Source organism: Euprymna scolopes, chromosome 2 (genome assembly GCF_053919585.1).
Source record: "Euprymna scolopes isolate OS-2025 chromosome 2, ASM5391958v1, whole genome shotgun sequence".
NCBI classification, from domain to species: Eukaryota; Metazoa; Mollusca; class Cephalopoda; order Sepiida; family Sepiolidae; genus Euprymna; species Euprymna scolopes.
The window spans coordinates 190,108,257-190,233,964 of NC_136483.1; the positions used below are offsets into that span (position 1 = coordinate 190,108,257).

At 33.0% G+C, this 125,708-nt stretch overlaps 2 protein-coding genes across 10 annotated transcripts in view; both read left to right on the plus strand.

Annotated features, from left to right (window-relative positions):
• LOC145299803 (cytochrome P450 3A24-like) overlaps nucleotides 1–48,608 on the plus strand; it is a 139,581-nt gene extending 90,973 nt beyond the window's left edge. For all 6 annotated transcript variants that reach the window (XM_080144435.1, XM_080144437.1, XM_080144438.1 and 3 more), the window contains 8 exons: nucleotides 1,996–2,144; nucleotides 6,782–6,909; nucleotides 9,733–9,853; nucleotides 15,324–15,481; nucleotides 16,912–17,000; nucleotides 22,540–22,677; nucleotides 47,037–47,199; nucleotides 48,368–48,608. In XM_080144435.1, coding sequence (XP_080000561.1) covers nucleotides 1,996–2,144; nucleotides 6,782–6,909; nucleotides 9,733–9,853; nucleotides 15,324–15,481; nucleotides 16,912–17,000; nucleotides 22,540–22,677; nucleotides 47,037–47,199; nucleotides 48,368–48,445 — 1,024 coding nt within the window. In that variant the 3' untranslated portion in view covers nucleotides 48,446–48,608. The remainder of the gene's footprint in view (nucleotides 1–1,995; nucleotides 2,145–6,781; nucleotides 6,910–9,732; nucleotides 9,854–15,323; nucleotides 15,482–16,911; nucleotides 17,001–22,539; nucleotides 22,678–47,036; nucleotides 47,200–48,367) is intronic.
• A 5,952-nt stretch (nucleotides 48,609–54,560) lies between these two features.
• LOC145299906 (cytochrome P450 3A13-like) lies at nucleotides 54,561–121,609 on the plus strand. Of its 4 annotated transcripts, XR_013872162.1 has the most exons (15): nucleotides 54,561–57,993; nucleotides 60,331–60,427; nucleotides 66,599–66,651; nucleotides 68,746–68,842; nucleotides 74,737–74,853; nucleotides 79,759–79,841; nucleotides 81,234–81,382; nucleotides 84,604–84,731; nucleotides 84,937–85,057; nucleotides 88,340–88,497; nucleotides 90,656–90,744; nucleotides 91,080–91,217; nucleotides 92,306–92,468; nucleotides 116,023–116,119; nucleotides 121,436–121,609. XR_013872162.1 is itself a non-coding variant. In XM_080144443.1 (14 exons), the coding sequence occupies exons 1-14, from the start codon at nucleotides 57,920–57,922 to the stop codon at nucleotides 95,573–95,575; spliced, it is 1,542 nt and encodes a 513-aa protein (XP_080000569.1). In that variant the 5' UTR covers nucleotides 54,567–57,919; the 3' UTR covers nucleotides 95,576–96,785. The 4 variants fall into 4 exon arrangements, 3 of the variants coding, with proteins under 3 accessions (XP_080000569.1, XP_080000571.1, XP_080000570.1); XM_080144443.1 differs by lacking the exons at nucleotides 116,023–116,119; nucleotides 121,436–121,609 and adding an exon at nucleotides 95,501–96,785 and having other exon boundaries at nucleotides 54,567–57,993; XM_080144445.1 differs by lacking the exons at nucleotides 66,599–66,651; nucleotides 116,023–116,119; nucleotides 121,436–121,609 and adding an exon at nucleotides 95,501–96,785 and having other exon boundaries at nucleotides 54,568–57,993.
• Nucleotides 121,610–125,708: the final 4,099 nt, after the last annotated feature.

The following is a 125,708-nucleotide window of genomic DNA, read 5'->3' on the forward strand; positions in this document are numbered from 1 at the left end:
GCAATGGGATCTGCGAATGCTTGTGGTGCTTTCGTGCCATGGTCACGCTTGCCACAGTATGAGCATAGACCCTGTTTGTTTTCAGATAATAACTACTTGGTTCTCTGATATCATAAACGTGCATCCTTTATTAAAGAGTTCTTTATTAGTTTCCAAAATGATCGTTTCCCAGTTTTTTTGGTTTTTTTTAGGTTCAATGAATTGAAACACTTCTTCCAATAACATATCCTTATTTTTCTCCCGGAGAATGTCTAACTGGATAATAGGATCGGCGATGCCTCAAGTCAATACATCGCCTAGGATAGCATCGGTATAGTTGACGCTGTATTCGTAATTTGGCCATGTAACGACGAATGTGCATATATCTGCCTGTCCACGCAGGTGAACACCAAAATGCCGTACTGGTTCATTTTGTTTCATGAGAGAAAAACTGAAGAACGTCAGCATTTTGCTTCAGAATTATCTTTGCTCCCGTGGCTTTATGTCACAGTTATGTCCCTTGGATTTATTTTGGGAAACGATTTATGTGAGAGTAAATGTGCATATATGTAAACCCAACTCTTTCTAGTTTATTCTCCTTTTTTCTTACTTGGTCGCTAAAAATATAAAAGTTGAATACAGGGTATAACTAGTGGAACCTGAGGAAGATACACGCTTATTTTGTTTAGCATTTTGTATAATTTTCAATAATATATGTAACTATCTGGCAGCCCGGCGTTACCCGGTCGTATAATAAGCTTAAACATGATATTTTACTTTACGCAGATTTCGTTTGTATTATTATAGAAACACTCCTCTATTGATTATTATATATTGCGAAGAATAATTTGCTCAGTGAACTAATTCACAAAAGAAATTAAAAAAATAATAATGATAATGTCGTTCATCAAATTCCGTCTGTGTACAATATCACGTCAATTGATATTTGGATTTGACGATTAATGTTCTAAAAATTTCACTTATGATTGATGTTTAGTTTTAAAATATGCTAATGAAGAAATTATGTGCAGCGATTTTAAATAGTCTCTATTCTTTTATAGTAAATTGAACTCATTAATTAGAAAACAATTAAAATAAAATAGTGAGGTACACCAAGGTTTGAACTGGGGATCATTCAGTCTGTAGTTCAATATTCTACCACTAAGCTATATCTCCATATCATAATAAATCTGTTTTTTTAGAAGAAATGATTTGCTGAAATTTTATTATCACCCTTGTCGGTATAACGTAAAATAGTTCCCTGTAAAAATCGTTTTTTATCTATAAGAAAGATAAGACTATTTTAAGATCGGATTTTTTTTCGATTTGCGATACTTATCGGATGAATTTCTGTACGAAATATATCTAAGAACATTTCCAGACATATAAATGAGCTTTGTGTAAAATTTGTAAAAGATAGGCTCAGCCGTTTCCGAAACTATGAGGAAGGAACTCACACACACACACACACACACACACACACACACACACACGCACGCACACACACATATATATATATTAATATATATATATATATATATATATATATATATATATATATATATATATACAAAGTGACTTTTATGAATGTTCTAAATGTTCGCTAAGGTTAATTATATAAAGAAAATATTGTCTCATTTTTCAAGTATGAGAAATAATTGCTATTTTCAGCTAAATAGCCCTTAAATAATACAAATATATTCCTATTTGTTAATTAATAATCCAAACAATTTAATAATTTTAATATCCTCACGATATAAAGTAATTTACCATCTAAATAGTCTTTAAATAAACCAAACTAATGTCACTTTTATAAATCGATCTGATATTGCAATCCTTAAAGCTGTATTAATATTTCATTGAAAGTAAAAGAACATAACTGGAAAGTTTTCTTGACTGTTAACTGGGCTTCCAAGATTATTATATTCGAGTTTGGAACAATTCATATTTAAGTATATGCATTTTTATATATAACGACTTATTTATCGCAGTTTATTCTTTTCTTTCCTTTCCAAGTATATTTGCGAGTCTGAGTATCGATACGATCGCCGCAACCGGGTTCGGCCTTGAGGTGAACACGCAGAAAGAACCGGACTGTGCCTTTACAAGAAATGCCCGTCAAATATTTGAGTCTTTTAGTTTTTTAGATTTTCAAGGATACCTCGGTAAGTTGTCATACTTGATTGTTGCAGTGTTCGCAATTTTTAGATAAAGATTGATAAGTTGTGCTATTTGAATTATTCAGACTAATATTCACATCTTCGGTGTTACTCTGACGATGTAACGCCTTTATTTATTGCGTCATGTGCTCATATGGGCACGTGATGCAACAAATGAAGTTGTCACGTAAAAATCACTTTCAATAATAGGCTTTTGAATGCTTAAGTTAGTCCTCACTACAGGCAATACTATTTAAGAATAACATAAAAATATTTTAGACATCTATCTCATAGTTGACGGAACGAGAACAATATACATCGGTAAATAGAATAAAGATTCCAGTTCGAAATTCCGTGTAGACTCCCGAGTTTGGCTTAAAGATTCCCGAGTTCGACATGATCGGAGGTCATGTAGACCGAAGCCTTGTGATGAAAATAATAGTCTTAAAATCGAAATAATACAAATTACGATGGTCATTCTCAAAATAAAGTCTCCTACTTTTTACCTCAAAGAATTGAAGAGTTACGCGAATTGAAAGATGTACCATTAAAACGAGCAACGTTTTTGTGTTTCCGAATTTTTTTTTCTACATAGTCACCAGCATTCACTATGCACTTTTGCCAGCGATGAACGATGGCTGTACATGGACGTCTGGGGTACGCTTGCCATGCAAGGGTCGTTCCAAAAGTTAAGCCTCCTATTTTTTAATGGTGTTGCACATACCATTTTATGCAGTATATGCATCGGGTGTAGCATGTTACATACTATTCAAAATCGTGCAGTGTTTGCAATTATATTGACCACTTGCTCCCATTGATCTCAAACAGTCATATGGGAGAAATATAAACCATACATGTCTAAAGATATTTTCCATTAAAAATGTCATAAAGGTGCAAATACCTGCCTAGATTTTACAGCAGAAATTTATAATGAAGCATTAATAATGATTGAAAATTTGTGCTTAGAAATCGCAAAGTTTTCAACGCATTGGAAATGACATTATCAAATCGATCGGCTGCTACTTTGATTGACGTCGTGAACAAAATAACAACACTTGTGATCTTTTGTTGTATGTGCAAAAAAATGCACAAGATAACACTTAAGCAAAGATAGATTTATAACCAAATAATCCAAACTCTCAATAACAGGATTAAAGGAATTTTTTTCTTAAGTACGTCAGGAGAATCTGGTTAAACTTTCCTAATTGTTGGTCCCCCGAAAAAAGGAGGGTGGACCTGTAAATTCACCCTTGTCCGTTCGTCTATCCGCACTTTTCTCAATAACTACGCCTTAGAATTTTTTTTTTAAATCTTGCACGAACATTAAACATGATATGAGTAAAAAAAGTAAGAGAGCGGATTTGCCGGGGAAACTCCGGTTGCCTCCATAGAGGTGCATTTCGGGTCAAAATGGCTGAAATTGACACTTTGTGCTTATAAAAAAATTGTGCTTCGGATTTTTATAAAACTTTCTGAAAAGTTGTAACTAACTGATTTCTATATAATTTTGTTTCTCTATACTTCACGATAACTCTTGAGTGTGATCCCAGGGGCTCTTTTAGGGCTAATAAACACACTCCATTTTTTAGATTATTTTACCATATTTGTCCAAAATTTTCTGTGTATGTTTATTTAGCAGTTTTGCATGATGCTGAACTCAAATTTAAATATGTTAAGGCCTTGGGGACTTTTGGGGCTAAATGGGGGTGTAGTAAATGATGGACAAAAAAGAAATGACTATTTATTTTTTTGCAAATTTATATATGTTAAGGCTACAAACTGCACCGTTTGTTCATTTTCACCAGGATTTGACGTCCCATGGGTACTTGGGGATAAATGGGTAGGGGCAATGCTGGACTTAGTCACTTTTTATGCCTCGTTCACTGTGTACATGTGGGGACCATGCGTGCTTCCCTTGTTTAAATTCCACTACAAAATAATGTAGTCGTAGTTCTTGCATTATCCAGAATAGCTCCGACATCCCTATCAGATTAAAGAACTGTTCGTTCTGTTTTGAAATTATCATTAAACATAGAATTTATTGAAATTCTCATGTAAAAAATTATCAAAATATTAAGCATGCAAACTTATTAATTGGGATTGAATACACAAAATCTTTCCAGTCCCTTGATCGATCATTACAAGATTTGCGTAGAAATATCAGACCATTTGGGAATGCAGATTTAAGGCGAAGATTACCTGAAATCCCTCAACCAATCTCTAGCAGATGAAATAAATGCTTGCCTCAAATATTCTACTTTTTGCGACATTTGAGGACATTATATTCAACTACTAATATGTTTAGTTAAAAAACAATCGATCAGCTTAGATATTTTCACATTAATTGTTCGAAATTGGGAACGGAAAAGAACTAGTTGATTTGACTTCAGGGCGAATTTCATTGCCTCATAACTCTTGCTATTTAATAACATCAAAAGAAAAATATAGTTACAAAAATGTACTACCATATATTCAAATTTATTATAAGAATCGTTGTTGGCTGAATGAACTAGTTATTTTGCAGCCAAGATCAAAGACTTCTATAGACGTTACATACACATCCGTTGAAACTCTTGTCGAAGTAAACGAAGCGATTAATTACACAACAGAAATCTTTATTCTACTAGATTTGCTATAGATGTTACTGCACGTACTGTAATTGAAAATTGGCGCCAATCTTTATATTGTAATATATATCACCAGCCCAAGCTTTTCAATGGCACTCGGCTTGCAGTAAAAAGATTAATGAATAACATAGAAGCAAAAATCATGATTATATATATATATATATATATATATATATATATATATATATATATATATAGTCTATCTATCGAATATTGTTTCAAAGATGCTCACAGAAGACCAGTAAAAATTAATGTCATGACCAAGATGGGCATTAAGACAGTTTGAAAACTTCAATGATCCTCGTCACAGCCTCTTTCATTTCCTCAATTTCCGCATAATGACAGCCTCTGACGTATTCCTTGAAACCATGGCATAACCAAAAGTCACAGGGAGCAAGGTCTTGACTATAGAAGGGTGAGGAACTGTCCTGATGCCAATTTTGGTCATTACAACGTTATTTTTTCTGTCTTCTCTGGGCACCTTTGGTACAAACTTCGCACAAATCTTCTGCTTTTCAGTTCCTCACGAATAATTGTGTGTATAGTTCCCCCACTGACATACAAAATGTGTGCTTATTGTTTCTATAGACTCACAATCTAGGGAATTCTTTATTTGGCCAATCAACTTTGGTGTTCTCACTTCCTTACTACTTCCACGCCTCTAATCATCCCTTACAGACTACTTGCCTTCCTTGGATCTCTTATGCCACTCATAAAATAATGCTCGCTTCATACAAGATGGTCCAAAAGCAGTCTAAAGTATTTCACACGTTTTTGTGGCATTTTTCCAGGTTTAAAATATTACTTTATTGCAAATCGTTCTTCTAAAGTGTCCTCACATCCAGATTGCATTTGTGACGATCGGACTTTAGTAGAGTGTATTTCAGTTCTTGTAGCTGTTCCTTTGAACTTGAAATCATAAATATTCGTCCGTTATTTAATAACAACATACTGAATTTTCAAGCGTCTGCGACAATTTTCAATGTCTGTACAAAAAAACCCGAAAACTTATTGAAGACACATTGTATATACATATACATATATATATGTGTGTGTGTGTGTGTATGTGTGCGTGTGTGTGTGTGCATAAATAAATGAAAAAGTCTATATTCCAAATTTCAAGATGTTGTTCATCTTAATGTATATTTCTTTCATCATATTAAATTGTTCAATTCTTGACATTACCCGTTTCGTGTCGCAGAAACAATCATATAATTATTGATAGAAATTCACTGTTTAGAAGCAAGATACAAATGAAATTCAAAACATGAATGTTAAAAGATTTTCGGCGTATACTTTATCATGAAGGTTTAGACAATACTTTTAATTTAATTGTCATAATGATGCAATTGTCGAAGGTAGTGGTTGTATGATCCAGTTCAGTGTGTTAGCGCTTGATCATGTGTACATGTGGTAAAATTGATAGGAATCTACTGCTTAGAAGCACAGTGAAAATGAAATTCAAAACATGACGGTTAGTCTTTTTGTTAATATTTTTATGTACATGTAAAGATAATATTTGTTTAAGTAAAATCGAATAATAGATGAACAGAGAGAGCAAAGGGTTGCTCACAATTAATTAAACACTACAAAGTTACTGTAATTAATAAAAAAATTTTAAAAATATTTTGATAGTTGGATATCTTTAGAGAAAATGAATTATTATTGGAAAATTGAAATTTTGGATCCCTAATAAAATAAAGAGAAAAATAATGCGCATGTCTGATCTTTTTCATTTCAATTGTGCTTCTATACAGTGGATTTATATTAATTTTAACGTATGTGTGTGTGTGTGTGTGTGCGCGCGCGTGTGTGTGTGTGTGTGTGTGTGTGTGTGTGTGTGTGTGTGTGTGTGTGTGTGTGTGTGTGTGTGTGTGTGTGTGTTAGATAATTAAGCCTATATTTTTCTTTGTCACTCTTATCTTTTCATTCTTATTTGTTGAGGAAAGTTTGGGTAAACAAAGACGAATGATTTTTCCGCTATCGTATAAGATGAAACTTTTTGCTTCTTTTCAGCGATGTTTCCTATACTGTCCAAAGTTATCAAATTGTTTAAACAAACAATGCTGGTAGGCAACATGGCGTATTTCCTGCCTTTCTGGAAGCAGTGCCTTGCACAACAAAAGAATCTCAAAGAGTCAAGCGTAAGTCACTTTATTCGTAAAACAAGATATTCAATGAAATATAATTCATATTATTATCTTTTAATTCTAGGTTGTATAGTGTTATCATTTGTTTCGAGTTTTATAGTACTAAATAAATAATATGCTATATAGAATCAAATCATCTCTTTGTTAGATATGATACAAATCTACATCTGGTTGATGGACTACAATTTTGGAGTGGCACAATGTTCCGTATAAGAATTAGATTATGCTAAATATAGGTTAACAACTATGAGATACGTGATTGAGAAACGAGCAGTAGTGTAATTACTGCGAGTACAGGTTAATAGTAAAACGTCACAAAAAAGACAGACTAAACGTTCTCTCTTTCTTTCTGCGACACGAGGCAGACATTTACTGAACTCCTGTCCACTTGTGTAAACGGATTGGGAAAGTATTCATTGTAAAATTGTTTTCTGGTATCAAATGTGTCCATATCCCCAGTGGTATATTCTTATGATAAATATTGACACCTAAATAACGTATTTCTAGTTTGAGCAATATGTTTTAAAAATCGTCAATTTTTTTTTCAATTTTCACCCCAAACAATGCACAGTGCAACTTTGAAGTAAGCGGTTACTCACGGGGACATAAGGTAAAAGGATATTATGAAGGGAGGTGAGCAGCAACATGTCTGTTCACATTACACTTGAACTTCTGCATGTCAGTATAGTTGGGAAAGCAGAATCCCGGAAGAGGGTTCCAAAGTCTAGCAGTTCTGAAGAAGAAACTAGAAGGCTTTCTTGCACCTAGGGATCTCTACTGCGTAGGAGTGGGATTTAGCGGCCTGTCGGGTTTGTCGGGGGTATTTACGTCGAGGGAGTAAAAGTGCTTGTAGTTTGTCAGAGCATTCACCATTAAAATACTTGTAGAACAGGCAGAGGGATGCAACATTTTGTCGATGGGACAGAGGCTGAAGCTTAGATGACAGTACAGGACCTATAAGGTTGGTGACTCTCTTTTTAACTCTGTCCAGGAGTGAGAGACTAGTAAAATCCTTGTTTTTGAAACAGTTTTGTATAAACGTAAATATCGTTGACATTACAAAAGCTGAGACTGACAAGTCGTGTTTTGATTGCGCTATTCAGCTCTAGTTTTGTGCCAAACATTTCTATCAAAATTTTCCCCAAAATGTTAAAGTTATATTGTAAACATTGCCATTGTTCTTTGAGAGTCTTACACTAAACGAACTATAAATCCCATTGCTCAGGTATTTCATATACTTGACCGCTGTAATTTTTGGACTGAAGTTCATATAATAGTATAATTGCTTAGCTATTTTATATTCGTGGAAATTCTAAACGGTAAAATTCATTATGTGCAGATCTGAATTTTGGAGGATTATTCGTTTAGTTCATTGAAATTGGCTGTTTTGGTTCTGAAAAAGGCAACAATGCCATTGCTTTACTGGGTTTTGCAACTTCTTGACCTTAAATTCACAACTAACATAAATTGAGACAAATGCATTTAGGGCATTAGTAAGGTTGCTGCAAAAAATGTGGGCTCCATCTACCGTGCTAAAAAATTACTCACAGCAGAGAGTATCCCATATCTCCACAAAGCCATCATTCGCCCATACATCTAGTTTTTGCCAGATCTGTACTAGTGTTATACAGAGTCCCCTAAAAAGTTTCAACTCTAATAGGTCCAGCCTTATCAGGTCCAACTTTTGTCACATCGCCACAATGTCTTTGTGTCAGTTTTACAAAGATTTTAATGATAATGTCTCCGATGAACCGCAATTACTTGTATCCCCTCGACGTACATACTCCCAACTAACCCGACAAGTAGCAAAATCCCTTTACTGTTTAGGTTACTTTAAGCAGGACATCCTTCTACTCTAATAGTTTCTTCCTTCAGCCTGCTAGACTGCTATAATGTGAACAGACATATTGTTGCTCGACTCCGCTCAATTCTCTGTTAGACACGATCCCAAATAGTTCTGTACTTCTGTAACTTGATCGTTACGCTCGATCCGTGTTCGTAACAGTCCAAACCTCTCGAACCCCCACGCCGTCTGGTACCGTCGAAAAGGAACATCTAAAAAATATAAGTAAATCCGACTCGGCTTTTTTTGTTTCAGCAAAAGGCATTTATTGACATACCTTTTCAAACAACACCTGCTTCCTTTTTTGCTTACTTTTTAACAAAACCCTGCCGTCTCGATACCTGCTTAAAATTCTCTTGTCGTCATCACGGAGCTACATGTCCATCTCACCCGCCGCGTTTTCCTTTCTGCTCATCGCCACACGATGCATTTTTTCTGACGCAAGCCCGCGCACACATGCTAATTAGCATATGCGCTCAAACGCTGCAGCTGCTGCTGCTTCTGTTAATACCTTCGCTAGCCATCTATCCGTCGTTTGCTGCTGATATTTTTTACACGCGCTCATACGTGCTCCGTTACAGTTTTAAGTGACTGTATGTTTTGTTTAGAGTAAAAATAAGTTTTAAAAAAAAATGGATCATTCGTTTGGTTCACTAAAATAAGCTGTACCGGCTCTGAATTAGGAAAAAAAACATTGGTTTACGGGGTTTTGCGCCATCTTGTTTCGTTTATTTTTTTGGTAAAGTAAGATACATGCACACAGTAAAATATTTGTGTGCGTATTCAAATAATTGCCTTTGGTCAAAATTAAAATTCCAGGTTTTTGGGATGGTGTGTGGCTGGGAACATCCTCTAAAATAATAATAAAAACCTTTGTGCATAAGAAATTGTTTTTTGTTTTTTTTTATTTTTTGTGTTTTTACTCTAGATGACATAGAAATAATATTCATCCAATCTTCTTTTCTTGGTTGCAGGACCGAACAAATGCATTCCAGATAATGGTAAATTCACAAATTAAAGGATACGAAAAAACGGACTGGAAACGTGACCGGACGATGAACTTAGAGACTGTTTCCGATTGGAAGACAAAACGAGGTACGAAACTTTTATTACAATTGCATTTTATCTACTACGAAGAAACATAGGTTTTGTTATGTCGTCCAAACGTCGTATTATAATAACTACGGTTATGACAACAGAAAATCCTTATCATTGTTTTGACTCTCGAGTATATATCCGACATAGTTAGACACAGTTAATCAACTGAGAACCACATCACTCTATATAAAAGCATATAAGATATCAACGGATACACGCTCGAGAGTCAAAACAATGGAAAGAATATGCTGTTTTTCTAGCCTTAATAATAACTCGAATGACCAATATAGTAATATAGGTTTTATTACCATAAATGAACAACGCAAGTTGTTGAACCATCTTGTAATGCATATGAATATACTTATCTTATTATTTTGGAGTCTTTCTTTATTCGACGTTGTTGCACTTTTGCAAAGTTACGTTATTTCGTATATCTCAAACGTTTTATTTTGGGGCGTGTTCAGTGTAAGATTATGTAACGAGAACGAGTACTGATCTATTGTGAGAAGCAGGGAAGATTAGGGCATCCCTGTCCCTTTTTGCCTCATGTCATTTTCTGTTCATACGCGTACTTTTCTTATTTTTATAAACAATATTCATGCACGCCTAACTCCTGATTTATTAGTCCTTTGAATTGATTAAGGTTATCGTCTTGTGGCGTATTAATCATATGTAGAATTTGAAATTTGCCTATTGTTACGAGGCAATATTCGTCTAACATACGGGAAATTCATTCTCGACTAGACGAGAGAAATGAGATTTTCACCTATTTAAATGTGTATTAAGGTCGGGTTCAGATCTTCGATTATTGCAGAATAGTCAAAACGCCGTAAAAAGAAAGAAACAATAGGTTTTAGGAGTATTAAGGTTTTCCGAAAACACATCAATTCTTAGCATAGCGCAATTGTATATATCACTTATTATATATATTGTTTTTTTTTTACATAGGCATCACCGCTTATCAAGGCCAAGAGACCACTCAAGGACAAGGGTTAAAGAGTGTACAGTAGAAATTGGACAATATAGTAATCGTTAATAATGGAAGTTCGGTAAATATGTTAACTTATATGAAACGGCTCATCGAAAACTTGTTTACGTTAGACTTGAAAACAACCGTATTGTAGTCAGCTGGAAAGCAGAAAAACAGAAGACAATTCCATAGGCGTGCAGTTCTAAGAAAGAAGCTTTGCTCATGGAATCTACGTTTAGGTTTAAGTACAGATAAAGAGTGGGGGAAATTAGTGATAGTGTTTTCTGCTAGACGGATCTTTCTTGTGAACGTTTGGCGAGGGAGACCATAGATTGGAGCTCAGACGAGCACTTTCTATGAAAATAACGATGAAGCAGAGACAAACTCGCAATATCTCCTCTGTGAGAAAGAGGTTGCAGGGAAGAGAAAAGGACATCCCCTACGAGGCTACGAAGTCTATTTTGAACTCTATCAAGGCAGGATAAGTCCTTTCTAGCAGCTCCTGCCCAGATGTGGCAACAATACTCCGTCCTTGGATGTACCTGGCTCTTATGTAGATAGAGAATTGCATCAGCAGTGATATATCTACTGGATCGATAGAAGGATCAAACCATTTTTCCAGCGGCCTTGGCAACGGATTTAATGCATGTGTTCCATTTAAAGAGTAAAGGTCAAGCCCAGAAGCTTGTTAAAACATGAGGCCTCGCCAAGACGAGAGCCATTCATTTCAATTGATGCCGGATAGGGATCAGAGCGTGATGATGTAAAGATAAAATCTTGGTTTTAGATGCATTAAAAGTAACAAGCCACCTCTTTCCCCATTGTACTACTTGCTCAAGATCAGAGGAGAGACAATCAGAAAGAACTTGGTCGTTTAGGATCTTTGATGTGCTACCATAGATGGTAGTGTCATCAGCATAAATGTCTGTGAATGATGTAAGGATGTGATTTGGAAGATCATTAATGTAGATCAGGAAAAGAGTTGGGCCCAAGATGGACCCCTGAGGGACTCCAGCATTAATACTGAGAGCTTCTGATTTCTGCCCATCAAACACTACTCTTATGAACTAGACTTCGTGGTTTAGTGGGGGATGCCCTTTTCTCTATCCTGCAACCCCTCTCCCACAGAAGAGACATTGCGAGCCTATCCTTGTTTTATCGTTATTTTCATGGCAGGTGCTCGCCTGAACTCCAATCCCTCGTCCCCCCTCGCCAATCTTTCACGAAAAACACCCGTCTAACTGAATCCACCGTGAAAAATTCCCCCCACTCTTTATCTGTGCCTAAATCAAAACGCGGATTCCGTGAACAAAGCTTCTTTCTTAGAACTGCACGCCTCTGGAACTCTGTTCCGTCTGCCTGCTTCCCACCTGACTACAACTTGGATGTCTTCAAGTTCAACGTTAACAAATTCCTAATGAACCGCCCCCTTCATCAAATCTCCACATTAACGTAATGTACTTGCAATAACCCTTATCCCTGAGTGGCTTCCGGGCCTTGATAAGTGGTGATCACTGTGTAAAAAAAAAAAAAAATTTCAAAAGTTAAAAAAAAAAAACAGTAATTTGGGTGAGATTAGCTAGAATCGAAAACAAAATATTTAGTTCGCCAGCCGTGTTTCCTACCGTTTAAGCTACTCTGACAGACAGATGACAAAGGATTTAAAAGTAAAAATTCTAGCTACCATTGAATCTGTGTATGCTTAAAACTGATAGAAATATGTCGGCAAGTTGAAATGAACATTTTGCATTTCAACTTGCCGACATATTTCTGTACGTGTTATTCATTCATCCAAGCAAAGATTTTATTTGTTATAAACCTTCCTTATTCTATGATTACTATTTTCTACTAATTTCAGTGTTATGTGATCAGTAGTTTAAGAGTTTATTGGTTAAACAGACACACATAAATCTACTGTTTATATGTATATATATACATATATATATATATATATATATATATATATATATATATATATATATATATATATATACATGCGTATATATACATATAATATAAAGCTGAATGTCTGTGTGTGTGTGTGTGTGTGTGTGTGTGTGTGTGTGTGTGTGTGTGTGTGGTCAAGAATAGGCTCATATATGGTTGACTATTTAAAAAAAACTAATTACATATAATGATAGAAGATGTATCGAGACACAGGAATCGGTATGTTTGATCTGGCAGAACGGTCGTTCATTAAAATTGTGGGGTCTGCATTCGCAGCTGGTCCACAAAGTATGGAAATAAAAAAAAAAAAATTTTAAACAAAAAAAAACGTTTACAAGTGTTTTTGATATAGGTGTACATTAGAATACTTTGATAAGTATGTTTTAACTTAAATAGGAATGGTATAATACAATTGTGGGGTCTGCGTTCGCGCCTTGCCTCCATAGAATGGAAATAGGCACAAACTTTAAAGACTTTTCATATCTATCAGCGTAAGTATACTTTGATAATTATGTTTCAGTTTAAAGAAATATGGTATAATAAAATTATGGAGTGTTCGTTCGCACCTGACCTCAATAGAATGGAAATATGTCACAAAGTTTAACAAGGTTTTTTTTTAATATTGATCCACAGAATATTGTGATAAGTGTTTCAGTGTGAACAGGTATGGTATAATAAATTATGGGTTTATCTATTTTATTTTTACTTTCATCATATTTTGCTTTGGTTTTGATACCCCCAAATTCAACCCAAATTTACAACCCTTCCTTTTCATAACCTATCATACTTTCATAAATCAGAGTCCATTTTATGTAGGCTATTTTTAAACCCAGTCAACGACGGGTACTTTTGCTAGTATATATATATATATATATATATATATATATATATATATATATATATATATATATATATATATATATGGGGGTATGTGTGTGTAGGGTGTGTGGGGGGTGTATAGAAGAGAAGTAACATGAAAATATTTCAAAAATTTGTGTGTACGTGTATTCGGCTCTTTCGATTATGCTAATATGACATGCTCTCTTCTCTCTTTCTTCCTAGTTATCATAATTTCTCTCTCTCTCTCTCTCTCTCTCTCTCTCTCTCTCTCTCTCTCTCTCTCTCTCTCTCTCTCTCTCTCTCACTCACTCATTTTAATTCTTATCTTTGCGTGACAATGCGTTTCCATATGACCATGTCGTTATCGGGAATCATGTCCATCCTCTCTACATTTTATGCAATTGCGTAGATACCACGTCAATTTAATCAAAGCAGTGGCTTATCACCTGTCATAATTAAAGAGGCTCTAGAAAGATGACAATACAACAATTCTATCTTTATACACAACAGAACAACGTTTTAGTTGAAATCTCAACGCCAAGGCTATTAACATTGAATATTCCCTTTATAAAATATTGCATGTTGATAGATATTCCTATTATATATTTTGCTAATAGGCCTCTCAGCGTTGCCCGGTCATAAGATATGCTTAAATATGATATTATAATTTATGCATTAAATTATTATAGGGCTAATACTCTATTGATTATTATATTGCACCTAATATATAGCAGTGATTTTGAAATTATCATCAGCTAGAATCGAAACTAAAACATTTAGTACCCCAGTCTTAGTCGTTAAATAGATATGAGAACATTAAAACTTAACGTATATGAATATATATTTTAGCTTGCATAACCTTACGCCTGCCAAGTTTATATCTTTTTAATTCTGACCCCTTAACTTCAATTTGTTTCATAGGTTCAAATTCCTTATATGTCAAGTTTCAAGGCTGAAGAGTAAAAATTAACAGATACGTTTGGTAGAAACCGTTTCTCAGACAGATAGACAAAGAAAGAAAAAATATGTACAAAATACTAGAGATGGATTTTGACTCCGAAATATATTTAAACTATAAATTTCAAACAAGTAAAATATTCGTTTATTTTCGTAGTATTGCGTTGTGATTCGGCTTTCAAACGCACCTGATAAGTATTTTATTTTCAAATTAAATCAACGCCTCTATAACGGAACTCACACCTTTAACGTTAATCTAGCGTAGCCAATGCACCGTTCCGACATTTCAACATACAACCGTTGAGAGACAACGCGCAGATCTTTACTAACTGAGTTTTCTTCATTCAACTTCACAACATGGCAAAAAAAAGAAGAAAAGAAAAAGAAAAAAGTCGTACAAAATATTAAGGATGGTATTTGACTCCGAAATATATTTAAATTATAAATTTCAAACAAGTAAAATATTTGTTTATTTCGTACTATTGCGTTGTGACTTGGCTTTTAAGCGAATCTGATGCGTATTTTATCTTATTCAAATTAAATCAACGCTTCTTTAACGGATCTTACACTCCTCACACACACACACATATACATATATATGTATGTATGTGTATGTGTGTGTGTGTCTGTGTCTGTGTGTGTATGTGTTTATTTCTTTTTACGTTTTTTGTTTTCTCGTTTTGCTTATAATCACAGACAAACAAGCTCCAATATAGTAAGTATCGCCATGATTTTTCCTCCGTTGAATTCCAGGTCTAACAGACGATGAAATCTTGGCGACGTGCATGGTTTTTGTTCTGGCTGGTCAACATACAACGAGTACAACTTTGGCACTTTTCGCTCACAGCATTGCACAAAGTCAAGAAATCCAGGAAAAATTGTTTGATGAAATAAACGCTGTGTTAGGACAGGTGAGTGCAGTGTCTTCGTTGGAATGCAAATTGAACGTATTTTTTTATATATATAAAATAGTCAACTAACTACAGTGTAACATAGCGTAAACGCACGTACATAAAAGCCGATTCATGTGCAAAATGACGTCACGGAAAAGTAAAAAGACTATAAAAAGAAACAGGATCACGTTAGAAACGTGCGTGGCGCCACGGTAGTAACAAGAAGTCACACGTGGCGAGAAAATAAGGAAATAAATGTTTTTGTTAAATAAAGTTGACTTATTACTCGTCTCATGTACATTTGCGACTGAGTTTACAACGGGTTGGGTCTACGTGCGTAAACGTGTACTACGTTACGACAGTGTTATTACTACATGGTGACCCATAAATAGAGACTTAGGAATCGTTAATAAATATTTACATACTTTTTCGTCAGACAACATTTCATTATAGCCCACGAAGTTTATATATATATATATATATATATATATATATATATATATATATATATATATATATATATATTATTATTATTATTATTATTATTAAATAAGTTTACAAGGTCGCGACAGTGGACATGCTAATATTTCGGACAGATGGTTGGTGAAAACCACAAGTCCTTGTCAAGCGACTTAAAAATGTTTGTCTTCCACAGAAGAAAGCCATGTGTGTGTATTTATATATATACGAATATATATATATGCATATATATATATATATATTATGCATTATATATACATATATATTATGTATTTATATATATACAAATATATATATATATATATATATATATATATATATATATATATATATATATATATATATATATATATATATATATATAAGAAAATCAATTAACCTCTGTAAATTAGAATTCACAGCAATTTATTATTCGACAATGAATACAAGTTTCAAAGAATGACTCTTTTCCTCAGAGGAAAAAAATATCAAGATAATATCTATAGGCAATCCATAATTTTACTTGTTAGCACATAAATTGAAAACTTCAAAATATGAGAAAAGTCATATTTATATAAAAGTTGATAATAATAAAAATAAAAAAAATAAATGTGAGGTTGATAGATTGTAATCTACGAAACAGTAATTCTTCCACTATTTGTCAGAAACATCAATCATGGAATGTGGGAAATAAAGGACCAAATATAGAGAAGCGAGAGGTATGAGGCTACCAAAAGTAAACCAACTGTCCACGTCCTACTCTCTTAAGTAACATTCACCAATCTGTGTATTTTAATGAATGTAGGAGTGAGTGGTAGACAATGAAAGAAGTGCTCGCGATCCCGGAGAGCTCTAAAATTGACTAAAATGTTACATTTTGTAACCTCTTTTATTTTGTTTGAAGTCGCTCCCGGGCAATGTCTCGTAACCCTGCTATTATTTAATTATTTGTAAGAATTTGAATTTCTCTATAAATGTATGTTCCTTAGGATCCGCCAGATTATGACAACATTCAGAAGTTGACTTACTTGGATATGTGTTTATCAGAGACGATGAGGAAATACCCGGTGGCCACGATGTAAGTCTTTTACTTTTTGCCTTTTTCTTCGGCTCGAGGGTCAGAGGTAAAGATGTTTTCATAATCGTTTTCGGGGGTAATTGTATTTTTCTCTTATTTACCCAAAACACAGCACAGTTCCACTTGGAGGTAAGGAGGCAACTATTTAGGACAATATCTATAGAGGCACTATGTAGGATGTTAAGCGCATTACATTTGAACTTCTGCATATCAGTACAGTGTGAGAAGCAGGAAACCGCAAGAGAACTCTAAAGTCTAGCAGTTCATGGAAAGAAACTATTAGAGTAGAAGGCTTTCCAACTTCTAGGAATCTGCACAATGAATAGGTGGGATTTTGCTACTTTTCACATTAGTCGAAGGCGTTCGTTAAATCACATTCCGTTAAATACTTGTCAAACCGGCATAGGGATGTAACATTGGAGTTTGTGTGATAGTGTAGTACCTGTTTAAGAGTTAGATACTAGTGATAGATTTATGAGCAGTTGTCTTCTGACAGGGAAGCTTTTACATAGATCGCACATACACACATACAAATATCTCACCTGCTCTTGTCGTGATTCCCGTTTTAGCCGACAGACGGCGTTCTACTTCCTGTTCCGTCTTTTTCTATATTTTCTATATTTCCATTCGAACCGTCCATGTAGTGAGACACTATATGCACACACCTTGACAAGGCAACACCTCCGTTTTAAGATATTAGAGAATACATGTGTATACTTAACGTAATATCGCATACGCAATGAACATTCAATGCATATTTTATGGGACTTTAGTGATCCCGCACACAGAAATAAATAAGCTGTATATTTTCTGTGTAGGTCTTCTTCCCAGCTCTGAGTGTACACTTGGCACATTTATTCAGACCAAACTTCATTCGTATCTCATTGGAGAAGGTATGTACTACCAGCAGAAGCTGGTGCAGATCCGTGTCAGAGCTGGCATACATTTTAAGATCATCCATGAAGAGTAGATGGTTTACTTTCTTGCTTGGATCTCGATGGCGTCCCTGACTGAAATTGTAAGGATCTAGAAAAGTACGAGCCTTATAAATACGTTGGCATTGAGGAAAATGACAACATACAACATGCCCAGATAAGGGAGAAGATAGGCAAAGAGTATATACGCCGTGTGAGGAAGATCTGCAAAACACAGCTTACAAATAAAAATAAAATTATTGCCGTCAGCCAGCTTTCCATGCCAGTAATAGCATATATTTTTGGTATCATTGACTGGCCACAAAAATACATCAACCGGCTAAATGTCAAAACACGGAAGTTACTAACGCTTCATAAAATCATATATAGAAATCAGTGTCTACCAAGACTATTTGCCCAGGGAAAAAGGAGGACTAGGGCTCTCAGAGATCAACCACCAACATAGGGCAACAATAGTAAGCACAGGCCACTATCTGAGAAGCTCTCAGAACCCCACCTCTCAATGGTATATGAACATCAAGACACAAGAGTCAGCAGAACAACATCAGTCACCCAGCTGGCCAAGCATTTTGGTCAGTGCTGTCTCACAGATGTGGCTGAAATACTAAACAAGCCTGCTACAGAAATAGCAAGAAAGAGTCGGCAGAAATATACAGAGACCTTCCAAAAGAGGAATGTTATAGAGTGGGACCAATGTCAGTGTGCAAAGTATTTTCTGAGATAACTGTCTCAGGAATACATATACAAAGAAGGTTCCTTGACTGGCTCAAAAGGGTTATAATGGCTGCTGAAGAGCAGAGATTGATGACCAATGCAACCAAGAAGATGGCAGGTCTCACTAATGACAACAAATGTAGATTCTGCCACACGGAATTGGAAAATGTGAGTCATCTAGTATCAAGTTGCAAGGTCCTTTTACGAGACATGATGGAGTATGTAAGTACATCCACTGGACCATCTGTAAAAAAACATCCAATGTAGCAGCAAATCTAGGGAACATCAACCTGAAAGACAGTTGGAAATGACTTATATAACATACATTACGACCATGTAATCCCTATTGCCACCTGCCTTGAAAATGCTGCTGTGAAACATGACATAGTTAAATGGAATAAGTCAGAGAGAGTTGCAACCTTAGTTGAAGTGAGTGTCCCTAATGATAGAGGTCTGAACAGAGCTTAAAGAGAGAAACAGACCGAATATCAAGGGCTCATATATGATATGAAAAAAAAAACTCGAATCTTAGACAGATATCAATCAAACCAGTTATTATAGGTGTCACAGGACTTATGAAGAAGAACCTGAAGTCCTACCAAACTAATATTCCTGGTGAACCAAGTGCAAAAGAGATCCAGGCAATTGCACTTAAGGGAACAACGAGGATACTAAAAATAGCTCTCGGTTGATTTTAATAAAAAGCAGGTCAATGTTGGCAGCTGGTTTGTGCTGCTCCATACCCAACGTTACAATCTTCTAAAGAAGAAAATAAAAAAGATAGAAAATGGAGCTATTAAGTCTGACATAGTGATATGGGACAAGAGAGAGAAAGTTGCAACCCTAGTTGAAGTAAGCGTCTCTAATGATGTTAGCCTTAGAAGAGTAGAGAGTGGAAAAATAACAAAATACCAATGACTTATCATGAAAAGAAACTGGAATCTTAAGATATCCATCATTCAAGTAATTATAGGAGCAACCGAGCTAATGAAAAAGAATTTTAAAAAATATTTGGCGAATATAACCGGTTAACCAAGTGCAAGAGAAATACAAACAATTAGACTTAAAGGGATGGTTAGAATCTTAAAAGGTCTCTCGGTTGGAATAACTAAACTAAGGGATGAGGATACTTTTCCCTAGAAGTAAACCCTAAATATTCAAAATCACATAGTATTCTCTGCCCAAATAAGATCTTTCTATGGCTAACTTGCATTAGCTTTTATAAGGAATGGTGCACCTCCTCCAAGTGATGTTTCCTCAATTAGCACCACGAAGCTGGATACTCCACCAGACTAGATGAATTCTTGTCCTGGAATCCAGTAAGAACAAGAGACCAAAACAAAAGTTATACTACAACATGAAAATAACTAATTGAGAGAAGGAAATTTATGTTGTCAATTTCTTTACCGACTCAGTGTTTAAGAGATATCTTTAATGAACATTCGAATATTTATGTATATCATGTAGAGCTCAATTGTTTGACCCAGGTAATGGGCACCTTGATTTCTGAGAACTGCGACTTAAGTGCAATAAAACAAATTTATGCACAAGAATATATACGCAGGATCATTTCCTACTCACATATACGCGTGTACACAAAACGCTCTCTTATATTTTCGCTTTCTATAGTTAAATGAAACACCTTATGTGTATTTATGTTACTCGATCCTTACGTTCTTCTTTTTAACGTTATCCTTTTAAATGTCTTTTTAAATGTACTTGGTAAACTTGCTCTTTAATCTTGATCTTCATTCATACTTACTCTGTCGTTATCGACGCCATCCGCTACATATTCAACAATACTTCATGCATGGGTAAATGCTGACTTTGCAAAGATATACGATACTATCAGGTGCGAGTAGTTTTCTAGCACGGTAGAAGGAGCCCACTTCCTTTGCAGCAACCTAGACAATGTCTTTAATGTTTAGACTGGGCGCCATTCTCTAAGGTTTCAGCCATTTCTTCAGATATGTGTACGTTCTTTTTCTTCTTGTGTCTGTTATAGAACGTGATGTCATCAGCAAATATACACATCGCAATAACTATTTTCTCAGGAGGTCGATTATAAATATAAGGAATAATAAACGTTCAAGAATCGACCCCTGTAGCACACCCGTATTTATATCATGTTGTTCAGACGTATGACCATTGAGGATAATCTAAATGTTTTTATTGTTTAACGAGGATTTGAGTATGTTAAGTATTCGTCCATTAATATCGTATTATTTCATCTCCATGAAAAGAACTACGTGCCAAGCCCTGTGAAAAGCTTTAAATATATCAAGAACTACTGTTCTGTCCTGTAATATACCTAATAAAACAGGCTTGTATAAATCCATAGTCTCGGTCGGAAAAATGTTTAGTAGTTATAAGGTGGAAGAATAGTGCTTGATTAATTAAGGGCTAAAAACTTTTGGCGAAAAGAGGAAAGATACTAGTGGGGCTTGAAAACTGGTATATCAGAAGCAATTTTTCAGCAGTTAGGAAAGCAAGATTTGGAAAGGCTTAGAGTTTGGAGGGAACAGAGTCAAGCTCAAGTATTTTTGTAACATTATCACCGTATCTAGGTATTTTATGATATCACCAATATGATATGTGGGTATTTTATGATATCACCAATATGATATGTGGTTATTTTATGATATCACGAATATGATATCTAGGTATTTTATGATATCACCAATATGATATCTAGGTATTTTATGATATCACCAATATGATATGTGGGTATTTTATGATATCACGAATATGATATCTAGGTATTTTATGATATCACGAATATGATATCTAGGTATTTTATGATATAAAGAATATGATATCTAGGTATTTTATGATATCACGAATATGATATCTAGGTATTTTATGATATCACGAATATGAAATCTAGGTATTTTATGATATCACCAATATGATATGTGGGTATTTTATGATATAACGAATATGATATCTAGGTATTTTATGATATCACGAATATGATATCTAGGTATTTTATGATATAAAGAATATGATATCTAGGTATTTTATGATATCACGAATATGATATCTAGGTATTTTATGATATCACGAATATGATATCTAGGTATTTTATGATATCACGAATATGATATCTAGGTATTTTATGATATCACGAATATGATATCTAGGTATTTTATGATATCACGAATATGATATCTAGGTATTTTATGATATAAAGAATATGATATCTAGGTATTTTATGATATAACGAATATAAGAAAGGGTAATTTTCAGATTATCGAGTGTAGTTTCTGTTCGCAAATGGAACTTTGGGAGGGAGAGATTTGTTGGGTCAAAAGTGGAGTTAGAGGCAAACGACCGGGCGGGTGAGTCAACTTTCTCGGTTGCTGTGCAAAAAAAAAATAATGGTTGTTGGATAGTGGAGGAATTTTTTATTATTTACCGAACAACTTTTCCAGAAATCTCAAGTTCCTAATTTCTACGATCCAATGCGTTTTCTGGTTATTTCGATGCCTTCTGTTGGCTGCTATTACTCCACTTTGCGATTATTTCTAACTTCTGTAAACTTTTTTCTATTTATACTTGACTTATATTCGATAAATTTGCGGAATGAATGCCTTAGAGCAATCAGAGATGAACAAATAAAGAATGAGATGACGATGGTTTATATTTCTACAATTTCGTAATTATCAGTTGATTTTTTAAACGGAGGAATTTAACTAACTTTGTTCTTTCAAGAACTTAAAATGATAAAACTTGGTAAGAACTAACTTAAATTCGATGTTGCTATAATCGTAATTATTGCTTTTCCGGAAAACCTCGAGTATCCATGCTGGTGATTACATAAAACACATATCTCTCGTTTATATTATAAACTGATATGCTGATGTCATTTTTCCCATGGATTTTTATAGAATCAACCGAGAAGTCAGAAACGATTGTACCATAAACGGTGTTAAATTTCCGGCAGGCATGAACATCACTATTCCTGTCACTTCTGTACATAACGACCCTAAATTCTGGCCAGATCCTGATACGTTCGATCCGGAAAGGTAAGTTGAATATCCAGATTTTCAAAACAAAATTATATCTTATTCCTCTGTACGGAAAACCCTCCCAAAATACAATCCATGGAATCATTAATAACATCCACAACCCTTTCCGCAATAAACTCAATTAGATAAAAATAAACTTTGGTAAATGCTTGGCATGTCTAATAGATTTTAGACATGAATGCTGAAAAATGTTTGTTATAATTATATGAGATGACACTTTGATGCTCGTTTAGTAGGACCGGTGATCCTGATCGGATCTTAACAACTCCAATTCTTATTGCTGTCTTAAAGATAATGTCTCCTTCTGAGATGAAGAACTCCATCACAGCCCAAATAAAGAGAAATATGTTATAGAATTATTGATGATTTTGTATTTCGTATCTTAGTGTGCTTATCATTGTTTATGGTGATAAAACAAAGATTGTTGGATATGAATAGTCGAAACTCGGTCGACAAGACATAGACTTAGTTTATTAAAAAATTTTTGAATTGCAGAAAAATTTTTGAATTTTATTTACGATTCCTTGAATGGATTTTTTTTCATCGCCCTATACCTTCGAGTGTTGATGGTGGAACCTATTCTAGTTGTTAATCGGGCTTGCGCTTGTAAGGCAATATAGGCATAGTTGCAGTTGGCGGCCGCGAAAGTGGATTAAAAAAGCAAAAAAAGTAGTTGCACGTTTATCAACCTTATCAAGAACTTTAATATCATGATTTATCATGATTCCCAAATCAGTCAAGATCACGCCTTTAGTAGCTTTTATATTCGACCTTTAATTGAAGATGTTTGTTGACGAAGTTGTTAAGTTGATTCAAAAGAAATTAACTCGGCATGAATACAAATAAATCTACAAAAGAAATGTATTTATTATCCGGTGCCGTGACACTGTCTGTTTAATCTTAGCTAAACATCCTTGTTTAATCCAACAGAGTCCGCATTAGATTGACAAATATTAGGTAAGGGTGTTCATTTTCCTGAGATATTCAACGTGTGCTTACCAGCATACACACAGCGTCTACTATTCCTAAATGGTCATTCATCTTGTAATACCTGGAATCACCCTCGCTTAACTTCGGTGATATAATGAGCACACAAGGTCCAACGTAATTACGTCGTTCAAACAATAAAACAATGACCTCTAGCGTTTTATTCAAACATTACAATCACACAATAAAACGATGATTTGTAACATTTCATTCACACATTACAATAAAACAATAAAGCAATGATTTGTAACATATCATTTCCCCACGATACAATCACACAATAAAACGATGATTTGTAACGTTTGATTCAACTATTACAATCAGACAAAAAACGATGATTTGTAACGTTTTATTCAAACATTAAATAACACAATAAACTATTACTTTACCATTTTATTCACACATTACAATTACACAATAAAATGCTGATTTGTAACGTTTTACTCAAACATCAAAATCATGCAATAAAATGATGATTTGTAACGTTTTATTCAAACATTACCAGCCGCAATAAAACGATGATTTGTAATGTTTTATTCAGACATTACAATCACACACGTTTTATTCAAACATTACAATCACGCAATAAAACGATGATTTGTAACGGTTCATTCAAACATTACAAGCACGCAATACACCGATGATTTGTAACGTTTGATTCACACATTACAATCACACAATAAAACGATGATTTGTAGCGTTTTATTCCCACATGACAATCACACAATAAAACGATGATTTGTAACGTTTTATTCAAACGTTGCAATCATACAATAAAAAATGATTTGTAAAGTTTTATTCAAAAATTAAAATCACACAATAAAACGATTATTATTAACATGTTATTCAAACATTACGATCACGCAATAACTATGATGTGTAAGGTTTTCTCCGAACATTACAATCACGCAATAAAACGATGGTTTATAGCGTTTCATTCACACATTGCAATCACAAAAATATGATTTATAACGCTTCATTCTAACGATGATTTGTAACGTTTTATTCAAATATTACCATCACGACATAAAACGTATTATGAACATATTAAAATCACACAATAAAACGATGATTTGTAATGTATTATTCAAACATTAAAATCGCACAAAAACGATGATTTGTAACGTTTTATTAACACATTACAATCACACAATGAAACTATGATTTGTAAGATTTTATTTAAATATTACAATCGCACAATAAAACGACGATTTGTAACGTTTTATTCGCACATTACCATCACGCAATAAAACAAAGATTTGAAACGTTTTATACAGACATTAAAATCACGCAATAATACGATGATTTTTTAACGTCTGATTCAAACATAAGAATAACACAAACAAACGATGATTTGTAACGTTTTATGCTAACGTAACAATAACACAATAAAACGCTGATTTTTTACGTTTTATTCACACATTAATAACCATTGGTGGTAACGTTTTATTCACACATAATAATCACACAATGAAACGATGATTTGTAACGTTTATTCAAACATTACATCCACACCCTACAACGATAATTTGTAACGTTTTATTGACACATAATACAATAACACATAACGTTTTATTGACACAATACAATAAAACGATTATTTGTAATGTCTAACTCACACATTACAATCACGCAATAACACGAAGATTTGTGACGTTTTATTCACACATTAACATCACACATTAAAACGATGATTTGTAACGTTTTATTCACACATTAAAATCATTCAATAAAACGATGATTTGTTAAGTTTGATTCACACATTACAATCTCCCAATTAAAGGATGTAACGTTTTATTTAAACATTACAATAAAAGGATAAAACTATGATTTCTAACGTTTTATTTAAACGTTACAATCACGCAATAAGACGATTATTTGTAACTTTTTATTACAATATAACAATCACACAATAACATTATGATTTCAAACATTACAATAACACAATATAAGGATGATTTGTAACGTATAATTCAAACGTTACAATCATACAATAAAACGATTATTTGGAGCCATTTATTCACACATTACAATCACACAATAAAACGAGTATTTGTAACGTTGTATTCGCACATTACAATCACGCAATAAAACGATGATCTTTAACGTTGTATTCAAATATTACAATAACAGAAAAAACAATGATTTGTAACGTTTTACGCAAACGTTTCAAGCACACAATAAAACGCTGATTTTAACGTTTTATTAACACATTACAATCAAACAATAAAACGAAGATTTGTAACGTTTTATTCACACATTACAATCACATAATAAACGATGATTTGTAACGTTTTATTCAAACATTACAATCACGCAATAAACCGATTATTTGTAACGTTTTTTCAAACATTACAATCACACACCGAACATATTATTTCTAAGTGAAACTGGAATAGGACCGACCACTTCCCTATATGAGTTCATAATTAACGGATATTCTAACTTAACAGCTAAATCTGACCCCCAAGATCGCCATGGCCATGGAATATGTGCCTACATTAAGGATGGCTTCCCGTGTTGCAGGGAATCTCTAGAGAAGATCCTAATTTACCCTATATGTGCTTCAGGGTTGCACTTGCTAACACCACTGCATTTATAGTTGCCCTCTATCGGCCCCACAACAGCGGAGTTACTATCTTTAAGAGTATATCTGAGAAAATAGACCACATACTGTCTGCTAACATCCACATCTGTGGTGACTTCAACTTCCATAACGTGGAATGGCTGACCCATTCAAATAAGACAGACGATGAGGGGAGGTTTTGTTATGATTTTGCCATTGCTTATGACCTCACTCAGATTGTTCGCGGACCCACCCGTGTGCCCGATACACCCGGTCAATATGCAAGCCTCCTAGACCTTTTTCTCTCAACTTCCCCTGAGCTATGTTCATGTTTCGTTCATTCTGCTCTAGGATCCTCCGACCACTCCGTCGTATCAGTTAAGATAAAAACGAAATGTAATAAGTCCCCAGACGTACCCCTCCACCGTACTGTATACCGATACTCTATGGCTGACTGGGATAGCTTCCGTACATTCATATATGATGTACCTCTGCACTCCATGTTTAAAAAGGAAGTGTCCTGTATAGTATCACATCTTACCGGATGGTTAATTGTAGGCATAGACCATCCTACAATTCATACCATCTAAAAAATTCCAACAAAAACCTAACAGTCAGCCATGGTTCTCCCCAGAATGTGCTGCTGCTATCGCGCACAGAAATCACTTTTTCCATAGCTATCAACGTAATACATGCACTGAGACTAAAGCTGCTTTCAGGAACGCCAGCAACCACTGTAAAAGAGTAATAAAAAATGCAAGAGAGCTATATGCCCAGTCTGTTAAATCCAAGGTAGCTGATCAGTTCCCACCAGTTTTGGCAAATAACAAATAGGATCCTGAACAGAAGTGTGCGTTCTATCCCAACCATTATCAATGGACCAGAGGTCATCTCGTCAGCGTCAGACAAGGCCAAACTATTTGCAAAGAACTTTGCAGCTAATTCTACCCTATGCGAAGAAGGCCATCAACTCCCCATATTTTCTCCTATAACACAGAACAAGCTAGGTAACATACAAATATCCGTGCATGAGGTCGCCAAGATAATCAAGAACCTTGATTCCAGTAAAACAACTGGCCCTGATGGCATCCCAATTATAGTGTTAAAAAAGCTTCAATCAGAACTCGCTTCCATACTTACGAAACTATTTAAGCGCTGCCTTAAGGAGAAGTGCTTTTCGACTCCCTGGAAAACCTCATCAGTTTGCCCTGTATTTAAGAATTCAGGTGATAAGTCATCTCCCTTTCAGTACAGACCAATAAGTCTCCTGTGTGTTATGAGTAAGTTGCTGGAATCCATATTAAATGGTATGCCAAAAAGTATACAAACAAGATAGCTATGAATGGCTAGGCACATGGAAATAGAATTACATCCAAAGTATAGCCCTATAGCTTTTCTCCAATCTTCATTCCGTGCCATCATTACGGTTGTAAAAAGCTATAGGGCTATACTTTGGATGCAATTCTATTTCCATGTGCCTAGCCATTCATAGCTATCTTGTTTGTATACTTTTTGGCATACCATCCCTATATCCTATTGCATTTCCAATGCTTTTTTATTTTTGTTAATTAGTATTTTTACTTACAGTCTTATTTTTAAACTTACATTCATGATAGTATTGTCTTTTTTAGGAGGCGGCTCATTGCCGCCTCCATTAGTAGCAGGTCGCTTCCTGCTGGGTTTTAGGTCTTTGGGTTTTGGGCCTTAGGAGTTGCCTCTTGGTCCTCCATCGGTTCTATATTACATAGAGAGTGCTACCGCCTCTCTGATAAAACAGTTAGAGTATTATAAAGTTCTAAAATGTTCATACCTTCACTATTAAATTTTTCTTGGTTCATTCTTTGGCGTTTTGGCAAAGATTTGGCAGTTTTTGATATTTATATTTATAATAGTTTGTGCATGAGGCAGCTTTTTTACCCTTGGGATCCCTGTTATACCGTACTTTTGAGTCAGCACGTGAGGCAGCCTTCTTTTTTTCTGGTTCTTTGTTATAAAGAGCACGTGAGGCAGCCTTCTTTTTTCTGGTTCTTTGTTATAAAGAGCACGTGAGGCAGGTTTTTTCTCCTCAGAATCCCTGTTATACCGTGCTTTTGAGCCAGCACGTGAGGCAGCCTTCTTTTTTTCTGGTTCTTTGTTATAAAGAGCACGTGAGGCAGTTTTTTCCCCTCGGGATCCCTGTTATACCGTGCTTTTGAGTCAGCACGTGAGGCAGCCTTTTTTGCCTCAGGATTTGCATGATACTTAATTTTTATTATTTCAGCATTTTTCTGATAGTATTCTTTTTGCTCGGATAATACCTTGACTTTGTTTTTTTCATAGTCTATATTTCTCTGAGCTTTTTTAGTACGTGCTGACTTTGGCATTTTTTATTAAATGTAAACATATAACACTTATGTGTATCTTACTATAATATCACTTATCTTATAGCAAGACAACTCTCGTAGAATTGAGATAATGCCCCGTCACCAATAGTTAAAGTGTGGAACGGTATATACACCAATAGTGTAGTTGTTATCTTTATATCAAGTCCTAATCAGTGACAGTGTGAGGTTACTTGGTTAATTTATTGTAGTTTATTTTAGAAAACTTACTTGTTTTTATTAGTAGATTGTGTATAGTAGCCACAATATCTAGTTATTTTTGTGGCTAGGGATTGGATTTTGATTCTTTTTGGTCAGCTTCCAGTGAGTTCTTAGAAGATGTCTTTATTGCAGTTTCTTTTGCGGTTAATTTAATTTATTTCCTTTGGCGTTTGGTGAGTTCTTAGAAGAACTGGTCTGATGTACTTTTCTTAGCGAGCGAAGAGATTCAGCTGCATTTAACAATGGTTGCTATAGTGTATTTTTGCGCATGCGTGAGAATTTCAAGTTTCCTCCTTATTTTTCAATAGTTTGACAGTAGTCATGTGTCTTTCTGCCAAGAGCGACAGACGTCAGTGTTAGCCGTGATCGTCTAGAGGTTAGGACCCCACGTTGTGGCCGTGCTAACCTAGGTTCGAATCCTGGTCACAGCATTGACATTTTGTACATATTTTACAGTCCAAAATCTGAAGAATTATTTGTTTTTATAACATTGTTTTTTGACGTCGTACTTGCTGATAGGTTACTTTTATAACAATTTTGATCAACTGAGATAAAGATTTCGTGGTTTCATTAACGCTGGTGGGTTACTGTTTAAAGAAAAAACCTTAACGTTCACCTCAAATATTCAGCGTCCAAGAAATATAGGCCACTGGCAAACTGGAACGTCTGTGAGCATCCGGTGTATTATTTGGAGCTGTCCCTTTTGAGAGAAGTTCCGTGTTCGAAGTGGTCTGTCTACATTGGGTATATAGTGTTTAAAACTTGTTATTACACGTAATCTTATTTAATTATGGAGTTAGCTAAAAAGCGATGGGTCACTGCACTTCTCCGTGTAAAGAGTAGTCGATCGATGCTTGAACTGTTGTCAGAGACCGTTCGTACACCGAGATACATCGTCTCAAAAGAAAGAAGAAAGCAGAAGAAGAAAGAAGCAAGAAGAACAATTGGCCATTTTTGTACCTTTTTTTTTTTTGCTCTCTTTTGACATTTTAACCGACGTTCTGACACTCGCTGGATTCGTAAGACGCTTCTCTGTAAGAATATGTGCTTTTTGAAAATTATAAGTTGATTTTAGTTGAGATTTGGATAGTTTTGTTTTGTAGACGTATATAGGCGTGTACGGGCCATCCCTATATAGAGAGTGCTACCGCCTCTCTGATAGAGAAATAGTCAACCACCTTAGCAGGAACAACCTTCTTAGTGACACACAATATGGTTTCCGCTCTGCAAGATCTACCGCAGATGTGCTGACGGTTATATCCCACAGGATTAGTGAATCTCTTTACAAAGGCTTCCTTTCTAGGGCAATTGCTTTTGACATATCAAAGGCCTTCGACAAGGTATGGTATAAGGGTCTACTTCACAAGATTTCCAGCTACGGTATAACTGGAAATGTTTTCTCAGTCATTAAATCATTTCTCTCCGATATGCTCATAAGAGTAGTGGTAGATGGACAAAAATCGGAGGCCTGCAATATAAATGCTGGAGTCCCTCAGGGGTCAATCATGGGCCCAACTCTCTTCCTGATCTACATCAATGACCTCCCTAAACACATACTTAAATCATTCGTTGACATCTATGCTGATGACACGACCGTCTACGGCAAAACATCAAAGGCTGTAAATGACAAAGTTCTCTCTGATTCTCTCTCCTCTGATCTCGAGCGCGTGGTTCAGTGGGGGAAGACGTGGCTGGTTACCTTTAATGCATCCAAAACATAACTCCTATCCTTACATCATTTACGCTCTGATCCCCATCTGGCATCAATTGTGATGGATGGCTCTCGTCTGGGTGAGGCCCCGTGTTGTGACAAGCTTCTGGGTTTGACCTTTACTCCTGATCTGAAATGGAACATGTACATCAAGTCTGTTGCCAAGGTCGCTGAAAAGATGGTGGGATCCTTCTACCGCTCCAGAAGATATCTCACTACTGATGCAATTCTCTATCTATATAAAAGCCAAGTACGTCCAAGGATGGAATACTGTTGCCACATCTGGGCAGGAGCTGCTAGAAAGGACTTGTCCTGCCTTGCTAGAGTTCAAAATAGGCTTCGTAGCATCGTAGGAGATGTCTTTTTCTCTTCCCTGCAACTTCTCTCCCACAGAAGAGACGTTGCGAGCCTATCCTTGTTTTATCGTTATGTCCATGGCAGGTGCTCGCCTGAACTCCAATCTCTGGTCCCCCCTCGCCAATCTTTCACGAAAAACACCCGTCTAGCTGAATCCACTGTGAAAAATTTCCCCCACTCTTTATCTGTGCCTAAATCAAAACGTGGATTCCATGAACAAAGCTTCTTTCTTAGAACTGCACGCCTGTGGAACTCTGTTCTGTCTGCCTGCTTCTCACCGGACTATAACTTGGATGTCTTCAAGTCCAACGTTAACAAATTCCTAATGAACCGCCCCCTTAAGTAAACACTGCATCAAATCTCCATACTAACGTAATGTACTTGCAATAACCCTTATCCCTGAGTGGCTTCCTGGCCTTTATAAGTGGTGATCACTGTGTAAAAAAAAAAAAAAAAAACAATAAAATGATTATTTGTAACGTCTTATTCACACATTCCAATCACATCATAAAACGATTATTTGTAACTAAGGATGATTTATACCGTTTTATTCACACATTACAATCACATAATAAAACTAAGGATGATTTTATGCAAACATTACAATCACATCAGAAAACGATGATTTGTAACGTTTCATTCACGCATTACAATAAAACTAGGATTTGTAACGTTTTATTCAAACAGTACAATCACACAATAAAACGATTTGTAACGTTTTATTCAAACATTACCATCACACAATAAAACGATGATTTGTAACGTTTTATTCGAACATTACAATCAGACAAGAACAAAGTGTAGTATCTGTTCTTCAAATGTTGCACTTCAATTTTTTATTCTCTCTCGGTGGAGGAGCAGTCCTTCACGACTGAGACAATTTTTATTTTTGTACCTTTTCTCCACGTTAAACAACGACCCTGGTCTAACTCTGTCCCGTGAGGAGGAATGGTAAATAGGTATAATCAGACAATAAAACGATGATTTGTAAAGTTTTATTCACACATTACCATCACGCGATAAAACAATGATTTTTAACGTTTTATTTAAACATTAAAATAACGCAATAAAAAACGATGATTTTAAAAGTTTTATTTAAACATTAAAATAACGCAATAAAAAACGATGATTTTAAAAGTTTTATTTAAATATAATAATCACACAATAAGACGATGATTGGTAACGTTTTATTAAAACATTATAATCACGCAATAAAACAGTGATGTGTAACGTTTTATTCAGACATTACAATCACACAATAAAACGATTATTTGTAACGTTCTATTTAAACATTATAATCAAACAATTCCACCATGAATTTTAACGTTTTAATAAAATATTTCAATCACGTAATTAAACAATGATTTGTAACGTTTTATTTACACATTACAATCACATAATAAAATGGGGATTTGTAACGTTCTATTCCAAAGTTACAATCACACAATAAAACGGTGATTTGTAACGTTTTCTCAAACATTACCATCACGCAATAAAACGAGGATTTGTAACGTTTTATTCGCATATTACAATGACACAATATAACGATAATTTGTAACGTTTGCCTCACACATAAAAATCAAGCAATAGAACGATGATTTCTAATGTTTTATTCATACGTTACAATCACGTAATAAAACGATTATTTGCAACTTTTTATTACAATATAACAATTACACAATAACATTATGATTTGTAACGTTGTATTCACACATTCAACCACTTATCAAAACGATCAATTGTTAGGTTTCAGACAATACGTGATTTGTTACGATTCAGATATTACAATCACACAAAAAACGATGATTTGTAACGTTTTGTTCACTTATTTCAATCGTGCAATAAAACGATGATTGGTAATGTTTTATTCAAACGTTACAATCACACAATAAAACGGTGATTTTTAACGTTTTATTCAAACATTACAATCACGTAGTAAAACGATGATTTGTAACGCTTGATTCACATATTAAAATGACACAATAAAACGATATTTGTAACGTTTTATTTGAACATTACAATCACACAATAAAACAATTATTCGTAACGTTTATTTCAAACATTACAATCACGCAATAAAACGATTATTTGTCGTGTTATTTAACATTACAATAACACAATAAAACGATGATTTGGAACGTTTTAATACACACACTACAATCAAGAAATAAAACGTTTATTTGTACTTTTTCATTCAAACATTACAATCACACAATAAAACGATAATGTGTAAGGTTTAATTCAGACATTACGATCACACACGTTTTATTCACACATTACAATAACGCAATAAAACGATGATTAGTTACGTTTTATTAACGTACTACTATCACACAATGAAACGGTGATTTGTAACGTTTTATTCACACAATATAATCACACAAAAAACGATGATGTTTAACGTTTTATTAACACAATAAAACTATCTGTAACGTTTTATTTAAACATTATAATCACACAATAGGACAAGGATTTGTAACATTTTATTAAAACATTAAAATCACGTTACTTGTAACGTTTTACTCACACAGTACAATCACAGAATACAACGATAATGATTAACGATTTATGCAAACATTACCATCAATCAATAAAACAGTGATTTGTAACGTTTTATTTACACAATCACGCAATTAAACGATGATATATAACGTTTTCATCAGACGTTACAATGTTACAATAAAACAATGATTTGTACCCTTTTATTCACACATTAAAATCACGCAATAAAACAATGATTACTAACGTTTTATTCACAAAAGGAAACGATTACAATCAGATAAAGAAACGATGATTTGTAACGTTGCTTCAGACATTAAAATCACACAATAAAAGATGATTTGTAATGTTTGATTTACACATTAAAATCACACAAAAAACAATGATTTGTAACGTTTTGGTCAAATATTACAGTCACAATATAAAACGATGATTTGTAACGTTTTATTCAAATATTACCATCACGCAAAAAAAACATTGGTGGTAACGTTTTTTCACACATAATAATCACACAATAACACGATGATTTGTAACGATGATTATTTAAACGTTACAATCACACGATAAAATGTAGATTTCTAACGTTTTATTCGGACATTAAAATCCCACAATTAAACGATTATTCGTAACGTTTAATTTAAGCATTATAATCACAATAGGAGGCAGATTTGTAACGGTTTTTTAAACATTACAATCACGCAATAAAACGATGATTTGTAACGTTTTATTTTAACATCACAATCACGCAATAAAACTATTTTTAAGTGAAACTGGCATTGGACAGGCTATTTCCCTAGATGAGTTTGCAATTACAGGATACTCTAACTTAACTTCTAAATCTGACCCCCAAGATCGCCATGGGCATGGAATATGTGCCTATATTAAAGATAGCTTTCCATGTGGGAGGGACATCTCCAGGGAAGATCCTAACTTACCCTATATGTGCTTCCGGGTTGCTTTAGCTCACACTACTGCATTTATATTTACTCTCTATCGCCCCCACAATAGCGGAGTTACTTTCTTTCAAAGCATATCTGAGAAAATTGACCAAGTCCTTTCTACTTATCCTTCAGCTAACATTCACGTATGTGGAGACTTCAATGTTCACAACGTCGAATGGTTGACCCACTCAAACAAGACCGATGATGAGGGGAGGTTCTGTCATGATTTCTCCATTGCCTATGACCTCACTCAGATTGTTCAGGAACCCACCCGTGTGCCCGATAATGACGGCCAGTATGCGAGCCTACTAGACCTTTTTCTCACAACTTGCCCTGAACTATGTTCAGTTTCTGTTCTGTCGCCTCTTGGATCTTCCGACCACTCTGTTGTATCAATTAAGATAAAAATGAAATGTAATAAGTCCCCAGACGTACCTCTTCATCGTACAGTATATCGATACACTAAGGCTGACTGGGATAGCTTCCGTACATTTATATCTGATCTACCTCTGCATTCCATGTTTAAAAAGGATGTGTCCTCTATAGTATTAGACCTAACTGAATGGTTAATTGTAGGTATTGACCATTTCATACCCTCTAAAAAGTTTCAGCAAAAACCTAACAGCCAGCCATGGTTCTCTCCAGAATGTGCTGCTGCCATTGCGCACAGAAATCACTTTTTCCACTGTTTCCAACGTAATAGATGTATGGAAACTAAAGCCGTTTTCAGGACTGCCAGCAACCATTGTAAGAAAGTAATAAGGAACGCAAGAGAGTTGTATGCTCAATATGTTAAGTCCAAAGTAGCTGAGCAGCGGCTTGGTTCTCACCAGTTTTGGCAAATAGCAAACAGAATCCTGAACAGAAGCGTGTGCTCCATCCCAACTATTATCAATGGACCTGAGGTAATCTCGTCAGCATCAGACAAAGCCAAACTCTTTGTCAAGAACTTTGCAGCTAATTCTACCCTTTGCGACCAAGACCGCCAACCCCCAATATTTCCTCCTGTATCAGAAAACACGCTATGTGATATACGTATACCTGTACGTGATGTTGCGAAGCTAATCAAAAACCTTGATTCGAGTAAAGCAACTGGCCCTGATGGTATTCCAATTATAGTACTCAAAAAACTTCAACCTGAACTAGCGCCCATACTTACAAAACTATTTAAACGTTGTCTTAAGGAGAATAGTTTCCCATCTCCCTGGAAAATCTCATCAGTATGCCCTGTATTTAAGAATTCAGGTGATCGCTCATCCCCCTCTCAGTACAGGCCAATAAGTCTCCTGTGCGTCATGAGTAAGTTGCTAGAATATGTGTTAAATACAGAAGTAATCAAACATCTCAACAAAAATAACCTTCTTAGTGACACTCAATATGGTTTCCGTTTTGCTAGATCTACAGCAGATGTCCTTACAGTTATATCGCATAGGATTAGCAAATCTCTCGACGGTGGCAATCTTTCTAGGGCAATTGCTCTTGACATATCTAAAGCCTTTGATAGGGTATGGCATAAAGGTTTACTTCATAAGATCGCTAGCTATGGTATAGCTGGAAAAGTCTTCTCAATTATTAAATCATTTCTTTCTGATAGGTTCATAAGAGTTGTAGTTGAGGGGCAAAAATCAGAAGCTCACAGTATTAATGCCGGTGTCCCTCAGGGATCCATCCTGGGCCCAACTCTTTTCCTGATCTACATTAATGATCTTCCAAATCATATCCTTACATCATTTGTAGACATTTATGCTGACGACACTACCATTTATGGTACCACATCTAAGACAGTAAACGACCAAGTTCTCTCCAATTCTCTCTCCTCTGATCTTGAGCACGTAGTACAATGGGGAAAGGAGTGGCTGGTTACTTTTAATGCATCTAAAACCAAGCTTCTCTCTTTACATCATCAACATTCTAATCCACATTTGTCATCAATTGAAATGAATGGCTCTCGTCTTCAGGAGGCCTCAAGTTTTGACAAGCTTCTGGGCTTGACCATTACTCCTGATCTTAAATGGAACACGTATATCAAATCTGTTGCCAAGGCCGCTGGAAAAATGGTGGGATCTTTCTATCGATCCAGTAGATATCTCACTGCTGATGCTATTCTCTATCTATATAAGAGCCAGGTACGTCCAAGGATGGAATACTGCTGCCACATCTGGGCAGGAGCTGCTAGAAAGGACTTGTCCTGCCTTGATAGAGTTCAAAATAGACTTCGTAGCCTCGTAGGAGATGTCCTTTTCTCCTCCTTGCAACCTCTATCTCACAGAAGAGATGTTGCGAGTTTGTCTCTGATGTATCGTTATTTTCATGGAAAGTGTTCAACTGAGCTTCAATCTATGGTCCCCCCCTCGCAAAACTTTCACAAGAAACACTCGTCTAGCTGTAAACACTATCAATAATTTCCCCCACTCTTTATCTGTGCCTAAACCTAAACGTAGATTCCATGAACAAAGCTTCTTTCTTAGAACTGCACGCCTGTGGAATTGTCTTCCGTTTTCCTGCTTTCCGGCTGACTACAATATGGTTGTGTTCAAGTCTAAAGTAAATAAGTTCTTGATGAGCCGTTCCATATAAGTTATTAAATTTACCAAATTTTCATTACTAATGATTACTATATTGACCAATTTCTACTGTACACTCTTTAACCCTTATCCTTGAGTGGCCTCTGGTCCTTGATAATGTGGTGATGCCTTTGTAAAAAAAAAAAACTCTATAATACGATTACTTGTCACGTTTCATTCACACATTACAATCACACAATAAAACGATGATTCGTAACGTTTTATTCGCACATTACCATCACACAATACGACAACTATTCGTAACGTTTTATTCAAACAGTACAATCACACAACGCAACGATTATTTGTAACGTTTTAGTCAAACATTAGAATCACGCAATACAACGATGAGTAATACTGTTTTATTCACACATTGCAATCACACAATAAAACGATTAATTGTTAACGGTTTATGCTAAGGTAACTATCACAATATAACGATGATTTGTAACGTTTTATTAAAACATTAAAATCATCCAATAAAACGATGATTTTTAACGTTTTATTCACACATTACAATCGCACAAAAAACGATGATTTGTAACGCTTTTTTCAAACATTACAATCACACAATAAAACGATTATTTGTAACGTTTTATTCACACATTACAATCACAAAATGATTTGAAACGTTTTATTGAAACATTACAATCACACTATAAAGCAATGATTTCTAACGTTTTATTCATACAATCGCAGAAGAAAACGATTATATGTAACGTTTTATTCGACCGTTACAATCACATAATAAAACGATGATTTGTAACGTTTAATTCACACATTAAAATCACACAATAAAACGATGATTTGTAATGTTTTATTCAAACCATCAAATCACACAATGAAACGATGATTGTTAACGTATGATTCAACATAACCATAACGCAAAAAAACAGTGATTTGTAATGTTTTATTCGCACATTACAATCATACAATAATGCAATGATTTGTAACGTTTTATGCAACCATTACAATCACAAAATAAAACCATGATTGTTATCGTTTAATTCACACATTACAATCACAATAATACAATGTAATGTGTAAATAAAGCGTTACAAATCTTCGTTTTAGTATATGATTTTAACGTTTGAATAAAAAGTTACAATAGTATTTTTCAAACATTACAATCACATACTAAAAATTATTTGTAACGTTTGATTCACACATTACAAGAAGACAATGAAACGATAATTGTTAACGTCTTATTCAAACATTACAATCACACAATAAAACGATTATTTGTAACGTTGTATTTAAAATTGCCAAACACGCCATAAAACGAGGATTTGTAACGTTTTATTCACACATTAAAATCACACGATAAAACGATGATTTGTAACCTTTTATTTAAACATTACAATCACACAATTTAACGATGATTTCTTACGTTTCGTTCAAACATTACAATCCTACAATAAAACGATGATTTTATTACAATCACAAAATAAAACGGTTATTTTATGCAAAAATTACAATCACACAATAATAGGAAGATTGTTAGCGTTTAATTCACACAGAAAACAATGATTTGTAACATTTTATTTAAAAATTACAATCACAAAAAAACGATGATTTGTAGCGTTTTATTTAAACATTACAATCGCACAGAACAATCATTTCTAACATTTTATTCAAACATAACAATCATGCAATAAAACGATGATTAGTAGCGTTTCATTCACACATTACAATCATACAATAAAACGATGATTTGTTACGTTTTATTCACACATTATAATTACACAATAAAACGAATATTTGTAACATTTTATTCAAACATTACAATCACGCATTAAAACGATGATTTGTAAAGTTTTATGCACACAGTACAACCACGCAATGAAGCGATTACGTGTACCGTTTATTCTATCATTACAATCACACAATAAAACGATGATTTAGCACGTTTTATTCATACATTATAATCACGCGATTAAACGATTATTAGTATTTTTATTGAAACATTACAATCACACAATAAAACGATTATTTCTAACGTTTTATTAACACATTAGTCACAAAATAAAACGATGATTTGTAACGTTTTATTCAAACATTACAACCAAATAATAAAACGATGATTTGTAACGTTTAATTTTAACATTCCCATCACACAATAGAACGATGATGTGTAACATTTTATTCAGATATTAAAATCACACAATAAAACGATGAATTGTATCGTTTTGTTCACACCTTACAATCACACAATAAAACGATGATTCGTAACGTTTTATTCGCACATTACCATCACACAATACGACGACTATTTGTAACGTTTTATTCAAACAGTACAATCACACAACGTAACGATGATTTGTAACGTTTTAGTCAAACATTAGAATCACGTAATACAACGATGAGTAATACTGTTTTATTCGCACATTGCAATCACACAATAAAACGATTAATTGTTAACGGTTTATGCTAACGTAACTATCACAATATAACGATGATTTGTAACGTTTTATTAAAACATTAAAATCATCCAATAAAACGATAATTTTTAACGTTTTATTCACACATTACAATCGCACAAAAAACGATGATTTGTAACGCTTTTTTCAAACATTACAATCACGCAATAAAACGATGATTTGTAACGTTTTATTCACACATTACAATCACAAAATGATTTGTAACGTTTTATTGAAACATTACAATCACACTATAAAGCAATGATTTCTAACGTTTTATTCATACAATCGCAGAAGAAAACGATTATATGTAACGTTTTATTCGACCGTTACAATCACATAATAAAACGATTATTTGTAACGTTTAATTCACACATTAAAATCACACAATAAAACGATGATTTGTAATGTTTTATTCAAACCATCAAATCACACAATGAAACGATGATTGTTAACGTATGATTCAACATAACCATAACGCAAAAAACAGTGATTTGTAACGTTTTATTCACACATTACAATCATACAATAATGCAATGATTTGTAACGTTTTATGCGTTTAATGGTTATTACAATCACACAATAAAACGATGATTGTTATCGTTTAATTCACACATTACAATCACAATAATACAATGTAATGTGTAAATAAAGCGTTACAAATCTTCGTTTTAGTATATGATTTTAACGTTTGAATAAAAAGTTACAATAGTATTTTTACAACCTTACAATCACATACTAAAAAGATTATTTGTCACGTTTGATTCACACATTACAAGAAGACAATGAAACGATAATTGTTAACGTCTTATTCAAACATTACAATCACACAATAAAACGATTATTTGTAACGTTGTATTTAAAATTGCCAAACACGCCATAAAACGAGGATTTGTAACGTTTTATTCACACATTAAAATCACACGATAAAACGATGATTTGTAACCTTTTATTTAAACATTACAATCACACAATTTAACGATGATTTCTTACGTTTCGTTCAAACATTACAATCCTACAATAAAACGATGATTTTATTACAATCACAAAATAAAACGGTTATTTTATGCAAAAATTACAATCACACAATAATAGGAAGATTGTTAGCGTTTAATTCACACAGAAAACAATGATTTGTAACATTTTATTTAAAAATTACAATCACAAAAAAACGATGATTTGTAGCGTTTTATTTAAACATTACAATCGCACAGAACAATAATTTCTAACATTTTATTCAAACATAACAATCATGCAATAAAACGATGATTAGTAGCGTTTCATTCACACATTATAATCATACAATAAAACGATGATTTGTTACGTTTTATTCACACATTATAATTACACAATAAAACGAATATTTGTAACATTTTATTCAAACATTACAATCACGCATTAAAACGATGATTTGTAAAGTTTTATGCACACAGTACAACCACGCAATGAAGCGATTACGTGTACCGTTTATTCTATCATTACAATCACACAATAAAACGATGATTTAGCACGTTTTATTCATACATTATAATCACGCGATTAAACGATTATTAGTATTTTTATTGAAACATTACAATCACACAATAAAACGATTATTTCTAACGTTTTATTAACACATTAGTCACAAAATAAAACGATGATTTGTAACGTTTTATTCAAACATTACAACCAAATAATAAAACGATGATTTGTAACGTTTAATTTTAACATTCCCATCACACAATAGAACGATGATGTGTAACATTTTATTCAGATATTAAAATCACACAATAAAACGATGAATTGTATCGTTTTGTTCACACCTTACAATCACACAATAAAACGATGATTCGTAACGTTTTATTCGCACATTACCATCACACAATACGACGACTATTTGTAACGTTTTATTCAAACAGTAAAATCACACAACGTAACGATTATTTGTAACGTTTTAGTCAAACATTAGAATCACGTAATACAACGATGAGTAATACTGTTTTATTCACACATTGCAATCACACAATAAAACGATTAATTGTTAACGGTTTATGCTAACGTAACTATCACAATATAACGATGATTTGTAACGTTTTATTAAAACATTAAAATCATGCAATAAAACGATAATTTTTAACGTTTTATTCACACATTACAATCGCACAAAAAACGATGATTTGTAACGCTTTTTTCAAACATTACAATCACGCAATAAAACGATGATTTGTAACGTTTTATTCACACATTACAATCACAAAATGATTTGTAACGTTTTATTGAAACATTACAATCACACTATAAAGCAATGATTTCTAACGTTTTATTCATACAATCGCAGAAGAAAACGATTATATGTAACGTTTTATTCGACCGTTACAATCACATAATAAAACGATTATTTGTAACGTTTAATTCACACATTAAAATCACACAATAAAACGATGATTTGTAATGTTTTATTCAAACCATCAAATCACACAATGAAACGATGATTGTTAACGTATGATTCAACATAACCATAACGCAAAAAACAGTGATTTGTAACGTTTTATTCACACATCACAATCATACAATAATGCAATGATTTGTAACGTTTTATGCGTTTAATGGTTATTACAATCACACAATAAAACGATGATTGTTATCGTTTAATTCACACATTACAATCACACAATAATACAATGTAATGTGTGAATAAAGCGTTACAAATCTTCGTTTTAGTATATGATTTTAACGTTTGAATAAAAAGTTACAATAGTATTTTTACAACCTTACAATCACATACTAAAAAGATTATTTGTCACGTTTGATTCACACATTACAAGAAGACAATGAAACGATAATTGTTAACGTCTTATTCAAACATTACAATCACACAATAAAACGATTATTTGTAACGTTGTATTTAAAATTGCCAAACACGCCATAAAACGAGGATTTGTAACGTTTTATTCACACATTAAAATCACACGATAAAACGATGATTTGTAACCTTTTATTTAAACATTACAATCACACAATTAAACGATGATTTCTTACGTTTCGTTCAAACATTACAATCCTACAATAAAACGATGATTTTATTACAATCACAAAATAAAACGGTTATTTTATGCAAAAATTACAATCACACAATAATAGGAAGATTGTTAGCGTTTAATTCACACAGAAAACAATGATTTGTAACATTTTATTTAAAAATTACAATCACAAAAAAAACGATGATTTGTAGCGTTTTATTTAAACATTACAATCGCACAGAACAATAATTTCTAACATTTTATTCAAACATAACAATCATGCAATAAAACGATGATTAGTAGCGTTTCATTCACACATTATAATCATACAATAAAACGATGATTTGTTACGTTTTATTCACACATTATAATTACACAATAAAACGAATATTTGTAACATTTTATTCAAACATTACAATCACGCATTAAAACGATGATTTGTAAAGTTTTATGCACACAGTACAACCACGCAATGAAGCGATTACGTGTACCGTTTATTCTATCATTACAATCACACAATAAAACGATGATTTAGCACGTTTTATTCATACATTATAATCACGCGATTAAACGATTATTAGTATTTTTATTGAAACATTACAATCACACAATAAAACGATTATTTCTAACGTTTTATTAACACATTAGTCACAAAATAAAACGATTATTTGTAACGTTTTATTCAAACATTACAACCAAATAATAAAACGATGATTTGTAACGTTTAATTTTAACATTCCCATCACACAATATAACGATGATGTGTAACATTTTATTCAGATATTAAAATCACACAATAAAACGATGAATTGTATCGTTTTGTTCACACCTTACAATCACACTATAAAACGATGAATTGCTTTTTTATTAATACATTACAATCAGGCAAGAAAACGATTATTTGTAACGTTTTATTAACACATTACAATTATACACTGCAACTATGATTTGAATGTTTTATTCACACATTACAATCACACAATAAAACGATGATTTGTAACGTTTTATAAAAACATTACAATCACACAATAAAACGATGATTTCGAACATTTTATTCAAACATTTTAATCAAGCAATAAAACGATAATTTGTAACGTTTTATTCACACATTACAATCACACAATAAATCGATTATTTGTTACGTTTTATTCAAACATTACAATCACACAATAAAACGAAGATTTGTAACGTTTTATTCACACATTACAATCAAACAATAAAACAATTATTTGTAATGTTTTATTCAAATATTACAATCACACAATTAAACGTTATTCGTTACGTTTTATTCACACATTACAATCACACAATAAAGCGATGATTTGTAACGTTTTATTCAAATATTAAAATCATGCAATAAAACCATTATTTGGAACGATGATTAGATAAGTTTAATTCTCACATTACAATCACACGAAAAATGATGATTTATATCGCTTTCTATACACATTACAATCACGCAATAAAACGATGATTTGTAACGTTTTCTCCAAACTTGTAAATTAGTAAATAAAACGATGGTTTTTAACGTTTTGTTCACATATTACAATCATAAAATAAAACGATGATTTGTAACGTTTTATTCAAACATTACAATCACACAAAAAAACAATGATTTGTTACGTTTTATTCACACATTACAATCACACAATAAATCGATTATTTTGTACGTTTTATTAAGACATTACAATCACACAACACGATTATTTGTAACGTTTTATTCACACATTACAATCACTTAATAAAACGATTATTAGTAACGTTTTATTCAAACATTACACTCACACAATAAAACGTTTTTGTAACGTTTTATTGACACATTACAATCACACAATAACACGATTATTTGTAATGTTTTATTCACACTTTGCAATCACACAATAAAACGATGTTTGTAATTTTTTGTTCAATTATTATATAAATATATTTATACAATCGCACAATAAAGCGATCATTTAACGCGTTATTCAGACATTGCAATTACACAATAAAACGATGATTTGTACGTTTCATTCACAATAGCAATTACTCAATGAAACTGGGATTTGTAACGTTTCATTCACAATAACAATTACTCAGTAAACTGTGATTTGTAACGTTTTATTCACACATTACAATCACGCAATAAAACGATGATTTTTAACGTTTTATTGAAACATTACAATCACACAATAAAACGATGATTTCTAATGTTGTATGCACATATAACATTTCCGCAATAAAACGATGATTTGATAAGTTTGATTCTCACATTACAATCACACGAAAAAATGATGATTTATATCGTTTTCTATATACATTACAATCACGCAATAAAACGATGATTTGAAACGTTTTCTTATAGCTTGTAGATCACTAAATAAAACGATGGTTTATAACGTTTTGTTCACACATTATAATCTTAAAATAAAACGATGATTCGTAACATTTTATTCACAAATTACAATCACGTAATAAAACGATGATTTGTAACGTTTTCTTCAAACATTACAAATCAGTGTTTTATTTTATGATTGTAATGTGTGAAAAAAACGTTATACACCATCGTTTTATTGAGTGATTTACATGTTTGAAGAAAACGTTACAAATAATCGTTTTATTGCGTGGTTGCAATGTGTAAATAAAACGTTATAAATTATCGTTTTTCCGTGTGATTGTAATGTGAGAATAAAAAGATGGTGATTTGTAACGTCTTATTCAAACATTCTAATCACACAATAAAACCATGATTTCTAAGGTTTTATTAACACATTACAATCACACAATATAGCGATGATTTGTAACGTTTTATTCACGCATTGCAATCACACAATAAAACGAGTATTTGTAGCGTTTTATGCACACAGTAAAATCACGCAATACAGCGCTTATTTGTACCATGTATTCAAACATTACAATCACACAATAAAACGATGATTTCTAATGTTGTATGCACACATAAGGTTTACGCAATAAAGCGATGATTAGTTACCTTTTATTCTCACATTACAATCACACGAAAAAAACGATGATTCATAACGTTTAATTAACACATTATAACCACGCAATAAAACGATTATTTTTAACGTTTTCTTAAAACTTGTCTATCACTCAATAAAACGATGGTTTGTAACATTTTGTTCAAACATTACAATCATAACATAAAACGAGGATTTGTAACGTTTTATACACACATTAGATTAACACAAAAAAACGATGATTTGTAATATTTTATTCATACATTAAAATCACACAATATAACGGTGATTTGTAACGTTTTATTCACACATGATAAGTTACGTTTGATTCCCACATTACAATCACACGACAAAACGATGATTTATAACGTTTTTTCAAACTTGTCAATCACTCAATAAAACGATAGTTTATAACGTTTTGTTCATGCATTACAATCACAAAATAAAACGATGATTTGTAACGCTTTGTTCAAATATTACAATCACACAATGAAACGATGATTTGTAACGATTTATTCAAACATTACAATCACACAATATAACGATGATTTGTAATGTTTTCTTTAAACATTACAATCACACAATAAAACGATGATTTGTAACGATTTATTCAAACATTACATTTTCACGGGTGTATTCGTATTCTCACTGAGATCATTTCAGCTTTTACACTACTCCAGCAAATGTTTATAATTTCCTAATTAAGATTGTAAGGATCTGATCGATTAGAAACAAAAAATATATAATTTTCAGCCTTTCAAATTTAATAAATAAAACTACTATTTTATTTCTCTGGTCTGTTAAACGTCCAATAGCATTGTAATTCCAAAACTAATAGACTAAAAGTTTAAAAGAACATAGTACATATTTCTGTGGTTTAAAGATATAAACGTATTGCTTTGCATATGAGGGGAATAGCTACGTTAAGTTGGACGAATTGAGGAGGACAGTTAATTGAGGGCTTGGCAGCTGAGAGAACACATTTAGTTTAAAAAATTGTGCAAATTACGGCGTCAATGAAAATGAGTGCTGTCAACTTTTACTTAAGTCACAAGCTATTTCGGCGAATAAGAAAAGTTGAGCGACTAGCTGGGAGCTTGTCGAGCATGGAGCAAGCGACAAAGAGAAAAGATTGAGTTAACTTTTTGTTTATACAATTCTAGAGTGGGATTTTGGGGCGGGCATCGTTATATTTTAGAGAGTTGGTTATAATAATTCGAGAGTCGACTTTTGATTCTATGTTTTGAGTGTTTCAAAGTTAACAAGAATATGATACCCAACTACGAGAACTTCAGAGCTGTGTATTAATGGCTAATTATGTCTCATCGTGTATAAAGAACAAGTTGTGTCTCGTTGTGTATGAAAAGTTAGTTGTGCCAAACCGTGTATGAAAAGCTAGTTGGTCTGGCCATATATGAACTGCTAATTGTGCCTCGCCGTTTATTAAAAGCTAGTTATTTCTATCAGCGTATTAAAAGTTAGTTGCGTCTGGCCGCGTATGAAAAGCTAGTTGTGTCTGGCCATGTATGAAGGACTTATTGTGCCTGGAGTTTATGAAAAGCTAGTTATGTCTAAACTATTTTTAAAAAGTTGTGCAAATTACGGCAGCAGTCAAAAAATGTTGTCAAATTTTATTTTTATTATAAAGTTATTCATATTTTCTCAATTTTTAAACAGTCTAACCTTTGCTTACATTTAAAAAAAAGAGTCAATATTTAGTAGTTAAATTACATATTGTATCATAGAGTTCTTTATTTATTTTCATCGTTCCAGATTCAACGAGGAAAACAAGTCAAAACAAAAACCGTTCACATATATTCCTTTCGGCGGCGGGCCACGGATTTGCATTGGGATGCGATTGTCGAATTATCAACTCAGGATAGCTGCAGTGGCGATGCTGCGCAACTTTCGACTTTTTCCGAGCGAAAACAAAAATGTAAGTAATATATTTTTATACTCAGCCATAATTATGATACATATAACAATAACACGATATCTGTGACCTTCATTCAGATGTGACTAATTATCAAAATGTTAAATATTGTGATGAATACGTTCGCTAGTATAAATATTAGATAAAATACTTTAGATCAGATAAATTTTCAGTTGTGTTAAACACGTGAAATATTTCTGAAAAGGAGTTATGAAGGAATTTAATTTGTTACCCTCCTTGTAGAAACTAAAGATCGTGCGAAACGAAGTTAATAATATTAAGTCGGATATGACGTCAGAGATATGACAAAGACGGTTGCTGGGTGTAACTCTTGAATTTGATACAAACGACGTAATTGAGAACACGCATTTAAGATGGTCTAACGCAATGTTAAGTAAACAATAGCCTAATAATTAAGCGTTGCGTAGCCCTATCAACCCTTTACAAATAAACTCATGTTACATACGCACATCAATATTAGGCCTACACGAATGAGTATACACTTATATTTAAGTGCATGTATGTTACACAAACCGAGTCGTTTTAGTGATGGGTATACATAAATGTGTGCCTTTTGAATGTATGTGCAAGGTCGATTCATTGTCAATGTATGTGGGTGTAACGTATAACATACACACTAAACAGGTCTAATAAACAGGGCGAATAAACATGACAGTTTCATAAAATAAACGGACTACTAACCTCAGCAAATACTTTTTACAACGGGGCATATCTTGCGTTCCTGGGTTCTGTGTTCGCCGGCGGTTGGTACTTGGACTGTAATAGAGATATTTCTATGCGAAGCAAAATCAAGAATCCTATTGTGCACTTCTTAGGCAGTTGCCTAAAGTGAGATTCCTTATTTTTATTCCAATTAACTTATAGTGCATCTTATAATGATTTTAGGTTGTTTCTTGAAATTGTCGCCAAGTTTACCTGTTCTTGTAAAAACCATTGATTGGTACGAACATTCTGACTAAGACTACGCGACTGCAAAAACAATATTTATGCGTCGTGTTGTGCATTATAAGATGTATGTTAAAACATTCTGAAATTCGCATTATTGATATTGCATTTCACCAGTTCCGTCTGTACGTCATTTATTAATAAAAAATAAATATGAGTTTATGAATTTACTTATGTTGCAATAATTATTTTGATTTTTCTACAGAAACTCAATCTTGGAACGGGTGTGTTTGGACTATATATCGCTCCAGAAGGAATATGGATTCGATTTGTACGTCGATAACCGGATAGAGTGCCAAAGCAAACGCATCACAATTGTTTTTCTTACCATCCCATGATGATGAGGGATACATGTAAAATACATATGAAAAACAAGAAGTCATGGAATTTTCAATGAAACAATGTTGTATAATAAAGACTTTTCCCCAGTGATATCATTATTAAAATAGTCATTAGTTTTCTTTTATTTACAGAAATCATCAAATATATACACACGCACGCGCGCGCACTCACACACACATACACACAAACACACACACACACATATATATATATATATATATATATATATATATATATATATATATATATATATATATATACTCCTATAAATTTGTTTGTTTTTTTTTTGCATTGATATTCGTATTAATTTTTTTTTTCTATTTATTTAAAAAGAAAATACAACTTTATTACATATGGGTCGTGGAATTGCACACATCTGCAAAAGATCTAATTTGCAAATTCTTTTAAACATTCATTTTAATTAATTCCCTATTAGTTTTCCGGTTTTCTTATTTGATTATTGTTAACTATTACATGAGATTTTGTTCATGCAGATATTCTACATGATTTATACTTGCGTAATATTTGCGTAAAAAGCTTATAGTAAACACAAACCTCTTTCTGTATATATATTTATATGCGTATATATTTTTATAGTGTTTTTATTAGATGATATATATATATATATATATATATATATGTTTATAACATATTGTTTGGTATATATATATATTGGTATTGTTCGATAAAATGCATGCCCATTGGCTGGTAGGAAGGGGCGCGGTGGATACTAGAAATCTGATTGGCTAACTAGAAATCTTCAACATATATAAAAACAAGAAAAGCAACCACAGAATTCGCGCATAAGCCTGACGAATCCTATAGTGGATGAAACGCAGAATATTCAGTGTAGCTTAATCGCCATATATATTTTATAAATTACTATATATATATAACATATTACGCTCAGTTTTATTCACACAGTTTCTATATTGTACATAATTGCATGGAATGAAAACGTTCTAGGATACGCATATATATATATATATATATATATATATATATATATATATATATATATATATATATATATATACACTTAGAATTTTGAGATTTTTCCCGCACTACTGACATTGACATGAAAAGCCAATTTTTCTATTTATCTGTTCTTTGGAGGTGGTGAGTCTAAGTGCTTCCACTGCATTTGACTGGACTTTGGTCTCTGGATCATAGTGATAGACCCAGGTTTCATCCCGTATAATCAGTCTTTTGCAAAAACTTTGACTCATCTTTTTGGCACATCTCCAAATTCATCCTCGAACACTCGACGCGTTCTCACTTCTGGAATGGTGTGATCAACCTGGGAATCTATCTGGCAGACACCTTATGCATATGCAAATGGTCATGAATTATAGGTTCCACAGACCCTGTACTAATCTTGACATCTTGGGTTATTTGGCGAATACTGATGCGCCGATCTTCCAAAATGGCAGTCTAAACTTGACGGACAGATGCCTCATCAATGGCAGAAGGGGGCGACCAGGTCTGAGAGCTGTTTCCACAGACTTCCAGCCATGCTTGGATTAACGATGTCAGCGTTTTACAAGGTCATATGATGGGGCATTATCACCATAAGTTTCTTTCATTTCATCAAAAGTCTTCTGTGGTGTGCATCCTTTCAAATACAAAAACTGGATCACTGTTCGACGTTCAGCAGGCTCCATTTCACACCTGACTCAGTTCAAACACCTGTAAAACAGAAACCACGATTAGTTCATCGCTGTAATTTATCACATAACCCATAGAGATATAAATCATTGCATATGCAAAATTTCAGCTAGATCAGACAAATGGAATTGAGTCTGGGGCATTACTTATTGCACGCCCCTCGTATATATATATATATATATATATATATATATATATATATATATATATATATATATATATATATATATATATATATATGGTTGATGTGTAGTTTGCTTGAAGAATTGTGTGGGATAGGTATGTAGTAAAGATTTAGAAGGCTGTCACAATGCGAGGAATGAAATATAGTCGCTGTTGGTAAAAGTAGACGGAAACAAGTGGCGATTTACAAATCAATAAGTACATACACATATGTTTATATATACATATATTTGTTATATTAGGTAAATAAAATAAATAAAAATATAAACATGTTAATTACCTAATCAGACCATACATAATCCTCCTCCTCACATTTGCTCCGAGGCCCCACACAGCTATCCAACTTCCGCTCCACCATCTAGCATGCTTTGAATCGATCTGTTACGTTCACTATTTGAAAAGGGAATTTTTTCCGAAATTAATAATGTATATTGTCGCAGTAGGTAAGACATTTTACCTAATACAACTGAATAAATATACCTAATTCAACTGAATAAATATATGTATGTATAAACATATATGTATGTACTTATTGATTTGTAAATCGCTACTTTTACCAACAACGACTATATTTCATTCCTCGTATTGTGACAGCCTTCTAAATTTTTACTACACACACACACACACACACACACACACACACACACATATATATATATATATATATATATATATATATATATATATAATTTAAAACCTTATTTTTTATGGTTTGCCATGACTTGTATGCAACTATTCGATTTTTTTCATTAGGCAATCATTGTATGATTATTGGATTTTTTTTTACTTCGATATTTAAGCCATATGGGTAAATTACTGACATTTTCTTAATTATTTCGTCTTCCTTATCCTGGCGCATCTCAAGTGTATTATTATATACCTCACCAAAAATATTATACATATTATCTTTAAGTTTTTTTTTCAATTTGTGTAGAACAAGACGATGTGTTAAAGTGTTTAATTACATCGTTAAAACGCTTAGTAAATTCATACGTGTATTTAGAGCTAGTCGTGTTTCCCATACTTATTGTAGATTAATGTTTTCACAAGACAACATGTAAATTAAATTTCTGAGATATATATATATATATATATATATATATATATATATATATATATATATATATATATATATATATACTAGCAAAAGTACCCGTCGTTGACTCGGTTCAAAAAATGGACTTATGAAAATATGATAGGTTATGAAAAGGAAGGGTTGTAAAGAGATTCGAATTCGGGGGTATCAAAACCAAAGCAAAATATGATGAAAGTAAAAATAAAATAGATAAACCACATAATTTATTATACCATACCTGTTCACACTGAAACACTTATCACAATATTCTGTGGATCTATATTAAAAAATCTTGTTAAACTTTGTGACATATTTCCATTCTAGGTGCGAAAGAACACTCCATAATTTTATTATACCATATTTCTTCAAACTGAAACATAATTATCAAAGTATACTTACGCTGATAGATATGAAAAGTCTTTATTAAAGTTTGTGCCTATTTCCATTCTAGACTCCATTATTTTATTATACAATTCCTATTAAAGTTAAAACATACTTATCAAAGTATTATTATGTAAATCTATATCAAAAACACTTGTAAACGTTTTTTTTTTCAATTTTTAATTCTACATTTCTATACTTTGTGGATCAGGCGCGAACGCAGACCCCATAATTTTGATGAATCATCATTATGCCAGATCAAACATACCCATTCCTGTGTCTCGATACATTATATGTGATCAGTTTTCTATAATACTCAACCATATAGGAGCCTATTCGTGACCAGACACACAGACGTTCAGCTTTACATATATAGTAATGTTTACTATATATATATATATATATATATATATATATATATATATATATATATATATATATATATATATAGGGTGAACAGAAAGTCCTTGGACCAATTCAAAAGTGGTTTATTAATAGAAAATTACAAAAATATAAATCAAACATGAATGAAAATTATAAGTTAGGAAACCAAGATAAAATTCAAATTATTTATTTTCAATGTGATGTCCGTACCTTTCGATTAGACATTCAATTCTCTGTCTGAAGTTACCAACCAAGACACGCAGCGTTTCCTGAGGTATTTTAGCCCATTCACTCAGAAGAGATGTCTTCAAAGCATCAACACTTGGATGAGCAACAGAACAGCAGAACAGACCTTTGCCTCCAACAAAGACCACACCGAAAAATCCATGGGATTCAAATCAGGCGATGCAGGAGGCCACATCTCCTTACTCCAGAATCTTGGAAAATGACGTTGGCACCAGTCCTGAGTTTTTCTGGAGGTGTGGGATGGTGCTCCATCTTGTTGGAAGGTGAAAGGCTGATCTTTGAAGTGTTTCTTCATCTCTTCAAATGCTGGAACCAAAATATCGTTAATGTAGCGATCTGTGTTGATCTTAACACTCCTGCTCCACGAAAATCAGAGGCGACTTCCAAGATTTGAAGACTGCAACCCACACCATGAGGGAAGACGGCTTTTGTCGGCGGAAAACTATTCTCACGGATTCCTCAATGTCTGCTGAAGATTTTGCGTAAACTCTGTCGTTCTGATTGTTAACAGTCGCTTCAATTGTGAAGAGTTTTTCATTAGAAAAAACGATCTCTCGCTCTGCCGTGCCAGCCTTCAGTTCTCCAAGAAGAAGCTTTGCTCTTTCAAGTCTCTTGTGCTTTTGGGCAGGTGTGAGGTACTGTCTCTTTTTCATCTTGTAGGGGGACAACTGGAGATCGTTTTTTACGATGGTTCTCATCGAGGTCACGCCCACATTCATGTCTTTAGCCATTTGTCTTGCAGATCTCTTCGGGTTCCTCCTTACCCTCTCTCGGACAGCTTTAATCACCTTCTTTGTTCGAGCAGTGCGAGGTCTATAACTCCTAGGACGGTCTTCAGATGTACCAAGTTCCTTAAATCTGTTCACAACATGGTACACGGTGGATTTAGCCACTTTCAAGAGCTTAATAATCTCTGAATTTGTCCTTTCCGCGCAATGAAGCTGAATTATGGCCTCTCGTTTGCTCATTTTTCTGAAAGTTTAAACAAAATTATATTAATATTTTTGTTGAAAATAATTAGATCAATAGTTAGACTAAATACTTACTTTATTCGGAAAGAGAAAAAGTGATTTTAACAATATTTAATTTTAAAACTAAAAATGGTCCAAGGACTTTCTGTTCACCCTGTATATATATGTATATATGTGTGTGTGTGTGTGTGTGTGTGTGTGTGTGTGTGTGTGTGTGTGTAGTAAACATTACTTTTGAAGAGATCAACTATTTTTACAGAAAAAAAGTAATTAATTTTAAACTGCCTTTCTTTTAAAAATATTTAATAGAACTTATGGCTTTGGTTCGTACCTTGTCCCTGGAGGTAAGGGGATCGTATATCAATTTATGGGTACAGACAGAATTTCTGAACAAGTGTAAGATAATCGTCTTTCAGATGATTGTTGAGCTTATTCCTTTAATAATGTCATCAAATTCCGCGAGGTTAATATGTTTAGAGTCCTGTTCTGGACGTAACCAGTAAGCATCCTCACATACCAATGACACTTGCATCGACCCATACGCTAAAATCTTGCTCGTCATCGTACCATTTGCCTCGTGTCAGTTCTTCTTATATCAATCTGGTGGGAACCTCCTTAATGACAGTATTAAGAGGGGGTGTCGCCAACTTTGTCATCCCACTGAGTGGTAACGTCAGATGCTCTTCGCTTGATGAACGCCACGGAAACATGAAACCAACGACCTACGGAAAAGGTGGCAACCAATTTGCCACATAATTAAAATATATTCCATCGTTTGAAGATACGAAGCATGTCTGGGATTTTGCTCCCTATTCTTAAATACAGAGCATTATCCTCTCGCCAGAGCTGTAAACTAAGTAGTCGTGCACGACTCTGTAGCCTCTTCGGTTCTTTGCTGTGGAGGCAGAAGCTGTATAGATGCCGCGGGAACACCATTTTCGTTCATGATCTATATAAGCACATGTTTCCTGCTGTGTTCGCTTATCTTTCATCAAAATAGCATCAAGAATTGTTTGCATGACGAATGGTGCCACATTGAGTCCAAACCGTATGCGAGTCAGGCAATGCATTCATCTTTTAATTAGTGCAGTTTGATAAGGCCACGGTGGTCAGTTAAGACATGACTTCCAATTGATACCTCTGGTCCTGCTCGCCGATACTCTCTCAACTTTTCAGTATATGTATCCGCGAAAGCCGTAAATCAGTTCGGTCCTGGATATGACCTTAAACTATATCCGATGGTGAGGCCCCAGCTTGCAGGCTTTAGGGAGTGTGGACCCACCCTTTAATTGCTATTGCTCCCAGGTCCACTGACCCGGAGTGGTAGTACCTGTTAGGGTCCCAACTATGGGTTAAAACCAATACACTATATTAAAAAATCGTTCTCCAAAATCACCAAATTCGGCATTAAATAACCTGAAAAGGGTTGATATGCCGTAAAACAAAACAACCAACCAACGTAAGTCAGGTCACGTGCTTGTATAAAATCTGATGGTCTTACTTTCTGTTTGTTCTGCTGGATGGCTGCCATTAGTGGGATCAAGCCTTTCAGCGGCCCCAATTCCTTTTCTGGGTAAGTAACCTACCACCCATTATCAATCCATGCGTGTAACTCATTGCACGACCTATTACAGGGACGTTAAACTCTGGTACTCTGTTGCATAATTTTTCTGGCATTAGTCGAACTCCGAACGAAAATCAGGCTCTTCCAGTTCTATTATCGCACCCAGAACGAGATTCGCCTCAGCAAAATGTACCTACCTCCTTCGTCGATATGCACGCCGCCGAGTTTCTTGATGACGTCCATTACCAGCAGAAGGTTGAATCCCAATGGTTTTTGTTTACCACTAGTACATCAATCTAATAGTAATGGTACTGTTAAAGTTTTATTCACAACACCGTGGCTTATAAGGCATTTCCCACCTGCTGTGAGAATTGTGGTAATTTTTCGTATTTTAGGTTGATATAGCAACCCACTGACAACGGACAAGAAGCATCCGAAATCCACAAACGCTACCTGATCTACACTATTGATTTTTACCTTTATTGCTGGGAGCACTTTTTCTAGTTTGTGTGGGGAGATAGTAATGCTGGGCTCTCGACTCTTGTCTCGTTTCCCGAACACCTCAATGTGACATGTCCTTGTTGTGGCACCGATAACAGCGTATCTCCAGGAGGAGTTTTCTTGCTTTCCCCCCTAGGTTGCCGGCAGTCTTTGGCAAAGCGATTGGGACCTCCACACTTGTGGCACTGTGCTGTAACTATGTCCTACATGCCGGAGGTTGAAGGTGGGTCAACAGGCACATGAGGAAGAACTCTGTGTCGTACGTCCGCCGCAGCAACAGGCTAACCCACCTCTACCTCCTCTGTCAGGAGAGTTCGAGCCCTATCAAGAATTTGTTCTAAGGTCATGTGTTCCATCCTTGAGGACCCACATAATTGTCGTCTAACCGAAGCGGGGAGTCCTGATACGAAAGCACGACTGAGATACCGGTCAGAGGGGTTTTCTTCAATCAAACGTACCAGGTCTTGTAGGTCAATCAAATATTTGTCCACAGTTTCTCCAGAACGCAAACGTCAAGAGATACACTTGTCAAATGCAACAAAAGGGTCTGGTGCAAAAGTCACGAAGAGGGCTCATTTCACCGGCTTTAAATCCTCCGTTAATCGTCAGTATACTGACATAGCCCCGCCACTCAGTCTGAGATATAGAACACGCTCCACACACCAACTCTAATTGCTCCAATCATTCAGACCTGTGTGATCAGTTGAAACGCCATAAAATTCAGGAATCGACCGAATGTCAAACGCGTTGCCTGCTATTTGCGTTTGATTATTAGTTAACGGGAAATTAGCTTGTTCTGCAAGGTCGCGACAAATTGTAACGCTTCCATCCACGCAGACGTAACAAAGAACAGCCTCCTTTCCCCCCCCCCCCAAGCCGGGTTCTTTTATCCGCCTCAATTTTCCCGCAGTCACGTGTGCTTATACCGTTCTTCACGTTTTCTTGCATAAAACCAGGTACACTTCTTGCGTTTCCTCTTTTTTCTTCTTTTTTCAATGTGCGAGTGGCAGAAAGAACGCATCCTTTGTCTATTTTGCGGTAAGGTCATTTGTGACAGTACTACTACAACATGTAAACAAAAAATAAAACAAAATTCCAGGTGAATTTCCCATTGCGATGCACCCGTACGTGTAAACATAAAACAATTTCTATACAATATAATAAAAGAAGCACTTAGCAGTTGAATTATTTAGTATTCGTTTATATATCCTCGGGAAACGCTGGGAAACGGGTCCTGCTGGTTTATCATAAGCTTTTGATTATACTTGCATGGGGGCCCGGCGTTGCCCGGATGTTTGGGGAGTGAGTGTTCAGCAAAAAAAAAAAGTGGTAGTAGGAAGGCAGGCTCGAACCCGTACCGCGAAAGAGGAAAAGAATGTGAAAAAAACGTGACTTCTTTGCTGTTACAACCACCGCCAAACCGGAAATGACGTAGGTTTAAATTAAAGCTAGACAATCAAAAAGGGGAGATGGCTTTCGAAAATATCGGCGAAAAAAAGTAATTCCTCCACGTAGAAAAGTGCCCAGTTGAGGGTGAAAATATCAATTTTTTTAGTCAATTTTTCGGTATTTGTCGTCTGAAGGGTCGAGCTTCAAAACAATACTAATCTTGTGAAAATCTGCCGCCTCTGTCGAAAGTTTTAGGCAGATATGCAAACATACATACATACATACATACATACATACATAGATTTATAGATTTGTAGCTCAAATTTTCGACCCAAACCGAGTAAAAAGCTTGTCCGATCTCTGAGTACTCTTTATGTAAAATTTGAAATGTTTAGACCGGAAATTCTCTTTAGTAATTTGATAGAGACCGCAGAGTTCAATTTTTTTTAACTTTGACCCCTATTATGACTCCTTAATATTTATTGTTTTGGGCTCAAATAAAGTTATTAAGTTAGATCTATGTCCAAGGAACCTATATCTAAAATTTCAATTGTTTATACTAAAAATTGTCGGAGGAGTTTGGTAGAGTTCTCAAAGGTCAAATCGTTGAACTTTGACCCCTTAACATCCAAATTTCTGGCCGAAAACGGAATACAAAGATTTTCCCAAATCTCAGTACCCTGTGTATCAAATTTCGAGTCTGTAGACTGAAAATTGACAGAGCTATTGCGTAGGAAAATGCACAAACACACACACACACACATAGACACGTTCACACGTATAGATATATAGATAGATAACCATGACTATAACTTTTGTGTTAGCATAGATTATCTTTAGATTTAATTAAAGAATTGAATTAATAACCTAGTAGCATAGTTTATTTATATTACAAAACATGAACAAGCACGCTTCTTAAGTGTGGGTGTGTTTGTGTAAATTTTGTGTTTGTTTGTTTGTTTGTTTTAATAAGCAGAGAAAATTTAGTCATGCAGCGTTACGAATGAGAAGACAGATAGAGAGTAGAAAACAAGCAACGTTGTCGACAGAGCAATGGAATTATTCGGTATTCAGAATATCCCCACCTTTCTGCTAATCGCAGCCATATTTTGGATCACCTTCTACCTGTAAGTTCACAACTGCATTAATTTTATTTTTATTAATTTTTATTTTATTTTACATTATAAAGATATAATTTTGTACAACTTCATCCCAACTTAATAGACGCTGAAAGATTATTTGTTACGACGTCAATTTTTATTTTTTTTACCTTCTACACCTTTTACATGGGTGGGAATATTTACATACTAGAAGATATGCCCAACGTTTCCCGGTATTAGACGTAGCATTAAATTCTTTGTGACAAAATTGAAATAAAAAAAAAACAGATAAAGAAACTGGGACATCCGCATATTATGTTTTTTTCTAAACATTTCACTTCTTGTATGTATTTTTTTTTAATGCTCGGACTGAGATCGAAACCCAAACCTAAAGATAGTGAGTTAAGTATGGTATCCATTAAACCAGCTGCCACGATTTGTAAGGGTGTTCTCAAACCTCGTGAAACAGTGGGCATATAAAAATCCGATGACCCTCAAGTTTTCAATGTTTACCTCTTAGCAGCCCTTTTTCCGAATGAAAAACGAATTAAAATGTTTTCGTCATGTCTGAATACCCTATATACTAAATTTCAAGTCTGTAGATATAAAATTCGTTGAATATATATGTTGAGAAGTGTCTGCCTACATTCTCACTTTTTATAGATATATAGATAACACTTGTAGTTGGCTAGTTCTTTTGTTTGTTTGGGTTTTTTATCTTAAACTATTATTTATTAACTACTCGTGATTTGTCTTGGACGATTTGCAAAAGTAAAAACAAATGATTCAACTGACGTGAGTTTTACTTTGAAATTACATTCTCGCGATCAAATCAATCTCCATTCATAAAAAACTTTTGAATTTCACATGCCCACGATAACATATTATAACACATAACATATTATCATAGGCTTAACACTTCGATTTTTGATTTCGTGGTACAGTTTGCGATGTCCCCTTTTTCCATTTTTTACCTATGATCAAATTGTAGAAACTGTTCGGTTTCAAGAACCCTACTCCGCATCTCCTATGATCAACTAGTCACATTTAAACATATTCTAATCGACTTTAAAATGTACGAATAACCGCAAGAGATATTATCGTGTATACGACGCCATTATTCTGCTCGAAAATATGTCTGTATCAAAAATGATAGACAACCTAAATATATAGATCACTTCCACTTCGATACAAGAAATGATAAATAACTTTCCAGAACTTTCCAGAAATCACTAGTCTATAAATACATTGTATGGCACAAAATGACTTATGTGGTTGATATGCCGTAAAAAATAATCCCATTCTTAAGAGTGTCAACGGGGCTAAACAATTCTATTTCTTGTGCCTCGTTCTTTTGGGGCGGTGTTTCTCCATTAAACCCCGATTTTATTTATTTTGCTGTAGTTTTGTTGAAAAGGAAATTAAAAAAAAAAGTTAACAAGTCAGCTATTTTAATTCTTTATTAATATACTGTCTTAAGTTATTTTTTAAGTCGCAATTAATAGCATTGTAATTCTACAAATGCATAATAAACGAAACAACAATTAATTTACTGGTTTACTCGTCCAGGTTGAATAAGACTTATCTTATGACGAGGGCTATGACAACAGCATATCCTTTTCATTGTTTAGACTCTCAAGTATATATCCGACACAGTTAGACATGTTGATATATATTCAATTGCTATAGGATTACTACCGTTTAAATATGCATCCTCCTGAAGTAAATATTTAATAATACAGAATACATAATATTATTGAAATACAAAATGTTAGTGAAAATAAGGAATGTGGAATTGCCATTGTTTAACTCACACAAAATAGTTAGATTTCTGTTTATAGAGAAAGGAATGTAATGATGAATTTTGTTTCTATTATTGAAATTAAATTAAAATAAGGAATCTAGATTAGAACAATGGAAAATGTTATTTGTAAAGTTGATTACGAAAATTAGGTTAGAGGATCGGCTTTGTAAGAAACACGTGAATAACGATGCACGCTTAAACACGGAATGTCATGGCATGATTCTTGATATATACGCGATATATCTGCACACAACATGAACCTCTAAGACTCTCTTCTCACTTACTCCCCGACTCTCTCTCTCTCCCTCTCTCTCTCTCTCTCTCTCTCTCTCTCTCTCTCTCTCTCTCGTGACTCGCTGACGCTGACTGACTTGCATGACCTAACACGTGCCTCTCAGACAGGGAACTTCGAATGAGTAAAATGTCGCCAATAACACAATGTAACGAAAAAAAGTTTCATGAAAAATTGTTTTTATTTAATATTTATTCATACTTTAATTATTATTATTATATTTGTATTTATAGATTTATTAACAGATAAATAATGGTTTCTTTTGCAGCTATGGAAGAAAAAACTTTAGCTTTTATCATGGTCTTGGACTTGATGGACCCAAACCAACGGCTTATTTGGGGAATTTTAAAGAAATCATGCAACTTGTGAGTATTTCAAAATAAAAAAAATTGTTCTTTAAAAAGTTTGAATATATCTATGTTATTTAATAAAAAGTAAATGCTGGTGAAATAACGAATCACGTGACGCATGACGTAGTGGCATCTAGACAAAAAAGAATTCTTTAGCATCGTAATATACTTTCTCTGTCTCCATGTGGCTCAAAATGGACAAGTTTGCTTGGAGCATTGAGTGTGTTCAACATTTTGAGGATATTTTTATTTTTCGACAGAGAGTCGTGAAGTAAGTTATTCTTTTAAAAGTGTATTCAATTAAAACTTGAAGGAACTTCATGACGTTAATAACATTGTTAACATTGAAAGTCAAAACATTCATGTTACTTTTTTTTTACTTTTAAAATTGTAACACAAACAATTTTACGTGAGAATTTCTAAGTCAATTGTTTTAATAATAAATAAAATTTTCAGTCAGTATCTAAAAAATATTTTACAGACATTTTCAATAAATATCGTGTATTTTTTAAAACTAATACATAAGTTTACGCGGTAAGTAAAAGCAATATTATAAAATCCTCTTTCCTTTATTTGTTGTTTGAAACAAATAGTATTTACATAGGATTTTTTAGTCAGTCCTTTTAATAATGAATAAAACTTTGCAGTCAGAATTTTGAAAAATTGTAAGTTTTCAATACAGAATTTTCACCCTTAGCATATACTAGACTACTCGTGACCCGTTGGGTCAGTATGTTATATTAGCTATGGAATTAATGTATGAGCGTGACACTTGTGACGTAAAGGAAATAGTTTTTTGTCATGTAACAGAAACATTTCTATGAAAGTATATTAAAATGTGTTACAGAGAGAGAAAGAGAGAGAGAGAGAGAGAGAGAGGGAGAGGTGAGTAAACGTGGAGTGCAGACACGTTTACCAGAACCGAAGGTCAGCTGACCAGATTACGTATGAGTGACGTGGTCAGGTTGGCTAGATCTGTGAGATTTGATTTGGGCTTTGAGGAAGACGGACGGCTTCCCGTTGTCTCCCCCCCCTCTTCACTGGGGAGGGGGGAGACGAACGCTGACGTGTGTAGAAGAAGAACCCACACAGGCCGATTTCACTTCCACCTTCTGCAGGACCTCTGGGGAAAGTGAAATAAAAACTATAAAACCCATTCATCGTCTTGGAGTGATAAATCTTCGTCAAACAGGTATCAAGTCTCCCTCCAGGATGAGAAATTTCCAGATGGTCCAACATCGAAGAAGCAGAGGTAGGTTCTGAAAATACATATTACACACACGATTCCCTTTATGATAATCAAACACACAACCCTTTATATTAGAGACAATCATACGCACATGGAATCCTTTTTTACGTTATACACCAAACGTAAATGGTGCCCCTATATGAAGAACCCTATGTAAAAAATGAAAAAGAATATAGATAGATTTCTATGAGTCGTTCTGTTTATAATTGTTTATTTTTGAAAAAAAAACTTACAGCAATTGAATTATAAGTGGTTTGCCATACTTATAAATAAATGTGCAATGACCAGATACCATAATATATAATAGTTAAATTCTAATTATGATATGTTTTTTTAATGAAATTGTTAATTGAAAGTAAGGAATAGTTAAAAACACTCTCCCCATGTTAAGAATTTTAAATAGAAAATGAAAATTACATGTAACTTTTTTTTTCATTTATTTCAAACGAGCATTCATGACCCATTGGGTCGAATATTTAATTCATATGTTAATAATAAGGTCAATAAAACTAAGTAAGACAACGTGAAAAAAAAGCAGAAAGTATTAACAATTGTGTATTTAGATAATTTAAACGCGAAAAAAAAAACAATTGCGACGCTGAAAACGTTGATTATTTACGCTGTTATGGGTTTACGTTTGTGTACGCATGAGCAACCGGAAGTCGTAAACCGGATGTTTGGTTACAACACTTGTTACAAGGTGATTTGAGTTTTATAATTATATAGATATTCACATACATATATGTATATATAAATATATGCAGATGTTTATAAACACACACACACACACACACACACACACATACATATATATACACATGTATGTACACGCATATATATATATACATACATTTATCTGCACATATATATGTACATACACGTATATATACGCATATACACATATACACACACAAATATATATATATATATATATATATATATATATATATATATATACGTCTTCGCTAAACGAACCAGAGATGTCTCGTGTTGCGGGGTTCGAATCGTTCGACTGGTATTAATCGTGACACCCTGCACTGAAGATTCCCGAAAGGATGAAACACTAGTGTCTGTAGGTATTTAATTATTATAGTAAAAAAAATAATCTATATCTATCTATCTATATATCTATAAAAACAGAGATGTGTGTGCCACAGACGATTTCTGATTGGTTAATCCAATAATCACATCTCCTAAAAAACTATGGTTCGTAGGCTTTTAACTTTACCATAACATATTATGGCTTTATTTATTGTCCATCTTGGAAGGGTTTAATTTTTTCCTAACTTGCGATTTACAAATTACAAAAATACGAAACTAACTTACAATCTAACAATCGAACCTCCGACATCACGGCCGCCATTATGAAACTAAACTAAAAAAAAAAAAAAACGCGCGTCCACTCGTGGTCTTTATATTTCGGGTTTGGGTACTTGTGCAGTTTTCCATTGACATTAAAAAATGGAAATATTTAAAAAAAAAAATATATTGTACGTACTCGTCATGGGATAAAGTTTTCCTACAGAAAAAATCACGTAATTTCATCAAGTAGTTATTTTTTTATAGCGAAAAAAGAAAAAAAATCAACGCTACAAGCGAAATTAAACAGAAAGTTCAAGTAGGGGGATTTCCCTTTGTTTTTTTTTATAGCGAGGCCAAATTTCGCGAATTTGGCCTTTTTTTTAAAGCAGTTTGGCCTTCAAAATTTCTGTTTGGCCATTTTCTTCACCGATGAAATAAAAAAAGCAAATAAAAACAACGCAATAAAACTTTTAAAAATACGGCACACTTTTGTTGTTCTTGTTTGTTTTTTTTTGTAATTTTCCTTATTTTTTTATTTTTTCAAGATAATACTATTAAATGGACACTATTTTGCCAAATTAGCCCCCCCCCCAAAAAAAGAAAATGCAGAAAAATTCGAGATTAAAGGTTTTGACGAGATAATTTAGCGAATTGTCCGGACTATTGCGAGATAACCATCCATTAGTTTTTCCTGAAATGTTGCCACAAATTGTATTTCCTTACATAGATGTGCATAGTAACAACATTTTTTTGCCGAAAATTCCCGTTGCGTCTCCAGATTACATCGGTGAAGAAAAAGGCCAAACAGAAATTTTGAAGGCCAAACTGCTTTAAAAAAAGGCCAAATTCGCGAAATTTGGCCTCGCTATAAAAAAAAGGGAACTCCCCCTACTTGAACTTTCTGTTTGGTTAAGAATCAAGATGGCTGAATTATTAATTACTCGCTTATAAGACTATCATTACACACAAAAAAAATATAGATTTATTTTTGGGTAAAGTTCCCCCGGGTTTTCCTTTCACTTGAGTAAATAATGGTCTTTTGTTATATATATGGCGTACTATTATCCTTATATATATGATGTTTATGTTTATAACAACATCTTAATACGGCGCTGCTGATCCATAGTCGTTTCAACTGACGGATGCCACACACATGTTTATATATATATATATATATATATATATATATATATATATATATATATATATATATATATATATATAAGTGTCTGTGTGTGTCTGTGTGTCTGTGTGCATTTCCCTACGCTAAAACTCTGTCAATTTTAAGCCTAGAGATTCGAAATTTGATATACAGGGTACTGAGATTTGGGAAAATCGATGTGATAGGTTTTCGACAGAAATTTGGCGATTAAGTGGTCAATATTAAACGATTTGACCTTTGAGAACTCTACCAAACTCCTCCTACAATTTTGGGTCTAAACAGTAAACACGTGATATTTTAGATATAGATTCCTTGGACATGGATCTAACTTATTAACTTTACTTGATCCCTAAACAATAAATGTTAAGATGTCATAATAGGGGTCAAAGTTTTAAAAAATTGACCGGTTTTTTTTTCTCAGCATTAACCTCAAAACACCTGGGCAACGCCGGGCACCGATTGCTAGTTATATATATATACATCAGTATGTACCCACATATATGCATGTATATAAACACAATACATATATATACACAATATATATACACACATAGATATATATATGTATACAGACGTATATATGCTCATATATACACACATGTATATGTACGTATATATACACATATACACAAATATATACGAATATACACATATATACATATTTATATATATATATATACATATATATATATATATATATATATATATATATATATATATATATATATATATATATATATATGGTTGAGATTGCTTCATTGTTTGTTTTATTTGAATACCTACTGAAAAGTGTTTAAATTATTCACAATAAAAAATAATGAACAAATCTTAGTCTTTGGAATCCATGATATACCATGATGTTTATCCTCTCACGCAGTGACAACATTTCTCTTTTTTAATCAATTATTTTTAAAATTAATATTGAATAAAGTTAAATTTAAATTTAAATCGTGTTCCTCATTTTTTTCTTTTTCAATATATTTTTAATAATGTTTTCCATCAATTTATTGAAAAAGCTCTCATTCATTATCGCCCGCTTTGCCTATTTTGTGTGACGTTATTTTTCAGTTGACAGGCCTTGTCTCTCGGTGGTGGTTATTGTGACCTTTTTATGTAATGTCTAGAGTCCCAGATTACATAACGGTAGGGCTTTAGTGGACTTAGCGTACTAACCATTGAAGTAACAATACGCTTTTGAAAAGCTTTTTCTATGCCCCTTTTAATCCTCGTACTTACAAGATTCGTTTGTCCACTGCATCGATTTTGTTCAGACAATTTCATTCTAAACATCTGATTGAATCTACGCTTATATATTTTCCCATATTGGGAAATTTTGACATGCCTTGTATAGTTAATGTTACCTGTGAGTGTGAATAAAATTTCTTAAATTTTTCTAAGAATTTAAAAAATCTTTTTCATTCCTTTAAACAATTGATTATCTTATACATATTTTATTTCTAAAAGCAAATTATGTTTATATTGTCCAGTTTAAATAAATAAAATTGCAACAAAGAAATATGGCTATGGCAGGAATCGAACCCACTTCTAATCGAAACTAGAAAACCACTACCACAAAGGTACTACTAAATTTGGAAGAAGTAGCTTCATTCACTGGTGTAAGCTAATTTCGTTGTCGCCTTTTACTTATTTAGTTAACCCATAAATATTTAATTTGCCTTTGGTAATAATGATAATTATCTTCTAAATAAATAATTGATGTATGTATACAAAAATGGTCATATGTTTTCAACGTGAGAAAATTAGTCAAGATTTGCCACGATTTGCTGATTTTTCGTATTTCTCAAATCAAAACTCCTACATTGCCCACGCCAACTAATCACACTAATCATACCACATACACGTCGATGTTGAGAGGTGAAATAAATAATATGCGACTGGATTGTAATTTCTCATCGGCCACTCCACCCAAAACAAACGATGAAAACACTGAAATTTTAAACTTTATTTAGAATTGAGTTTCCAAATATTCTCGGTCCGGGATATGATCTTAAACTATATCCAGTGGTGAGGCCCCAGTTTGCGGGCTTTGGGGAGTGTGGAGCCACCCTTTAATTGCCATTGCTCCCAGGTCCACTCTGACCCAGTAGTATCTGTTAGGGTTAACTATGGGTTAAATAGAAACCGACTTGAAAACAAATATATTCTATTAAAAATCTTCGGATTCGGCATTAAATAACCTGAAAAGGGTTGATATGCCGTAAAACAAAAACAACGAACCAACCAACCAAATACTCTGGAATCTTCATCAATTATTCATTTTCTCTACTGCATATTTTAGTGGGAGTGTTTTTTATTTTTCATTTTTAACTATATAATTGTGACTTTTCTAGGAAGAATGCTAAACTTGCTATTATTTTTAAATTCTCATAAATTTCAGAAATACTTAGTGTCAGATTCCACTCACATTTTAAATGCGTTTTTCAACAATAAAAATTACGATTTTTTTTTCTAGGGATTTGGTCGTGTTTTTATGAAATGGCATAAAGAATTTGGTGTCAACTACAGGTAATTAATCTTTTATATCAAGTTTAAGATAATTAATTGATAAAAAATATGTGATATATTGAAACGTGATACATAAAGAATGATGAAAACCCACGTAGTAATTACTTTTTGTAATTTAAAATAATTAAGTAATGCGGAAATACGTGATAAAATACGCAACATAAATTGCTTATAAAAAGTAAAATTGATTTAGTTTTCAAAGTTTTCAATTGTTTTTTTTTAATATGACAAATTGATGCTGACTAACCCGTTGTTCATATTTATTGTACCAGCATGTTCTTCAGAACAATAAATTGTAATTCGTTTCATTTTTCTTTTAGAAAATAATTGATCTAATTATAAATAACTTGTGTTGTGAAAACTATCTTTGCTATTATCTGCAGCAAGTTTTTATAGAATGGAAATCATCGTTGTTATCAAAAATAAATATATCAACTCATAGTAAGCACCAATATTAATGTATTTTTTATTTATTTATAACAGCTAAATAATATTTTGGTATGGAAAACGTTTAAATAATTAGAAATACTTTGGATTTTTTTCAAATTGTGTTGGATATCATTTGGAATGAAATGTAAACCTTTTTCCACATTACACCTAATTTGAGATTGCAGAAATAAGTGACATTATTTTTACTTCAATTATGTCTTAGGAAAATATTTGACATTTAACCCAATACTCTTCAAAGAAACTGCTCAGCCTCTTCCAATTTTACTACATAAAAAATTACCTAAGATTGATTTTAATGTGGTAAAAATTCAACTACTGGTTTGTGCGTGTATTTTCTTATCCAGATTATCCTTTTTATTATACGCTTAGATAAGTATTCACTTCTAACTTACGCATTTTTGGTACGATTTCTAATGTTAGGATTGAAGCAAAAACTTTCTTGTATTATTTTTAATTATTAAAATTATTTATTTATTTTTTTAGATGAGTAATTTGTATATTTTTATTTATTTGCGGACTATTATCTTCATATTTATAATTGTTGTTCCACGACGTTTCGACCAACTATTTCTCTGACCTTCGTCAGGTTGTTAAACGTGACGGGATAGGAACGCTGAATCTTCCACTGAATCTTCAATTACTGTTTTCCATAGTTGTTGTCGTCTTACCACATTTTTAAACTATCTTCTCTTGAAGGATGTTTTGGGGATCTTTCTATCGATCCAGCGATTTTGGCGATCTTACTATCGATCCAGAAATTATAGATGATGTCTTGGTTAAAATGCTCTCAAATTTTACAAAAAGAAGATCAAGTTGTTGTTCATTTGGTTTTCTTTGAGTTATTTGTGAATATGTGAGTTGTCTGAAAACATGACTTGTTTTGTGTGTGTGTGTGTGTGTACGTGTGTGTACGTGTGTGTATAAATTTGTCGTTCGTTTTATGCTCTTGAGTATGTGCATATGTGCGTATTGCGCGTGTGTGCTCATTTGACTATGTAATGAGTGTTGGAGGGCGCAATAAGTCCATTGTTTGTTAGAGATCACTGGTAAATATCAAGACGTTAACTTCATTATATAAAACTCACTGCTCTATTGATTTAGATATATTCAGCACGCTTAGTTTCGTGATATTACTAGTCAGTATATTGTAAGGCGCACTTTACTTAAAACCATCATCCATGTGCGTATACTTATATGTATATCCCAACTTATATGGATTTATTCACTCCTTTTCTATTCCTCCTTTTTTCTTTGGAGATGGAGCATCCTATTGGATTGTAGAAATTTAATCGCTATTTCAGAGACTCTAACAGAGAGACCATTTGCACTTAGTTCAACGGGTATATTCGCTAGGTAGAGATTGTAATACTATTTCATAAACCTAGCGATGATTACTTATTATAAATATAGAAATATATGTATTTATATCTTGGCATTTTGGCTAAGTCTGAAGTGTAGTATTTGTTTTCCACAATCTGTGTACTATTTTAAGCCGAAAGTATTTCATGTAATTATCTCCCTTGAAAAATTCAAAATATGGACAGATACAAACAAAAAGAAAGTTCCATTTATATTATATGTAGATTTGATAGTGTACATTTTATTATCATTTATTTTCTATGTGTGCGTATTTATATCTTGCAGGATGTTTTGGGGATCCTTCCCTAATGTGGTTACTAGCGATCCTGAGATTATAGAGGAAATCCTCATCAAAAGATTCTCCAATTTCACAAACAGAAGAGTAAGTTGTTGTTCATTTGTTTATTTGTATTCTGTTTTGTATAATCATCTATTTTATCTGCAACATTTTAAGTCGCGTGACAACGACTCTATAAGTCGGTGCGTCGGTCGGTCGGTCTGTCGGTCTGTCAGTCAGTCTATCGTCTATCAGTAACATTTTTGCCCTTGGCCTTTTGGTTAAGATCAAAGATCTGTTGTTAATAGATGCTGTCCTTAGCTTTTTAAGTTTTTCTTGACCTTTTGCCCAAGATCAAAGTGTAATATCTGTTCCGGCAGATATTGCAAGCAAAGACCATATGTGGGGGTAACCCCACATATAAGACCTTGGTCAATGTAGGGGCAACCCTTCATACCAACCGTTACTATCCGGCTCCCATTTCCCACCTCTCGGGAGCTGGTCACCCCTTTCCCTCCCCCTCCCTCTATCTCCACATTAAAAAACGGCCTTGTGCCTAATTTGCTCAGTGGGGAAGCAAATAAATAAAATCTGTTCCGGCAGATACTGCAAGCAAAGACCATATGTGGAGGCGACCCCACATAAAAAACTTTGGTCAATGTAGGGGCAACCCTTCATACCAATTGTCACTATCCAGCTCCCCTACTTCCCGGGGAGTTGGTCCCCATTTTCCCCTTCACTCCTCGTATTAAAAATCGGCCTTGGGCCTAATTTGCTCGGTGGGGAAGCAAATAATTACAAACCCAACATATAAGACCTTGGTCAATGTAGGGGCAACCCTTCATACCAATTGTCACTATCCCGCTCCCATGCTCCCCGGGGAGTTGGTCCCCATTTTCCCTTAATTCCTCGCATTAAAAATCGGCTTTGTGCATAATTTGCTCGGTTGGGGAGCAAATAAATACCAACTCTTCATAACAATTGTCACTATCCAGCTCCCCTCCTCCCCAGGGAGCTGGTCCCCCATTTCCCCTTCACTCCTCACATGAAAAATCAGCCTTGTGCATAATTTGCCCGGTGGGGAAGCAGATAAATACCAACTCCATATATAAGACCTCGGTCAATGTAGAGGCAACCCTCCATACCAATTGTCACTATCCAGCTCCCCTACTACCCGGGGAGCTGGTCACCATTTCCCCATCACTCTTTACATTAAAAATTCTCGTTGTGCCTAATTTGCTCGGTGGGGGAGCAAATAAATAACAACCCCACATTTAAGACCTTGGTCAATGTAGGGAAAACCCTTCATACCAATTGTCACTATCCCGCTCTCCTAAACCCGGGGGAGTTGGTCCCCATTTCCCCCTTCACTCCTCACATTAAAAATCGGCTTTGTGCCTAATTTTCTCGGTGAGGGACCAAATAAATACCAACCCCACATATAAGACCTTGGTCAATGTAGGAGCAACTCTTCACGCCAATTGTCACTATCCAGCTCTCCTAATCCCGGGGGAGTTGGTCCCCATTTCCCCCTAACTCCTCACATTAAAAATCGGCCTTGCACCTAATTTGCTCGGTGCGGGAACAAATAAACACCACCCTTCATACCAATTGTCACTATCCCGCTCACCTACTCCCCGGGGAGTTGATCCCCATTTCCTCCTTCACTCCTCACATTAAAAATCGGCCTTGTGCCTAATTTGCTCGGTGGGGAAGCAAATAAATACCAACCCCACATATAAGACCTTGGTCAATGTAGGGGCAACCCTTCATACCAATTGTCACTTTACAGCTCTCCTACTATGCAATTCGAGTTTCTGTTAGAAGGCGAAATAAGTCCACTGTGAGTAAAGGATGGTTGGCTTTTGTAAGGGAATCTCTCTGGGAAAGGGTTAATGTTATAAAGTCGGTCTATATAATTTACTGTTTGCTCTTTTATCAAATGCGTTCCAAAGCATATACATGCTGCTATTGTTTAGTCGTGTTTTTTTTTTAAATCAAAAAGACAAATTTTTAGTCAACAATACAAGTTTATTCACATTTAAGCTGATAGCATATGACAAGAGAGAGGTCGGTGGATGTGTTTAGTCCTGTCTTTATTTTTTTGTCTCATGTTTGAAATCCAATCACATTCCTTGATCGGAATTCTCATTGTTCACGTTTGAATGCTCTGTCTTTAGTGGACATTTCATTTCAGGTTAAAACATATGCCGTCCCATTGTTACTGTTCTTATGTTATTTTTAATAACCCTAACTCTTCGATAGAGATGTTAGTTGATTTCCTTTGTTTTAAATGAATTACATCAGCAATCGGAGTTAACACCTGGAATTGCTCGGATGGCGAATTTGCATGTGTCTAATACATTCGATATTTTCTGACGTTGTCCGTCACCTATGCAACATTCATTACCTAAAACCCACTGATCTACTGAGTCGGGCATATTGAGTACTCTTAGTTTCGTGATATTACTAGTGAAAGTAAATATAGTTTTTTGCAAGCCGCACTGCACTTTAAATTATTACCATTATGTATATACCAGCTTATATGGAATTGTGCACATCTGTGTCTTTATACTCTCACCTTCTCTTCTTTTATTTTAATTGGAAATGGCGCATCCTTCTGGATTCTAAAGATTCATTCGTTATTTCAGAGATGCTAACCGAGATATATATTAGGATTCTAACCGTGATTTTAAGCGCAGTTATTTTGATCTCTCATACCCTTGGTTCACAGAGTATATTAGCTAATTAGTTCTGTTTATAATACTATTTCAGTAGTGCGGCGGTGACTACTTATTTTAAATATATGAACATGTGCATGTTTTATGTGCGTTCAATCATTTGTGTTAATGCATGCTAAGTTTGTTTAATATTTGTTAATATTACTTACTTTAATAGAAAGAGCTTCACACTAGGTTTAGACGTCGATAGTTGATTAGTTAATCTTGCTCCGCGAATAAAACAATGCATACGGGGTACGACAAAATAACGTCTTTTTGTTATTAACGACTATAACGAATATAAATAATGTTTTTGTTCAAATTGAATTATATTTAATAAATTTCCTGAACATTTTGCTATTTTATTTTAATTAGTTCGTTATTCGGCTTTATGTAACGCAATATATTTATGTTCAATAAAAATAATTAAAATTAATTAAATAAATTAATAAATACAAAAACGGCGCTATTATTTACAGCATCCGGTATGAGATTATGTTAAATAAAAATACTTAAAAGTAATGAAATACAAAACTGTGCTATTATCTACCGCATCTATTGTAAAATAATTCTAGTCAATTGTATCATAGCAATATAGGAAACAGATTATAAGCTCTAATAACGTACATCATTGCGTTTGCGTACACACACTATATTACCATATCTTCTATATAAAGTAAATGCGAGAATTTCATCCCTACGGTGGACCGGAATAGTCTTCTAACCAAATAATCTGACTCATAATTCATTTTCACTATACATTAGTCTGGGTTCTAAAAACAGAAAAAGCATTTCAATCGCAATCATCGATTTCACTATTTATTTCGAATCAATATCGTAGTCATATTAGGAGAAAGGTGGAGGAGATTTACTCTCTATTAAACATGTACTACTACCGCTATCCATTACATCAGGATAATTTATTTAGCAAGATATATTTATTTATATTTAAGATATATTTCGCTTCATATTTTGAAAATTTTATGGGTGAAAATTGCTGCAATAATCTTTCACATTTAGGAAATTGGTATATTCGATTGGGTAGCAATGAATTTAATAGCTGTTCTGTTTTTAAATATCCGAAACGGCTATATGGTAAACAGCTAATGATCACCGTTTTTCTATTTCCAATTTAAGTTAAGGACCCTTGAATATGTTTCTCTGTTATACATACTTTTTGTATTTGTGAATTTTCCCGCTGTGTATTGGTTATGGAGGTGATAAATTGGCGAACTGTTGAACTTAGAAATTTAAACTGTATTTTTCTTAATTTATAAATTATTCAATTTTCTTTCAACTGCCTCTCCCTCTCTTGTACTGTCGATATATATATATATATATATATATATATATATATATATATATATATATATATATATATATATATATATATGACATAATTTTATGAATAGTACTGCGCTACAAAACAGGTGCTGTCAAGAGAATTGAACATTTCAACATGATAATAAATAATAAACAAACGGTATGATAATAAATAAATAATAAATAAATAATAAACAAATAATAAATAATAAACAAACGGTATGATAGACAACATCGTAAAATTTAGAATAAAGTCTCTTTGTCATTTACTTGTATATGCTCTGTATTTACATTTTGATTTATAAATAAAAGGATTGGTATATATAAAAAGTGAAATATAATTGAATAAGCATATTTTCCAATAAACATATTTATATATATATATGCACGTATATGTGCGTGTGTATGTATGTATGTATGTATGTATGTGGGGGGGAGAAAGAAAGAGAGAGAGACTTAAAAGTTTATTTAAAACTATTTATTTTTAAAAATATCCTTCTGTTGGAACATTATTTTGTCAGTAAGTCAATTAATCTCCCGTATCGCTGAATAGTTTTACTTACATGAACAAACACTGGCACCAATGTTCTTAAAGGCATCATCAGTTGTTTACCATGACACACTCTTAGACGAGGTTTTCTAACTTAGGCTGCTATGTTATGTCATATTCATGGACGCTCATCAGAGTTCTACATTGTAGTTCAATGTGCTTAAATGAAACTGAAAATAAATTAATTATATATCTCTCCTATTATATAAAAAGAAACTTTATGCGTGTCTGAGTTCGTTACCTATGGATTCCGAAAAGGCTAGGATAATTTTCATGAGATTTTACACTAATAAACTTTATGTATCTGACAGTGTTCTTAACTAGGTTTTGTATCAGAATGTCTTCGATAAGTATCGATGATTGATAATCGAAAAAATTCGATGAAAGAATGAACAGGCGATTTTGATCACTTTATACAGCCTAACATCACCAGTACATCTGAGAAGTTTTACTACTAAATAAACAGAAAGCCATGACATATAAAATCAATGTTATGTTTTTTATATTGCAGAAGCGCGTTCAAAATGGATGTTTCTATTAAAAGTATATTTGAAACGTATTGAATGTTTCATTTTTAACTTTAATTCAAGCAATTATAACCGCACAAGCAGAACGGCCAGGCATATAAAGCCAACAAAAGTGCTTTGATATGACAAGGGTGCGTTCGAAATAAATGTTTCTGTTTAGAGCACAATTTAATCGTGGCACTTGACTTTTTAATTTAAAACTTTAATTCAAACCATTATATATAAAAATAATTTCATAAAATCAACATTAGGTTTTCTACAGTGCAATGTAAACTACATATATGTATTGTGGACTAAGTTAGTGCAAAGAGTCATATGAAGCTTTCTCCAAGCGCAAGTAATCAGTCGATTTGATTAAAATATTGGCGATTTCTCACCGATTTCGTTAACAATAAAGATATGGGAGTGCGAAAAATTAGTGGATCATCATTCAATTCCGGGCAACGTCGTATCTCTCTGCATGTATATATATATATATATATATATATATATATATATATATATATATATATATATATATATATATATATATATATATATATCCTCTGGATTCATTTCTTCTTCTTCTTCTTCTTCTTCCTCCTCCTTCTCCTCCTCCTCTTCCTCCACTTCCTCACACATTGCGTGTGTTTGTGTATGTGTCAAAAACAATCAAGATCGTGATGTTTCAATGTAAAAGTGACGGATTATCGACCTCAAAATGCTATATACAATAAAAGCTATTTATTTATTTTTGATATATTTGATAAATTGCAACTACCAAAATGAAATTAAAACAAATCCCGAGTAACGCCGTGTAGGAATAGTTTGTATTAAATAAATTACTTATTCAATTCATAAAAGAGATTCTTTGTAAAATACTATTTATTCGTTTTTCAGTTAGCTTTTCCACTGGAGGATATCACAAACAAAATGGTGTCCTTTTCCAAAGATGACTACTGGAAATATCTTCGTGTGGTCCTGTCACCATCTTACAGCGTTAAAAAAATGCGAGAGGTTTGTAATAATCCAAACATTTTGTTTTTAATTCTGCATTGTTCATTAAAAATACAAGCTAGTTTTTTTTTTTTTTTTTTTTTACATGGGTGTCACCACTTATCAAGGCCCAGAGGCCACTTAAGGATAAGGGTTAATAGGTATACATTAGTCATTGTGATTTTAGCATAGTAAACAGTAGGAATTTTGTAACTTGGATTACTTAGGGGGACGATTCAATTAGAACTTGTTCACATTGGACTTTTTCTTTTTTTCTTTTTTTTTTTACATAGGTATCGACACATTATCAAGGCCAAGAAGCCACTCAAGGATAAGGGTTAAAGAGTGTACAGTAGAAATTGGACAATATGATAATCATTAGTAATGAAAATTTGTTAAATTTGATAACTTATATGGAACGGCTCATCAAGAACTTATTTACGTTAGACTTGAAGACAACCATATTGTAGTCAGCCGGAAAGCAGGAAAACGGAAGAAAATTCCACAGGCGTGCAGTTCTAATAAAAAAGCTTTGTTCATGGAATCTACGTTTAGGTTTAGGCACAGATAAAGAGTGGGAGGAATTATGGATAGTGTTTACAGCTAGACGAGTGTTTCTTGTGAAAGTTTTGCGAGGGGGGACCATAGATTGAAGCTCAGTCGAACACTTTCCATGAAAATAACGATACATCAGAGACAAACTCGCAACATCTCTTCCGTGAGATAGAGGTTGCAAGGAAGAGAAAAGGACATCTCCTACGGAGCTACGAAGTCTATTTTGAACTCTATCAAGGCAGGACAAGTCCTTTCTAGCAGCTCCTGCCCAGATGTGGCAACAGTATTCCATCCTTGGACGTACCTGGCTCTTATATAAATAGAGAATTGCATCAGCAGTGAGATATCTACTGGCTCGATAGAAAGATCCCACCATTTTTCCAGCGGCCTTGGCAACAGATTTGATGTACGTGTTCCATTTAAGATCAGGAGTAATGGTCAAGCCCAGAAGTTTGTCAAAACGTGAAGCCTCCTGAAGACGAGAGCCATTCATTTCAATTGATGCCAGATGGGGATCAGAATGTTGATGATGTAAAGAGAGAAGCTTGGTTTTAGATGCATTAAAAGTAACCAGCCACTCCTTTCCCCATTGTACTACATGCTCAAGATCAGAGGAGAGAGAATCGGAGAGAACTTGGTCGTTTAGTGTCTTAGATGTGCTACCATAAATGGTAGTGTCGTCAGCATAAATGTCTACAAATGATGTAAGGATGTGATTTGGAAGATCATTAATGTAGATCAGGAAAAGAGTTGGGCCCAGGATGGACCCCTGAGGGACACCGGCATTAATACTGTGGGCTTCTGATTTTTGCCCCTCAACTACTACTCTTATGAACCTATCAGAAAGAAATGATTTAATAACTGAGAAGACATTTCCAGCTATACCATAGCTAGAGATCTTATGAAGTAAACCTTTATGCCATACCCTATCAAAGGCCTTAGATATGTCAAGAGCAATTGCCCTAGAAAGGTTGCCTCCGTCGAGAGATTTGCTAATCCTATGAGAGATAACTGTAAGCACATCTGCTGTAGATCTAGCAGAACGGAAACCATATTGAGTGTCACTAAGAAGGTTATTTTTGTTGAGATGGTTGATTACTTCTGTATTTAACACAGATTCCAGCAACTTACTCATGACGCACAGGAGACTTATTGGCCTGTACTGAGAGGGGGATGAGCGATCCCCTGAATTCTTAAATACAGGGCATACTGATGAAATTTTCCAGAGAGATGGGAAACTATTCTCCTTAAGACAACGTTTAAATAGTTTTGTAAGTATGGGCGCTAGTTCAGGTTGAAGTTTTTTGAGTACTATAATTGGAATACCGTCCGGGCCAGTTGCTTTACTGGAATCAAGATTTTTGATTAGCTTGGCAACATCACGTACAGATATACGTATATCACATAGTGTGTTTTCAGATACAGGAGGAAATATTGGGGGTTGGCGGCCTTGATCGCAAAAGGTAGAATTAGCTGCAAAGTTCTTGACAAAGAGTTTGGCTTTGTCTGATGCTGACGAGATTACCTCAGGTCCATTGATGATAGTTGGGATAGAGCACACGCTTCTGTTCAGAATTCTGTTTGCTATTTGCCAAAACTGGTGGGAACCAAGCCGCTGCTCAGCTACTTTGGACTTAACAGATTGAGCATACAACCATCTTGCGCTCTTTATTACTTTCTTACAATGGTTGCTGGCAGTCCTGAAAGCGGCTTTAGTTTCCATACATCTATTACGTTGGAAACAGTGGAAAAAGTGATTTCTGTGCGCAATGGCAGCAGCACATTCTGGAGAGAACCATGGCTGGCTGTTAGGTTTTTGCTGAAACTTTTTCGAGGGTATGAAACGATCAATACCTACAATTAACCATTCCGTCAGGTCTAATACTATAGAGGACACATCCTTTTTAAATATGGAATGCAGAGGTAGATCAGTTATAAATGTACGGAAGCTATCCCAGTCAGCCTTAGTGTATCGATATACTGTACGATGGAGAGGTACGTCTGGGGACTTATTACATTTCATTTTTATCTTAATTGATACAACAGAGTGGTCGGAAGATCCAAGAGGCGACAGAACAGAAACTGAACATAGTTCAGGGCAAGTTGTGAGAAAAAGGTCTAGTAGGCTCGCATACTGGCCGTCATTGTCGGGCACACGGGTGGGTTCCTGAACAATCTGAGTGAGGTCATAGGCAATGAAGAATTCATGACAGAACCTCCCCTCATCATCGGTCTTGTTTGAGTGGGTCAACCATTCGACGTTGTGAACATTGAAGTCTCCACATAGGTGAATGTTAGCTGAAGGATAAGCAGATAGGACTTGGTCAATTTTCTCAGATATGTTTTAAAGATAGTAACTCCGCTGTTGTGGGGGCGATAGAGAGTAAATAAAAATGCCGTAGTTTGAGCTAAAGCAACCCGGAAGAATTATTATTATCATTGTTATCATTATTATTATTATTATTATTATTATTATTATTATTATTATTATTATTATTATTATCATTATTATTATTATTATTATTATTATTATCATTATTATTATTATTATCATTATTATTATTATTATTATCATTATTATTATTATCATTATTATTATTATTATTACCATTATTATTATCATTATTATCATTATTATTATTATTATTATTATTATTATTATTATCATTATTATTATTATTATAATTATTATCATTATTATTATTATTATTATCATTGTTATCATTATTATCATTATTATTATTATCATTATTATTATTATTATCATCATTATTATTATTCTTATTATTATCATTATTATTATTATTATCATTATTCTTCTTATTATTATTACCATTATTATTATCATTATAATCATTAATATTATTATTATTATTATCATTATTATTATTATTATTATCATTATTATCATTATTATTATTATTTTCATTATTATTATTATCATTGTTATCATTATTATCATTATTATTATTATTATCATTATTATTATTATTATCATTATTATTATTATTATCATTGTTATCATTATTATAATTATTATCATTATTATTATTATTATTATTATTATTATTATTATTATTCTTCTCCACGTCCTCACAATCCAGATTCGTGTAACATAGCACGGATACGCATATATAAATACACAAGAAGTGACGTCACCGATGGGGAGAGAGTATAAAAAAGAGAAAGAGAAAGTCTCGAGAGAGATCGGATAAAAATCGAGATCTCGTAAAAGACGTAGATGGCGTATGCGATCACGTTCGAGGCGTGAAGGATGCTCAAGAAAGAGATCACGTGGATGACGTCACGATTGTAAGAAAAGAGAAATAAATGTTGTTGCTAAAAACAAGAAGCGAGTAAAAGTTATTTCTTATTCTTTGTCTTGCTCTCTTTTGCGACAGAAACTGCATACAAACGCGTGTTGGTCCGCGGACAACGTTACAATCGTATATCATACTATATTCCAGAATTAAAATATAATGTTACTATAATGTTTTAATTCGTTTTAGAGAACTTGTGGGGGGTTTTCATTTTGACGTTTACACAAACCATAAAATATTGTGTTGAATTATTTTCTCCTTTTAATTTAACTTTGTAAATAACTCATACTTTCCCCTGTTTAAATTTGCAACTGATTCTAAATTATTTAAATTTGCAACTGATTCTAAATTATTTAAATTTGCAACTGATTCTAAATTATTTAAATTTGCAACTGATTCTAAATTATTTAAATTTGCAACTGATTCTAAATTATTTAAATTTGCAACTGATTCTAAATTATTTAAATTTGCAACTGATTCTAAATTATTTAAATTTGCAACTGATTCTAAATTATTTAAATTTGCAACTGATTCTAAATTATTTAAATTTGCAACTGATTCTAAATTATTTAAATTTGCAACTGATTCTAAATTATTTAAATTTGCAACTGATTCTAAATTATTTAAATTTGCAACTGATTCTAAATTATTTAAATTTGCAACTGATTCTAAATTATTTAAATTTGCAACTGATTCTAAATTATTTAAATTTGCAACTGATTCTAAATTATTTAAATTTGCAACTGATTCTAAATTATTTAAATTTGCAACTGATTCTAAATTATTTAAATTTGCAACTGATTCTAAATTATTTAAATTTGCAACTGATTCTAAATTATTTAAATTTGCAACTGATTCTAAATTATTTAAATTTGCAACTGATTCTAAATTATTTAAATTTGCAACTGATTCTAAATTATTTAAATTTGCAACTGATTCTAAATTATTTAAATTTGCAACTGATTCTAAATTATTTAAATTTGCAACTGATTCTAAATTATTTAAATTTGCAACTGATTCTAAATTATTTAAATCCTCATTCTACTTTTAGATGGCTCCATTGATTCAAGAAACTTTCAAGCATTTAGAAAAGAATTTACAAAGGAATGTGGGGAAAGAAACAGATCTACTTCGGTAAGTCATGGTGAGATCTTCAAATAATTTTGTAGTTTATTTTTAGTTTTATTTAACGATATTGACCTCCAATGTAGAACTCCGAGAGTGCCCATTAAGTTATAAAACCGCGTCTGAAGTAATGATAACCCAATATAAAGCGAACGAGTTAATGTCTGAATAATTGGGATCTTCAAAACCTCTCTCTATCTCTCACGCTCTTTTTCTCTCTTTCTCTCTCTCTCTCTCTCTCTCTCTCTCTCTCTCGCGCGCGCTTTTTCTATCTCTCTCGTTCTTTCTCTCTCTCTCTCTCTCTCTTTCTCTCTCTCTCTCTCTCTCTCTGTATATATATATATATATATATATATATATATATATATATATATATATATATATATATATATATTCTTATCGAAGATATTCTCATACAAAACCTAGCTAAGAACGCTGCCATTTGTGTGAAATTTCATAAAAATCGGTCCAACCGTTTCGGAGTCCATAGGTAACAAACTCACACACATACAAAAGAAAAAATACTATAAAAGAAGAGAGAGCAAGTTTAAGAAACGCACACAAAGTTCCTTTCATATAATATAAGAGATATATAGTTAATTTATTTTCAGTTTCATTTAAGCCCATTTACCTGTAATGTAGAACTCCAAGAGCGTTCATGACAGCAGCCAAAGTTATAAAACCGAGTCTAAAGTAATGATCACCTTAGTATAAAGTGGACGAGTTAATTTCCGGATAAATAAGATCTACATAACCTATTTCTACATGACATGATATTCAACCATTCACAAAGTCTGTGGTTGCTCCCCACGAGTGCTCTTGTTATACGTCTATAACGAAGTCCACACGTTTATACACGTTGTAGCAGAGTACGTCCCAAGAAACATAGGAAAAGTAATAATTCGACTCCTGTTTTTGTAACATTTATTAATTTTCCCGACTTCTCGTTTCGACAACTTAACTTCATCAAATTAATGAATGTCCGCAGAGAAAACTTGATAGTCTTGTTATAAAATGATCCTGTTTCGATCCTTAGTCGGACAGAATTTTTATATTTTCTGATTACGTTTGTCTAAAGTTAGAAACTTTTACTGACGAACCGTTTGTATATCATATACGAAATTATGACAGTGAGAAGAACAATGCGTTTAGAAAGAGTTTGGTGTCATTATGACATCACTATTCTTAAATAACTCTTCCATAAAACATATACTACGTTTTCCAAGCGGTCGAAAATAGAAAATAAATTGTATTTTAATATATTTCATGCCTTTCTTTTTTTCATTTCTATCGTTTATTTCCGACCTTTTACACCCAGCTTCTATGAAACTTCAATCAACAAATATGAAATATTTTATTTTCATCCTTTTTTACTCTTATACTTTATTCTTTAATTTACAGTATATTTTCCGCTTCGGCATTGGATGTGATTGCAACAACCGGTTTTGGAATCCAAGTTGATTCACATGAAAATCCTGATAACCCTCTTGTCAAAAATGTTGGAATGTTCTTCGCTGAAGATATTTTTAAATCTCTACAGCTTGTAGCTAGTAAGTAATTTACTGCTACTGTAGCATGCAAGGTAGCCATTTTAAAAATTCATTTGAATGTTCCGTTAAAGGGAGATAATCCTGAATTTTTTTCATTGCAAAGTTTCCTTTTTTAAATGCAACGCAGGTATCTAAACTTTATTCAACTAAACATTACGGAATGGCAACACAGAAATGCATAGATGTATTCAATTTTATTGGACTTATGCACGTTAATCGATCATAATAGAAGTTGGAAAATATTTGCAATGCGTAAGTGACCTAAATATGAGTTTTATTTAATTTAGTTTTCTGAAAATAAGGGGAGGTGGAAGCACTCGTAAAAAATTAGATTCTTAAATCTTAAAAGAAATCTATATAATTATTTTTTTTTATTTTTTTTATTTTTTTTACATTTTCACCCCAAACAAGGCAAATTGCCACTTTGGTGTAGGAGGCTACTATCAGGGGCAACAACTACTGGGGTACTATGTAGGGATTTGGGCAGCAAGGTGTCGGTTCACGTTACACTTGAACTTCTGCACGTCAGTACTGTTGGGGAAGCAGGGACCTGGAATGGAATTCCAGAGTCTAGCGGTTCTGGGGAAGAAACTATTGGAGTAAAAAGATCTTTTACATCTAGGGATCTCTACAGTGTGGGGGTGGGATTTAGCAGCCTGTCGGGTTTGTCGAGGGTGCACACGTCGTGGGGGCACAAGTGATTGCAGTTCGTCAGAGCATTCACCATTAAAATACTTGTAGAAAAGGCAGAGGGATGCAACATTTCGTCGATGGGACAGCGGCTGAAGCTTAGATGCCAGTTCAGGGCCTATCAGGTTTGCGACTCTCTTTTGAACCTTGTCAAGGAGCGAGAGACTAGTAGCAGATGCACCAGCCCAGATGTGGCAGCAATACTCCATACATGGGCGAATGGTGGCCTTATAGAGGTACAGGATACTTTCGGGTGTTAGTAGTTTTCTAGCACGGTAGAGAGAGCCCACCTTTCTTGCAGCGGCCCTGGCAATGTCTTCAATGTAATTGTTCCAACTCATATTTCCCGTGAACATTAGGCCAAGGAGTTTGAAAGATGGACTCTCAGATAAAGAGTCGTTGGCCATTGCTATGGGTGGTAGAGAGGGTTTCTTGTAATTATTGAATGAAACTAGTTTAGTCTTGGCAGCATTGAACGCGATCAACCACTTTTGTCCCCATTCCACTACAGATTGGAGGTCTTCCTCTAGTGTTTCTGCCATTTCTTTAGAAATGTGTTCATTCGTCTTCCTGTCGTGCCTGCCATAGAGTGTAGTATCATCAAATCACCTTGTAGTGGATATTGTAACCCAACATCCGGTTTACGACTTCCGGTTGCGCATGCGTACACAAACATAAACCCATAACAGCGTAAATAATCAAATCGACAATAAAACATATTGTCTTACGGTGTACGTTTTCAGTATTCCAATTGTTTTTTTTTTTTCGCGTTCAAATTATCTAAATAAACCATTTTCAAAAATAAACAATGATAAACAGAACGACTCATAGAAATCTATCTATATTTTTTTCATTTTAATATACTTTCATAGAAATGTTTCTGTTATGTAAAAAAACTATTTCCCTTACGTCACAAGTGTTACGCTCATACATGAATTCCATAGCTAATATGACATACTGGCCCAACGGGTCACGGGTAGTCTAGTATTATGTAATGTTTCTTTTTGTTTCTTTTTGTTTCTCAGTCTCTGCGTTCAGCATTTTCTCGGAAACTACTGGGCTTATCTGGCTGAAAATTTGTATAGACATTTATTATAGGGTTTAACGATTAAATATTATCGATTCTGCTCGATGCATAGTTTGGGATTAATAGGAGTTAATCACCACGACACCAAATTTACTTACGAGGTTTTCTCGGAAACTAATAACTAATATTTTTTATTGAGCTTTGTTATAAGGTACAACGAATTTAATATCACGGCATCCGTTTGATTCCCAGTTAAGGATTAATAAGTATTAATAGGGAATAAACATGGAATTATAAGGATTAATATTTAATGTAAAAATAAGCGAAAATTTATTTATATTCAATCATGAATTTGTCATAAAGCAATCATTCTAAGTCAACGAACTATATATTTGTCCAAATTTGAGGACTAAAAATCTATTTTATAAATGTTCCTCAAATTTTGGTAAAGAAATGGGCATAATATTGGCACAGACTTTCATTTGAAAGTCCAAATATTTCAGTGTTTCTTGAAACTCCCCACTTAAGCAAGATTCTTTGGATATCAATACCTTAAGATCCCTTATACCTTACATGTTTTACATTTTTCTAATAATGTCTTGTAATTGATTTTATTAGAATATAAATTCTATACATAAGGTTTGGTGTCATTATATCTTTATATTGACCTTAGTAGTGGACATAAATGTGGTACAACCGTGTACATAGAATTTAATTATTCTGTTTTTTTTTCTAGAAACAGATTGGTCTATAAATCAAGTTTATAAAAGATTATGTGCAGTTTGTACAGTTAAATAATTTAAAGATGGTTGACATGCCATAAAAACAACAACCAAAAAATACCTCGTTTACATTAACTAATTATAACAATTATTAATTGGTCAGCATAGATCATGCTTCAACTCTTAGACAAATGGATATGGCTATGATTTTTTTAATACTAACAAACCATTCCTTTGTGTAGATAGGGATCAGACTGAAAAGATAGATGGTTTAAGAGAAGGATAACTCAAACATATTGCGGTCATATTTCAGAGAAAAGGCTTCGAGTCAACTTTCAGGGAACATTCAGAGCTGAAGTCCCGAATGCTATATAAGGTTGTATACAACAATGTTCTGGCGACTCTTGTGTTGAAATGAAATCATGCTTATTGGCGTGAGATTTTGTCATGGACAATTCCAATAACGAGTAAGATGTTATATTTCAAACTTAGGTCATTCACTTTGAAGATACATTCATAGTCGTCTGGTGTTTTTCTTACCATGCATGGGATGGTCCGCTGCATGGAAAACAACTTGCCATTTATACATATTTACGCAGTCTCTTTTATTTTTTTTTTTTTTTTTTGCCCTGAAGATAACCACTTCCAAACGTAAGGAATGCCAATACCTAACATTCATGATCATCACGCTTTCACAGTCTCACCCAGATTGCAATTGTTCTGCTAATAACTGAGAAGTTTGCGAACTTTAATACTTTTAATTTATTTTTCTTCAATTGCAGCTGTCTTTCCGTTTACCGCCAAAATTCTCTATCGATTTAATAGAGGACTGATGTTTTACAGCTTACCGTTTTTTGTTACGTTTTGCAAACAGCTTTTGCAAGAAAGAAAGCAAGAAAAGAATACGGATGTAAGTATTAATATTCTCTTAACGTAGAATACACTAAAATTCTGGCGACAGATGACGCGAATCATCGGTCTTAGTATAATTGTTACACTGAAACAAATCTCGATAGCAAAATCCATTTTATCGGGAGAAAAGTAAAAGAAAATAAACAACGGCATTGAATATTTCGTCATTGTTTTCCTCATCGTTTTGTTCTTTCAATTTTCAGGGCCGAAAAGATTTGTTGCAATTGATGTTAGATTCCCAACTCGACGGCAATGACGTGTTGAACAAGGAAACGGAAGAACAACTCAAACTGGAAAATATAACAGACTGGAGAACAAAAAGAGGTAACAGAAATTTAGTCTTTTCTCATTTTCGAATTGAGATCATTTGGAACTAAAATATATCTGTAGTTTTATCTACAATTTCACGTGGAATCATCAGTGTATGTATATATATATATATATATATATATATATATATATATATATATATATATATATATTAGTGTTGGGATCGGATTAATCAGAACCGTGAATCGGAAAAATCAGAACTTTTGGGGATATCGAAATCGGTATCGGAATCGGAAAAATTGTGCTTATTTTCCGATGCCAAAACGATTCTTTTAATAGACTTTTTTATTTGATTATGTTTAAAACAAAATCTTCCACGACTGGTACTAATGATAAAATTATATATATATATATATATATATATATATATATATATATATATATATATATATATAATGATTTTAAACAACCAGTAAAGCTAAAATCTATAGACTATACCCCCCTTCAAAAGTGTATTTTTACGTTTGAGAAAATATCTGCACATTTAACATATGTTTTTACGGTATTCGGGAAAAATAAAAATTCTATAGTTAAATATTTAGAAATTTGTAAAGAATCGGAATCGGTAATTTCATCGGAATCGAGAATTAAGTACTGAAATCGGGAAAAATATTCGAATCGTCCCATCACTAATGTGTGTGTGTGTTTGTGTTTGTGTGTGTGTGTGTGTGTGTGTGTGTGTGTGTGTGTGTGTGTGTGTGTGTGTGTGAGAGAGAGAGAGAGAGAGAGCTTTTCCTATTTGGAGTTTGTGAATGTAGATGTCACTGGCCACTAATTTGTATGGTAATTATGGCTTGCTAATCATAACTTAACGTTATGGTTATACGAACACACTTAGATATACACTTGTCAAAGCGATATATAAGTATTTTTAATAATTTTGTGACTATATGAGTTGTTTGTTTTACAGGAAGAAGGCATTTTTCACCTGATGTGTTAATGAAAATGACGGCCCAGACCATTCTTAATACGTCAGTCGATCTTCCGTCATATTTCAAGTAATTTTTATATACTTTGTAAAGAGCACAGTAGAGATCCCTAGATGTCAGGGAGCCTTCTACTCTAGTAGTTTCTTCCCCAGAACCGTTAGACTTTGGAATTCCCTTCCGGGTCCCTGCTTCCCCAACTGTACTGACATGCAGAAGTTCAAGTGTAACGTGAACCGACATCTTGCTGCCCAACTCCCTACATAGTACCCCTGTAGCTTATGTCCCTGATAGTAACCCCCTACATCAAAGTGGCAATGTGCCTTGTTTGGAATGAAAATGTAATTAAAAAAAATAGTTTGTAAAAAGTTATTTGAGACTGGTATCAAATTTGCATGGTAATTATCTCTCTCTCTCTCTCTCTCTCTCTCTCTCTCTCTCTCTCTCTCTTTAACTATCCATCTATTACATACCTTTCTCTCTCTGTTGTTGAATATTGAACCAAGGCGACACCGATAAAATGGGAGGTGTTTACACTTTAAATTAGCTAGATTTAAATCTACATTTTTCTACATAGATTTGTTAAATCTACATTTTTGTGTCCTATAAAAATGACCTGAATTGTAACTACCACCGAAAACAAAGAAGGGCTTACATTCTAGGTCAGGTAATTAGAATTGGGTCATACAAAATAAAGAAGAGCAATTAAAAATTTAAAATATTCACAATTTAGGAATGTAAGTTGGTGTCTCCATAAGACACAGATAACATTAGTAAAACGAGAGGTAAAGAGAGGAGAGCCGGCAGTCGTCCAGAGTGAGTGACAAATTCCGCCGTCGCCTGAAACACACACACACACACACACACTTTTACCGCTAAGCGCAGTTGTTCTGTTCCCCCCTCCCCTCTTTCTCTCTATCTCTCTCTTTCTCTCTCTCTTTATCTCTCTCTCTCTCTCTCTCTTGTCAATAGTTAACAGTGAATTGTAAATAAACTTTATGTTGATATAATTCGTTTGTGTTGATTGTGAGAACAATGACAAAAGACTTGTCAGGTTCATATAATTTCGCAAGAACTTGAAACGTGTAAACGAGAAAATTATGCATTCAATAAAGCAAAGCTATGACTCCTATTTCTCACTCTATTACTCTTCTCTCGCTTTAAGAAATCATTCTATATTTCGACTTCTCCCGGCTAATTTTCTTCCTGGTGACAACCTCCCCCAAAAGAATACATATTTACCAAAAGGTATATGTAAATTTTTCCCGATTAAATCCTAATATAGTAGCTCTGTGTTGTTCTTCACTTTTAGCTAGACACGCATACAGTGGAATAAATCATATAACTGATAAGGCAGGATGATTTATGCCAACATTAAAATAAGGAAGACTTGAAGATGAAACTATATTAACCACTCTGGAAAAAAAAAAGAAGGAAAATACAGAATATAGAGAAACTGCGGAAAGTAAACATCAGTAAATCTACCTTTTGTTATATGAAAACCCAGAACAAAAACTGAGAAAGAAAGTGAAAAAAAACTGTGAATAAAATATCCCTTTCAAACCGCAACTAAGAGTTAAAGTGAAATAAATTAACTGATTTACGTGCACATTTCTATTTTCTATGCTCATATTGCATTAAAGATTATATTCAACAATTAGATTTGTGTTTAACTTCGCATTGTATCAAGCTATGTCATCGACTTTTGAAATTGCTTGAATCCTAATGTTTAATTGCATACGACTGGTTGGTTGTTTTTGTTTTACGGCATATCAACCCTTTTCGGGTTATTTAATGCCGAATCAAAAGATTTTTTTAATAGAATATATTTGTTGTCTTCACGTCGGTTTCTATTTAACCCATGGTTGGGACCCTAACAGGTACTACCACTCCGGGTCAGAGTGGACCTGGGAGCAATGGTAATTAAAGGGTGGCTTGGGCCTCACCACTGGATATAGTTTAAGGTCATATCCAGGACCTAATTGTATACGGATTTTATTGCTTGGTATAGAGAAACTGCGGAAAGTAAACATCAGTAAATCTACCTTTTATTATATGAAAACCCAGAACAAAAACTGATATATATGGACTGTGCGCTCTACGTTCTTAGTTCAATTAGCATCGAGGCTATACTCTCCCTCCAACTAATCAACAATGTGAATCATCTAATATTAATATCCACTACTGAAACTGATTCTATAATTGTTCGCTTACTCGTTAGCTGCCGATTCCTGCAATTATGCGCTATTTGTGGATATTGTTTTTTCAAACGTATTAAATCCCTAATAATTATACTGAGTATTATTTTCAATATCTCTTCATATTTCTGTTCTTATTTCCTTTTTGCCAGGTCTTACCGATGAAGAAATCATTGCTCAATGTATCATTTTATTAGCATCAGCTTTTGATACCGCATCAACTTTACTTTCTTTTTTTGCTCACACTCTTGCACTGTACCCGGATGTACAGGAGAAACTCTACGAAGAAATACAAGAGAGGCTTGGAGAGGTAAAATTACTTCTACTCTTCAGACCTTTTTGCAATAGTTTATTCTGTATTCAGTAAATTTACGTGACAAAATTAAAGTGTACCAGGTCGTTTAAAAAACGATGTTAATCTGTGATTCAGTAGTCACCTATCAGTTCGCTGTATCGTAACTTCATAGGAAATTGATGTATAAATAAGATAGATGCGAAACAAAACCAAATGCGATCAGTTCTAGTGAGCTTCGTCCTGTAACAATTAATTTAGCCGTTAATGTAATTAGCAAGTGGGCGTGAGCTTGTGTCACAAGAGAATGAGAAGAAATACACCACGTGGTCGAGGGAAGAACCGAAGTACGGGTCGGGCAAGATAGACGTGTGAAAACGAAGGCAAGAAACGCTAGCTCCACCGGCACGAGATCGTGAGGAGACTTTTAAAAGGCACGTGTGTGTGCAAAAAGACTTTGGAAATATAATGAAATGCGTTGTTTTGGAAGAACCACGAATAAAACCATTTCATTTAAAATGCCGATTAAAATGCCGAGTCGGATTTTTGTTTCTTTCTTTATTTATTTATTTTTGTTGGTATATCCCATCAACATTACAGTCTCTTACTGTTTCAACTCAAAAAACTATAACTCTTCCTAACAATAAGTTTGTTCTTAAAATTGCGGCTTGTTCAACAATTCTTTCCACCTAACAAGAATACCAATCAGAAAACAAATAAAAAGAAAACACTTAAATCGTATCACATCGTTTGTAAAGCAAATATTTTATATCCTAGTTTATTCCTGGGCAACTGTTCGCCGTTTTGTGTGTTGGTTTTATGAATAAATTTTGTGAATAAGTTCCTCAAGAAAGATAAACTCAATAATAGTTGCATTTAGATGCATAGACATGTCATGATTAACCGTTCAAAGCTTATTCAAAACATAAGATATGCAATGAAAGAATAAGAAGCATTACCAAAGTCACAATACACAGATTAACCGCTATACAATAAGAGAGATATATGTGTTGTTTGTATTGCATATAGATTGGACATAGATTTGACGAAAGGTAAGTAATTGTAAATTTGCATTGTTTTGGAATGCAATATAAATATTTTAAAGACTATGGGAAAATGTCGAGCCGGTCGAATCACATGTCATAAAATTTTGGGCTGCATTTACTTCCTTAATTTGATATTTTAAATCATGTTGATTCCAGATAACCATATTTATTCCAATCCCAAACAAAAGAGAAAATCAATAATAGTTGCATTTATATACACAGATTAACCGATTATCGAGCATATAATGTCATACAAAACAGAAGGTGACATTTAATATGCGAAGGGAGTAGAACAAACAATATGAAAAAGAGAACACACTACTGCCTCTATAGAATATGAGAAGCCCTAGTCATTCTCATAAACAAACCAACCCTCAATCAGGCTCAATATGGAGGAGGAGAGGGTACGCTTAAGCGCTTTTATACGATTTTAATTGATTTTTTAATAATTTCACTAAAGGAAATATTATACTTCATCACGCGCGTGAAGATGACTCATGGGAGTTGAAAACGATCGCGGTAATGACGAATTTTTTTTTACACTAACAAAACGTTCGAACATTGTCCCGTCAAATAAAAAAAAAGGATCGTAAGAGATACAAACAAGAATTACTCCTGCTGTTCAACGAAACATGCGTAAGAGAATAAGAGATATGTGTTGTCTGTATTGTACATAATTAAATGTCACTTTGCATTGGGCTGTTCTGGAATGCAACATAAATATTTATAAAAGAATTATTCAGTAAGTCGGATTACGTGTGATAGTGTTTTGGATCACATTTACTTCCAAACCATACATTGTCTCTAATATTATATTTGGAATAATGTTGTTCCCAGAAACCGTGTTTATTGCACTTCCAAGCATTATCCTTTTTTCCGCCATTATTTTGTCTATTTAATTTTGTTCCGTTGTGCACGTTCAATCAATATCTCAGAATAAATCAATCTTAATAAATTATACTGACTACAATTGGTTCGAACTGCATGTTGTGCATATTGATGCCTTCTGTGAAGTCAAAACCGGAGTTCAAGAATGGATAACCACTTTCGTTTTTGTTTTTATTACCATTTTAATTTGACATATCATTGTCCTTACCTTATGCTATTTTTTGATGATTTTATTTTTATAGGAACTTCCAAATTATGATAATGTTAAAAAGCTGACCTATCTTGATATGTGCATGAACGAGACATTGAGGTTGTATCCACCTAGTCTTATGTGAGTTGGTTCCATGGAAATATTTTTTCTATACTTTTTATTAATATTAATATCGTAAATTGAAATATAACTAGATAAAGAAATCAAACGTACCAAAGTTGGAAACTCTTTCTACATCAGTGAAACGAAGTATTTCATTGACTGGCTAATCATTGCTTCAAGGAACCCTTAATACATAATTGCACAAAATAGCATTACATGATGTATCTGCCTTCTTTCATACATTTTCTCTTCGCTTATCTTCCCAACGTCGAGTAAACAAGAACTATGAAATCAATATCATTGTACAAACAACAAATCACTTCAAATGTTTCTCTCTTCTACTTCTTTGTCAGGTTACTCAGAGAAACCAGGGAAGACTGCACAATAAAAGGGTTAAAGATTCCAAAAGACAGTGGAGTTATAATCTCAACAATGAATTTACATCGTAATCCAAACTACTGGCCTGAGCCCGATAAGTTTGATCCCGAACGGTAAGCGCATATTAATATCTTCATCGTGGTTTTTTTATGAATAAAGTGTCTCAACATTTACACAATTTTCAATCATCAAAACTTCAGCTATGGTTAACCTATGAAGAGTTGATATGTCGAATTATACGACAAACAAATACAACCAAAAACGAAAAATATAAACTATCTTAAGTGTGATACTATCAGTGCTCCCAAGTATTGGGAAGTGATGGAGAAATAGAAAAAGAAATATGACAAAAGACTAGAGGAAATAAGTTCATCATAAAAACAAAGTTATAGGAAATGGGGTTGATGGAAAGACAATGGATTGGGAGTTGTTCACTAATGTACACAAAGGAGAGCTATGGTGGTAATCAAGATGTAACAGATGATTGGGACAAATATCATTAAAATATTTTAGATTTAGGTTTTAGGCGTGAATGTGAATTTTACAATAGTCTACAATAGTTAAGAACGGTTAGGCACAGTCTTAAGTTGGCTACGATTAACGACAGTCCAGTTGAGGACAGTTTAAAACAGGTTGTGACTTTAAAAAATCAAGATAGCTTAAGAATATTGAGATAAATTAATCAACCGACTGAAGAACATTGTCTCGAAAGAAAACTAAGATATCCATGCTATCGTTTAGAGGGTCGATATTGTCACACACACAAATACACACAAACATACACACACACAAATATACACACACAAATACACACACATACAACTGATATTTACGAAATTTGTCGAAATTTACGTTTTGTTGAATTTTATTTTTTTTACTTGTCAATCCTCTTGTGCCCCATCGACAGCCACAAATATGAGAAACGACATCACCTCCAGAAGTAAGAGCAGTAGAGGAGACTACCACGGTAACAGCGCTGGATGGCGATTGTCAAGCGAACGGGATAGCACATGTGCCATTACAATTATATGGTAACAAAAGCAAACGTAATTTAGTTTAAACTGTATAATAAATATAATGCGATCTCAGTTTAGATTACAAAACGGCCCTTTTTAAAAACTTCATTGATTGTTGGTTCAATATTTTGTAGTTTTACTTGTTTAAACAATTTTTCAATTGTTTTCCATTTTCTCAATTGCAGCTTTAACGAAGAAAATAAGGCCAACATAAAACCATTTACGTACCTTCCTTTTGGTGATGGGCCACGAATTTGTCCTGGAAAGCGACTGGGTATACTTGAATTCAAAATGGTGGTTTCACAAATACTAAAAAAATTTCGATTTGTACCTTCTGAAAATACGAAAGTAAGTACACTTGATTGGCATTTTAAGTATAGAATATTGTAAACAATAATTGAAGAATTTGGCCTTTTACGGTTTCAGTTGAAACCCCGTCATATTTTTAAACTTAATATTTTTTTGTATTGCAATTTCACCCCAAACAAGGCACATTGCCACTTTGATATAGGAGGCTTCTATCAGGGACCTAAGTTGCAGGGGTACTATGTAGGGAGTGTAGCAGCAAGATGTTTCTCCACATTACACTTGAACTTCTGCATGTCAGTACAGTTTGGGGAAGCAAGAAACCGGAAGAGAATTCCAAAGTCTAACAGTCTGGAGATGAAACTATTAGAGTAGAAGGCTTTCTTACATCTAGGAATCCCTACTGTGTAGGGGTGGGACTTTGCTGATTGTCGGGTTTGTCAGGGGGTATTTTCGTCGAGGGGGCACAAGATAAAAACAGATAGAGGAATGCAACATTTCGTCGATGGGACATGGGCTGAAGCTTAGATAACAGTTCGGGACTTATCAGGTTGGCGACTCTCTTTTGGACCCTGTCCAGAAGCGAGATTAGTAGCAGCGCACCAGCCCAAATGTGACAGCAGTACTCCATACATGAGCAAATGGTGGGTTTGCAGAAGTACAGGATATTTTCAGGCGTCAGTAAATTCCTAGCACGGTAGACAGAGCCCACCCTTTTCGCAGCAGCCTTGGCAATGATCTTGATGTATCTATTCCAACTCATGTTTCCTATGAACGTTAAGCCAAGCTCGTTAGATTATGGCAAAAATACCTTATAATTGTTCTATTATTTTTATTTCGAATATAGACGATGCTTTCTAAAACAAAAACTATATTAACTTTTCGTATTAACTATGTTCTTGGTGAGAGAAACATTTATTTAATTCCATATTCGCTTCAACATCAGAGTAGAAAAAACAATGAAAAAATGTATTTTACTTTACTTTATTTGAAAGTATAATGACAAAGTATGTATTGGAAAATAAAATTGTAAATATCACTAAAAACACTCAATTGCATTTTATGTCTTTCTAACGTTTTATTATTATAAATAATTAAAAATGTTTTATATATATATATATATATATATATATATATATATATATATATATATATATATATATATATATATTTATATATATATATATATATATATATATATATATATATATATATATATATATATATCTGACGTAATGAACATTTAAATTAAAATGTTTAAAATTCAACGCTATTTCACATGATTAATGGTAGCCGAATGGATACGGCCTCCGCTAATCGAGCCAGAGATGTCTCGTGTCGCGGGGTTCGAATCGTTCGACTGGTAGTAATCGTGACACCCTGCACTGAAGAATCCCGAAAGGATGAAACACTAGTGTCTTTAGGTATTTAATTATTATAGTAAAAAAAATAAAATAAATAAAATAATAATTATATATATATGTATACTTATCTTTAAAAGTGTGAATGTGTGTGAGGACAATTCTCAACCTACATACTCAACGAATTTGAAATCTACGAACTTGAAATTTGGTATATAGGGTATTCAGACGAAAAAAACTTTGTAATCAGTTTTCATTCGGATAAGAGGCTGCTAAGAGGTAAAAACTGAAACTGATACGTGGGAGTCATCAGATTTGTATCTGTTTGTCAACTGTTTTACAAATGCACATGCATGAATCGTTCACATGACAGATTCATTATGTTCAGAATAAATAGATTTGAAAGCCCTTTTTAAATTTCGTGTCAAGCTGGCCTAATAGTTATCGTACTTGACTCACTGTCTTTAGATTTTGGTTTCGATCTCAGCTAGATTAATTTTTTTTACTTATAAAAAGTGAATTGTTTAGAAAAAACGTAATACTTGCATGCACATGTTTCAGATTCTATATGAATTAAAATATAATAATGAGCAGTTTAGGACCGGGCCAACGCCAGGCGGCATGCTAGTATATATATATATATATATATATATATATATATATATATATATATATATATATATATATATATATATATATATACTAGCAAAAGTACCCGGCGTTGACTGGATTCAAAATCAGCCTACAGAAAATGGACTCTGATTTTTGAAAGTATGATAGGTTATGAAAAGGAAGGGTTGTAAAGAGATAGCTTTGAATTCGGGGGTATCAAAACCAAAGCAAAATATGATGAAAGTAAAAGTAAATTAGATAAACCCCATAATTTATTATACCATACCTGTTCACGCTGAAACATTTATCACAATATTCTGTTGATCTATATTAAAAAAAAAAAAACTTGTTAAACTTTGTGACATATTTCCATTCTGTGGAGGTCAGGTGCGAACGAACATCCCATAATTTTATTATACCATATTTCTTTAAGCTGAAACATAATGATTAAACTATAATTACGCAGATAGATACGAAAAGTATTTATTAAAGTTTGTGGCTATTTTCATTCTATGGGGGCCAGGCGCGAACGCAGACCCCACAATTTTATTATACAATCCCTATTTAAGTTAAAACATACTTATCAAAGTTATCAAAGTATTCTTATGTACATCTATATCAAAAACAATTGTAAACGTTTTTTTTTTTTTAATTTTTACATTTTTAATTTCCATACTTTGTGGACCAAGCTCGAACGCAAACTCCACAATTTTAACGAACCAGTATTCTGCCAGATCAAACATACCCATTCCTGTGTCTCGATACATCTTCTATCATTATATGTAATCAGTTTTTTATAATACTCAACCATATAGGAGCCTATTCGTGACCAGACACACACACGCACGCACACACAAACACAGAGAAATTCAGCTTTATATCATATTATACATATTATATATATATATATATATATATATATATATAAACTAGACTGTTTCAACTTTTAAGGTTGTTTACATTTTATTAGAATCTATTTCGATTAATGATTGAAATAACGGCAATAAAAATACTAACTCATATATTTTTTGTTTTTTTTTGTTTTTTAAGGGTTTTTTTAATTGTTGTGTAATTTTCTTTGTGCTTATTTTATATTTTCAGAAAATTGAATTTGCCATCTCACTTCTTCTTAAAGCAAAAGGTGGAGTCTGGCTGAAAGTTGAGCGACGTGAATAAAAAATATTTTTAATACTGTTACTATCTATCTGTCGCTTAGAATTTTTAAAAAAGTAATAAAATAATATTCACTGTACGTTTAGTCCTTTGCTTATAACGCTTAGGGAAGTAATTCAGTATATATTTAAGCAAACAATAGCAGTATCTGACCTAAGCATTAGCACTATTTGTAAACAAAACAATTGATTTATTCAGACTTTTAATTCTAAAAGTTGAAGGAAAGCTAACATATACTTCACTAGACGTTTAAGAGGTTTAATATATATGTAGTATAGCGTGGTTTGCTTTAAGAATTGTTAAGTAATTTTTGAAGGCTTACAATGCAGAAATGTATAATCGTTATGAGCAGATAAATAAATAAATAATTCAATAATTTTTTTATATTATTTTTTATATTTATTTATTTATCTACCTGAATTTTTTCAACTGTGGATTGTGTGTGCGTGCTTTCTTTTTCGTGATGAGAAAGAAATATCTAGTAGCCAATGTTGTTAACATTTATATGTGATTTGTGTTATTTTAGAGATATTTTCTTGATGCAATGCGTTACAGTCAGTATATTCTCCATGTTAAATACGTTCAGACAAGTTTTGTAATTCATCTCTGTGAATGAGTAAAAATATAAGTCTTAGCCGTTGTTTAGTACTGAATATCAAAGCCCTTATTCTGGTAATACAACCAGGACGCAAGGTTGAATTTAATTTGATTGAAAAAAGCGCCTATCATTAATGTCCGAACTCTTGGGTAGTATGTTATATATAGTAAGAGGTTGCAAATATATATAAATGTATATGAAATTAACGATAAAACTTTTATATCTCTTGATAAATTAATACGGTGACGTGAGTGGAGTGGGAGAACTTAATGGATAGAGAGTAGATCTGCTTGCTGTTTTCTTTATGGAAATACGTATTTGGGATTTTTTGAAGAAATATACTTTTTAAACGAGAATGAAGTGTACGCATAATTTTTTGAAACAGGCCATAAGTAGTGAATGGGAAAGATTTGTTCAGTTATTCGCTTATTGAAAACTGTGTAGTCAACAACAAAGTCGACTAACCTTATTGACAATGTATATGTGTGATTTAGAAATTTCTCCAGAAATCATTAATGTTTACCTATAATACGAAAATTAATGTCAAATACATTTTAAAAAAGAGCAAGTTTTCTGTATTTTTTACACAAAATAAATAAAAGTTGTAAAAGTAAATGAATACACGTGTTTTTTTTGGGGGGGGAGGGGTTGTTATTTTGTTTTTTTAGTTTTTTTGTAAAGTTTGTTTCAATTTTTGTAGCAAAAGTATTCACATCCAATCTATTTACGGTGATTTTGAGAGAAATACTTTGGAAAACGTTTAGGGAATTCTTGAATTATCTCCCCTTTCTCAAATTGTATTGTCTCCCCTTCTGATGCGCGCTCTTCACACTGAACCAAATAAAGTTATATTATGACAGTAGTGCACAAGTGCTCTATAGATTTCATAACACTTGACCTGCTGAAGGTTATTTTAATATTGTTTTGTACTTGATGACTCAGGTGTAACTCCTCCTCTGATAAAATTTGAGAAAAATTATAGAAAGAATTATCTTCGTTTTCCCATTTTACTGCTGATCAACCGTTTATAAAGGCAATAACCACTCGAAAATAATGGTTAATGAAATGATCGGGGTTCGAATGATTAGTAAGATTGGTAAAATGACGACGATTTCTGACTTTTGATAAACATTCAGACATAAATAAAAAGCCACCTTATCTACTTATAAACTATTTGACTGAGGTTGGTTTACTTTGGTCAGTATGATGTATCACTATTACTAATTTCAATGGCAGATTTTAACCTCTTGACTTAAGGAAACGCGTCTTGCGGATGATAAAGCACGTCTTAACGACACAGACTTTTTATACAACGACACGCATTTAAAACAGGGTCATCAAGAAGCGTCGTTTAGAGTGTGAATACAAATAAAACATAAAAACAGAAATATACTGCGACAAAAATGATTTGAAAAAGAACGAATGGACTCGGATTGATTGAGAAAAAAAATAAAAAAATTAAAATTAAACAAAAATTTTTTTAAGGATTTGGCGCTATTTGCGTGTTAAATTTGTAACGGTTGTGTTCGTGTGGAAAGCAAATAAACAAAACATTTTTCACTATTCACCAATAACATCCAGTGTGAATACACCTGAATATAGTCGGAGGTTACATCGGCCAAAACGTTTTAAAAAACAACCAAGATGAGAATAATAGTTCAAATAGTAAATAAATAATAATTAGAAATCATCATCTCCAAAAATATACATTCATCATATCAAAAAAACGGAATGGCTCGTATTTATTAATAATTTTATTTATTTATTTAAAAAAGACTTGGCGCTATTTGCGTTTCAAATTTCTAACGGCTGCGTTCGTTGGGAAAGCGAATAAACCTAACATTTTTCCCTATTCACCAATAACATCCAGTGTAAATGCACCAAATGATGGTTGAAGGTCACATCGGCCGAAACGTTGTGAAAGAAAAAACCAGGATGAGAATAATAGTTCAAATAATATAAAAAAATAATAATAAATTCTCATCTCAAAAATATACATTCATCATATAATAATGTGCGCTGCCTACGGTATTTTCTTTTTATTAATTATATTTATATCTTTATTAGGCTTTATATTTCGGGAGTATAACTCCTTGGCATGTTTCAATCGTGTGTTGGTCTTTGTCTAACTCGCATAAGATTTTATTTCTTTCTTTTCTTTTTTAAACTGTGTGTAATCATGTTGACTTTTTACCTTCGATTAACTGAATATATATATATATATATATATATATATATATATATATATATATATATATATATATATATATATATATAGTACTGTGCGTGGATGATTATATATTAACCTCCCCGCTTTGAGTTGCGCACTGTTGTAAATGTATCCCACCCGACGCTTATTTAGCTATTAGATGTGTAAATAAACTAACAGCTCGAGTACTGTATAAGTACTTGGCCCAAAACGTGATATATACATATCTTTAAAAGTGTGAATGTGTGTGAGGACAATTCTCAACCAACATACTAAACGAATTTTCGATCTACAGACTTGAAATTTGGTATATAGGGTATTCAGACGATAAAAACTTTGTAATCAGTTTTCATTCGGAAAAGAGGCTGCTAAGAGGTAAAAACTGAAATAGATACGTGAGAGTCATTAGATTTTTATCTGTTTGTCAACAGTTTCACAAATGCACATGCATTAATCGTTCACATGACAGATTCATTATGTTAAGAATAAATAGATTTGAAAGCCCTTTTTAAATTTATGTCAAGCTGGCCTAATAGTTATCGTATTTGACTCTCTGTCTGTAGATTTTGGTTTCGATCTCAGCTAGATTATTTTTTTTTTACTTATAAAAAGTGAATTGTTTAGAAAAAACGTAATACTTGCATGCACATGTCTCAGATTCTATATGAATTAAAATATAATAATGAGCATTTTAGGACCGGGCCAGCGCCAGGCAGCATGCTAGTATATATATATATATATATATATATATATATATATATATATATATATATATATATATATATATATATATATATATATATATATACTAGCAAAAGTACCCGTCGTTGACTGGGTTCAAAATCAGCCTACAGAAAATGGACTCTGATTTATGAAAGTATAATAGGTTATGAAAAGGAAGGGTTGTAAAGAGATAGCTTCGAATTTGGGGGTATCAAAACCAAAGTAAAATATGATTAAAGTAAAAAATAAACTAGGTAAACCCCATAATTTATTATACCATACATGTTCACACTGAAACACTTATCACAATATTCTGTGGATCTATATTAAAAAACCTTGTTAAACTTTGTGACATATTTCCATTCTATTGAGGTCAGGTGCGAACGAACATCCCATAATTTTATTATACCATATTTATTCAAGCTGAAACATAATTATCAAAGTATACTTACGCAGATAGATATGAAAAGTCATTATTAAAGTTTGTGCCTATTCCAATTCTATGGAGGCCAGGCGCGAACGCAGCCTCCACAATTTTATTATACAATCCCTATTTAAGTTAAAACATACTTATCAAATTATTAATGTACATCTATATCAAAAACACTTGTAAACGTTTTTTTTTTTAATTTTTACTTTTTTTTTATTTCCATACTTCGTGGACCAGGTGCGAACGCGAACCCCACAATTTTAATGAACCACTGTTCTGCCAGATCAAACATACCCATTCCTGTGTCGATACATCTACTATCATTATATGTAGTCAGTTTTTTTTTAAATAGTCAACCATATAGGAGCCTATTCGTGACCACACACACACACACACACACACATTCAGCTTTATATTATATATATATATATATATATAAATATATATATAGCTACTTCATTTACTCACATAAAATTAATATGCAAAAGTATAGATTTATGCGTAAACTTTAAGTATTTACTTCAAAAGTGCTCAATACATAGGTAGAGCTAGTTATTAATTTATAAAATATATATGGCAATTAAGCTACACTGAATATTCGGCGTTTCATCCACTCTAGGATTCCTCAGGCTTATGCGCATAAGCCATATATATTTTATAAATTACTATATATATATATATATATATATATATATATATATATATATATATATATAACCTAGACTTTTAAGGTTGTTTATATTTTATTAGAATCTATTTCGATTAATGTTGGAATAACGGCAATAAAAGTACTGACTCGTATGTTTTTTTTGTTTTTGTTTTTTAAGGTTTTTTTTACTTGTTGTGTAATTTTCTTTGTGCTTATTTTATATTTTCAGAAAATTGAATTTGCCATCTCACTTTTTCTTAAAGCAAAAGGTGGAGTCTGGCTGAAAGTTGAGCGACGTGAATAAAAAATATTTTTAATACTGTTACTATCTATCTGTCGCTTAGAATTTTTAAAAAAGTAATAAAATAATATTCACTGTACGTTTAGTCCTTTGCTTATAACGCTTAGGGAAGTAATTCAGTATATATTTAAGCAAACAATAGCAGTATCTGACCTAAGCATTAGCACTATTTGTAAACAAAACAATTGATTTATTCAGACTTTTAATTCTAAAAGTTGAAGGAAAGCTAACATATACTTCACTAGACGTTTAAGAGGTTTAATATATATGTAGTATAGCGTGGTTTGCTTTAAGAATTGTTAAGTAATTTTTGAAGGCTTACAATGCAGAAATGTATAATCGTTATGAGCAGATAAATAAATAAATAATTCAATAATTTTTTTATATTATTTTTTATATTTATTTATTTATCTACCTGAATTTTTTCAACTGTGGATTGTGTGTGCGTGCTTTCTTTTTCGTGATGAGAAAGAAATATCTAGTAGCCAATGTTGTTAACATTTATATGTGATTTGTGTTATTTTAGAGATATTTTCTTGATGCAATGCGTTACAGTCAGTATATTCTCCATGTTAAATACGTTCAGACAAGTTTTGTAATTCATCTCTGTGAATGAGTAAAAATATAAGTCTTAGCCGTTGTTTAGTACTGAATATCAAAGCCCTTATTCTGGTAATACAACCAGGACGCAAGGTTGAATTTAATTTGATTGAAAAAAGCGCCTATCATTAATGTCCGAACTCTTGGGTAGTATGTTATATATAGTAAGAGGTTGCAAATATATATAAATGTATATGAAATTAACGATAAAACTTTTATATCTCTTGATAAATTAATACGGTGACGTGAGTGGAGTGGGAGAACTTAATGGATAGAGAGTAGATCTGCTTGCTGTTTTCTTTATGGAAATACGTATTTGGGATTTTTTGAAGAAATATACTTTTTAAACGAGAATGAAGTGTACGCATAATTTTTTGAAACAGGCCATAAGTAGTGAATGGGAAAGATTTGTTCAGTTATTCGCTTATTGAAAACTGTGTAGTCAACAACAAAGTCGACTAACCTTATTGACAATGTATATGTGTGATTTAGAAATTTCTCCAGAAATCATTAATGTTTACCTATAATACGAAAATTAATGTCAAATACATTTTAAAAAAGAGCAAGTTTTCTGTATTTTTTACACAAAATAAATAAAAGTTGTAAAAGTAAATGAATACACGTGTTTTTTTTGGGGGGGGAGGGGTTGTTATTTTGTTTTTTTAGTTTTTTTGTAAAGTTTGTTTCAATTTTTGTAGCAAAAGTATTCACATCCAATCTATTTACGGTGATTTTGAGAGAAATACTTTGGAAAACGTTTAGGGAATTCTTGAATTATCTCCCCTTTCTCAAATTGTATTGTCTCCCCTTCTGATGCGCGCTCTTCACACTGAACCAAATAAAGTTATATTATGACAGTAGTGCACAAGTGCTCTATAGATTTCATAACACTTGACCTGCTGAAGGTTATTTTAATATTGTTTTGTACTTGATGACTCAGGTGTAACTCCTCCTCTGATAAAATTTGAGAAAAATTATAGAAAGAATTATCTTCGTTTTCCCATTTTACTGCTGATCAACCGTTTATAAAGGCAATAACCACTCGAAAATAATGGTTAATGAAATGATCGGGGTTCGAATGATTAGTAAGATTGGTAAAATGACGACGATTTCTGACTTTTGATAAACATTCAGACATAAATAAAAAGCCACCTTATCTACTTATAAACTATTTGACTGAGGTTGGTTTACTTTGGTCAGTATGATGTATCACTATTACTAATTTCAATGGCAGATTTTAACCTCTTGACTTAAGGAAACGCGTCTTGCGGATGATAAAGCACGTCTTAACGACACAGACTTTTTATACAACGACACGCATTTAAAACAGGGTCATCAAGAAGCGTCGTTTAGAGTGTGAATACAAATAAAACATAAAAACAGAAATATACTGCGACAAAAATGATTTGAAAAAGAACGAATGGACTCGGATTGATTGAGAAAAAAAATAAAAAAATTAAAATTAAACAAAAATTTTTTTAAGGATTTGGCGCTATTTGCGTGTTAAATTTGTAACGGTTGTGTTCGTGTGGAAAGCAAATAAACAAAACATTTTTCACTATTCACCAATAACATCCAGTGTGAATACACCTGAATATAGTCGGAGGTTACATCGGCCAAAACGTTTTAAAAAACAACCAAGATGAGAATAATAGTTCAAATAGTAAATAAATAATAATTAGAAATCATCATCTCCAAAAATATACATTCATCATATCAAAAAAACGGAATGGCTCGTATTTATTAATAATTTTATTTATTTATTTAAAAAAGACTTGGCGCTATTTGCGTTTCAAATTTCTAACGGCTGCGTTCGTTGGGAAAGCGAATAAACCTAACATTTTTCCCTATTCACCAATAACATCCAGTGTAAATGCACCAAATGATGGTTGAAGGTCACATCGGCCGAAACGTTGTGAAAGAAAAAACCAGGATGAGAATAATAGTTCAAATAATATAAAAAAATAATAATAAATTCTCATCTCAAAAATATACATTCATCATATAATAATGTGCGCTGCCTACGGTATTTTCTTTTTATTAATTATATTTATATCTTTATTAGGCTTTATATTTCGGGAGTATAACTCCTTGGCATGTTTCAATCGTGTGTTGGTCTTTGTCTAACTCGCATAAGATTTTATTTCTTTCTTTTCTTTTTTAAACTGTGTGTAATCATGTTGACTTTTTACCTTCGATTAACTGAATATATATATATATATATATATATATATATATATATATATATATATATATATATATATATATATATATAGTACTGTGCGTGGATGATTATATATTAACCTCCCCGCTTTGAGTTGCGCACTGTTGTAAATGTATCCCACCCGACGCTTATTTAGCTATTAGATGTGTAAATAAACTAACAGCTCGAGTACTGTATAAGTACTTGGCCCAAAACGTGATATATACATATCTTTAAAAGTGTGAATGTGTGTGAGGACAATTCTCAACCAACATACTAAACGAATTTTCGATCTACAGACTTGAAATTTGGTATATAGGGTATTCAGACGATAAAAACTTTGTAATCAGTTTTCATTCGGAAAAGAGGCTGCTAAGAGGTAAAAACTGAAATAGATACGTGAGAGTCATTAGATTTTTATCTGTTTGTCAACAGTTTCACAAATGCACATGCATTAATCGTTCACATGACAGATTCATTATGTTAAGAATAAATAGATTTGAAAGCCCTTTTTAAATTTATGTCAAGCTGGCCTAATAGTTATCGTATTTGACTCTCTGTCTGTAGATTTTGGTTTCGATCTCAGCTAGATTATTTTTTTTTTACTTATAAAAAGTGAATTGTTTAGAAAAAACGTAATACTTGCATGCACATGTCTCAGATTCTATATGAATTAAAATATAATAATGAGCATTTTAGGACCGGGCCAGCGCCAGGCAGCATGCTAGTATATATATATATATATATATATATATATATATATATATATATATATATATATATATATATATATATATACTAGCAAAAGTACCCGTCGTTGACTGGGTTCAAAATCAGCCTACAGAAAATGGACTCTGATTTATGAAAGTATAATAGGTTATGAAAAGGAAGGGTTGTAAAGAGATAGCTTCGAATTTGGGGGTATCAAAACCAAAGTAAAATATGATTAAAGTAAAAAATAAACTAGGTAAACCCCATAATTTATTATACCATACATGTTCACACTGAAACACTTATCACAATATTCTGTGGATCTATATTAAAAAACCTTGTTAAACTTTGTGACATATTTCCATTCTATTGAGGTCAGGTGCGAACGAACATCCCATAATTTTATTATACCATATTTATTCAAGCTGAAACATAATTATCAAAGTATACTTACGCAGATAGATATGAAAAGTCATTATTAAAGTTTGTGCCTATTCCAATTCTATGGAGGCCAGGCGCGAACGCAGCCTCCACAATTTTATTATACAATCCCTATTTAAGTTAAAACATACTTATCAAATTATTAATGTACATCTATATCAAAAACACTTGTAAACGTTTTTTTTTTTAATTTTTACTTTTTTTTTATTTCCATACTTCGTGGACCAGGTGCGAACGCGAACCCCACAATTTTAATGAACCACTGTTCTGCCAGATCAAACATACCCATTCCTGTGTCGATACATCTACTATCATTATATGTAGTCAGTTTTTTTTTAAATAGTCAACCATATAGGAGCCTATTCGTGACCACACACACACACACACACACACATTCAGCTTTATATTATATATATATATATATATATAAATATATATATAGCTACTTCATTTACTCACATAAAATTAATATGCAAAAGTATAGATTTATGCGTAAACTTTAAGTATTTACTTCAAAAGTGCTCAATACATAGGTAGAGCTAGTTATTAATTTATAAAATATATATGGCAATTAAGCTACACTGAATATTCGGCGTTTCATCCACTCTAGGATTCCTCAGGCTTATGCGCATAAGCCATATATATTTTATAAATTACTATATATATATATATATATATATATATATATATATATATATATATATATATATATAACCTAGACTTTTAAGGTTGTTTATATTTTATTAGAATCTATTTCGATTAATGTTGGAATAACGGCAATAAAAGTACTGACTCGTATGTTTTTTTTGTTTTTGTTTTTTAAGGTTTTTTTTACTTGTTGTGTAATTTTCTTTGTGCTTATTTTATATTTTCAGAAAATTGAATTTGCCATCTCACTTTTTCTTAAAGCAAAAGGTGGAGTCTGGCTGAAAGTTGAGCGACGTGAATAAAAAATATTTTTAATACTGTTACTATCTATCTGTCGTTTAGAATTTAAAAAAAGTAATAAAATAATATTCACTGTACGTTTAGTCCTTTGCTTATAACGCTTAGGGAAGTAATTCAGTATATATTTAAGCAAACAATAGCAGTATCTGACCTAAGCATTAGCACTATTTGTAAACAAAACAATTGATTTATTCAGACTATTTTAATTCTAAAAGTTGAAGGAAATCTAACATATACTTCACTAGACGTTTAAGAGGTTTAATATATATGTAGTATAGCGTGGTTTGCTTGAAGAATTGTTAAGTAATTTTTGAAGGCTTACAATGCAGATATGTGCAATCGTTATGAGCAGATAAATAAATAAATGATTCAATGATTTTTTATATTATTTTTTATATTTATTTATTTATCTACCTAAATTTTGTCAACTGTGGATTGTACTTATTTCAAAGGTCTTTTCGGGTAATAATCCATCATCAGTGGAGAAATAAATCCTATCTCTAGACTGTCAATGTTAAAGTGGCTGTTATGTTTAGATTATAAATCTAATCGCTCAAACATATAACTCATATATTAGTAAAAATAGATTTTTTTTTTTTTTTTTTTTTTAATAAATTAAGTTAAACCAATTACCGCCCTTAGACTCGTAAATCAAATAATAAATAAAGCCATGACAATTATCTCCCCTTAAAAACTTGCAAAAAAAAAAAAAAAAAAAAAAAAAACTCTCTCTCTATAGATATTAACTGTAGCGTCTCTAAATCAAAATACGCTAACGGAAACAATTTACTGCACGAGCGTCGCCCTTTTAAAATTCATCATTCAATAAAATAAAAAGCTATAGCAAACATCTAAATGACTACTTTAAATACAGTTCCTGATTTCAAAAAAAGGAAAACCAAAAGGTAATTATATATATATATATATTTTTAAATCAAATTTATTATGTAAATTCAAAAATATATATTTTTTTCTACTCATTTCTATCTCTAACCTATACCAATTTCCTTATTAATTTTCTTATAAATTTTATATCCAAACCTTTTACTTCAATTTTTCAGATTCATCTGCCTTACTTTTAATGCTAGGTTTATTTTTGGTGTCTTTTCAATTCAATAGAAATCCTCCTAAATTTGCTGATGAGGAGACCGTGCTTACCAAAAAAACTATGTATAATTATTCTACGTGACTTCATGTATACCACAAATAAAAAGCACGGATTTCCGAAACGATCGTACAGATAATTGACTTTGTTGTTGTTCCTTCTTATGAAACTGATTTTTAATTTAATTAAATTTTGATTTTTAAATTTTAAAAATTTTAAAACTTTTAAATTATAAATCACATTACTTAATATTGAATTAGCTCTAGGACATTTAACTATCGAGCTTATTATATATCTAAATTACAACGAGCATTTCCTGTATTTTAATTAAACTAGTAATTTCACTATTACATTAAAATACACTTAGCTCTTTAGACTATTATTCTAATCTCCTTTAAATTATATATATATATATATATATATATATATATATATATATATATATATATATATATAGTAGAAATGGTAATTAATAAAAACTGAAGAAAGTGCTCAATACTGTTGTAGAGCAAATATGCGTTTTATTTTTTATTACCGTATCTTTCTGTTAAGTTACATTATTGTTTTCGCTACCCGGCCGTGAGGAAGCTACAGACGGCACAAAAAACGGCCTGGTAGCGAAAACAATAATGTAACTTAACAGAAAGATACGGGAATAAAAAATAAAACGCACATTTGCTCTACAACAGTATTGAGCACTTTCTTCAGTTTTTATTAATTACCATTTCTACTAAATATTTGCTCCTACCCGGTTGAGCACTATACCCTAAAAACTTGGACTATTACCCTATGCCGAAAGTCTAAGGAAGCTACAGACGACCAAAAAACGGCCGGGTAGCGAAAACAATAATGTAACTTAACAGAAAGATACGGTAATAAAAAATAAAACGTATATATATATATATATATATATATATATATATATATATATGTGTGTGTGTGTGTGTGTGTGTGTGTGTGTGTGTGTGTGTGTGCTTTCTTTTTCGTGATGAGAAAGAAATATCTAGTAGCCAATGTTGTTAACATTTATATGTGCGTTGTGTTATTTTAGAGATATTTTCTTGATGCAATGCGTTACAGTCAGTGTATTCTCCGTGTTAAATACGTTCAAACAAGTTTTGTAATTCATCTCTGTGAATAAGTAACAATGTAAGTCTTAGCCGTTGTTTAGTACTGAATATCAAAACCCTTATTCTGTTAATACAACCAGGACGCAAGGTTGAATTTAATTTGATTGAAAAAAGCGCCTATCATTAATATCCGAACTCTTGTGTAGTATGTTATATATAGTAAGAGGTTGCAAATATATAAATATATATGAAATTAAAGATAAAACTTTTATATCTCTTGATAAATTAATACGGTGACGTGAGTGGAGTGGGAGAACTTAATGGATAGAGAGTAGATCTGCTTGCTGTTTTCTTTATGGAAATACGTATTTGGGATTTTTTGAAGAAATATACTTTTTAAACGAGAATTAAGTGTACGCATAATTTCTTGAAACAGGCCATAAGTAGTGAATGCAAAAAATTTGTTCAGTTATTCGCTTATTGAAAACTGTGTAGTCAAGAACAAAGTCGACTAACTTTATTAACAACGTATATGTGTGATTTTGAAATTTCTTCAGAAATCATTAATGTTTACATATAATACGAAAATTAATGTCAAATACATTTTTAAAAAGAGCAAGTTTTCTGTATTTTTTACACAAAATAAATAAAAGTTGTCAAAGTAAATGAATACACAGGTTTTTGGGGGTTTTTTTTTTGTTTGTATGCTTTGTGTTTTAGTTTTTTTGTAAAGTCTGTTTCAATTTTTGTAGCAAAAGTATTCACATCCAATGTATTTACGGTGATTTTGAGAGAAATCCTTTGGAAAACGTTTGGGGAATTCTTGAATTATCTCCCCTTTATCAAATTGTATTGTCTCCCCTTCTGATGCGCGCTCTTCACACTGAACCAAATAAAGTTATATTATGACAGTAGTGCACAAGTGCTCTATAGATTTCATAACACTTGACCTGCTGAAGGTTATTTTAATATTGTTTTGTATTTGATGACTCAGGTTTAACTCCTCCCCTGATAAAATTTGAGAAAAATTATAGAAAGAATTATCTTCGTTTTCCCATTTTACTGCTGATCAACCGTTTATAAAGGCAATAACCACTCGAAAATAATGGTTAATGAAATGATCGGGGTTCGAATGATTAGTAAGATGGGTAAAATGACGACGATTTCTGACTTTTGATAAACATTCAGACATAAATCAAATTCAACTTATCTACTTATAAACTATTTGACTGAGGTTGGTTTACTTTGGTCAGTATGATGTATCACTATTACTAATTTCAATGGCAGATTTTAACCTCTTGACATAAGGAAACGCGTCTTGCGGATGATAAACCACGTCTTAACGACACAGACTTTTTATATACAACGACACGCATTTAAAACAAGGTCATCAAGAAGCGTCGTTTAGAGTGTGAATACAAATTAAACATAAAAACAGAAATAGATTGCGACAAAAATAATTTGAAAAAGAACGAATGGACTCGGATTGATTGAGAAAAAGAATTAAAAAATTAAAATTAAACAAATTTTTTTTAAAGGATTTGGCGCTATTTGCGTGTTAAATTTGTAACGGTTGTGTTTGTGTGGAAAGCAAATAAACAAAACATGTTTTACTATTCACCAATAACATCCAGTATGAATACACCTGAATATAGTCGGAGGTTACATCGGCCAAAACGTTTTAAAAACAACCAAGATGAGAATAATAGTTCAAATAATAAAATAAATAATAATAAGAAATCATCATCTCAAAAAAAATATACATTCATCATATCAAAAAAACGGAATGGCTCGTATTTATTAATAATTTTATTTATTTATTTAAAAAAGACTTGGCGCTATTTGCGTTTCATATTTCTAACCACTGCGTTCGTTGGGAAAGCGAATAACCCTAACATTTTTTTCACTATTCACCAATAACATCCAGTGTGAATGCACCAAATGATGGTCGGAGGTCACATCGGCCGAAACGTTGTGAAAGAAACAACCAGGATGAGAATAATAGTTCAAATAATACAAAAAATAATAATAAATCCTCATCTCAAAAATATACATTCATCATATAATAATGTACGTTGCCTACAGTATTTTCTTTTTATTAATTATATTTATATCTTTATTAGGCTTTATATTTCGGGAGTATAACTCCTTGGCATGTTTCAATCGTGTGTTGGTCTTTGTCTAACTCGCACAACGTTTTATTTCTTTCTTTTCTTTTTTAAACTGTGTATAATCATGTTGAGTTTTTTACCTTCGATTAACTGGATATATATATATATATATATATATATATATATATATATATATATATATATATATATATATATATATAATACTGTGTGTGGATGATTATATATTAACCTCCCCGCTTTGAGTTGCGCACTGTTGTAAATGTATCCCACCCGACGCTTAGTTAGCTATTGAATGTGTAAATAAACTAACAGCTCGAGTACTGTATAAGTACTTGGCCCAAAACGTGATATATACATATCTTTAAAAGTGTGAATGTGTGTGAGGACAAAACGTGGTGAGACGACAACAACTATGGAAAGCAGTAATTGCAGTGAATGCAGTCAGGAGATTCGGAGTTCCCATCCGTCGCGCTTACCCCCTGACGAAGGCCAGAGAAATAGTTGGCCTAAACGTCCTGAAACAACAAAGAAAAGATGAGGATAATAGTCCGCAATAAATAAAAATTAATAAATAATACTAATCTCAATAATGAATTCCAATTAAATAATATATCCTCAGTTTTCTTCATTTTACAGATTACTGAAGTTTTAAGATTTAAAAAAAAGGACACGTCCAATACTCAGCATATTTTTTATGTTTGAACCATGTTTTTATGTTTTGGTATTTTGTTACATGGATTCATATAAATCTGATACCAAACACAAAAATATTAATATTAAAAGTTATCTTTAATTTTAAAACTAATGACAATCGAAATTGCTTAGCGGTCAAGTAAGACAGTTGAAATTAACGGAATATTATTTGTAGGTTCTAAAACTAGAGCTCTTTATGATAAAAAAGACGCAGCGGTTGCATTACCGCTATGGTAGAAAAATAAGTGTTCACTAAGCATTTAAGGTACTTACAATCCGCTAAAACAGAAACGGAGAAGGTGAATTACGACAGAATTCGAGCAAAAAAGCAAATTTCCTGGATATGAAACGTAACGTGATTGAACTTCTAATAGTTCGGTCTTCGAACAAAGTAACTTATATATATATATATATATATATATATATATATATATATATATATATATATATATAGAGAGAGAGAGAGAGAGAGAGAGAGAGAGAGAGAGAGTAAATGAAGTAGTTATATATATATAACTACTTCATTTACTCACATAAAATTAATATACGAAAGTATAAATTTATGCGTAAACTTTAAGTATTTACTTCAAAAGTGCTCAATACGTAGGTAGAGCTAGTATGTAAATTATAAAATATATATGGCGATTAAGCTACACTGAATATTCCGCGTTTCATCCACTCTAGAACTCTTCGGGCTTATGTGATTGGCTCTCGTTTTTATATACGCACCTTCTATTGAGATTTTAGTTAGCCAATCAGCTTTCTAGTATCCACCGCGCCCTTCCTATCAGCTAATGGACATGCACTTCCGGACAAAGACCAATTTGACCTCTGGTTGACCTGTTCCTTTGTGTGTTCTCTATTTAGCCTGTATATTTAGTTACTTGACCTGTTTTAAATCTAGGTTAGGGTTTTTATGTTAGTTTATATATATATATATATATATATATATATATATATATATATATATATATATATATATATATGTACATATATATATGTGTGATAGTTTATGTATATTCATGTTTATTTAATTAATTTGTTTGTTTATTCTCTATTGTTTTTGTTAGTTTTAAAATTATTTTGTATCGCTATTCTAGAGTAAATTTTATTCTGTGAACACAGTTGTTCGCTATATCGCTTCTACAGTTTAATAGACGTTAGGGTTCTTTAAAGTACAGGATATCAAATTTTTCTATGAAGGCATAATCTACATGTGGTAGCTGTATTATTATTTTCCATTTGACTACCGGCGAATGTCCGCTTTCCTTAAGTTCCCAGTATTTATTTGTTGGCGTGGTTTTCATACGGTGTTTTTTATTGTTGAATCTACTTTTGTGGTCATAATAAAGAATATAAAAATGATTTTATGTTCTTTTGTTTGTGTTGTAAGTCCAATATTTCGTTAAAACTAGCCTCATCAGGGTAGTTAGTCAGTCCGTAGCTATTTTTTTCTTCATTTTGTTATTATAGATGAAGTCCTGGAGAAGAAATTTAAAAATACGATCTGTACATTTTTGACGTGTGCGTTCGCCCCAGTTTCGAGCAGGAATATTTAAAAATACGAACTGTACATTTCAAAATAAGTGTCTTCAAATAGTGTGCAACTATTTTCTTATTTCATATTCCTGCTCGGAACTGGGGCGAACGCACATGTCAAAAATGTACAGATCGTATTTTTAAATTTCTTTTCCAGGACTTACTTCCTCTATAACAACAAAATGAAGAAAAAACAATATTCGAATATCTATGTATCTCGTATAGACATCAAATTTTATCCTCAGAAAGGAAATCCTTGATTTCTGAGATCTTCAATTGAAGTAAAATGAAACACACACACACACACACACACACATATATATATATATATATATATATATATATATATACTAACAAAAGTACGCGTCGTTGACTAGGTTCAAAAACAGTCTACAGAAAATGGACTCTGATTTATGAAAGTATGATAGGTTATGAAAAGGAAGGGTTGTAAATTTGGGTTGAATTTGGGAGTATCAAAACCAAAGCAAAATATGATTAACGTAGAAATAAAATAGATAAACCTCATAATTTATTATGCAATACCTGTTCACAATATTCTGTGGATCTATATTATAAAACCTTGTTAAACTTTGTGACATATTTTCATTCTATGGAGGTCAGGTGTGAACGAACACCCCATAATTTTATTATACCATATTTCTTCAAACAGAAACATAATTATCAAAGTATACTTACACAGATAGACATGAAAAGTCTTTATTAAAGTTTGTGCCTATTTTCAATCTATGGAGGCCATGCGCGAACGCAGACCCCCACAATTCTATTATACCATCCCTATTTAAGTTAAAACATACTTATCAAAGTATTCTTATGTACATCTATATCAGAAACACTTGTAAACGTTTTTTTTATAATTTTTAAATTTTTTATTTCCATATTTTGTGGACCAGGCGCGAACGCTGGCCCCACAATTTTAATGAACCTCTGTTCTGCCAGATCAAACATACCCATTCCTGTGCCTCGATACATCTTCTATCATTATATGTAATCAGTTTTTTAACCATATAGGAGCCTATTCGTGACCCGACACACACACACACACACACACACACACACACACACACACGTTCCGCTTTATTATATATGTATGTATATATATAAATATATATTGAGTAATAGAAGGATATATATATACTTCTATTACTCAATATCTATATATATATATATAGATATATAAGTGAAAGTGTCTGTGTAGATGTGTATTTGTGTGTCTGTATGTCTGCGTACATTTCCCTACGCAATAACTCTGTCAATTTTTAGTCTACAGACTCGAAATTTGATATACAGGGTACTGAGATTTGGGAAAATCGATGTGATCGGTTTTTGGCCAGAAATTTGACGATTAAGGCGTCAAAGTTCAACGATTTGACCTTGGAGAACTCTACCAAACTCCTCCGACAATTTTGGGTCTACGCACTTAAAATTGTAGATATAGGTTCCTTGGTCAGGGATCTAACTTAATAACTTTATTTGAGCACAAAACAATAAATTTTAAGGGGTCATAATAGGGGTCAATTTTTTTTAAAATTGACCTCTGCGGTCTCTTCCAAATTACTCAGACAATTTCTTGTCTAAATATTTGAAATTTTACATATAGGATATTCAGAGATAGGGCAAGCTTTTTCATCAGTTTGGGTCGAACATTTTTAGTTACCAATATATAAATGTATATATGTATGTCTGTTTGCATGTGTGCCTTAAACTTTCAATAGAGGCGACGGGTTTTACCAAGATCAGTATCGTTTTAAAGTTCGACCTTTCATACGACAAATATCGAAAAATTGGCTAAAAACATTAATATCTTCCCCTTCAACTAGGCACTTTTCTACAGGGGGGGTCACTTTTTTCGCCGATATTTTTGAAAGTTATCCTCATTTTTAGATTGTCTAGACTAAATTTTTTTTAAATGTCGCTTCCGTTTTGGCGGTGGTCGTAACAGCATAAACATTAGGTTTTACCCCGTTCTTTTCCTCCTTTGCGGTACGAGTTCGAGCCTGCCTTCCTACTACCACTTTTTTTTTTTTGCTCAACATACACATGCAAACACCGGGCAACGCCGGGCTGAAACGCTAGTATATATATATATATATATATATATATATATATATATATATATATATATATATATATATATATATGTATATATAGAGAGAGAGACAGACAGACAGAGACAGAGACAGAGTAATAGAAGGATATATATATATATCCTTCTATTACTCAATATATATATATACATATATATATATATTGAGTAATAGAAGGATGTATATATATATACACACACACACACACACATATATATATACATATATATATATATATTGAGCAATAGAAGGATATATAACGAGGATAGATAGAAGAGAGTAAATTTGATTATATAAGCGGAGATTTATCTGATAATATAAAGCTCAACAAATTTCAATGGAGCTTATATAGGAGACAATAGGAGTGGAAAATGGATTCACAAAGACTCTATACTGGAAAATATAGAATATATATATATGAATCATTTATTTTATAAGGGTATACAGATTGAGGTTTATTTTTTTCAGTTCCAGGGGGTTTATTCATCCAGACTTTACGTTAGTCTGTAGCATACATAAGACACCCACACCGAGAAATGCAGACGATCTTACTTCCTGCTGGTGAGGTACATAAACACTAAATCTCATAATAATGCGCTACGAATATACAAGACTCAAAAAAGTTTATTTTATACGACGTAAAAATTTATTTTATATCTGTACGTGGTATAAAATTTAGAATAACTAAAGTTGATGTATTTTAATAATAATAATAATAATAATAATAATAATAATAATAATAATAATAATAATAATAATAATAATAATAATAATAGGAGAAAAATGCCAGCTCCTCCATAGAATGTAAACTAGAAAGGTTTTCTGTCATATATCTAAACGTAAATGCAAACACTATAAGAACTCAAACCTGATATCCACACGACAATGTGTACAAACACCCTCATCCCCACCCACATTCTTTACTACCAGCGAACAAATTCAATGGGGTAAGGGAAACCTATCTTCAAATCCACTGCTACAGCGTACTTATTTCGACTTATACTAAGTACAATACTTAGGGGTTTTTTCTGTTTGTATGTGCTCTGTCTTTTCATGAGTGCACGATACCTCTCATATACACGAAAGGTATACACTATCCATGCGTCAAAAGCAGAGGTAAACAATTCTGAGCCTGGCGTTGCCACAAACACCATAATATGAAAAATATCCAATACAAATAACTCAAACCGTGGGACGCAGAAGAAAGATCTGGGTGTTATGATCGGCAAATGCTCCCTCGGTGGCCAGCATGGAGGTCCGGTCGTCATCCTGCAAATGTTAGCCCACTCTCTAATTTCAGAAACACAGATAACACGGACGATGAACGAGTAAGTATAATCTCCAATTCCAGGAACCAAAATGATACCGACCAAAAAGAACACAGCCAATATAACCAACAAAAAAAATGACCGAAAGAAGAAATAGACAACAAAAGAGAATAGACTGGCAATGGAATATTATTATAGAAGCCGTTACATGGAGGATATAGGAAACGAATATAAGAGCTATAGGACCAGTGACTATCATACAAAAGAACAAAAGATTGATCTAGATCAAAGTTTGAATTCCTGACATAACCAATCGGCCGGTTGAAGAATAAAGAAACCAATTATGTTTGTAACTGTTGTCTCGTGTCGTCATTCCTTACAACAAAAAGGTAAATGTGTTTTTATCATCATCTTGTGACGAACTTTGTATAACCCTTACAAGTAATGTGCCTCCTCCATCATAAGTGAAGTATCTCCTCCCGTCTATATGTGTTAACAAGAATCATCCGAGTCTGATATAAATGTCTCCCTCGTTATGATCGTCATCTGTTCTGAGTTCCCGTTAATTTGTCCCCAATATGTACCCCTATGCAACACAACCTCTTTCTCCACAGAAGAGATTCACAGGCCTGTCTCTGCTCTGTCGCTATTTTTATGGTAAGTGCTCGACTGAGCTCCAATCTATGCAACATTATTACCGAATAAATAATGCTTTTCTTTTGCAGATATGGAAGAAAAACCTTTCGTTTTTATCATGGTCTTGGACTTGATGGACCAGAACCAATGGCTTATCTCGGGAATCTTAAAGAAATCATGCAATTTGTGAGTACTTCGCAATTAAAAGAAAGAATACTTTCTTTCGATTATTTAAATATATTTATATTTAATAGATATTAAATCCGAAAGACATTTTATGTACGAAAAATTGTTATATGTATGTGCTGTGGTAGCTTTTTTGCAGATCACATGACGACGAATCATTAGTTGATTTAGCCACGTGATTTACAGATAGAAAACACGCGACAATAGAATGATTTTTCTTACACATTCTACCCTGAATGCCTCTGTCATTCGTAAATGGGTGGACATTTATCTCAATCTCAGGGAGGTTTTTTGTTTGTTTTTTGTTTTGTTTTTTGGGGGGGTTTGGGGGGGGGGTTTCTCAAATAATTAAGTGAATGAAATCAATCAATATTACAGATTTATTCTACCTAACAAGTTAGGGGTCATACTTAATCAGAATGTATAAAGTTAATAAGTGTATCGCTGTTAATTTCTCCGTTTTCTCTCTATATGCATATAAGCAGACACAAAAATACTGATTAGCTTTGTATAATCTATATATTAATACCGTAATACCTTTAACAGACGTACGTACGCATATCAGTTTCCAGATTATGAATTAATCCATAGTGAGGTACTATTTATGAAAGAGGATGATAGAAGGTGATACCTTACTACGAACATTCAATTAATATATAAATACGTTAATTTAATATTGGTAGTATGTTATCACTTCCTATACTCCTTTTTAATAAACAGGATCTCCCGATCACCGAAGACGCAAGTTGAAAAATAAATAAATAAATAAATAAATGATGTCGCTTTTGGATCGTACGTGAAACGAAAATATACCTTCTTGGTTTTTTGGCTAGGATCTAAGGATAGTATCCATTCTGTCTAATGATGGTATAATGATATCATGAGATTTCCGTTCGCGCCTGGCGTCCACACAATGGAAATATGTCACAGACTCCTATAAGGATATTTGAGATAAACCATAATAACCAGATATATTCTGACACTACATTAACCCGATTACTTAGATAAATACTTTTACAGTTTTAATAAAGGGCAACAATAATATCGCTGGGTCTCCATTTGGACTGAACGTCCACAGAATGCCCAGCAGCATATATTACATATGAAAGATGCTGTTGTAGAATTTCCAGAGGTCCCGCTAGTCGAAGATGAATCTAATAACAGTAGAAAACCATTTGAAAATACAATTATAACATCGTGAAATAAGAATGTGTTTCGAATACACCCATTCAAGTCGGTATGATTTATCATACATTCTTTAAGAGATGAGTTTATTTTCATTTGTAATGTTTTTATAAATTATTATGTTTTCATAAATTATTATGTTTTTATGAATTATTATGTTTTTATAAATTATTGTGTTTTCATAAATTATAATATTTTTATAAATTATTATGTTTTATAAATTATTATGTTTTTATAAATGATTATGTTTTATAAATTATTATGTTTTCATAAATTATTATGTTTTCATAAATTATTATGTTTTTATAAATTATTACGTTTTTATAAATTATTGTTTTTATAAATTATTATGTTTTTATAAATTAGTATGTTTTATAATTTATTATGTTTTCATAAATTATTCTGTTTTTATAAATTATTCTGTTTTTATAAATTATTATGTTTTCATAAAGTATTATGTTTTTATAAATTATTATGTTTTTATAAATTATTTTGTTTTTATAAATTATTATGTTTTCATAAATTATTATGCTTACATAAATTATATGTTTTTATAAATTATTATGTTTTTATAAATTATTATGTTTTCATAAATTATTATGTTTTCATCTGGAAAATCTACAACAGTGTAGTAAATAATGGGCAATCAACAATTCCCCCACTAACCACCAATCACGAGTTTGTCTCCTCAGCAACTGAGAAGGCTAACATGCTTGCCAGTCGGTTTGCCTCCAACTCCACACTGGACCCTTCCAAACACCCCCTACCTGACTTTCCTATGCGGACAGACGCCACGCTAGACGATCTGAAAACCACCCCTGCTCAGGTGCATGCTATCATAAAAAACCTTGACACTTCAAAAGCATGTGGACCTGATCTCATCCCAGCTGTGCTATTAAAAAATGCTCAGCCAAAGTAGCTCCAGTTCTCTCCAAACTCTACAACAAATGCCTTAATGAAGCTTGCTTTCCGGGCTATTGGAAAACTGCTTCTGTTGTACCAGTATTCAAGAATTCTGGAGAAAGGACTGACCCATTAAATTATCGCCCCATTAGCCTCCTCCCACTTTTTGCTAAAATATTTGAGACCTTAATTAACCATGCTCTAGTCCATCACCTTACAGATACTAAGCTTCTGACTGACCAACAATAGTGATTTAGACAAGCCCGTTCCACAGCAGACATCCTAACTGTAATCTCTGAACGTATATACCATTCACTGGACAAAGCGGGGGAGGGCAAAGCGGTAGCTCTAGATATATCTAAGGCTTTTGACAGGGTATGGCATGAGAGTCTCCTCAGTAAAATCAGATCATACGGTATCACTGGTAGAATACTTAACATAATTAAATCCTTCTTAGATAAGAGAAAAATCCACGTTGTCCTCGACGATCGAACATCTAAACAATATGATATAAATGCGGGAGTGCCCCAGGGGTCTATCCTTGGACCTCTATTGTTCCTGATATTCATAAATGACCTCCCCGACAAAATTGCCTCTGAGATAGGTAGATATTTATTTTTATCTATAAGAGAGAAAAGACTATTAAGATCGGATTTTTTCGAATTTTGATACTCACTTCTTTCTGTCCAAAACCTATCTAAGAACATTGCCAGACATATAAATTAGCTTTGTGTGAAATTGGCAAAAGATAGGCTCAGCCGTCTCGGAACCTATGAGGAAGGAACTCAGACACACACACACACACACACACACACACGAACACACAAAGTTATTTTTATATAAGAGTGTAGATGTAGATGTAGGTTCTAGGAGATGTCTATGTTATAGAAAGATTTGCCTCTAGTAAGAGAGTCGCATTACGTGTTTTTGCGACAGTATGGTAAAATAAAAACAAAATAACTCAGCAACAAGACAGAAAAGATGAGTTTTTAATAAAAAAAAATAAAACTGTCGTTTGGGTCACAAATGAACTTCAATGGTAAGATAACCGTCTAAAATTGCGAAAAATTAGTATACCACAGAGTATTTTCAGCTGCATTTAATTTTCTCATTACATAAAAAATTTGATGAGCTTGGAACTTATTACACCTGTTAGTTTTGTTCCTTTTAAACCAGGGAGAGAGAATAAGGAAGATTGCACTATAAAAGGGTTAATGGTTAAATAAAAAATAAAAAAAAATAAAAACGCACGTACAGTTCTCTCAGCGAATCATGTTTCTGAATTTTTGAGATAAGGATTGATTATTTGGATCATTTGGATTCTTCGAACAACTGTTCTCATCTTGTGTCTTATTTTCACAAGATTTAGGTCGATGTAACCTTCAACCTTCTTCAGGTATATCATGTGAAACTCAAGAATTTTTCCGTCAGACTACAGAATCTTTCTGTCTAACGGAACGGAGATGGCATGCTCTTGTAATTCACAACTGGCGGATGCACTGAGGATTTAACTTTCTATCTACAGAAGAGTGTAAATTTACAACGGAATACTAAGTACTTTATCCACTACGCCACAGATCCTTGCGGAGAAATTTAGTATAGATTATAGGAACGTATATTTAAACGAGAGCACTCTACTCGGTGGATTAAGTAAAGGCCACCTTTCGAAATTCCGTACGTACGGTAGAAAGATTCCTGTTTCGACAAGATACCCCTGAAGAACGTCAGAGGTTACATCGATCGAAACGTTGCGAAAATAACACTCCTGATGAGAACAGTAGTCCTAAAAGTCCAAACATACGCATTGAGGAGAAATTTTTATTTTAATTTGATAAGATAAGTCAAGAATTGCATGATTATACCACAGAGTGTTTTTAATTACGTTAAGTTTTTTTTTATCGCATAAAAATTTGATAACCTTTGGACGTATTGAACATGTATTTTTTTTTTTGTTCTTTTCCAACAAGATTTACAAGAGAAACAAAGGAAAACTGCGACATAAAAGGGTTAAAGATCTCAGAAAACAGTGGAGTTATAGTTTCAACAATGAGTTTACATCGTGATCCAAAATATTGGTCTGAACCGGATAAGTTTGATCCGGAACGGTGACTGTCAAATCAATGCTTTTTATGACAAAGAGTCGTGACATTTGAACCGATTTCAATTAACTAAACTGGTTCAACCTTACAATATTGTTTTAAATTATAAGCCTCAAACATAGGTGGTTTAAACGTTAATTTGAATTATATAGATATCCATCCCTGTTGTATCTATTAAAGAACCCAAGAGTATCTATTATTAATTTGTCTAGGCATGGGTATTCAGATTATCTATATATTAATACCTTAGTATCTTTAACGCACTACGTACGTGTGTCACGGTTTCCAGATTATAAATTATTCGACCGGGAGATCCTATTTATTAAAAAGGAGGAGAGAAGGTGATAACATACTACAAACATTGAATTACTATATAGATTCGCGTATGTAATGTTCGTAATATGTTATCACCTTTTATCCTCCTTTTTAGTAAATAGGATCTCCCGATCACCGAAGACGCAATTTAAAAACTAATGTCATTTTTGGGCCGTACATGGAAATATAATATACCTTATTGCTTTCCTGGTTAGGAATCAATGGTAGTATATGTTCTGTCTAAAGATGATATAATATCGTGGAATTTCCGTTCAAGCCTAGCGTCCATTCAATGGAAATATGTCATAGACATTGAAGGATATTGGAGAAAAACCAGATATATTCTTACACTACATTAGCCAGATTACTTAGAAAAGGTAATAACATTTAAAGTTTTAACAAAAGTGTTATAATAATATGGCAGGGTCTCCATTCACGCTAAACATCTACAGAATAGCCAATAGCAATATATTAGATATAAAAGATGCCGCTGTGGAATTTCCACAGGCCCTGCTGGTTTCGATTAAAACTTCAGCAATGATTAACAGATGTAATACTGATATGCTCTTTAATACAGAAATAAACGCAACTAAAAAATGAATATATAAACTGTTTTAATTTTTTGGTGATATCTAAAAACTAATAAATAAATGGATTTGAGCTGAAAAAGTAGGAGATTATGTAAAACTAATTTAGATTTCAAAAGAATTTTTTTTTTTAATTTCACTTTTTAAGTTCAATGCTTTTTTAGTAAAATAATTTTGTTTTTGATTTCAACAATTTATTCAGTTATTTACCATTTTTGCAATTTCAGATTCAACGAAGAAAATAAAACCATTTACGTATCTTCCTTTTGGTGATGGGCCACGAATTTGTCTTGGAAGGCGATTGGCTATGCTTGAATTGAAAATGGTTATTTCAGAAGTATTGAGAAAATTTCGTTTTTTACCTTCGGAAAAGTCTGGGGTAAGCAAACAAAATGAAAGGGTAAAGCGCTCTGTAATCTGGTTGAGCAATCATCTATGAAAAATGTCTGTCACGAGTAATGTAATACTGTTACGTTACCAGTAATGTAACGTTGTACCGTCTCTTAATTATGAATTGTATTCGGATGTGAACTCGTTCAACTTCAGACTTTATACTTTAAATGTTGAAAGCTTGCAATAAAGGTCAAGAAATATCGTACACTTTATTTAGAGAAAACGGCATTTCGGCATATTTCTCGGGACATTTAATTGTTGCATTACCTCCCTTGTTTTCTAGACGGTGATAACTGATTTGGCGTAGCTGAAGGAATTTATCACATTCTTAGACGAATTATTATTAGTAGTAGTATTAGTATAAGTAGTATTAGTAGTATTAGTAGTAGTAGTAGTAGTAGTAGTAGTAGTAGTAGTAGTAGTGTGACGTAAGAATGATTCTTTTCTGTAAAAAAAATGTTTATTTACTTTTTAGACTGTTTCACATTTTGTTTTACCGTTATTTCCTTGTTTTATCGTTATTTCCATGGCAAGTGGTCGTCTGAGCTCCAATCTCTGGTCTCCCTCGCCAATCTTTCACGAGAAACACCCGTCTAGCTGAAACCACTATCAATAATTTTCCCCACTCTTTATCTGTGCCTAAATCATAACGTAGAACAAAGCTTCTTTCTTAAACGTACACGTATGTGGAACTCTCTCCCGTTTGCCTGTTTCCCACCTGACTACAACTTGGATGTCTTCAAGTTCAACATAAACAAATTCCTGATAAACCGCTCCCTTAAGTAAGACACTTTATCAGATCTCCAATACTAACGACTACTACGATATTATCCCATTGATTACTGTACACAAAATAACTCTTATCCCCGAGTGGCTTCTAGGCCTTGATAAGTGGTGACTACCATGAAAAAAAACATTAAAAATAGTTTTTACAAGAAATAAATATTACACATTTATTAAATAAATATAAGAATTGTTCACATTGTTTCACTTGTCTGGTATATTCTATAAAAGTGAGAATGCGTGTGCGTGAGGACATTTCTCAACCTATATACTCAACAAAATTTTGATCCACAGACTTGAAATTTGGCATATACGGTATTCAGACATATAGAAAAAATTTTCATCCGTTTTCATCGGTAAAATAGGGGCTGCTAAGGTGTCAGTTTTATTTGTTTATCAATCGTTTCACGACTGCGCATGTGCGAATCGTTCACATGACAGGTTCCTTATGTAAAAAGTTTGAAAACTTTTTATAAAAACCATGGCAAGCTGGCCTAATGGTTATCGTACTTGACTCACTGTCTTTAGGTTTTGGGTTCTGTCTCACCTCGAGTATTTTTTAATACCTTGCAATGCCGTGTACATCTGCTAGTTTTCATATAAAATGTTAATAATAAATAATATTATAATATTGCATATTATTTATTATAACGCATAATATTTGTTGGAAGATATTTCGTCGGGAACACCAAATCGTCTATCACCGACTAGAAAACAGAGGAAGTAATGCAACAATGAAATGTCTCGAGAAGTATGCTGGAATGCCGAGAATACGTATTATTCCGTGTTGTGTCGGGGAAACACGAGGAAAAACGTCAATCTCTCAAAATGATTGTGGAAAAGGATGCAAGATATTTTACATAGAAGATGAAAAGAGAACAGGTTCTTCATCATATGTGGATACAATCACTCAGGTGCCGATGTTTAGTTCATCAATGAATGCAACTTGAAACAACAGTGTGAGAAAGTTATGGACTTTATCACGAGTGAGTTGCTCTTCTGAGAAAGAGATAGATAGAGACCGGTATGTAGGCAAATAAATAACTTCTTACATTGAACTACATAGTGCGCGACCGCCTCCACAATCACTGAAGTTCTTCGAAAGAATGGTCACAGTTTGCTTGAGATATCTGCCAAGAGAGAGAGAGAGAGAGAGAGAGAGAAAGAGAGAGAGAGCTTTTTTTCCGGTAGGCACGTCGGTTTTGCAAAATTCCGTTAACTAAAGGTTAAATACTAACCTCTCATTTGTCAATCATTTCCTAATACTGCACAAACAGAAAGGTCCGAAGTATAAAATCAACAGTATGTTCTTTGATAAGACAGGGGCGCGTTTGAAATTAATGGTTCTGTTTAGAACACAATTGAACAATGATACTTGACATTTGCATTTTAAACTTTAATACAAGCCATTGTCTAAAAATAATTTGATAAAATCAATTGTAGGTTCTCTACAGTGCAATGTAGACTACAGTGTATTATGCACTAAGTCAATGCACGTGAAGCTTCCTTGTGATGCATCGTTGTGGATCCTCGGCTAGAGCAAGCGATCGATCGATTTGATTGAAAAAATGATCGATTTCACTGATTTCGATGACAATAGAAATATCGTTAATCCTCATTCAATTCCGGGCAACGTTGGGTCTCCTTGTTAGTGATGTCATAGAAGGATTGTACATTTTCGTATTGAATATGCACACTACATACATACAATGCAGTCGTGTACTTAAAGCCAAAGTCTTCAATCGACCTTTGCGAAGGTTTTGTGCATATCTTAATCTGATCTTATTTTATAATCATGCATTGGCAGAAGTTCACTTGTTTTTGTGGGAAGTTGTGAGATTTCTTGAACTAGTTATCAAGCACTAGAGCAACTCTGTTGCGAACGAAAGGCAAGAGAGGTATTCGAGACGTGTTATGAGAAGCGGATTTGAAACGTGTTCAGAGAAATACAGGTGTTCGGGACTTATTCGGAGAAGCTGGGATATTCCAGAGGGGGGTCGGAAAAGCACTATGTTCAAGACTCGTGGGTGAGGCCACAGCACAGACGAGAAGTCACACGTAGCCGAAAAAGCAGGAAGGTATTTTGTTAAAAACTGAAATAGTGAGGAATTTCTTGCTTCCTCCTTTTTTTTCTGTTTCCTTGTGACGGAGTCTCCATGTTAAGTACAACGTTACATAATTATTCACATTCAAACATATTCTAATATAAGAAAATAAGAATACCCGCAACAAATGCTATCACACACCAAATATCACGACGCCGTTGGAAAATATGTTTACTTCATAATTAATGGACGATCTGAATAAATCAATTTCTGCTCCTCTCGGCGAAACCAACGAAGTTTTCTAGAATTTACCAAATTCCTAGTTTATAAATACATGGTATGGGTCAAAAAATGACTTATAAGGTTAGTATGCTGTAAGTCAAAGAATCCCAATCGCAGACATTACTCTTCCTCTTTTAGGGCGTAGAATGTTCGCAGCACTCTTACTCCAGAGAAAATCTTGTCTAATGCCCTTTCGGAAGGAGAAATTCTTCCCGTCAAAAACGACTACCAAATCGGCCATTGTAATCCTTTAAACATTTTCAAATAGGTTAACTGATTTCCTTTCTTTTTTTTGTCTCGCAGTTAATACTAAATCATACCAAATTATGTGCAAAAATTATACCAAAATACCGAATTATAGAAATGTTCCATGAACAACACCAAAAATCAATTGATAAAATTAATTCCTACGGCATTACAGGGCGCATAATTAATATGTCCAGAGTTTTCTTAACTAATCTGTGCGCGATTGCTGATGAGACAAGTCGGGGATATTGATTTTTATCGACCCTTTATATACGAGAATCGATTTTAACGTTCTGATTACTCGCAATACGTGCTCACTGTTTTTGCCTATTTTTATACTGCCAGCCGTATTTCGTATTACTCTTATGGCGCAGATAAATCGAGCGCGTATGTGTGTTAGAATTAGCCACAAAATTCAGGTGAAATGGAAGGAGAAGCGATCGATTTCTAACCTGAGATCTGCAACGCTCTAATCCAACAGAGAGAGAGAAGCGATTTTGTGACAAACGTCATATTTATCATTTATTGTTATGGTGTTATTACCTTTCACATCCAATATCGTCTGAAGTAAAACAAAATGCGCATGCGTATTGTTTCGTTTTATATAGTCTTAAATGAAAACCAAAATGGCGACTATTGAAGACCATAAAGAATACATTGGATAATAAAAGTCCTAATATCATAAAAACTACTTGACGGCTACAATTTTAAATGTGATATTCGTTCAAAACAGACCCGCATACCCATAAAA

Excerpts from the sequence above, each read along its gene's own strand:
- LOC145299906 (XM_080144443.1), top strand. The coding sequence starts at position 57,920 with ATGGAATTATTCGGTATTCAGAATATCCCCACCTTTCTGCTAATCGCA. Across the intron at positions 74,854-79,758 it reads GCGTTAAAAAAATGCGAGAG|ATGGCTCCATTGATTCAAGA; the intron begins GTTTGTAATAAT and ends TTCTACTTTTAG. Across the intron at positions 92,469-95,500 it reads TACCTTCTGAAAATACGAAA|AAAATTGAATTTGCCATCTC; the intron begins GTAAGTACACTT and ends TTATATTTTCAG.